The sequence below is a fragment of the Eucalyptus grandis genome, chromosome 6, assembly GCF_016545825.1.
Source record: "Eucalyptus grandis isolate ANBG69807.140 chromosome 6, ASM1654582v1, whole genome shotgun sequence".
NCBI lineage: Eukaryota > Viridiplantae > Streptophyta > Magnoliopsida > Myrtales > Myrtaceae > Eucalyptus > Eucalyptus grandis.
The window spans coordinates 13176876-13321054 of record NC_052617.1 but is presented as its reverse complement, the minus strand read 5'-3'; the positions used below and the strand labels follow the sequence as shown (position 1 = coordinate 13321054).

General features: G+C 40.1%; 2 protein-coding genes, 3 long non-coding RNA genes and 1 pseudogene across 11 annotated transcripts; 3 read left to right on the top strand and 3 right to left on the bottom strand.

The window, feature by feature from the left end:
• Positions 1-37698: 37698 nt before the first annotated feature.
• On the bottom strand, positions 37699-135270 carry LOC108960305 (probable disease resistance protein At4g27220). Of its 7 annotated transcripts, none has more exons than XM_039314915.1 (6): positions 135202-135270; positions 76876-76944; positions 43366-43434; positions 42480-42959; positions 39228-41917; positions 37699-37941 (listed from the first exon to the last, which is right to left on the bottom strand). In XM_039314915.1, exons 1-5 carry the CDS (start codon positions 135254-135256, stop codon positions 40113-40115), a joined length of 2478 nt encoding a protein of 825 aa, XP_039170849.1. In that variant the 5' UTR covers positions 135257-135270; the 3' UTR covers positions 37699-37941; positions 39228-40112. The 7 variants fall into 7 exon arrangements, with proteins under 7 accessions (XP_039170849.1, XP_039170853.1, XP_039170854.1 ...); XM_039314919.1 differs by lacking the exon at positions 135202-135270 and adding an exon at positions 78118-78373; XM_039314920.1 differs by lacking the exon at positions 135202-135270 and adding an exon at positions 78154-78373.
• Positions 50070-51633, bottom strand: LOC104448456. The gene is made up of 2 exons (XR_001988099.2): positions 51115-51633; positions 50070-50562 (listed from the first exon to the last, which is right to left on the bottom strand). It is a non-coding gene; the product is annotated as an uncharacterized LOC104448456 (long non-coding RNA).
• On the top strand, positions 57349-58728 carry LOC104448455. Its single transcript, XR_001988246.2, has 3 exons — positions 57349-57461; positions 57826-57923; positions 58606-58728. It is a non-coding gene; the product is annotated as an uncharacterized LOC104448455 (long non-coding RNA).
• On the top strand, positions 59510-61532 carry LOC104448454. Its single transcript, XR_726301.3, has 4 exons — positions 59510-59584; positions 60274-60388; positions 60886-60985; positions 61109-61532. It is a non-coding gene; the product is annotated as an uncharacterized LOC104448454 (long non-coding RNA).
• On the bottom strand, positions 71850-74259 carry LOC120294623 (disease resistance protein RPS2-like). Its single transcript, XM_039314922.1, has 2 exons — positions 73371-74259; positions 71850-72081 (listed from the first exon to the last, which is right to left on the bottom strand). The coding sequence occupies exons 1-2, from the start codon at positions 74158-74160 to the stop codon at positions 72077-72079; spliced, it is 795 nt and encodes a 264-aa protein (XP_039170856.1). The 5' UTR covers positions 74161-74259; the 3' UTR covers positions 71850-72076.
• Positions 109781-118791, top strand: LOC104448296 (annotated as a pseudogene).
• Positions 135271-144179: the final 8909 nt, after the last annotated feature.

Below are 144179 nucleotides of genomic sequence, written 5' to 3'. Positions count from 1 at the left end.
AAGACCATCGCTCACAAACGCACGATCGGAAAGAAATGCAAGAAATCAAACGGGCACATCGCATCGTTCCAAAACATCAGATCAAACATGCATGCAAGATCAAACGAGAGATCAAACACTAGAACGACGGGAACCCCACAGGAGAAGCACGACCAAGAAAAACAAGATTTCTAGGCGATGACACTCCGCTTTGCCTGATCAAGATTAACGCCCACTGAAAACCCAGAAAGAGAAAAAGAATAAAAAAAAAAAACGGCCGGGAAAGAAAGAAACACGATCGTAGCAACACAGTCCGAAACGGGTCGAAGCAAGAAGATTACCGGGGATAGAGAGAGAATTCTCCAGGAAAAAGAGAAGCGACCAGAACTGGGTGTTCCGTCGACAAAGAAATCTAAAGAACTGCAAACGGATCAGATCTCGGTCTCGTTTTCTCTATCTGACAAGTCTCTCTGAATCAATGAGTCAGCCGTTGCTCCTAAATTCGGGAGAGAGAGAGAGAGAAGGAGATGGTTTTGGTTCTTCTTAAATCTCTCGGAGCAGTAAGAAAAAAAGTGGACTTTGGACTCGGGAGGACTACCGCCTTTATAGGCAGTTTGAAGAGCAAGGGCAATTTCGGAAACTTACTTTTGCATGCAAGGACATGGATTGCTCTTCCTTTTTCTCTCCGTGCCCCTCCTGAATCCAATTTTAACATTGGAGTATTCCGACGTCATCTGTCTTTTGGAACTCCTGTAAGAAAATCTTTGATTATATTAGAGTCAATTAAGCACTTCAAGGAACCAAAAAAAAAAATGAAAAAGAGAGAGACAATAGAAATGTTGACAGAGCAATATTATCTCGTATGGTCGCCTTTAGATGGTTCGGAATCTATCGTAATTGAGACGGTGGAATTCTAAAAAGAAGCATTTCTATGTATATAAGTGCTTGTCCAAAAATATGAACTACCCAACTTTCTAAATAAAACGGATGAGCGATGATGCTTTAGTTGTTTTTGTTTATATCTTACTTATTATGCAAGATCATCCGAAATAATCATTAAAATATCGTGATTTTTGCTGTTGGTATTGATTATGTATCCTTTTTCTCTACTTGAACTAAGGTTCAAACTGTCTATTCACGTCACCAATCAATCGCACCGCCAACTGTCGAATCAATTTTGGTGAATTTTATTGATTGCATTACGAAGAGTATGACTGTGGCTTATCTTGGTAATGGAGAATGAATAGAACAAAGTCTCATATTTTATTTCATCTAAGCCAATTTAGCAACATATTCAACCGTCAAACAAATTAAAATAAATGGCACCGTCGGCATGGAATCATCGAAGTAAAGGAAAGTTGAGCAAAAGTCATAAATTTTGTGTTTAACACATCCGAATTCTACGACTCTTTGAAAAATTTCAATCCAATCATTCCGACGAATAAATAAAATTGCTTTGCGACACTTGAAATTACCAACATGACATTCTTTAACTTACGAATTTTCAATATTGGTCTATGACTTGATTGCATATCTCAAAGAAATTTAGAATCTGATTGCAAACTGTGCAAGATTTAATTGCATTTTGTATATGGATCTAAGGCTAATGATGTACCTTCCCGAAATAAATTTTGACCGGATTTCAGAGAATAACAGATGATCTAAGTTACCGAATTAACTCCATTCAAGAGTCCAGTCTTAAATAGCATGTAATAAAATGGATATTTCTAATCAATGACTCGATCAGACCTGTTTTTGCAATGTGAATTTATTGTAAATCGCCCCGCATCTGACAACTCTAATTCAACGCCCCTAGGTGAATTTGCCATATGGACTCTCATGTAAGAAAATCTCCCCTAATTAATGACGTGGAAAATGGGTACAAAACGGATGATGCGAGTTTTTTTAATGAAGAAAGAGGATGTGGGGGCCCACGCCGCGTGGATTTGCATTTTTAAAAATATTTTTCCTTTTCAAATTTTTTTGGGTTTTGTCGTCTTTTGACTTCCGATGCGGAGTTTCGGGCAAAATCCATTCGGACGTGGACGTGAACCTTTGTGTTCGCAGGTGAATCTGCGGGCCACTTTTTGCATAATTACCATAATGCCCTCCAGTATTATCCTATTTCCCTAGAAGGCCCATTTGGAGCACAGCAAGTGGGGGAAAATTGGAAATTGATATCGGGGAATGCCCATTTAACTTCAACTTCCTTTTCAAGCAAAATTTGCCCTTTTTCTACACAAATGGTAAATGCGAAAAAGCCATTTCCATCTGGCAAAGATGGTGACTAATTTCCATAATCCAAAAGCATTTAATATTCAGAATCGGACATACTTTTAAGAAAGGAAAACCGTGAACAGATTAGATAGTAAGTCAAATACTTTAATAAAATCTTATGTAAATGACATTCTAACATTAAATAGGACACCAAGAGATTTACTTCCTTTATTGACAAGAGACAAGATCAAGTCTTATTAGGGGAGAGTAATGGTGTAATTCTAGAACTATGCCCTAGTATTTATAACTAAAGAAAGAAAATAGTAATTCATTCAATTCTGGTAATAAGAAATTATAGTAAGTACAAGATTTGTCTAAAGTTTCTCATGAAATATTGCGAATAGATATATCCTCTGTATATCTATGCTGTTATATAGAGTAAGGGGCAGCTATCTCTTTGAAGGAATATCAATTATTCTTCTATCTTTTCCTAGATATGCTCAATTACTCATTCACAAAATATTATAAATGTGGACAGATGAGTCGATGAATAATTTCATTTATCTCCCTTAAATTTCAAAGTTTATAGTCTTCATCAAAATGACCTTATCACGAAAATTTTCTTTCCAAGGATTAATGTAAAACTTTCTCACTTATAATCATTAAAATGTATTCCCTATTTGATTTTTATTTTTCTGTCTCCACCCAAATGCATGTTTTTTTTCCCTCACGCGAACTGGTTTGGTCTCTTTCTAATGTAAGAGATAATAGTATTGCAAATGCGAATCCTCAGTGAATTATAGTTATAAATATGATGATGATGATTATTATTAGTTGTCTGAATTGTGCTAACAAACGTTGGTGGGAGATGGACCCGGCCACCTAATTTTCTGAAATTATGCTTTGGGCCCGGTTTTGCAAAAATAAATAAATAAATAATATATATACCCCTAAACCATGGGAGTGATTGGCATTGGCTCCCACCCTGAAATCGAATACTGCCTACCTAGTTCTGGACTCACCTGAAAACTAGATCTCGGCCTGGTTTCTGGATGGTTTCCGGATGGGTCTAGAAACCAGTTGTGAACTAGGAATGGGAAATGTTTTGGTGCGAAAAAGTGACCGGAAAACCATAAACAACTTTAAAGGGTCCCTTAATGAAGTGAATAAACATGCAAAGGTCTTCAAGAAACAGAGGAAAACTCACAACTCCCATGACCAAGGAGGGAGTGACGGTGAACTTGTGGTCCCTCTGGTAATCCTTGTAAAAGATCTGCACCACAAACAACCACAACAACGCACACATCGGATAAAAAAATCAACCGATTGAACAAAACAACGAACGAGAAAATCCGTGGGATGCACGTAACTGGAGATATGGGCTCGAGATTGATGAGGAGTGACCTTTGGCTTTTTTGCCGATGTCGGAGTAGAAATCCAGTAGAGAGAGAGAGAGAGAGAGAGAGAGAGAGAGGGGGCGTGAGTGATGATAACACCACTGTATGAGCGTGCTGCGTGGCTGAGAGGTGAGTAAAGTGAATTAGGGTACTCTAAATAGTGATGTGAAGTGAATTAGGGCATACTAGTAATCAAGGTTTTTATTTTTGTAAAAATAAGAAGTAAAAATTATGTATCGGTCCGGGTGGGGAGTCCATACCTGAAATCAAGCGATATTCACTAGTTTCCATTTGTAGAATTGGAACCGCCCAAAACTGTTGGCTTGATTCGGACAGTTCTTTTTACTCACCTCGATTATACCAAAAGTTTTAAATTTCTCAACATGTATTGTTAGGATTTACATAAACTTCTGATCTACAAAAACTTCCCATCAAGAGCATGCCTCAATTGCAAAATATGAGGAACGATGAAAAATTAAATTCCTACTTAAGATATAATTCGTTTTCGATATAAATAGAAGGATTGAATATGATTATTAAAATTATTTCTATTTTGACAATTTCAAATGTAGGTTATATTGACTTATTATGAGATTTTTAATCTAATGTGCTATTGGTCCTAAAAAGTGACAAGCTAGGAATGTAAGGAGGAAAAAAAGAAGGGGATTGTATTGTTTATACAATAATAATCTTCTCTCAAAATCAAGATGGAGATTTTGACCAAAAAATAAAAATAAAAATCAAGATGGAGATTGAGAATGTTCACAAAGGAAAACAAAACAAATTTTCTTCGCTCTTTTTATTTTCGTTTTAGCCATTCACAGTCGCTACCTCTCAATAGCTGATATATGAGGTGTAGCTTTTAATCTAAAAGCAAAATGAAGAGAAAAGACCCCAAAAAAAAAAAAAAAAAAAAATTATTTTGGCTTTACCCACCAACAGTCTTACTTTTGAAGACATATACATTTGATGCACCAAACAATTTCGTATCCATTCTACTTCAAAAGCTAGTAACACGAAAAATATGCTTCTCTTTGTCTACTACCTTGATAAACATGTCAGTTAGATTCTTCAAGCCATCAATCTTTCGTAGTTTTAACTCATTCTCCTTCAATGCTTACTAGATGAAATAATAATGTATCTTAATATGACTAGTTCTTAAACAATAAGTTACATTCTTCGCTAAATGCTTTGCCCTTTTTATCACTCCTTAGTGTATTCACTAGCTATTTTCAATATAACTCATCCATATAATCTTATAAACACATCATTTTCTTATAGGCTTCCGTGATAGCCACATACTTTATTTATGTCGTTGATAGAGCCACTACCTTCTATAGTTGAGATACTTTACTTGTTATTGTGCCTACAATTATAAAGACATATTCATCAGTACTCTTACCGCTATATTGATCACTCAAGTGATTTGAATCCACATAACCCTGCAACTTTAGAGATAAAGTAATTTGATATACCTACTAGGGCTACGTTTGGGAACTGCCTTCCCAAAGGACTTTGGAGGGGTAAAGGCCTTTGAGCCAAATATTTGGTATTTGGCAAAAAAATTTCCACTTGCCTTTGCCAAAGGTAAGCCTCCCCAAGGCTAAAAGCCCAAGGTAGATTGGGGGCTGCCTTGGGCTTTCTCAGCATGCTAACTTTGAAGCTAATAAAAATTTTCTTCCGAAATTGTCTTCATTAATTTTTCATTTTTCCAGCTTTACCCCGACAATTGTTCATCATCTTCATCTTCTTCCCTTCTCTCTAGACCAACATCTACATGTGGTCGTCAGCGAAGGGTAGATGGTCTGGCAAAGGGCAGGCGGTGCGACGAAGGATGGGTGGTTCGGCTAGGGTCCCACGACCCTCCGACGAGGGACACAGCGCGGCGAGGATCATGGCAACCCAAATTGCGCGCAAATTTGGGTCGCGGTGAACCAACAACCTTTGTGATGTGGTGGATAGTGTGACCGCTTGGCAAGGGTCGTGGCGACCCAAATCTTGTGATCGGGTCGTTGTGACCAGATCGAGCGGCACCGGCGACCTTCGCATGGAGGTCGTGGCGCAACAGGTTGCAGCAACCAAATTGCTGGCGCTGGTGACCTCCGCGACACGGTGGGTCACACAATCCTCACCACGTTGTGTCCTCCGCATGGCAACCCTAGCCAAATGCTGCCCTTCGCCGCGCCGCCTCCCCCTCGCCGGATCGCCTACCCTTTGCCGGCAACTGTTAGCTCTTCGCCAACGGTAACCGGCCAACTCTCATTTTTTTCCTTTTTTTTTAATAACAAAATTCTTTTGCAGATTTAATTTATCCAAACACTATTTTACTCAAAAATAATTCACAATGGACTTTCACAAATACGATTTATCAAACACAATTTGTATTTTAAAAAACTCCTTTAACTCAAGGGCTTTTACATTTTCTCAAGGACTTTCCTCAAAAGCCTTCCCAAACGCAAAAGCATTTCTAAGAAGACACTTTGCCTTACTATATTCAATAACTAAATGTGCTGAAGACACTTGCTGAACAATTAAGCAAGAAAGTATCATTAATTTCAAAGCATAATCTTTTCTTATGGAATAGGTAAGTAGTCTTTTGAAAATTGATGGTATCCTTGTAAGGAAGTTTTGATACAAGCTATGGCGGTGTTCCTCGACGTATCTCTGATCATGTCCCTGTACAATGAGATGACTAAATTAGGAAAATCCATTAAAGCAAACGATTGGGAGAAATTATCCTAAAGATGCTATGCACATTACATATGTCATTCAGAATTATTCTATAATGGGATGACAAGTACGTCCATAATACGTTTTATATGTTATGTATCTCACTAGTCATGATACGACCATTCAATCGCATCTTTCCACGTGTCTCAATGTTGGAGAACATATATATAAATTTTAACTTTCCTAAATCCTATTAATTTCAATGTAACTAATATTTAGTTACATCATGCTAGGTAAAACCATTATTCGATTTATTGATGGTTATTATTCTAGCGAATATCCATCATGGGTGTGATTTTCATTTGGTAATCATGTTTTACCTTCTTTTTTTTTAAATATTTATAATACAACTATATTGCGTGAAACACAAATGTAGGAGGATTAATTTTCAATGCTTGTCTTGTGTAAAATAAATAATTTAAAAAATAATTTTCTGAAAATGATTAAAAATATCGCCTAATGAATATATGAAAAATATTTTCATTATTTACGAAAATATTTAAATAAAAATTCTTATTGAAAATTCTTATTAATTAATTATTTTAAATGATATAAAGGATCATTAAATTATTGATAATTCATATCTCGCAAAACAATTGGAGTTAGAGAGCAAATGTGGTCATCTTGTTTTGGATAATTACCCAAAGAGAAGAAAATGAACGAAATCTAAAGCATGTATGGACACGGATTGGCATTCTCGCTTCCGTCATTTCGCGTCCCTCTTCAGGTCCATGATCGCAGGCTGAAGCTCCGTCTCACTCGAGGCGCGACCGTCTCTCCGCTCCCGGCAAGTGTTCTCCACTTTGATCAGCGAAGAGTTCCGAAATTTTTTCTGCTTTTCGATTCTTTCCTCCGCTGCTGACCGCCCCCCGGTTTGTTTGACGATAAGTCGGCGGTAGCACGAACTGGGTCGATGTTGCCCATGTCCGATTCCAGTTTCCTGGTTTTTTTTCGGAAATACTAGCTGAATATATTGAGAAATTCGTCCATCGCGTAGCTGCGGGAGGAGGGCTTAGCTTCAGTCGTTGACAAGAGCTGCTTTTGTTGACTTGAGAAAGCTTGAAAGCTCAAAGTTTGCATTTTTTTGTTTTTTTCCTCTTCGTTCAGTTGATTGTGGAAGTGGGTAACTTGAGGAATGCTATTTGCATCAGTTCATCGAATTTGCGACCTCTCATGTATGAAGTGGATCTAATTTGATCGCGAAAGAGAAGAAAGAGTCCCCCGTTCTGCGAAAATTGAGTGGCTATTGACGTTGTCTTTTAGTATGTAGCATTCGCGTGAATCTTGTTATCGTATTGAGGTTGTAAAATCCACGCCGTAGTTCCTTATAGTATAGTTTGGAATAAGATTATAAATGCATTAGAAAACTCGGGCTGAAATCCAATCGGTTGGTTATGTTGGCCTTATTTCTCAAGAAATTTTATGCCATTTTGCAGGTATCAAAACTCAAGTGAAACGAACAACTGCGACAATGAATCCTGGACAGCTTACTCTTCTCGGTTCCACAATCTGTGTGATGCTCACGACCCACTTTTCTGTACAACTTCTTTCTGAGCATTTCTTCTATTGGAAGAAGCCAAAGGAGCAGAAGGCCATAATCATCATCATCCTTATGGCCCCTGTATATGCTCTAGACTCGTGTGTTGGTTTGTTAGACTATGAAGGAAGGAAAGTGTTTTTCACATTCTTGGATTCGAACCTCTGGTAAGGACATGATATTTGAAGCCACGTACTCCAATTCATTTGTTGATGTTTATTACTCCATCACCATGTTTTGCATTACTAGAGAAAGACTCATGCAGGTGGTGAAGGTCATCTAGATGGGTTGAGCATTTCTACCTATCATGTGCAGGTGATTGCAAAGTTCTTGGCACTAGTTTATGGCTACTTGAACATATCCATTAGCAAAAACATTGTCCCAGATGAAATTAAAGGGAGAGATTCACCATTCATTCCCAATGACACTCTTCCAGGTAGAGTTTGTGCATATGTTCTCTTCTTGGGTTACTTTATGAATATCTGCACAGCCGTGTGTTGCACTTTCAGTAACATTCAGTGTGGCTGGGGAAATAACATCAGTCAAGCGGCACATGCGTGTCTTTCAATCGTCATTCCAATAATTTGGATATCTATGTATCTGTCCTGAGAAAGTTGTTGGAAATCTATAACGTTTTTCTAAACCCCTAATTCTCGGAAGGGGTCCCATGAGCTCAGGTTTTCAATTAATAGTGTGAAAAATTACCTGTGATATCCAACCTACATGATTGGATGTTATAAATTTCAGCAGTATGCATACCGTGTGGAACCTTACAAAGACGATTCGACAACAGGTGCCAGCAAAAAGAGAGAGTGACTTCGGATACATCTCTGGCAGGGAAATAACAATTGCATACTGTAATATATTGTAGCTGCCGCATGAGAAACTAAATACGACTTTAGTACAACTTTATTGGATGGCTTTTGGGGGTTTTCCACATAGTTGACTTGTGGTTGATAATTTTCGATCCACGTTTATGCTTCTTCGAATGGTGCATGACATTTGGCTATCATGCAATCACGAGGGTTCAATTACATACACTGAGTACAAAATCAATAGAAAATCGGTTTCTTGTCGTTCTACACAAGTATCGTAATCGTGCGGAATCCCCTACGAATCGACTAAGTACTTCCATCAAATCAATTTATATCCATTCACTAATTGACTTATAACAATGTTGTATTAACCTTTGTTGATCCTTACGGTTAAGCGGTTGATCCCTGACTGAATTCTTTGATTTTTTGTGTTTTAACCCTCTACGACTTCATATGATAGATTAATTAACTCGTGAGTGATAAATCAAAGTAAAATATCCATAAGTACATCAATGAAATAACTATTTTATATATTTTGAAATAATGACCAAATTTCGAAATATCACAAGAAAGATATGGAGAATCACAAAGTAGTGTGACATGAAGATGGCATGATGGCTCTTGAGTCTTTGATGCTGTTCACATGCAGTTCTAGCCGGTCAATTGATGAATCTCCAATTGCTTAAGCACATCGCAGTGAGAATGTCTACTCTTAATGCCCTATTGATGAATTGTACACTCTTGGAGAGTTTGACGTTGAAAAATTATTGGAATCTCGAGCATTTGAGCATAATCGAGAGTCATTTGACGCTGAAGACATTCGTAGTTGATAATTGCATTGCTATTTTTATCAGGAGTGATTTGGGATTGAGGCACTGGACTTGAGATTTTTTTCAAGTATTCAGGATCTACAGGTATTTTTTGAGTTGCATTTGACTGGAGATTTGGAAGAGGCTGAACTTGACTTTGGATTCCAGTTAGAGTTCTATGAGGCGGTGGCAATTTTCTTTAGAGACTTCTATCGTACTTGGACTGCGTTAGGGTTTTAGAAGATTGTAGTTTCAGGCTTTAGATATACATGCCTTTTGTTTCTTGAACTTTAGGGTTTACTATAGATGATACTCGTTTCTTCAGAGAAATAAATCCTTCAACGACTTCATGTGATCAATTTTTGTTTTGATCACTTGGTGACATAAATCTTCGAGAATTCACATAGTTGTTTCATCTCTTTTGCCACACAATTAATTCCAAAAAAAAAATAAAAAATGATGGAACTCATCTTTCAGCGAATGATCACATGAGCATTTACATGCTGGTTCTTCTTGTATATTGTCCTCTATTGACTGTCATCGATTCATTATCCTTTTTCCTCTGTTACATTCAACTGTATAACTTAGTAAAATGACTTTCAAACTCGCAAAAATTGATTATATAAGAAATAATATGCTCCTTACTTATTTATTAATCGCATGATACTCAGATATATTCTAAAAAAATGGACATTGGTCAACTTCTTTGTTTTGATCAACCGCCATTCATATTTAATCCAAGCAAATTTTGGTCCAGTGTAATTGTTAGACTTTAAAAGTGCGTTATTCAGACATTGCCAGTTATGTGGTGATCATTCGATTTACTTACAAACGGCTATGTTTGTGAGGGGCTTCCCAAAGCATCTTAAAATGTATCATGAAAATGAATTGAGTTGTACTAACAAGATAGAGTAATAGAGTACTATTTTTCCAAGTGGCTTGTTGTGTTTTATTTGTTTGTGTTTGGTTTGCTTTTGTCTGTATCTTTGAACATATCCAAGAAAATTGTAATATTCGGATTTACTTGTAATGCATTTGACGATTTTGTTGCACAAGCAATCAATCGAACAATTATTTAGACGGAATAAGAAAATAAATCAAATACCAGATTTATGTGTTTCGTTTATAGTGAGTTACGTGCACGGGAAGAGTAGCAACGAATTCCACAACCACACTTGCCTAAACTCCAATTACACCTAGTAACTCATGTAGTGTTTAGCATTTCTCTCGAAATAATCACGAAAATTAATCGAAAAGTCCTAAACTAATTACGTTTTTGTTAATTCAGTCATAAATATTTCAAATTTATCAATTCAATCCTAAACGTTTTGTACTTGTATCAATTTAGTTCATCTGACTAATTTTGGCTGGTCGGAGTTTGCCAATTCAGTTATAAATATTTCAATTTTACTAATTCAATCCTAAGCCTTTTGCATTTGTGCCAATTCAATCAATCCGACTAAATTTTCGTTGGTCAAAGCTGATGTGGATGTTGACAGCCCACGCTATGTAGGATGGTCGGCGTCCATGTCGGCGATTTTCAACCGAAATTGACTGGATGAAATGGACATAAATGTAAAAAGTTTATGATTTCATTGGCAAAAAAAGATTTAGAACTAAATTGGCACAATTGTAATATAGTTATGACTTTTTTCTAGTTATTCTTCCTATTTCTATTATATTTGAATGCATTAGATGTATATATTTTATATTATTTTCGAATGATATCTTGTATGAGTTTATAGACACTATATTTTTGGTCAGAATTATTGACACTATTTTACGTGTACAAAAAATGTGTCCCTTTTTGTGGTTTCGCAATGTTGGTTTTTCATTGTGATATTCTTTATTACCTAGTAAGTCAATTATATATATTTAACAAGTTTTCGTACTTGCGTGTGAATAAATACTCCTGAAAAGATTTTAGCAAAGAAAAAATATTCCTGAAAAGAAGAAGAAGAAATAATGGAGGCAACAAGAGGAGACGTGCTTTTTAAGGGACGCTTGATTAGCCTCTCTATTATTGGATATCGCATTTTTAGTGGAAAAATGAAAGTCACATATTCAAAGGACCAACTTTTTCGTATTTGTATAACTTTTGATAATGAGATTTTTGAAATAAATTATTTTGACTAATTTAAAATAGAGAATATGGACCTGCCATAAATACGATAGTTATAGCAAGTAAGATTGTGCCAACATAATCTAAATAAATAATACATACTGAAATTTACGCGATGGAGCAGATTGAAAGAATCATAAATTTTCATAGATCACGTAACTTTTGTAAAAAATAAAAACAACATAAACATAAGAATGAAAACATGAGGCATGGCCCAAAACTTGCAAGTTATTGTATGGATAAATAAAGAAAACATGTCACTTAATGCATGGACATGCACGTAGAGAAACTTCATGCATGAACTTGATCTAAAATGTGAGAATAACACAAAAAGGAGAACTTGTCAATCCGAACAATTCCAGGGGCATTTTCTATTAATTCAGTGTATGCTTTTTTTTTTTTTTTTTAAATTCCATTTTCGTTATCATTTAAAAAATCATTACCGTGATTGTACTATCTCGTTATCTCTATTATTTTCTATAATTGGCCATGGTCCAGATGGTCCTGTTCTCGAAAACTAGGACCTAGGCACCGCACGAGCCTTACCCCGAAATCGAAAGAGTTTATCCTTTCACATGTTTTTGTCTCGTATTAGACATTCCTTCGATAACTTTTGGTAACTGACATTTGTATTCGTAGCAGGAGGACTATTTTCGGCCATTATTCAAAAGTTAGTCCCGGTTGCCAAATTCCATGAATTGGAATGTTTGGTTGGGAGGTTTCAGTAATGCTAGCATCTGTCATTTTCCAACCATCGTGTAGTTCCAATTTGTTTTTTGGGGAAAAAAATGTCAAGTAGTTGTTCGTGCTTTAGTTGTCTCTGCGAAGGGACACATTTAAAACAAATCGTTCTAGCTTTGCGCCTTTTCGCTCCTTTCATATATGCATGCCCAGATAATAAACGGACAAGTGCCTAAAGCTTTATGCTACTTGAAGCAAAAAAATCTTAATGAACTCTTGCTGAATATGTACCCGTCTGCAAATTTCCTCTCTTGGTTCTCTTTTACTCTGCGGTTATTGCTTGGTCAAAGACGCTGAGTCCTTCGAGATATCACCTTAATAGCATCCCCCTCTCTCCCTGGCTCTCTGAAACGTGCCTGCGAGGGAAAGATTCTGTTTTTTCATGCCTCTTTTATCGTCTCATTTACTTGCTTTTCTAAGTACATTTTCAATATTGTCCTCTTTTAACAGTCCCCTTATTTATTTTCTTCTCTGTTACAGATAATTCTTGATTATTATAAGACATGTTCGTGTACTAACGATATGGTCATGTTCATCAGGTTGTTCCAACTGGGATGGAGCCCTTGAGAATGCAATCGCCTCTTAATGTGGGACATCTTATTTTGAACACTGCAGTGCATTGAGATGAGTTTTGGGGGATTGCTTCTTCCTCAGGAGTTTGTCTTTTTCTTGAAATCCTAACCATCCAAATGAGCCCTCCAAGAATTTTCCCTCTAAATGCACACATTATCCTTGCATTCATTCAAAGAAAACAAATGGCACATTAGATGTTGCATCAGATTTCTTTCCATACGTATTGTTTAATGTTATGTAGGAGCGATTCATCCTTTTCTCTCTTCCAATGAACTATTTTGATTCGACGGCACATGATTATAAATAACTTTTAAACGAGTAACATGAGACATTGACATAAAAATTTGACGTTTCATCAACTTTCTTCAGGATTATCAACCTCCGTTTAGGTTCAATCCAAGCAAATTCTGGTCCGGCGATTTTAGATAAGCTTTACATGTGTGTCTCGGACATTGAAGGTGGTGGAGGTGAATGGCTTTCAAGGGACGATCAATGAAACTCGTATGTTGAGGTATTTGCTATATCAGGGCGTGCCTTGCAAGAACTCAAGCTGCATCTCTCCAATGAAGCCGATGGTCATGTGGCGATCGTTCGATTTACTTACAAAGGGCTGTGTTTGTGATGAGCTTACATAGAGCGTCACCAAACGTTCATGTAATGATCATTTACCATGAATTTTGGTTTCGTTTCGTTTAAGATCTAAGAATAATGCATTAGGACAATATACATATCCCTATTATATTTGAATGCACTAAACATGTGTGTATAATTTTTTTTTTTCATTTGAATGATATTCAATTGAAGTGCACCGAACTATGTTAGAAGTTGTATGAAATGCAAGAGGGTATTCTCAAGGTTGTTTTTTTCCTCTCGAAATTCTTCACTACCTATGTATGTATTGATTGCTACTATCAAATTTCCCTTTAATTATCGTTTGAAAAGCATGGGAAGATCTTCCCATGAACTATTTGTTGACACCTAAATTTTGCCATTTTTATTTAAACTTAAGAGCTTTAAAAGTTAGGAATTAGTCGCTAAAAAAAATTCAAAGAAAAATTGTCATAAAAAAGAAAGAAAAAAAAAACAACAACAACAAAATGCTTAAGGGGGTGGGGTCGGGGCCTGGGCCCGGCCCCAGCTTCTCCCCAGCTTCAGCCCAGTCAACAAAACTGGTCTGCTCCGTCCCTGGCGTCCCGGGGCACGCGAAACCTGCAGAAAGCAAAAGCTGCAGCAAGGCAGGCGTGGGGAACCGACGGGGAGACAGCAGAGAGCATGGCAGGCGTGGGGAACCTGCAGGGAAAAAGACATAGGAGAAGAAGAAAAGCAAGAGAAATAAAGAAAAAGGGAAGAGAGTAGGGGAAGAGAAAAGGGGCAGAGAGGGAGAGAGCTCGAGGGAGAGAGGGAGAGCTGGTGAAAAGAAAAGAAAGAAGAAGAAACCAGTAGCACGGTTCATCTTCTCCTGGGGGGCAGCCACTCCGCCCTCCTTCGCCCCGCGACCCAGCCACGACGTCGCTCCTGCTGTCCTTCATCCTGTCCGTCTGCGCCGCCCGCCTCGCCTGGAGCCCGCGCCGGCCCGCGACCCGCCTGCTCGCGACTCCGTCTCCCTCGTCGCGGCCCACCATCTCCGCCCGTCGACGGAGCATCGACCCCCTGCACGCCGGTCCGAGTCACTCCCCCTCCGAGCGACGCCGCTGCAGCCCGACGCCAGCAGCCTGCTCCGCGCCTCTGCTGATCACCGCCTCCGCGCGCTTGCCCTGCTGCGTTGTCGCCCCTGCTGTGGCCGCGACGACCCGACACCCCTGACCGCCCGAAGCTCCGTAGCCGTCGCCCTTGCCCCCGTGAAGCCGCTGCTGCCCGAGCAAGCCAGATCTGGAGGGAAGAGGCTCGCCGTCACCGTTCCTGCTGCTGCCGCCGCCTCCTCAGCCACTGACGACGCCGCCGACCCCGACGTAGTCGTCGCCCCTTGCTGCCCTGTGCCGCCACCGATCACACCCGCGCCGCGCCGTTGCCGCCCGTTCTTGCAGATCTCGGCGTCGTCTCCGCCACCCGCCGCGTCGCCAAGCCGTCGCCGGAGTTCCGTTCTTCAGCCGCCGTCCGCTGCAGCCCTCCCCTCGAACCAGGTAGGCTTTTTCCGACCGTGTGTCCTTGTTTTCGGAAGACCACGGGCCGGAGCTCGCGCCGACTAGTTCGCGCAAGTTTCGGTCCAAGCCGGTCCTCCCTGAAAGCTGATAGCTGATAGTTGTTCTAGATGCGTCAAAATTTCCCGTGTCCCGGAAAGGACCGGAAGCCAGTTCACGTTTTAAATGGGGATCGATCCGTGTTTGTGTTCTTAGCCGTTGAATCATGTTTTCTCTTTGTATGCTCATTGCGTTTTGGCGTGGCTTTCGCGAAATAATTGTGTATCGTCGAGAGAGCGAGAGTTTTCGTCGTTTCGATGTATGGATTAATGGTCGCTGGAGTAGGCGGCCGGCGGTGGCTGACGCCAGTACGACTGGCGGATGGTGTCGGTGACGACGTTTTTGGGAGATGGTGTGTCGGGTCTTGCTGCTTCGGTGAAGATTTGGTTGCCGGCTAAGAGGGGGTTCGGGTGGTGGCGTCGGGGAAGAAGAAGATGCACGAAGAAGAAAGCACGCGGAGGAGAAGACCAAAGGGGAAGAGAAAAACAAAAGAAAAAGAAAAGTATAAAAAAAAAAAAAGTACAAAGGAAAACGAAACAGAGAAATAGAAGACAAAAGAAATAGAAGACAAAAGTTGACTTTGGGAAGGAAGGGGCAGAGAAGAGGTGCGGTGGAAAAGACAAAAGAGGGAAAAGACAAAAAAATTGATTAAAATATTAATATTAATATAAAAAACGAAAAAAGAAAACAAAAATAAACTTTTAAGTAATGGGTTTTGTCTATTTTAACTTTAATCCGGGCTTGGGTTCGGTTAACGGGCCGGAATGGGTTTACCGGACCGAACCCTTTCTTTTCGAATATAATAATATTAAATATTAAAATTTCAATTTTTTAAAAATAAAAAATAAAAATATCGAAAAATAATAAAAATTCAAAATTTTTCGAAAATTCAAAAACTCAGAAAACATTAAAAAATTCGACCTTTTTTCTAAAAAGATTTAATTAAAAAATTAAAATAATTAAAAATTGCAAAAATCCATTTTTTTTTGGAAAATTCGAAAATTCCTTTAAAAAAAAACAGAAATATCTAAAAATATCTAAAAAAATTTAAATTTCCTCGAAAAGGTTGAAAATTAATCTTTGGAGTAATTTTCTCCTAAAAATAGGAAACTTTTAGATTTGGAATTATGTTTAAGTTTGATTAAGCCTTTAGGGCTTTACCTTAAGGTCTCAATTGTTCTTAGGGACAAATGCCTTTGAATACACAATATTGATATGTTGATTTTGGCTTCTCTTTAATCTAGTTAGGATTACTATTTATCTTTTTTTGGATGTTAACTCTTTGCTCTTTCATGCAATTTATTTAATCGCTTTCCTTGGTTGCTAATTGTTATTTTAATAATTATGCATTCGTATGATCACTTCACATGTTAGTGAATAAGTATAAAATTAATCCAAGTTGCCTAACCAAAACATCATTATTTTTAAATGAACAAGATTATGTATCAAAATGGTACTAATTGGTCAATTAGTGTAATCAAGTCCACAACCCTAAATTTTTTAGTTACATAGGAAGTGTGGCATACTCCCGTGCCTCACTTGGTTTCTAGTTGATCCCAATAAGCTAGTGCCAACTCCTCCTTGCGAAATTCTTAAGATGCCCAATGTCACGCGAGGTATGGGCTTGGAAGAGCTTACGCCTAATCATGGGCCTTAGGTTCATCATTTAGGCAATACTCCTAAACCTATTCTCTCGAGGGGTAGGTTGCGACACTACTATCTATAATGTTTTAACAATGCAAAGTAAAAATTTATGATATGTTGAGTGCGATGCACAAGTACAAAGTAATTTAAGTCGAGATGACACATTATATTTTTATGTCAATTCAAAGTACTTGACCTTGTGGGTCTCTCTTCGTTTCTCATTTTTCTATTTTTCTGTTTCCGGGAATAAGTTTGGAATAGAAATCATTTAGTAACGTAATTTCATTTTTTAAATGATTTTTTACTCAAGAAATAGGTTTAAAATATAAATCGGAAGTAAAAATCTTTTACTTTTCTATTTTTGGAATAAATATGAGAAATAAAAATTCTTTTTATCGTTCACCCTCACCACTAGTTAGTTGTCCACTTGTTGCCGTCCGCCTACCGCCCACCATCTACCGACCGCCGCCACCGACTGTTCGTCACTTGTTACTGTCGGCTACCTTTGGTCGCTCGGGAGGGTGAAATTTTGTGTTGTTATCAAACAAATTTATATTTCGAGAACGGAAATTTTGTGTCGTTATTAAACATGTATTTTTCTCGAAACTCGTACAATTAATAGGATTAGGTAAATAAATTTTTGGCTATACATTGATTTCTAGAATAAAATGGTTATTATTTGCGCCCAATGACAATAAAAAAAAAATCCTATGGATCTCGTCATTCAAATTGACTGACATTGTATTTTTTTTTTTAATTGTAGTTAGTTTTTCTACCCCTACCATGACGAATGTAACAACTCACAAAAATATTTCTTCCTATTGGTCTGTCGCACATAGAGAGAGAAATTTGAATAGGAAGGGGGTTTGTGAACCAATAATCAAAACGTGTCTTAGGGCTATGGGTGAGTGGGGTTCCCGAGAACCAGGAACGGGAGAATCGCATCGGAGGGTCCGGTTCGGTTCCTAGTTCTAAAGGGATCGGTTCCTAGTTCTAAAGGGATCGATTTCGGTTCTCGGTTCTAAAGGGATCGATTTCGGTTCCCAGTTCCCTTTTTCTGAGAATCGGCAGTTCCCGGTTCTGGTTCCTATGGAAACCCGAAATGGAATCGGAATTGGTTAGGGCTCCAAAGAAAAATCCCCAAATCAGTTCACCCCTCGTTCACGACACTTTCAGTCTTTCACAGTTCTCTCTTTTATGAGTTTCTCTCGTTCTTTGCCTCTGCTCGGCACCACCGCCGGAAGTTTCTTGCCCTCGATGCCTCCGTCAAACACCGCTAGACGCCAGTTGCCCTGCGTTGCCTTGCCTTTTCCTCCCTTGATGCCATCACCCCTTGCTTGCCTCATCGCTCAGCCATCAATCGTCCCGTTGCTCGACGCCAGTCGGCCGGCACTCTCCTCGCCCTTGCCTCCCTCGACGTTGTCACCCCTTGCTCGCCTCGCCACTCAGACGCTCACCTTCAATGCTGCTGGTGGATGCTGCTCGTCCCCTCAAGTGGAGGCCACTCGCCGCTCACCTAGCCGCCCCCTGGAACTTGAAGGTTAGGTTCCAGGTTCTAAAAAATGAGGAACCTGTACTCGGTGGTAGGTTCTAAGTTCTAGACGGAACCGAACTGGAACTGGAAACTACTCACCCCTACTGAGGGTTAAGCAAGGATTTGTTTTGCTTTTTTTTTTTTTTTTTTTTTTCACAGAGAAGCTAGGGTTTGTGAACCAATAAGAATTTGTTTTGCATATTGGAGCGAATTAGGCCATTTCAGACAAAAAACAAAACGCCTTTTTTAGGCATCTTTTAAAGGCCACCAGAGGATTTTTTAGGAGACGCGCCTCTTTTCGTGAAGGAGAGGAACTCGCGAAGGAGAGGAGCTCGCGAAGGCGCCGGCGAAAGAGAGGAGTGAGGGCGCTGCATTTCGCGAAGGAGAGTGCAACTATAAATAAAGTTTTATTTATTTATTTATTGTGTTTTAAAGGTGTCAACCGCCAACAACGATGTTAGGGCCTAGCGGTCCGATAGTGATTTTGGATTTCCTCCTGCATTTCGCGAATGAGAGCGCATGAATGAATAAAGTTTTCTTTTTTTATGTTTTAACGACGGCGTTAGCGCCTAGCGGTCGAGCAGTGATTTTCAAAATTTCGCTTTAATAGAAAGAATAGATGTTAAATACAGATAGCGAGATCACGATCTAAAAAACATTGCTACAGCTAAATGTTAAAAAAATCAGGTTCGCACAAGAAATGACTAGGCTTATGTTTTCTTTTGCTTTTCTTTGGTGGAGATGGGGCTAGTTGTTAGAAGGAATGTCTTATTATTTTAGATCATGTTTTAATGGTGTCGGCGTCTGAGGGTGAATAATGGTGTTGGTGGAGATGCGGTGTAGCAACTGAAAAAAGATATTGAAATTTCAACTGAAATTTGCGCATGTTTTTTTTTCTTTATGTTGTTAGGGGAGATGACACAAGTGCAAAAGAGGAGTGCTGTGTGGGGTTAGGTATTTGACTATGGAGTTTCTTGGCGATGTCCATATTGTTTACGTCTTTACAACTCTTGTAGCGCAAGCATTGTAAGGATTAAACATCATTTGTTTGGAGTGTCGCATAGGCTGGGTGTCATCACATTGTACGCAGGTCAGGGAGGCATTCCGAGCTGCATTTGAGATAGTTGATGAAGTTGCTATAGCTCATGGAGCAGTTGTAGTAGCTCCCGTTGTAGCTGTAGCTCATGAAGATGAAGAATTAAATATATATGACTATGCTTCAGTTGATGATGATCTAGCAAATTTGCTTGGATTTACTGCTGTCGATGTCGTGGGACCATAACCAGGAGCATTGAGTTTAGGCAATGCCATCTTACAGAAGAACAAGTTGGACAGCCTCTCGAAGAAACTCAAGTTGACCAACAGTGGTCGCAAGGGGTAGAAGAAATGGACTTGGAGCCTCTCGGAGGGCAAGTCGATCAACCGGGTATAGGACGAGAAGAAATGATAGTGCATAGGGATGCCTCGCAAGCTGTCATTAATGAAGTGAGAACCAATATAAATAATCTAAAATTTAATTAGGATAAACTGATAGATGGAAACTACCTTCTGAACCGGGCTTGTCTATGATCCGTGGCCTGATTAAGCCTGTCTATTTCGGCCGGAGTAGGAGTCGGCCGGAGTAGGAGGAACTCCACCTGTTGAGGCCCGGTTCAGAAGGTAGTTTCTATCTATCAGTTTATCCTAATTAAATTTTAGATTATTTATATTGCCTCTTACTTCATTAATGATAGCTTGCGAGGTATCCTTATGCACTATCATTTCTTCTCGTCCTGTACCTGGCTGATCGACTTGCCCTCCGAGAGGCTTCAAGTCCATTTCTTATATCCTTTGCGGCCACTACTAGTCAACTTGAGCTCCTCCGAGAGGTTGTCCAACTTGTTCTTTTGGTAGGACGGCATTACCCAAGCTCAATGCTCTCAGTCCCACAACATCGATAGTAGGTAATCCAAGCAAATTTGTCAGATTCTCATCAACTGTAGCATAGTCATATATATTTAAGTCTTAATGTCCATGAGCTGCAACTACAACAAGAGTTACTACAACTGCTCCATAAGTTGCAGTAGCTTCATCATCTATCCCAAATGCAGCTCGAAATGCCTCCCTGGCCTGCGCACCGATTGCTACGCAAATTGTAATGCCACCTAGCCTATGTGACACTCCAAAAAAATGCTATTTAATCATTGCAATGCTTGCGCCGTCAGAGCTGTAAAGATGTAAATAATATGAACATTGCCAAGAAATTCTATAGTCAAATACCTAACCCCACACAGCACTCCTCTTTTGCACTTGTGCCATCTCCCCTAACAACATAAGGAAAAAAACATGTGCAAATTCCAGTTGAAATTTCAATATCTTTTTTTTTTAGTTCTACACTGCATCTCCCCCAACACCACCATTCACCTTCAGACCTGACACCATTAAAACATAATCTAAAACAAGCGCCATCTCCACCAAAGAGAAGCAAAAGAAAACACAGCTGAGCCTAGTCCTTTCTTGCACGAGCCTGATTTTTTTAATATCTAGCAATGTTTTTTTGATCATGATCTCTTTATATGTATATTTAACATCTATTCTCTCTATCAAAGCAAAATCCGAAATCACTGCCGAACCGCTAAGCGCTAACGTCACCGTTAAAACATAAAAATAGAAAAATTTATTCATACCTACACTTTTCTTCGCAAAATGGAGGAAATCCGAAATCACTACCGGATTACTAGGCGCTAACGCCGTCATCGGCGGTCGACACCTTTAAAACGTAAAAAAAAGAAAACTTTATTCATACCTGTGCTCTCCTTCGCGAAATGCAGCGCCTTCGTCGGCTCCTTTGTGAAAAGAGGCGCATCTCCCGAAAAATCCTCTGGCGGCCTCTAAAAGACGCCTAAAAGAGGCACTTTGTTTTTTGTCCGAAATGGCCTAATTCGCTTCACTATGCAAAACAAATTCTTATTGGTTCACAAACGCCTAGCTCTATGACACATTTTGGCCCAAAAAAAAAAAAAAAACAAAACAAATCCTTGCTTAGCCCTAAGACACATTTTGATTATTGGTTCACAAAACCTATACTTCCTATTCAAATTTCTCTCTTTGTGCGCGAATCTTTATGTCAATGTCTCATGTTACGTGTTTGAAAGTTATTTATAATCATGTGCCGTCGAATCAAAATAGTTCATTGGAAAAGAGAAAAAAGGATTAATCACTCCAACCCATCCTGTGGTGGCCGAGTTGGTGGAATCACACGTTGGCCACACGCAAGGCCGAGGTTCGATTCCCCAACTTGTCATAATGGGTGACTAAAGTGGGGAGCCGTGGAAGGTGGGTCCCTGTGCTAACACCCCCGTGGTTTATGCATAGCTGCTGTCGGCAGCGAGGTGGTTCCACGATCGTAAAAAAAAAAAAAAAAGAGAGGATGAATCACTCCTACATAACATTAAACAATACGTATGGAAAGAAATTTGATGCAACATCTAATGTGCCATTTGTTTTCTTTGAATGAATGCAAGGATAATGTACGCATTTAGAGGGAAAATTCTTGGAGGGCTCATTTGGATGGTTAGGATTTCGAGAAAAAGACAAACTCCTGAGGAAGAAGCAATCCCCCAAAACTCATCTTGATGCACTGCCGTGTTCAATATAAGATGTCCCACATTAAGAGGCGATTGCATTCTCAAGGGCTCCATCCCAGTTGGAACAACCTGATGAACATGACCATATCGTTATTACACGGACATGTCTTACAATAATCAAGAATTATCTATAACAAATAAGAAAATAAATAAGGGGACTATTAAAAGAGGACAATATTGAAAATGTACTTAGAAAAGCAAGTAAATGAGACGATAAAACTGACGTGATTTTTTTGTTAAAAGTTAGCTCTAGGATGTTTTGTTTACGGAAACACAGCGTTTGGCAAAAAAAGATATAACAACCATGCATATTATGTCACCAAGTAGTATAAAGAGATATTAATCACATGAAGCATATGGAGGATTCATTTAAAGTAAACACTAAAGTACAAGATCGGAAGGTGCGCATGACAAATAGGACTCTTATCAAACACTTCTCGAAATTGGACACGCTTAGAGAAAATTGAAGTGAAGAAATAAGAGGTTTTTCTTCTTCTTGTTCTTTTTTCTTAGAATGAAGAAGAGTCCAAATCAATTTATAGAATTTTGAGAAGTCATGCATTGAAAAGACACATGAACTAAAGTGATGCGTGATTTCAAGATATGCATGAATTAAAAAGATACATAAATTTAAGAGATACACAAACTTAAGAGATATATGAACTAAAAAGGCATTGTCGGGTATTATTAATATTTTTTCGAACATAAAAAATGATAAACATGTGTGGCATGTACATACCTCGTCCATGAAGCGAACAAATAGAAAAGAGTGCAAACGATACACGACACCAGAAACGAGACCTTTACACGCGAAGAGCAAACACGCAAGTTGGCTTTGCCTTCTTTCTCTTCGTTGGACTTAGCCAAAACAAGCAAAAACATCTGCGCAAGAAGAAGGTCAACCCCGGGGTGAGGGTGAGGGTGAGAGAGAGAGGCATGACAAAACAGAATCTTTCCCTCGCAGGCACAAGCAGATACATGTTTCAGAGAGCCAGGGAGAGAGGGGGATGCTATTACTGTGATATCTCGAAGGACTCAGCGTCTTTGACCAAGCAATAGAGTTCATGTTGGCTTTGTCCTTTCGTGGGACAAAGACGCAGTAAGGGGTTGAGCTACGCCGAGAAAGGAATGGCCAAACCCCACTAAACCCCGTCTCCAGCTCCTTGAATGGTTTTAGCTTTTGCTCCTGCGTGTGTTTTAGCGCTTCTATTTAGGAGCATATACATGTGTATGAAGGTGAAGCTCATAAAGAAGAGAACTAAAACAGTGAAAGAAACAAGGGCTTCTTACTTGCAAATACCAAACATGGAGGGTGGTATAGCCCTCTTCTTTGGGTTTGAGTCTAACCAGAACAATGCAAGCAGAAAGTGCAGAAGTTAAAAATGATTCAGCTGAAAAGTAAAACCCTAATTTGCTCAAGGTCAACCTAGATGATAACCAACCAAAAAAAAAAAAAAAAAAAAAAAAAACAAACAAACAAAAAATCTACATGATAACATGAAACTCTCATAATTTGGGCATGGATGGATCATCTCCAGCCGTGGATTTAAGTAAGACTCGTGTCATTAACGGTTGAGTCTAACCTTGTCTACAACGGATCGATTCCAAATAAATATTTGCTCTTCATTGAAGAATAGTGCTGGACCGTATGCAGAATGACATAATGGAACTTTAGTGCCATTTATACATTGTACGGATGATACTTGAGTAAAAAGAAAAAAAGAAAAACCGTCCGTTGCCACCTAAAATATTCCTTTCCTTGAAATTATCTTTTTTAATGAATAAGTCTTTGGTGTGAACCTTAGAAACCTCATTTAGTATACCCCTTCTCTAGTAGTAAGTGCGAGATAAATATCCACGAGATTAAAATGAGGCATATTATGAATTGGCTATATTCCATGCGGTTCCTAATTAGTGAAAATTTTTTGTGGCATCCCAAAAATTCAAGACAAACTCTAAGGTGTATTAAAGCCCATAATTAGGTAATGAAATTACCTATGGTTTATGCTTTAACCATTAGTCTCTTCTTAAGACTAAGTGATATGTGCTTGTGTTCATGAGTTTTTAAATTTGTAATATAGGATAAATTAGTAAGAATGATTTATTCTTGGCCATGTGAAATTTAAAATTTGAAATCTATAAAAGAAATAATTAAAGATGAATAATTGAAAGTGAAATTGTGGGTTTAATTAGGTTGGGCCTTAGGCCCAATGGCTTGAGCTCTTGGTGGGCCGAATGGCCGGCCCATTGAAGCCCAAGGGAGAGTGACCGTCGACCATGAGGGGGGGAGAAGAGTGGCTGGCCCAATCCAAGCCCAATCCAAGCCCAAGCCCATCTTGCATGGGGCATGCCAAGTGGCAGAAAGAGGCTTGCATGCATTGGCCATTGAGGGAGGCAAGTAATCATTGCCAACGATGGAGTTTTGGGGGAATAAAAGGGAGAGGAAGAGAGAGAGTGGCCGGTTGAGAGCCACCGTCCAAGTGAGAAAGAGAGAGAGGGTGAGTTGCAAGAGAGAGTGAGGCCGAGGAGGAGGAGGAGCTCGCCCGTCGCCGTCCACACGCCGTCCGTCTGTCGCCGGTGTGCCGCTCGTGTGCCGCTGTCCGCTTGGTCTTTGAGGCAAGTTGGGATTGATTTCCACTCTTGCATGTGTTTCTTGCATGTATGATTTGTTGGTAGTAGATTTCGGATGTTAGGGTAGGCGAAACCAAAGCTAGAATGTGACTTGTTCTTGAATATGCTTGCTGATTTCGTGAATACCGCCTGACCCAGAATCTTGTGGAGGTTTGCATGCATGTTTCGAGTTGGATTTTGACTTTGATTCCTTCATGAAAGTTGTAGCCAACATCTTAAAATACAACATACTAAAATTTGGGACAAGATGGTGGAGATTTAAGGGGTCAAACCCTCATCCTACGAAGACACTAGATCTGGAACAGTTTTGCTAACCTTTTGGTAGATTTGTGGTTGCATGTTGATTTTTACCAAGAATCTCTCTTCGACTTCTTCACGAAACTTGTAGAGAACATCCTAAGGACTAACATATTCAAATTTGAAGTAAAATGAGCAAGTGTAGCCTAGTGAATCGACTTACTCTTGAAGACAGTAAATCTGGAAACACGGTACTGGACACCCGAGACTTCATGGACCCATATGGTGACTATTATTTGGAAATTTCACTTAGATCCCTTGATGAAAGTTGTAGGGGACCTCTTGAAGTAAAACATATCCAAATTTCAGAGGAAACGAAGAAGAATAAGTGGGTGAAAACTCGATATTTCGGAGATAGTTACACTGGACGTTTCGGTGCTAGAATCAGAAGCTTCGGATGACTATAGAAAATTATCTAGAACGAATCTGGCCTAAATGTCTTCATGAAAAATCTACTTTAGTGTCTTAACTATAACCTGGTAAAATTTCATAATTTTCGGAGGTCGTTTGGGTATTTTAATCGAATTATTTCACAAACTGCGCATTCTGTTTCTATCCGAAATTGCATGCTGTATATGTGTAAATTATATCTTCTTGTGTGGAACTCTTTTGGGCATGTATTTTCATGAAATTGTTATCTTATTGACTTGTCTATCACATGTCTTGATTTCATGATTTTGAGAAGCATATGGATGTTTAATTTAAATGTTTTCTAAAATGGTACATGCTGGAATTTTGTAAACTTTGAAAATGCATGAAATATGGATCATTTTATATTGCATGGACTCCGTGAATTTTATTGTTATGAGTGATTGTGTCTTGCTGGATGTATGGTGATGATTTGAGATGCATGTATGAATTCGAGGATGAATATGATCTTGATTGCCATCACATCACATGCCATGTTAAAATTGAACTATAATTGAAGATGAGAATTGAGATAAATGAGAAGGCCGTCGAAGGTGTGAGCCAACGATGCCCCGGGAGTGTCGGGATGCCTGGCTAGAAGGGTACGGCTGGTTGCCCGGTGGTCATGAATGGCCGGATACCGGAGGGCATCGGGAGTATCAAGAGGTGTTGAGATACCCGGAGAGTGGGGGAGCCGGAAGCTTGGCAGGTATTGTGCCGAGGGATACCTCGCGATGCCAGTTTGGGTGAGAGATGCCTGGCTAGAAGGGTACGGCCGGTTGCCCGGTGGCCTTAAATGGCTGGATGCCGGAGGGTCCTCGTGATGCTAGTTGGGGTACGAGATGCCCGGAGAGTGGGGAAGCCGGATGGTCTGATTGTATCTTGGATACATGTGGGATGCAAACATTGGTCCCGGGAAAGAAAAATGTGGCGGTCCGTAATGAAATTGAAATTGAATTATGCATGATGATATATGCATGATATGATGATGATGATGTTACATGCATGGATGCATGACATGATGATGGTACATGTGATATGATGATGACGACGTTACATGCATGGATGCATGGCAATAATGATGGTACATGTGATATGATGATGATGTTACATGTATGGATGCATGACATGATGATGGTACATGTGATATGATGATGACGTTACATGCATGGATGCATGGCAATAATGATGGTACATGTGATATGATGATGATGTTATATGCATGGATGCATGGTAAAGATGATGCCATATATGACATGATGATGGTAAGTATATGATATGATGGTGATGTCTATATGATGATGTATGTACATGAGGTATGATGACATGTGCATGATGCCAAGGTAAGTTGTGCATGGATGCCTTAATGATATGTGATACTATGATTGTGATGATTGTGTGGCATGATGCATTGAGTGGTTTATTGGTCATTTACCTGCTGAGTGGTTGTATTCATTCATTCGGGGACCAACATTTCAGATTAGCAGGATGCCGCTCTCTGCTGTCACGCGGGGCGTATTTTACGGCATTCCTTCAGATGTAGAGGTCGAGTGTGTGGAGATCGACTGTCCCACCATTCCTGGACTGACATGTATTCGAGTGCGTGCCTTAGTGATGTACGACGTGGGCCTGACTGAGGGCCTGTCATTCAGGAGTTCATATCCGTCTATGTTCGTCGAGACGGAGTGATGCGTGGGATGTTGCCGCCGCCACCGCCTGATGCACCGGGGTGGGTGTGAGGGCCCATGCGTGAGAAGTAGGAGCTGCAACTTTTTGGGATGATTAGCCGACACTAGTTGATGGGGATCTTTCACGATAGACGTAGTGGGTCGAGTGTTTCTTTTTGGGTTTATGGTCGAGTGCGACTACATGTCTTAGCCGTTCTTTTGATGTACCGACCCAAGGAAACCCATCTTGGAAAATATGTAAATAAAGTGTCGTGGTTTTATCTTTTCCTATGATGTTTAGTGATGTGCAATTGTATCATGGTTGATGGAGGGGGAGATGGCGATATTATATTTTGCTTCTGCTAAATGAGTCGCGCTGGGTCCGATTTCAAAAAAAAAAAAAAATGTCTATGATTTACGACGCTTCTACAAAGAGATGTGATTAGGTGTAGCATTAGGTGCCTGTGGTGACCTAAGGTGGTTCGGGGTGCCACATTTTTTGTTGTTGTACCGCAAATATGAAAAGCACTCTTGTTTAGAATGAGGGAAAAAGTGGCGCTTTCCGAGGAATCCGGGACAATTGACGAAGGATTTTTAACTTAGTGGACTCCTTGGAGAATTGGGAGTTGGAAATAAAGATGTACTTGATAATAAGTTGATCAGGGGAATTTCACCAGCCAAGACTTTGATCAAACCAATACAATCATAACCCGAACAACATCGCTCCGTCTTTAACCAGGAACATCAAGTTAACGTGTGAAGCAAAGAATATTCTATTTACTTGGACTTTGTGTTTTCATTCTTGAACAAAAACTAACAAGAGGATCGACCACCCTCAAATAAAAGAAATTCCCGTATTAAATAGTGCACATTTAAAAATTATCACAACCATAGTTAAATCAATATGATTTGATTGATATTTTCCTGAAATTTGTCTCTGTAGAGAAAAATGATTGGCTTCTTTCGAGCAGCACAGACAGTTTCTTGGTCGGGGTTGAATGGAAAGCTCATATGAGACCAGTGAAGAGGGTATCGCAACCCTGTTTCTCTTTTGGGTTCTTCTTATTGAGAAAAAGGGAAGGGAAAAAAGGATGATATAAACTCGTAAACCTAGCCCCTGCACGGTGAAGCAGAGCTGTTCGGAAAAGAAACCGGGAGAGAATATTGTTACTGTTCTCAGCATGCGCCAAAAACCCCGCGAGGCTTCTTCTCTTCTCTCCAAAACGTTGGAAGGAGAAGATAAGCCCTGTTTGAATCCGTTGGCTGAGCCTTATACGCCACCTCACTTCTCTCCCCAGAAGCTTCGACTTCATCAGATTCAGCCTCCGCACCTGGTGTTCTTCCTTTGCCTGTTCAGTTTTATCTGAACCCTCAACGCCACATGACGTTTCGCCCTTGACCCATCAGATAAGGTGAGCATGCGACCAAGAAAGGGCCCGACCCGATGGTGAACTTGGGAAGAAGCTCGGAAAAATGGAGGTTCCAAGAACGCCCTTCTGCAAGGAGAGGAAGGGAGGCGGTGTGAGGAACTTTGTGCCTCCTCGGTGGATGAGAGAGAGACAGAAGCATAGAAATCTGATCAAGTCCTCCGGCGGGGGCAAAAAATGGGTTCAGAAGAAACACGATTGCCGTGACGAGAACAAACATGGTTACGGTGAAGCTATGCTTTGTAAGGCTTGGGTTGTTGCGGAGAATGCGACGAACGACGATGTGGTTCGCGATGATCCGGAAGTTGTACTCAACAGAAGCACGGCGGTCATGATTCGGAACATCCCTAATCAGTTCAAGTGCATTCGCTTGTGTTCTTGCTCTCTGAACAAGCTTTATACCTTTCTCTTCTGACTTTCTCACCTCAAAAATTTTCTTTTGATTGTCCGAAGTTCTAATTAAATTGAGACTTGGTATGATAGAATATGAATTTAAGTGCACATGTGTATTCACAATGCCCAACTCATTCAGGCTTTATTACACATGTATATGTTGTCGTAATTTTATAAATTCACTAACATGTAGTTAGTTATCTTTACCAAAAAAAAAAAGACATGTAGTTAGTTATCAATATAAAAATTGAAAATTCTATACAATATTAAAAGCCAACTCTTTAGTATCTTATAGTAAAGATAGCAATTCTACGTGCATATGAAAAGTTTAAAGCGGGTTAACTAAGTGGATACGGATTTTCATATATTAAATTAAATATGAAAAAATTTCAATAAATAATTCGGATCGGGTATTAACCACTAAATTTCCATAACATATAGTTGAGTCAATTCGAGTCGGGCTATTCTCGACCCGACCCAACCCGACCATTACGGCCCTAGTAAACTTACCGTTAGGGTTTTCTGAACATGGCCTAATAATTCCTCTCTCAAAGTCCGATGCAATTGGGCCCGTCATCCACGACGATCGACGAGCGAGCCGTCGACCGGCGTCTCCGCTCCCCCCGCGCTTTTGAAATTTCCCCGCCACCGCTTCTCCGCTCCGGCTCCACCGTCTTCCTCTCGAATCCCCACTCGCCACCCCATTTCCGGCCACCTTCGCTTCGACCGGCCCTCCAATTTCGGCCGCCGGAAAACCAAGCTAGCCGTCGAGCGAACACGCCGACGACTCACTAGCGTTCCGGCTCAGTCTCATCTCGAAGTACTTTCTCTTCTCTGCGAGTTGAACTGTGAGCGCGCTGTGGTTAGCTTCGCATTTTGACCTCTCCACAAATTTTGCGATGGTTTCTGCTTTAGCCTTTCCGGTTATTGCGCGCGTATTGCGTTTTTTTGCAAGTGTGATGATGATCGTTTTGTTTTGTGCAGGCGCTGTCCGCTCTTCTGAGATGTTTATGCAGTGCTGACGTCGTAGGCGGTGTTGGGGAATTTCTGTAAGCATGGGAGACCAGACTAGGTATGACCGACCGTTTCTGCTTTTATTCCATTGGTTGCTGGTAGGGAGAGATGCAATAGCAGAGGCCATTGCCTTGAGATTCCTTGCTTTGCTGCATTTTTTCGAGAGTACGGCTATTTAAGTAGCTTCCGAAGCCCGAACTCGATGATGTTTCTTACTTCGAGTAGTTGATGCTTTGTTTCTGGATGTTTGTTCGTTATTGTCGGTTTTCTCTGTGAGGAGGTCGTGCCTCGAATTGATCTGATCATGCGGTAGTTTCCTCCGGTTTCAGGGAGGATGCCAGCAACACGCTTCGGATACTCGTGGCTACGGACTGTCATCTGGGCTACATGGAGAAGGATGAAGTGCGGCGGCACTATTCCTTCCAGGCATTCGAAGAGATCTGCTCTATAGCTGAGAAAAAGAAGGTTTCAAATCATAATCCCGTTTGTCTTATTTACCACAGTTTTATCACCTTGCCATTTTTCACTTTTTAAACTAGTCCATGGAAGGTTCTTCCGCATGGTACATCTTTAGTGACCTGTAAATATTTCCAATTGCTACTGCTTCTGGCTAAATACGCTGGATCCAGTAGCAGTTATCCGTCGAGCCAATAGTCTGCACATAATTAATGGCACAGATGCTATATCTTGCCTACCTGGAAAAAGGATTGAGGATATGCATCCACACTTGCATTATAGAGTTTTTTGTTTACTTTTGAGACCAATAGTTGATTCCCAAATCCTAAGTTTGGTGAGGGTCATTACCCCTATTGTTGTCGTGACAATTGATAATGATAGGTGATCCTTATCGACAACTCTTTTGCTTTGACTTTTTAGAATATACGTGCTCCTGAAAATGCCCAACGTGATAATTAATTATTACGCTAGAATATTTATTAAGTTTTCATAGGATGACCGAATTGCATCAATAAAAATAGAATCATTCACCACGTAATATGCTCAAACGCTAAGAGTGAAAGCACCTAAAATCAATGTCAACTAATCTTAGGACTATCCAAACAAACAAACAAACAAAAAAAATCAACTTTAGGACTACATCAAGTTGTGAGTTACAACTACACTAGAATCCTACCTACGAAGGGTGAAGTACATTATGTATTTATTTTACCACATGATCTTCCAATAGATACTCGAATTAAAAGTACTTCATGCGGTGGGATTCCACTACAACAAATATATAATTCGACAATTCGATCGCGTGAAGAAAAGCTTCGTATGACGAGATCTGAACAATTTTAAAGTGGAAAAAGAATTCACCACCCGCGTGAGTCTTTTTTTGTCTTCTATATTTGGTCAAGTCAAATCGATGCAAAATCCCTAGATAAGTTTCCTAAAATGCGAAAGAACTAGGACGTTGACTGGCAATGCGATCCCTCCTCTGGAATCGAATTTGATAAGTCCTCTGTGCTCATCTCGGTCGTGTAAATCCCAACTTATGATCCGCCATTTTAGACTTTTCTATTCCTCCCTTTCTTGGACTTTGGATGGACACCTTGTGTGGTCATCTTTCGCCACGTTCATACGGCAGCGCAACTTAGCTTTCATGCTAGAATTGACTATATAATATAAACACATACATATGGACGCACGTATATATTCTTATGTATTAGTCAAGTCATGCTGGCGAATATTGTCAAACCGCATGCCTCATCGGTGACGTCTTTTTTCTTAAATTATTAGTTACACATTAATATTGACATCAATTCATGATTAATTCCATCAATGTATTTATAAAAAGGTAAGTGAGATTCTTCACCAGAAAGCTAGATATTAAGGATAAATCTCTATAACGTTCATACTAAATCCTTGTCATAAGATCAATAATCTTGAGTCTGATTATATCTTTGTTCTAGACTTGGTTTCAATCTAAATCACATCAGAGTGGGAAAGACTTATGTAATAAATAGATTTTGACAAAAGTTTATGATATAGCTCAAAAGTCTAGTATTCTTCAGAATAAGAACAAGAACAAGAACAAGAAAAAGAAAGTTTTGTCAACTTCAAAACCTAATAGGAGTTTTCTCAACAGTCGTAAGTGTGAGAAGGAATAATCTCTTACACGAGCTTGAGTAGTGAATACTCAATCCTTGTAACCTATGATTGATTGATTATAGTGAAATCCAGTCGATAGGTTGTTAGTGCAAGCGAGCAGATGTAGGCTTGTTAAAGCCGAACCACTATAACTTTGTTGTGTGCAATATTTTCTATGCCTTAAACTCCTATATATATATATATATATATATATATATATATATATATATATTTATTTTGTGGTAGATTTATTGCATATCGCTAAGATCTAAGCACTTTGCACGGTGTTATCAAATGTTGTCCTATAGCAATATCATCTTAATTTTGCTTTGATTTCGTATTGTCACTTCTTCACCCCCTCTATGTGATGAATCTAGCCCTACCTAAATACATCCCTAGAGACAAACAATTCCAATGAACGGTATGTATATTGACATTCTAGCAGCATGATGTGCAACCATGCTATCTGTCAAGAGCTCTCTTGGTGAAGCCACAACCCAGTTTGTGGGACTTCCTCCAATGAAGAAATCGGGCTGTTTAGGCAGCGGCAATGTCGCTTCTTCATTTGCCAACATGATAACCATGGATCGCACCCATGGTCTCTCTAGGATATTTTTGGATGAACAGCTAACTGACCTGGATACATCTCTTTGCTTGAGATTCGATGGAAAGTTACCGAAAGAATCAACCTTAAGTTCTAGGGCAATGCCCTCTTTCCACAGCAACCATGCCTAGGAAGGATCAACTTGAGTTGGTTGGTCGCCAAACATGATAAGCGACTAGAAGCCAATATGTGAATTTGTAATGATTTGAACATCAGAAGGAATTAAGTATAAGAAGAAATAGCATTACATGCCCGAGAACGTTGTGAAGGTGACTCGGATGGCAGAATCCTCTATTGCTTTTGCCACTATCTATTTCCAAGAAGAGCACTACATAGTACATTGGATTTCGTCGAGAATTTTTTATCCAAGGCATAGTCTTAGGGACCTATAGCCATTGCATCAAGTAAATCATGTCTCAATTCTCCCGATGTTTCAGAACTCATGAACTTTGGAGGTCACGAAATGAGATGAGCACTTACCAAGTGCCGATGATCCTTCTAGTTCTTGCTTTTGTTTCTTCACTTCCAAAAGATTCTTGTCAATGAAGTTAGAAAATTTTGGATTTAAATTGTCATCCATAAGATGTTGCTGATTTTAAGGTCTCCGTGAATGACTTGAAGTTTTGAATCTTCGTGGAGGTAAAGATTGTTGAGAAAACTCCTATTTGGTTTTGAAGTTGACAAAACCTTTCTTCTCTTATTCTTATTCTTATTCTTGTTCCGAGGAATATTGGACTTCGATGTTATATCGAGGAATGCTGTCATAGTCTTTTTACATCAAAAGTCTTTCCCATCCAGACTTAACCCAGTCTAGAATGAAGACATATTCATACTCAAGCTTATTGATCTTCCAACTAGAATTCAGTATGATCAAGACATAATTGGCTTTCTGGCGGAGAATCTCACTTATCTTTTCTAAATATATTGATGAAAGCAATCATGGATTGATGAAATCAATTTTGAAAAGAAGTTCTTTTTTGAGAAGCATCTACTTATGAAAACCTAGATTCTGATTGTATGGGCGACTAGGATCATCGGATTTTTACCTCAATCTTCAAATGGCTATAAGATTTCCTTAATTAATTCTGTCCAACGGATTGATTGGAAGAAATTCCTCTGAAAATACCAACAATTAGAAAGACATGGAGGAGTATTTAAGGAGATCATTCGGTTCATTTGAGATAGCGTGCGAGAATTAAAATTCCAAAGTTTGAAGCATTTCCAACTACATGTTCTTCACCAATAGTGCTTGCAATTGTACTCAAAAGAGAGATAAACACAAAGGAGTGACATTCTTAATTTTACCAAAAAAAAAAAAAAAAAAAAAAACACAAAGGAGTGACTTAGTGAGAGAAACAAACTCTTCACTGAGTGATTGTACTCAAATCACTGTAATTCTCTTTTGATTCCATAATGAAATCCAGTTAGAAGGCTGTTAGTGTGGGAGAGTAGACATATACTTGATTTAAGCCGAACCACTATAAATTATGTGTTCAATTTTCTCTTTCCTTAAATCCTTTAATTTGGTTACTGCGCTATTTTTCTGTGTCCTGGTAAATTCCAAAATATCTTATTTGAAGTCTAAATTGAACTTAGAAGTTTGATGTTAATCAGACCTTGTTTGAGAAAGTAACTTTTATTATTTTTATTGGTTAAATTTGTCTTTACTCCTATTCAGCCCCTCTAGGTAGTAATACTAGCACTTTCAAAGAAGACCTAGACCAATTCCAGCGATAATGTTAAAGCGCCCTTACCATGCAATGATGAGAAGCACCACTCATGATATGTAGTTATTCAGCACCCACAAAAGCTTAGCTTTTGATCCAATAACTAATATATATATATATATATATATTAGCACAAGCTGTACGCACAAGGAACAATTTTGTGTGCATTGAACCCTGCATTCTTCAAGGCTCATGCCGTGGCCAACCAATGGTTGATCGATCTGGTAGTTTACAATCGAGAGTTTGAAAAGTGCTTCTCCTGTAGAACAATTTGGGGGAAACTTTCTCAAGAAACCACTGGTCCAATTAAAGCATTTGCCACTCTTCTGGCGGCTCTGGGAGGAAACCTTGCAAGCATTCGCATCTCAAATGTCCGTAACTTTTGCAGAAACCATTGTAAACCACACAGTGCATAGCCGTCATGGGATCAATAGAAAGCAATTGCATGATAGACTAACTAGAGCTTCCCTTCTTCCGCACAAACATTGCACCAAACCAGATCCATACATTGGTGTTCTGGTGAGGATTTCATCATTTGATGGCTGATGGTACGCGGCGTAGGCATCCGTCTGGTTGTAAACCACCGTTTGCCTTACAATGGGATCCACTGGCATCGAGACGCCATCAAACTGGATCCCACACCACTTCCCGATCGCAATATGTTCAGATGAACCCATCGTTCAACACTTCAAATCGTGGCAATCCCTGAGTGGTTAATCTGAAGTGGCAATGACCAGGGATAGGGTCATCCACACTTTTACAGGTGGTCAGATACCATTTAAATCCAGCTCAAGTTCGACCCCAATTCCATACCTACTAAGACCATTTCAGATGGGTACTCAAAGCTTTGCCAATAATAGGCACCATCAGAATGTGAGCTGAATTTGAAGACCCAATGAAATCATTTGATTAGTTGAGAAGAGGGATAAGATTATCACAAATGTCATAACTTCCATACAATACTAATTTAAATGCCATAACTTTTAAAAAGTGTTGACCCAAATGCCAGAAATTTGACATGGCATGGCACTCGTGGTGAACGTTTTTAAATAGTTATGAAGTGATCCATTGAAGAATTATATGGCACTCAACTGATCAAATAAAAATTATGCGGTACTCAACTCAGTAAAACATATATATATATACAATCAACTAACCGCCGTATGAAAGTTATGGTATCCAACTGATCGGGAAAAAAATATGACTTTCATGTGAGCACCATACGTAAGTCATGAAATTTGTAGTGACTTTTTTCCGCTAAGAAGAACTAGATTCCCTGCATGGCTGAATGTCAAAACACCATTTGAATCCGTTGGTTGTCTCTATTAGCAATCCAAACAACTGTCTGAGGAGTGATCTTGTTTCAACGCCCAAGTATCTGTTCTTGCAGCTTCCTCGAGAGAAGAAGCCAAGCTCAAATCTTTGGCCTGAAGAGACCAACGTCTCTCCATCTTTCATAGACTAGTCGGAACTCAAATACTAGATCCAGATGAGGACCCAACAATGACACGAAGATGATAAAACAATAAATGCAAGTGGCAAAAGGAGTTTTTTTTTGCATTTGATTGAAGACTTAAACTAATCTTTTATGTTCCCCGCGATTAAATCCATTTTTGTTTCAGGTCATGAAAGGCAAAAGGTTCATATGAAGTCCACCTTGCAAGTTGCCGCAAGATCAAGAAGACTGCCATTAACAGTGGCACGTACATTAAGGTGAGTGATGCGTCACTAATTTAGAATTTCTCCTGGTCCAAACGAAACTAAAGTCAGAGCAAGAAGTTTTGCGTAATTTTTATTTACGACTAACATCCACTTTCTTCTGACATGGCAATTAAAGTATACAATTTCAGTTTGAGCTAGATGGTTCCAAGGTCGTTGAACATATCCTACCATCACTCCATTCTATATTTTCTCGAAATCCAATGTCTGATGTGCTTTCACACAATTGGATTTGTTGATATTGAATGCTGCGAATGTATTGACATCTTGCTTATTTTCTAACTTCATGTGCACTGGTCAAGTTGTCTCTGGATAATGCAAATTTTGGAATGATCATTACTATGATTTCCAAGAAAAAAAAGAACAATGTCATTCGTATAGCAGTCTCCATATAAGGGCTATGCCTGAATGAATCCCGCCTAGTCTATTTTCAATTACAAGCAAGGTTATTTCCCTCCCAAATTCAAAATTTTCACATTTTTGTCAACTGTTCTGTCTTCTATATTCACATTTAATACCGTCCCCTTCAGCTCAATATCAGCAGCAGAAGCTATAGCTTGCGAATAAATGCCCACAGCTTTAACGAAATCAAAGAAACTGACATACAACATTACCATTATATTCTGCTCCTTGAATGTCCAAAATGGTGATGACTTTGATTAAATCTCCTATATTCCTTTTACTGCTGTCTACCAAAAGCAATCCACATTCATAAGACTTTACTCTAAATCATCGAAGGCATGTGTTGGTGGCTAAGCCACTATCGAACAATCATGTCTCTAAACTGTCCGGAAGTAGACCAATGGGCCTCTACAAAACAAGCTACAGACTTTCTAGGTATCCTTATTTGTACTTGTCCTTTCTGCAACTTTCTCATTGCCAACCTAAGCCTGAAAATTTAAGATCTAGAATAGCGCTCAGAAAGTACATTGCTTATTTTCAGGTCCTTGTGAATGACTTTGAAGTATCGACTCCTCGTGGATATAGGGAAATCATGCAATTCCCGAGACAATCTTACCTTTTCAATAACAAAGTTTAGGAGCTCATCCTCCGGAAGATCTGTTGGTCAATTTAGCTCCACCCCTTTTTGTCTCAAGCATGAAAGTCACGCATACAAATTATGTCTAGGAAACAAAATCAATTTACCATGCCCTATGCTCTCATTCCACAAGCTAATGCCCCGTTACCACGGTGTTCACCACAGCCACAATAACAGAAGAAATGAGAACTTTTAATAGTTATCATTCTGCGGGACTCAGTCTGCTTCTGCCTTCGTTGCACACGCAGGAGATACGCACATGGGGAGATCGCACCAATGGTTAGCACTAAATATTCAAGACTCAACTGACTGAAGCCCGGTCTAGGGGACGCTCGGAAACGTCAAGTCTTTTGATCAAACATTTGCTGTAGATACCATCTGTCCATAAACTTATAAGGGTCCATTAGATATTTTCCTCAGCCAGAGACAGGTACAAATCTCATCGTGCCAAGACGTCCCTGTGTTTAGTTCATATCGTCAGGCGTCTTCCTCTGTGTTGTGTTCTGAATTTAAGTGCTAGGATTTCCCTGCTAAAACCAGAGGACGAGAATGGGTTTCTGCATGAAAACCTTCTCGAGAGCATTAGTCACAAGCTGGCTGCTCACATGATTTCTAAGATGGTCAACATTGCGGATGCCATTAAAGCGCATCAAGTGAAATAGCCACTAATCTGCTCCAAACCAAGAGCACCTCCCACAGTAGATTATACTTTAAAGTAGTAGACAATCAGATTCATATCCACATCAATTCTTTAAACGAGTCAGTTGGGGGGTGTGAAGAGAGATGGACAGAGATGTCTCACGAGGTAGAAATAAGGGATAATACAAACCCAAGACTCCAGAAACCTGACGTAGTTATCATAGATTATAAAATAAGGCATGAATTAACCATATGTCATCACAAAGTTCGGAGGTACTTTAAACATAAATCCAGCACATTGATGTAGCAATGGCGTTGAGGTTGATGTCCACTGCCATCAGAAGACAATTCATACTCAAAAGGATCCTCCATGGCTTCATCAGTCTGGAACCAGAAATATTCTTATGTTAGTAGCTCGCAAAGTGGGTCCAAAGGACCTAAAAGCAGTTGAGAAAGGGAGAGGGAGAGGGGTTTTTCTATAGTTGGCGAGCAATTGATCCCCCAGGACCTTTCTCGTACTCATACCCAATATCATTGCATACCGCATGACTATTCATAAGAAATCTATGTACAGATCGTGGTGCATTTTAAGAGAGCTTAGAAAAACTTGAACTGTGGCCAATTCGCTTCTTGACACCTACGTCCATCTTATTTCTGTCCAATATTTGCGCTTCCAAAAGATCAGCCCTCATAGATTTCACGAGGTTCCAGATATAGCTAACCCCTCATTTCTTTTTCTATTCCAAAAACAATTTGAAGGGATTAGAGACTTCTTTGAATGATAAAACCTAATCGAATTAAAGAGAGAACATAAACAAACTAAAGAAATTAGAGACTCCTCCGGCCAACCAAACTTAATCAAATTTAAAAGAAAGGAATTCAAAAAGTTCAAATATGCAATCGAAAATACAAAGTCCATCAAAAGTATTCATGAAGAATAGTGATCAATTTAAAAAGCAACAGAAGACTTGAAATTGAAAATAGAAGTACTGGATGAGGTAAAACAGAAAAGACAACAAAAAGAAAAGGTACAAAGCATATAACATGCTCTCTTAAACCATCCCAACCAATAAAGTGGAACTTCCCAATCAAATTTTACTTTTACTAGGCTTTAGCATCTTCCCAACAAGGATGTCATGATAAATTTCAATTTTTTCGTATGAGAAACTCTGCAGCCACTAATCATTTGTTATCTCCATGTCGTGATCATTTATGAAAGAGGGATTTCCATATCAGCATATGCACAATTTCGTATACTCAGAATGGCTTTCTTTTAAAAATCGGCGTGAGAAACATCTTCTAAATATACGAGTGCCTTGGCCCAAAAAAAAAAAAAAAAAAAAAAACGGAGAGAGCAAGGACAATTGCCATTGTTATTCATTCAAAGTTAAGGGAGATCTTTTATTTTATTTTTTAAATAACTTTTTAACATCGCTAAGGTCTAATAATAACATGGCTACTCTGCTGCACTTTTAAGCAGTAATAGAATTCAATTATCAGTGTGTAGCACAGGCCTAATTGCTAGTTTCAAAGCAGTTATGTGGTATAACACTTGCTATAAAAGTTTTGGAAAAAAATGAATTTCCCATACTGCGGGAGAACAGATCCTTACAAGGGACCACCAAGGGAGATAGAAAGGATAAAATAAGTAAAATTTGTGGGTTACTTACCAAGAAACTTGATGAAGTGTTCAAGTGAAGAACGGGCAAGGGGATGATCCCACTCAAGCGACTCCCACATCTGCCGATTTATCCGAATCTCTCGAAGAGAAGGGGGAGGAGAAGGCAGCCCATTGTCAAGCAGGGGCAGCTGCAGAGGAATCCTCTTCAGTTTTGGACAATTGTCTATAGAAACCATCTGGAGGGAATTGCATCTCATGATCCCATCACATACACTCTTCAGTTCCGGAAGTTTATGTAGAACCAGGTTCATTAACTTCGGGAAGGAGAAGTACGTCATTTTGGCAACAGTGCCCATTATCAACTCTATGCCCTTGCTATCTTGGACTACTATATCTTCGAGGAAAGGGAGATGGAGCACCATGTCTTGCGTCAGCAGCACCCTCTTCATGTGGTTGCATCCATTTATTTCAAGATGTCTAAGGCGACAAGTGGCTTCACTTGGCAATGGCCCATGTATTATCTCCTCTAAGTTCTCACAACTAATGGTTACAATCTCCTCCAGATTTGGAAGGTGAGCAGTCAGCCACTCCCATTCCATCACTCTCTTCATTTTATGACACCGGGACAATACCAATGATTGCACACTTTCCGGAAGCAGAACGCAGCCATCACCACTTGTTCCATCTACACTCCCGGCGATACGGTCGCAACTATCAATGAGTAACAACCTCTCAGTGTCAATCCCACACCAAAGGACCTCACCGCTTCGTTCACCCATCATGAGCCTGTAGCATGCGGATCCATTTCGCTCAAGACACCCCACGCATGCATTGAATGTTTCCACATCGGAAACAGAACAATAAAGTTCCTCCACCTCCAGTAATTTTACCTCTTCTCCCACCCTTAGCTCATTAATCGAGAGATATTGCAAGTTCACCAGCTTCCCAACACTCCCTCCGGTAATGTCTGGATCTCTGCAAGAAGTAGGGCGAGGCACCTCAGGTTTGCCAACATCTCCATGCCCTCTGGCACTTCTCCAAGACTTCTACACTCAGTGAGGTCCAACTTTCTTAGGGATCGCAACTTTCCTACATAAGGAATAAAACGCAATGAGGAACAACCTTGCAGTAACAGTGCTTCCAAGCTCTCCAACTCAGAGATGGAGTCCGGTAATTCCGTGATTCCGGTGCAGCTGAGATCTAGAACAGTCAGCCCCTTTAGATGTCCAAAGAAAGATCCATGGATGACTGCCAAGGTGGAATTGCTATGCAAAGACAGCCTCGTCAGTTTAGGGCAATTTGGCGATATGCCGTATGGGATTTCTTCTATTTTGTTGCCATGTAAAAAGACTTTCTCTAGACGATCGGTCCAGAATACGTCCTTCGGTATTTCTCTCAAACCCATAATGGCCTTAAACATGTGAGTTGTGCTCGGCACCATATGCAATGCCATGTCCCTTGTCAATGGGTGTAGACACCGATCCCCTTCTTCAAAATCCAACAGGCCAGCCCCTTCTATTTTACCCAATATTTCGTTACCCCGTTCGTACAGTATATTCCTGGTGGCAATTCCACCTAACAAACCCTCATCTATCAAAGACTCTATGCAAAACTTTCTGCCATCTGCTGAAAGGAAATCTCCAAAACAAAGGATTAAATGCAGGAAACACTGTTGCACTTGTTCATTACCCAAGTTCAAGTAACTGAGCTGCAGTCTCTTGAACACGTCAAGCTCCAGCCTGAAGTCTTCTAAATTTTGCAACATGCATCTCCAATCATGCTCTTTCGCTCCTCTCGTGCGAGTTGCAATCTCAATGATCCCAAGTGGCAAACCAGAACACCTATTAAGAAGAGACCTTGCAATTTGTCCAACTTGCCCAGATAGTTCTCCCGCAAAGCCACGCGTCCTTGAAAATAACCTCCAAGAATCTTCCTCCTTGAGAAGTTCTATCTTCATTTGCTTTTGACAGAGCATCATACGACACACATCTAGTGATCGAGTTGTCACTACCAACCCTAGTCTGCCCATTCCAACCGGAATACCCACATCCTTAACTTCAAAGTGCATCCAAAGGCCATCTAAAATAAGGATGGGTCTCTTCTTCACCTTCAGATGTCCACACAATAGGCTCGCCCTTCTTTTCAAGTCCTTCTCATTTGAAAGATTGTCTAGTCCGACTGCATTGGCAATCGCTTCTTGTAGCGCATAAACACTAAAATCCTGAGGTACATCAACCCAGAATACATCCAATGCACAATACTCAAGGAGTCTATTATAGACATTCCTCAAAATGGCCGTCTTGCCCACTCCGCCCATACCATAAACACCAATTACGAAATCCTTGCTCTGCATTATAAAGCAAACAATCTCATCCACCTTCTGCAGAGTTTCTTTGCCTACTAATTCTTCTATTGTCACCGAGGGAGATGTTTTGCGACATCTAACCGTCGCCTCTTGCCGAAATCTTCCTGGAACTAGAAGAATCTGTTTGACTTCTTTGCACAGCCCTTCCACCTCTGCTACTTTCTCCGGTGGAAAAGATATTCCTTCTCTGATTGCCCGAACCACACTCCCATATTCTTCTTCTGTCCTCGTCCACTTCGACTTCAGCTCGTTCATGTCCGCTCGGCGACTGCTGATGAGTTCTTCTAGCTTTCTTTTGAGAGACGTCATATTCGCGTCGGCAAGCCCACGGGTACCTCGTTGACTCTTAGCCAGTCCAAGATGCGTTCTCGCACCTAAACACAATTATAAGTGAAAATTCACTATTGGGTACTCCTTAGATATATTTTATAGGTAGGTTACACTCATGGAAATAAAAAATTGTAACTTTGTATTCACTTTTTCGAACAAAAATATTACATGCAGCATTCGATACAATAATTAGTATGTATTGTAGCCATTGATGTCACGATAGTGAAATACTGGCGACTCCATATCATGAGCTCTTCATTAGAAAAGAATTGATTTAAAATTAAAAGCCATGGGAATTATCTTTGATGAATAATTTAACCATATAAGCCAATGCTCATGTAGAAGATCGGAGGGGACAGGGAGAGCCATGGCTTTTCAAGATTTGAATGCCACACTTCAAAACATTTGTCTTTTCGTTTTCAAAGATCTAGTGATTATCAATGACCGACTCTAAAACTCCTCTTTTCCTATTAATTCCTGACCATTTTCAGTTTCTCTATACCTGTATCACTTTTCTTAGGTGAAGATTAGAAGACAAATAAGGCGGCCTGCACAAGCTTCAACGTATGCCAAATTTAGAGATGAAATTTAGAGATGCACACATACCATGTGGAACCTCTGTATTGAGTTCTCCCTCTTTGGCATTCAGCGGGCGTGGTATGTTGGTTAAAGCAGAACCAGACTGATTGGGAAAATTCGTCTCAGCCGATGGAAGAAAGGCTGACGAACCTGCACCATAGCTCAGGTACGGCATGGCAACAAATGAAGTCTTACACCGAGCAACTTCACTGCCCACAGTCAAGGACTGATGCGAACTCTGTGTGAGGTTGGATGAACCTTCATCATTGCCTTGTCTCTTGCTCGATTCCACTGCTCTTTCACCCTTCAGCACCTCTGGTGCTTCTGATCTCACTCGGTCATTGAAGACCTTACAGCCAAGAATTCCACATCCTCCTACCCCAGCAAACTGCGCCTTGATCCTCTTCGTGTCTCCAACGTACTCATTCTCGCAGAAGTTAGACTTCCGCATGTTATTAGGCAGAACCTCAACAACTGAAAGTGGATCCAATGCTCTCGGCATTTCCCCTGCATCCCACGAAAGGGTAAACGGATGGAGGCTTTCTTATATAACATACACGGGAGACAGATTTCAAACTGTGCTCTTCAGATTGAAAACCACAATTTGCTTCTGTTTTAAAAAAGCAAATGCTCTTTATGTAGGTGATCTGAGGGGATAGAGAGCCATTGCTTTTCAAAATTTAAATTTCATACTTAAGGAGTATTGTTCTGACCATTTTCAAAGATCTATTAATCATCAATGACCGACTCTTAAGCTCCTCTCTTCCTATTAGTTCATGTTTATTTTGTGTTTTTCTATAACTATCAGAAATCTGAGGTCCTGCCTATACCGCTATTATTAGGTGAAGATTAGAAGACAAATTAAGCATCCTGCACGAGCTTTTACAAAAGCGGAATTGGGAGATGCACATACCTTGGGGAACCTCTGTATTGGGTTCTTCCTCTTCTGCATTCAGTGGGCGTGGCATGTTAGACAAATCCTCTGCATTGGGTTATTCAGTGGGCATGGCATGTCAGACAAATCAACAACAATTTATTAGGCAGAAACTCAACAAGCTCCCATAATTTAAATGTCGCACTCGGCATTTCGCCTGTAACCCACAGAAGAGTGAACAGATATGTTTCAAGTGACTGGGTACCAACAAGCAAGACCCTGGGAACTTCTTTTGAAAAGACAGGAAACAATCCTCAAATTTTGCTCTTCAGATTAAAAGCTATTGTTCTGTCGTTTGCTTCTTATACACAAGAAGCCCGGCTTAGTTTTTTCTGTGAATGACTCGGATGCAGCAAATTGTTCTACCAACTAAAAATTTCAGCCTATATGAACCTATATGTGAAATCATAGATTCATAATGAAAAAATGGGACACGGAATTGGAGATTTGTAAGGATAAAAGATTTGGTGAAGTGAGCATGAAGAGTGAAATTTTGAGTCAAGCTCACCAAAACCCAACGTAATTGTCCAATTTGCTGCTACATCTAAGATTCTCTCTCAACATTATTTCGTGGCCCCGGCTCAGCTGCACCCTCAAGTTCTTCAATTTGCTTGATTTCTATTAATGCCAATCAATTGTAACGATGGACGGTAAACTATCCAGTTTGCCCGCATCTAGTATGGCTTGGCTTGACCAAAGGCTTTCGACCTCAGTTGGAGTTGAGAACGATTGAAGTGGAAGCCATCAGTCAAGCCAATTATGTAACTTGGCGTTGATAAACCAATAAAAATCTTCGCTCTTTGCTCAACGGGAACATTAATTATCTTATTTGATAGAGAACGCCTTCCGGGAAAAGGCTCCAGACACAAGACTAGACATTATTATTGCTTATTTTCTGTTCCATATTTGGCCGATTAAACGATTTAAGTGTCTTATGTTTCTTACAGATATAAAAGATCTGGAAATTTAAGTAGAAAAATCCTATAATAGAGCGTCACGAGTTGCAACAGAAAATTCAGACAGGCATGCAATTGCATAACGAGGCCGAAAGACAACGTACAATGAGGAGGACTGAAGTTCCGGTCCAGTTGCTAATCTCTGGCGTCGATATGTTCCTTCAGCCCCTGATCACACGCCCTCGACTCCGGTTACAGCAAAATTTCCATGGCCCGGCTTCAACTGCCCGCTCGAGTTCTTCTCCCTCGATCTCGATCTCGTTCACATGGAAATTTGGAGAGGTGGGATACGGCGAGAGGAAGAGACAAGATGAGAGGAGGAAGAAACCACGATGGCTTACACGTTACGTTTGGTAGTTCGAATTTATAATATGTATAAAAAAGCCCTAGAAATTGATAGTGCCCCTCGATTGTCGTGCTCGGCATATCTGCACCGTTCGTTTTCAAACGAGCACAGACCATCGTTGGATTATGTAAATCACCCCCCCCGAAAAGAAAGAGCACCAAACACACAAAAAAGAAAAACAGAAAAAAATTTATTTGCGTTCAAAATTTCCGAATATTGATTCCATAAAAAAACCATCCGGTGTTCCCAAATCATTGACTAGAATTACTAATCCTCGAAAGGACGAAATTTGCATTTAAATTTACTTCTTTGTTTTTTCTATATGAAAAATTACTCAAGATGCATAAAAAAGAAAAACTAATTATCTCACAATTGCTTGATTTGCATCTATTATAGGAAAGTACAATAATCATGACCCTCGCCATGGGTAAAATGCTAAATGTTCTCACGATATGAATTAACATATAACTGTGGGAATGCGGAATTTTTCTCTTGCAAGATGACACTTATGCTTGACTACGGTTCACTCGAGCCCTATTGATCGCAAATTGTTTCCCCGGTCAATCATGAACATAAGATTTTATTCATAAGTTTTTACTAACCCATACTGGGCCAATTTAAGGAAAATTAAATCTCACCAGGTTATTTTATTCCCTCCAATCAGAATTTTCGAGTGGGGACTTGGAAATAGAGAATACATATCAAAGAAAGTTTTAACTTTTGGAATTAGGGTATGTGCTTTTCTTTGATACATTGTGATTAGCATCAATGGTAAATTACTTCAAGGTGCGTAAAGAGAGGGATTCAAACCCTTGGTAAACAAAAGCATACATAGCATTACCAATGTTATGCCTTGAACCCATTGGCCATCTTTCATACAGAATGATATGTCTCAACAACTAAAGGAATACTTAATCATTCATTTGGTACTTTATTCACATCGGAAATATATCACATCACGGCAAAATAAGATTTCGTAGTTTAACGAATCTTCGACTTATTTGATGGGATAGTTAGTAGATTGGTGACTTATCGCAGTAGTGAAATCTGAAACCTTCCTATTCTAGGATCTCTTTCTTGTTTGGTTAATCACCTGAATAACATGATCCCCAAAAGAAATCGTCTGATAGATATAGTAATTAGCTACTGATCAAATGTACTTCGCGGTTGAATTCATCAAAACTTTTACCATTAAAAATGATCGTCCAACCTCAAGTTTTTAAACAAAGGTCAGATTCATAAGAAGACTAGAGAGGAGATTTTCCGCAACTGCATCTTGTGTAGATTCAACATTTGATGTAAACTTAGTAGGCTCATGACAAAGAAGGGCAAGTATCTCTAGTTTTTTCACCCGGAAGTGAAATTGGAGCTTCAACTCTTACTTTGTCGTCATAACCATTTGATTTTGATGTGGTTTTGTATGTTGGTTCAACCATGAAATGTCATTCTTTCTTTCACTCGTTCAATGTCAAATACACACAATGCCAGTCGCAACCTGGGACTTCCGAGACCTCACCAAACCACGACAACACTCACCTAGGACCTCAGGCAAGTAAATTGCCTTCCTTTTTATGTTAAGTAGGTTGATTGCCATGCACGGAGATTATACAATCTATATGTACAAGATGGGGAAGCGATCCTCTTTCTTATGACGTACTTGGAGAGAGCGTGGGGAACCGACCTTTTTTTTGCCGGGGAAGCCACAAGTGGGCAGTACCCAGCCAGCATGCATGGTGCCTTCTTGAGTGGCTTGAAAGAAGCTTCACACATTTCTCATGCTGCCAGGGATTGGGAAACCACTCCAAGAAAGTTTGCGCAGAGAAATATCGGGGCAAGTAGCGATTTGCTGGTGGATCTGTTCCTGGAGCCTGATTTAGCATTTGGGAATTTCATGGTCATTTTTTATCCTCTAAATGATGACCCAGTCAATGGCCATACTGAGAGTTAACTTTGACAATAATAAAAATCAGTTTGCCTGGCAATTTAAATAGCTTCCATGAGCACTCTACTAATGGACCATTGCCACTTTACACGGTACTAACACGTGAACAGGCTCAGGATCTACAATTAATGAGTGGAAGGATGACAACAGATTATTGTACTTGACTAAGGGCCCATTTGGTTCAACTTTGGGGAAATGCCCTTAGGAAAATGCAAATACCCTTGAGATAAAGACATTTTCCAAAATGCTACATCGTTTGGTAATTTGTAGTCTCAAATGGCATTGAAATGCAACTTTAGCATAAATACCGTTTGGCAAATTTTACATTACAAATGAGCTTTTGCTTATATTTTATTTTTAAAAAAAATTAAAAATCAAATCCGGCGGCTGGCTAACCGCCGGCCAACTCCGGTGGCCAGATCTGGCCGTCCGGCCACCTGAGGTTGCAACCTCAGGCGACGACGTCGCCGCCTAGGGGCGCGACTTTAGGCGCCTAAAGGCGCAGAGGTAGATCTGGCCTCCGCACCGCCAGATCTGGCAACCTGAGGTCGCGCGGACCCAGGCGGTGCGACCTCAAGCGACGCCGTCGCCGCCTGGAGGCGCGACCTCGGGCGCCTCGAGCCGGATCTGGTGGCCTAAGGTCGCGCGGACCCAGGCGACGTCGCCTAGTTCGCGCACACCAGGCGACGCCGCCTAAGGTCCGCACGACCTCGGGCGACGTCACGTGAGGTTCGCGCGACCCGAGCGACGCCGCCTGGGTCACGGGTCCCGCCACCCCCAGGCGGTGGTCACTGGGGAAGCGCGACCTTCAGGCGGCGGTGGCGGTTGCCGGAGAAACCCAATGGGCGAGGAAGAAGAAGATGCCGAGAAGAAGAAGATGACGCTGAGAGGAAGACGCCGTGAAGAAGGAAGACGAAGGTGGAAGATAAATCAACGGTGATTTTTGCATTTCTGGAATGCCGAATGCTGAATCCGCCCCTCCCCAACTTTCAGCATTCAGCCTTCGGAATGTTTATATTTGGGCAAAGGGGCTTTCAAATATTTTGCCAAACACCCAAAATTTCTCCCAAGGGGCTTTGGGGGCCCAAAGCCCCTTGGGAATGCCCAACCGAACACCCCCTAAGACACTCTATTTGAAGTTAATGGAGCTTAGTGCAGCGGTAAATTTTGCTAGCTACTTGATTGGTAACATTGCCGGTGCCCAGAGAATTATGGGCAAGGGTCGTCTTTCCTGTGGATATAAGAACAATGTACATACTTAGCTAGCCCTTGGTAGGTACCCTGCCAATTTTTTTCCTTACATAGAGATTTGGCAAAGATTTTATTTATCAATTTTAGGAGACACCAGAATTTGTTTGCAGTCCTTTACCAAAAAAAAAAAATTGTTTGCAATCTCGAGAACACTGATTAGGTCTGCTAATCGATTTTTTGTGTCTGATTTCGAAGATGTAATCACCGAAAAACGTGCCTGTGAGGTGTTGTGGAGTAGCTCAGACGATGTATTACTCGCATTTGCAGGGGAGAATTTTGCTGGACTCTCGGGGCACCTGTTCATCCTGGCCGAGCTTCACAGTAGGTGCTTTTGTGCTTTTCTCTAGCCTTTTTTGTCTCTGCAAAATGCAGTTGTGTGTACCCTTTTGTTTTGTTTGTAAAAGTGTTGATGGCTGATGCTTAAGAGATGGTTGATTTCTTACAATTTTTATGATTTGGTGAGAGAAATCTCCATTACAGAAGGCTCTTTCTTCATGACTTGTTAATGTCCATTAAATGTCTCTCTGTTTCCACTGAATTGCATACTTGCTAAGTGATGACTGTGTTGAAGGAGACTAGACTTCCATTGAATTGGCAGCAGCGTTTGTTTGTGAGAGGGTATGCCTTAGATATCTTAATATCTATTGTAGTGCACTCCAATGCTCTTTGCCTGGTTTTGCAAATATCAACTCACAACTCCCACTATCATGCAATGTTTGGTCCTATGCTCATCATGATATACATCAATCTTTCCAATGTGGATGCATATTTGACTACCACCATCTCATCTTTGAGTATTCTAAAACATATCCTCGAAAAGTTTGAAGTGGCTTGTTAGAGGAGTTGTGCTCGGTTTTGCCTTATCCACGTTGAAATTTTTTAACACATTATTCACAGTCTTTCAATGACGACCATAATTTCTTCTTCTTGTCCTTGATATTCATGCTTGAGATCCATCTTCCCGTCATGTTAGAGTAGCAACAACCCGTATCTCTTAGGTAACCAACAAGTCAAGACCCAACAACCATCTTGTCCTTGATATTCATGCTTGAGATCCATCTTCCCGTCATGTTAGAGTAGCAACAACCCGTATCTCTTAGGTAACAAACAATTCAAGACCCAACAACCATACAGGAGAGAGTTTCTCTTACATTTATAAACCGACTGCCAAAGTCCGAGATAACCTCAACAGAATATAGTCTAATAGACCAAGGTTCCATACTTGATAAGTAGATATGGATCACGTTATTCGTGAGCCAAGAGGCCTTCCTCAAAAGGCCCAAAATCTCATGCCTTGCTCCACATTGATCCATACAAAATCAGAAGTCCGCTAGCAAGGTAATGTACTAATGTCCATTCTCAAAGTTGTCTAATCCAGACCACAAACGCTTCCTGGTCCAACCTTGGTTTTTAATTTAGTCATTTGGCCTTGTGACAAGATGAGCAATCTCGACCCACTTCCCTCCTCGTACTCCCTATTTATCAAGCTCTCGCATCTGCAAATGCACACACTCGACTTGACAGGACTCAAGAAATTTCATAATCCGTAACTAAAGCTGAAAATTTAACTGACAATCCAATTTGGTACTGGATCTCTTTTGATTAGCTGAAAAGCTCACATACAAAAACCCAATTAGGTACTAAATCTTTTCTGATCATTCAAGTAAGCCTTCTTAACTAGATGCGAAAGCTCAATCATGCTTTTTCGCCGTACACACAACTCATCAAATTCCCAACTTGTTTACATAATCGACTTTACGCACTCGACTTATCGAACTCTGTAATAATAGCATCTTCTTTTCTCAAAAAAAGGAAACTCGCTTATTCATATGAAGCTCGTTGATGATTCGCATTCTAGTCTCCCGAAATAAGTTATCAACCTTCAAACCGTACACACTATATTTAATTGCATGATCAACGAATCCATCCGAATGGCCACCGATCCATTGAGAAAAGAGGTCAATCTTGACAATCAATTGGTTGAGAAACAGACAGGACAACCGCAACACAGTGGGAGGAATAATTGGAAGGTGTAGATCGCACCAAACCTCTGAATCATTAATGAATCGGCGATGGTCGTTGGAAGATGAGCGCAGGTAGGTTTATGTGATGCCCATTAATCTGAAGGACCCACGGGACATGTTCTGCTTGATTGAAAGAGAAAGAGAGAGAAAAGCAGACATTCATATGGCAGTAGCAATAGCATTGAAACGAGAAGCTGCTGTATATATGTTTCACCAATCTCAAGACATCACACTATCACAGCCATGTTAGTGACTACTCGTGCCTAAGCACAAGGGTGAAACTCCTAAGATGAGTACTTAAGTGGAGATTTCTTGCACCGTGTTTCGTCTCAGGTATCATTTCGCAATCCCTCCATGTTGTCATACTCGAGGTGTTACGATGATTGGCAAAAAAATACTGAATTGAAAACGAATGCAGTCCATAATAACTTTGTCTGCATTAAGTACCAACTTCTTTGGTGGATCTCACGATCCTGTTATTGAACTTTATTACTCAGAAGAAACCCATATCCCATGAATCCATGTACACTCCACATGATCAGCTGAGGTAAAACCACTTTACACTTCATGCATGATCTCAACCGTGTTGATTAATTTGCCAAGCAAGCACGCCACACTGCCTCTACTTGTTGAACTCCCAAATCATGCCTCCATCCTCTGCAATGTGGAAGTAATAAACCAATTATTCCATTGTGCAGATGGCATGACGAATTTGCTGTATAGATTAAAACATAATATGAAGTACACAAGTACATGTCCATAGAAAGTTGTTAACATCTGATGGCCGAGAGCACTTCGAGCATGCAAAGGCAGGAGATCTGCCTGATGAGAATCGTACCGACGCTATGTATTCTAAAAGAACCGCAAAGTCTTGGAAATTCTCAATTCTAGTGATGCATATTCTTATGCAATGCATCAAAAAGAAAGCAAGTCCTTATCACTGTCCATTTTCAGCTTTGCCTCCCATGTATTCTTCCTGTTTAAGACTTCAATCATTCAAGAGTAAACCAGCTATGTTCCATACATCAAGTGCAAAGAGATGAGGTCATTTGACAGAAAAAGGCTCCAGGCTAGATTCCACATCGTGGCAGGATATGTTCCTTAGTAGGTGAAATTATTATTTTCACTGAAATTATGGAAATTAGGACCACGATTGTCTGATCTGAGCATCTGTGAGACAAACGAAGAAATCAATGAAATATCACTCACCTTTGATTTTCTTGTTTATCCAGATCTCCAGCAGCATTCCAGCACCAATTCCACCAGCAATGCATGCCCCATAAAAGGCAATAGTTGAGGCCAAAGATCTTCAAGAAAGAAAATAATAGTCCGGTATTTGCCTAATCTTTCTTGGCAATCGCTTCTTTACAATTGGTTTAGCAGAAGGATCCTTCTGTAGGTCACTGCCGATGGCTTTCCAGTCCATCCCCTTCAAAGGGTCTTTCGGTTCTTCAGTTCCCATTCCCAACTACTATTTTGCTAGAGGATCAATTCCGCAAACTTAAGCCAGCAATCGCATGGATGAAATGTGAAGGATTACAAAGAAATGCCTGCAGAAAGAAAAACTGATATAGCTCATTGGTGGAAAAAAAAGAGCAAGTTTAGCAGCATTATAAAACAATCAAGAATTGCGGTCGAAACCCATGGCTTAGGTGGCCGGGACTAAACAGGAGAATAAACTATTCTAACCGATCCTTGTAAGCAGAAACCGGGTCAGCTTGGAAACTTCGGATGTTTGTATATATAATTGATTTCCATGGACCATGGCAATTGACTACTCACCTCCGATAATAATTCATGTTTCCCGCTTTATGTTGCATATTTCTCCTATCGAGGACTTAATTACTTTAAAGCTAAACAATGTTTCGTGACGGCCAACCAGTGACCGAGCAAAAATGACAGAACAACCGGTTCTGATATTTCAATTATTTATCTCCAGAACAGAACAACCGTTTGAGAGATAATAGAGGCAAGGACACTGAAACTAAAAAGAACAAGAGCTTCGGTCTTTTCGGCTCTTCTTTATCGGTTAGAAAGGGCAGGGGATCAGTGTAGGCGACCCTTCTAGGCGGTATGAAATTCGACTTCCCCTCATAAGTTTCGATTCTCAATTCCTAGTTAAGGAACGAACCGAAAAACCAAACTGGGAACTAGAAACTGGTAAACCGTGTTTACGTGTTTTACAACTTTTATTGTTTATTTTATTCTATTTGTTTATCTTTTATGAATTATTGGATTTTTGTTATTGTGTCCATTTTCATTTTGCTTAACTAAAAATGAAACAAACAAAAGGAAAAATAATTAAAAAGAGAAAAAAGAAATTGGTTGATTCCTCGATAGACCCCAAAATCAATCCTAAACCTGGGAGCTGATTGACATGAAACAACAATAAGCAAATTGGTTCCAATAGAATAGGTTCCAAATCACGAGTGAATCTAGACCAACTCTAAGCCTAAGACCACTAGGTCTTGTGAATTGGATAGTGGCCCTTGTTGATTATATTCAATATTCTAATATGTCGATTTTCAAAGTATTAATTAAAAATATAATATTACGTGGAAAATGGCACGCTTACCTCAAACGGTTTCTTAATAAGTGCCCAAAAATTGATTTTTTTTTTTTTTAATTTAAAAGATATTTTGGCCTCTCTTTTTTTTTTTTTTGTTGTAAAAGGGAAATTGCATTAACTCAAAAGTGAATCCGTCCACATCGCCAGATAAGATGTCCAACAAAGGTTTGGGGGACAAGATAGCCAATTAGAGTTCCTTTTTTCAGTGGGCAATGAATGAATGAATGGGATGGAAATAGCGACTTCCCCTATTTATTGTTTTTTTGTTAATTCTCCCGTTTGACGAAAACATCGACGCAACAATTCACGTTCAACTTAGGACCAGCGCATTCCCCAGGCTAATTGTTGATGTGCAATAATGATACATAAAAAAAAAAAAAAAAAAAATCATCAGGAAAAAAGGTTGGAGGGAGATGAGGGGGAAGGCTAGGCGGGACGAGCACCCTCAGCCATTGAGGAGGGTCCAAGAACCCTCGCTGTCGCATGCAGGCCACCTTTCCTTGTCCCGCAAGCGGCAGCAAGGAGCTGACCCTTGCTAAACATTGTTTCCAGGATTCTGTGGCAAACTTGCATGACTTGCCTAAGTTTGGTGAGGGTCATTACCCCTATTGTTGTCGTGACGACTGATAAGGATAGGTGATCCTTATTGACAACTCTTTGCTTTGACTTTTTAGAATATACGTGCTGCTGAAAATGCCCAACGTGATAATTAATTATTACGCTAGCATATTTATTAAGTTTTCATAGGATGACCGAATTGCATCAATAAAAATAGAATTATTCACCACGTAATATACTCAAACGCTAAGAGCGAAAGCACCTAAAATCAATGTCAACTAATCTTAGGACTATCCAAACAAACAAACAAAAAAAATCAATTTTAGGACCACATCAAGTTGTGAGTTACAACTAGACAAGAATCCTACCTACGAAGGGTGAAGTACATTATGTATTTATTTTACCACATGATCTTCCAATAGATACTCGAATTCAAAGTACTTCATGCGGTGGGATTCCACTACAACAAATATATAATTCGACGATTCGATTGCGTGAAGAAAAGCTTCGTATGACGAGATCTGAACAATTTTAAAGTGGAAAAAGAATTCACCACCCGCGTGAGTCTTTTTTGTCTTCTATATTTGGTCAAGTCAAATCGATGCAAAATCCCCTAGATAAGTTTCCTAAAATGCGAAAGAACTAGGACGTTGACTGGCAATGCGATCCCTCCTCTGGAATCGAATTTGATAAGTCCTCTGTGCTCATCTCGGTCGTGTAAATCCCAACTTATGATCCGCCATTTTAGACTTTTCTATTCCTCCCTTTCTTGGATTTTGGATGGACACCTTGTGTGGTCCTCTTTCGCCACGTTCATACGGCAGCGCAACTTAGCTTTCATGCTAGAATTGACTATATAATATAAACACGTACATATGGACGCACACATACTTATGGACGCACGTATATATTCTTATGTATTAGTCAAGTCATGCTGGCGAATATTGTCAAACCGCATGCCTCATCGGTGACGTCTTTTTTTTCTTAAATTATAAGTTACACGTTAATATTGACATCAATTCATGATTAATTCCATCAATGTATTTATAAAAGGTAAGTGAGATTCTTCACCGGAAAGCTAGATATTAAGGATAAATCTCTATAATGTTCATACTAAATCCTTGTCGTAAGATCAATAATCTTGAGTCTGATTATATCTTCGTTCTGGACTTTGTTTCAATCTGAATCACATCAGAGTGGGAAAGACTTATGTAATAAATAGATTTTGACAAAAGTTTACGATATAGCTCAAAAGTCTAGTATTCTTCAGAATAAGAACAAGAACAAGAAAGTTTTGTCAACTTCAAAACTTAATAGGAATTTTCTCAACACTCGTAAGTGTGAGAAGGAATAATCTCTTACACGAGCTTGAGTAGTGAATACTCAATCCTTGTAACCTATGATTGATTGATTATAGTGAAATCCAATCGATAGGTTATTAGCGCGAGTGAGCGGATGTAGGCTTGTTAAAGCCGAACCACTATAAATTTGTTGTGTGCAATATTTTCTATGCCTTAAACTCCTATATATATTTTGTGGTAGATTTATTGCATATCGCCAAGATCTAAGCACTGCACAGTGTTATCAAATGTTGTCCTATAGCAATATCATCTTAATTTTGCTTTGATTCCGTATTGTCACTTCTTCACCCCCTCTATGTGATAAATCTGGCCCTACCTAAATACATCCCTAGAGACAAACAATTCCAATGAACGGTATGTATATTGACATTCTAGCAGCATGATGTGTGTTTGTGCTGTGAGTCTTAGGTAGATTTCACTCGGGCCAGAGCGAGAAGCGAGAAGCACGCGTTCTTGGGGCTGCTTTCAGCTGCGACCTGTTTCGCCCGCGTTCTTTGCTGTGCTTCGAGAAGCCCGACTTGTTTCGCCCGCATTCTTTGCCGTGCTTGGTTGGTTTTTTTGCTGTGAGTCTTAGTTATTTCTGCTGTCTGCTAATAAAATATGGTTCAGCTAGTATTGAAGCGTGGCTGCTCATTGTTTGGGTAAGCTTATCACGTATTTGGCAAGTTTTATGCTTTCTCTTTAGATCATATCCGTGGAACAATAGCTTAATTCAACACTGTCGCAAATCTTGTGTGTTAAATGGGACGGCATAATCACTGTGTTAATAAATGGTTTCAGTTTGCATTTATATCCTTAGTTTTTTGTTTATCATGCATTCGGATGTTGAGTATACAGTGTCTTGAGTTAATAATCAAGGTATATCCTACCATCTGCCTCCCTGCGTGTTGTATGATACACAAGGGTAGCGCGTAGCTGCTTCTGATGTTCCATTAAATTTAGGCTGCTGTTGCTAATCCAATGGTTGATCTTGTCGATTGGCCTCCAGAAAAATGTGCGTGGGCAAATTTCAAGGAACCAGACAAATTTCACGGATGATAGTTGCCTGATTTCTGTTTGTCATCCTCAAATCCATGTCTAGCCTTCTTTATAGTGAAGCCTATGATCACCTTTGAATTTATAAATGCATTAAATGTTATGAAAACAATGAAGAATGGCTATTTGGACTGCATTTTGTTGCTCTGCACATTGCAAGTACAGCATAGAAAACTTTCTCCATGTTTTGGTTGTGGATTTTTGGGTGTATGTTGTGCGGGCAAGGAGGTGTTGGTTGATTTTCACTGGACTATGAGATATTTAAGGACACCTCAGTGACCTTTGTTATGTTTATTTCGTTGTCTATGCTTGTGTTATTGCAGATATGGGATGGATTGAAGGGGTTTGCATTTCCATTTGTTTGTTCCTTTTGAATCCCCGGTTGACATTGCTTAGTAGAAGTCTTATGTATTGTATCAATTTCTTGCTGGTGCAAACTCTAAAGCCAGGAGTGACTTGCTTTTGGATTCAGATGCAGATGGAAATTATTCCTACGTAGAGTTGAAACATGCTAACAAGATCATCGGCACCACTGCGGAGGAGGTTGTTATGAAGGCCAGGGAGGGTGCTGGCATCCCTTGGCATGTTCCCGGAATGTAAAAATATTTCCCTTTTTTTTGTTAATTTTTGTTTCTTTTTGGCCAGTTATATACATTTTTATTAATAGCGGCAGACCTCGGAAGTTTGTTGGCACCTTCGCTTGTATCATGTGCTTAGCAAAGCACCACTGGAAACTGATGGTTAGAAGGTAACGAATGTGGTTTCATGATTCATTTAATCCAATTCCACTTAAAGTCTTAAAAAGTCTTTGTAGTTTATGAGAAAGATGTCCAACTTCAGTTGTGCCCAAGTTTTGTGAAACTGTAGCTGAACATTCTGCAGCTGAATAGTTCCAGCATAGTTTACCAAAACGCTTATGTTGCAATTATATCTGAAAATCCGATACTATTCTGTCTCGAACCACCATTGCCATGAGCTGATGAAAAAGAAAAAGTATAGTAACAATAGTTCCACGATTGCAATTATATCTTAAAATGATGTTCGCGAGTCGCGCAAAAAAGCGTAGTGACTTGAACCCGAATCTTGAATGAGGAGAATAAATACATTCACTATTTGCATATTAGTATTTGAAAATACCAAATCTTTTATAGTTTGCATATTAACATTTTTATACTAATTACTAGCTTTTATTTACATAAATTGCTAATGTTTTGAAGTTCCTAACTACTCTATCGAATTACCAATATAAATTAAAGTGATTTACCAACTTTTATCAAATTATATTACCATCACAAGCACCAAGAAGAGTGAGGATGGGGACAACATGATTCATAGAAATAGAAAAAAAAATTTTGTTATCAAACGGATTTCTGTTTCAGAAATAGAAATTTTGAGTCGTTATCAAACGGGTTTCTTTGCTCAGGAATTTGTCCGGGGAATAGAAATTGAGAAATTGATTTCTGACCAGAAATCAATTTCTGTTTCAGAAATTTTACCATGCACAACCTTATATGTTTACAAACGAATCCAGTAAGGTTGATCCATCATTTCTGTGCATATGCCCAATATTTAGCTTTTGTAGTTATGAGGAGGTTAATTGTTTGGTTGGTATTGCCTTATGTCAGCACATTCTAAGCAAATTTGTGCACTATAATAGCCTTCACGCTTCAGATAATCTTTCTATCTCATCACAATTTAATGCAATAACTAATATTCAATTTCTCACTGGTATAACTGAGGAAGTTGGTGTGCTTGATTGAGTGGCTTGTCTACGTTATACTATGGTTTCTGTAGCTTTTCTTTCAATTATAAAGTGACATTATTCTTGCATGATTTGTTTGTCCCATCGAGAATTTGCATTATGGGTTTACTTGAGTCCTTGCCCTACTGAGTGATAATTCGAAGACACTTGCTTTGTAGTGCAGGTGTCAGAGTAGTTGTTTCTGCCATTGATGGGAGACTCAGCTCATCAGAGAGTCTAGATACAGATGAATGTGAAGCTGCCCTTGAAGCATAAGGTCAAATTGGATTATGTAATACTTTAACCATAATAGCTGGTTACATGTAGGCTAGTAGAACTGCGTTGGTTTGCCCTAGCTTGTCTGGCTGTTGTGTTCCCTGCCACAAGGAGGAGCTTTTATCGGTTCGCTATTTCATGAATTAAATGAATTGTTACCATACATCGAAAGAGAGAAAATATAGATTGCCTGCATGTTCCCTGCTAGAAGATGCCTAGCTTACTCGTTCCATGCTGGTTTAACAGATTAGTGTACTTCTTTTTCCATCTCCAATCTTGCTGCAGTAGCGATCCTTTTTTTATTTATTTTTCAATTTGTACCCTCGGCCATGGAAACTAAGATTTTCTCTTCTCTCTCTGTCTTTTATTTTGGCTTTCAGCAACTCAGGGAGCTGAGTTATTGTTGTCGAGCACATATCCTGTTGCAAGACATGTAGTGTATGCTGCCTTTGACAGACAAGGACGTGGTAAACAGCTGGTGAGCAGATATATGACACTTTTGTCCATGCAACTCTTTCTCTGTTTTGTCATGATCAATTATCAAATTAAGGGGATCCAATTAGTGTGAATATCTTAAAAATTAATGATCTTTTATATAGCATGAGATGGAGCCAGTCCTTGTGATTTGAGAAGGTGATGACATCGAAGATGAGAGACAAAGTGAAAAGAACATGAGTTAGATACTGCATAAGTTAAAGCATGTCCCTTTTATAGAAGAAGTAAGAGGACTTTTAGAAACGATATTTTAATTACGTTAGAGTTTCACTGGTTCTTCAGTACTGTCTAATTTGAGTGACCTATTCAATGGATGTTTTACCCTGGATATGTGCTATGCCTAGATTTTTCTACTGTTATCATTTTCACCATTCTTGCCACAATCTAACGAAGTTATGTTGACTCCATTTTCACATGTGCTATGTTATGAGTACTCATTATCTTAGGCAGTTTCTCTCATCACACATAAATGTACATGCTTTCATGCTTTCACCAGAATAGTGCAAACTGTGGTTAGCTTCTTGAGAGTTTGTAACTTGTCAAATCTTTGTACTGTAAATGTCTTGATTTATGGCTTACTCCATGACAAACAGTAAGCCGAGGTCAAAGATTTTACTTGTATCTCCTGTGGTAGTTTATTTATGATATGATATTAAATTGCTCAGGCTGCATTGCATGCACTGGGAAATTTGGCTGGAGATGCTCGGTCAGATAATAGTGTAATACTGAATGGTTCCGCAGAAGAAACCCTTAGACTCTTGATATATGAGGCTGCATCCAGGAGTCCAAAGCTGGTACCATCGGTAAGTCGAGTTCTTTTGTCCGCTTTTAGTGTGTTAGCTTATGGTAGTGGCTCATCTTTGTAATCTGTTCTTTGGTTGATGAGGTTCAAGAGCAAAATGGAGATTTTAAATATGAATTGTCTAGAAAAGCTAGTGATATGAAATGAAACTTAATTGATCATTTGTGATAGTGGAATGTGCCTGATATTTCAGAGAAGGGAACAAAGAAGCAAAATGGTGATATAGCAGTTGACGAAATTAAGGACAACCTAGATTAACAAGAGGTCTCAAAATTGCCTTCAGCTTATTTTAGGTGCAGAGTTTGCAAAATTCATATTAAAGCTCATGAGCAGGTTGGCAGGTCCCATATTTGGGAGAAAATTCTATAGTCATCAATAGCAGTTCCTTTGGGTCATTGACTCATTGCAACCTTGAGTATACTCGTAATCTATACTGACATGAAGGTCTATGATCTCATAATGAACTCACGAGACTGACCTGTTTAGAGTTTCTCATCTTGTCTGTCTGTTAGTTTATTTTCTTCTGTGGAATCTCTTCCTTTAGTGCTTTTATGTCTATTTCAGAGCAAAAGCTAGGGAGCATGACTAACTAGCTGTTGCATTCATGCACTGAATAGAAACGATACATCTCCTGACCTGTGAGATGAATGTGTGATGGATATAAGTCATTAAGCAACAGCCTTGAAGACAGTATGTAGAAACTGTTGAATGCTTGTTTAGCAACTCCTTAATTGGGTGTTTTATCTCCTTTTTCTTTTCCCTTCCAATTGCTGAGCTTGTGCCATGATTCGCAGGGCCTTTTCCTATCAGTTCTTCAGCAGGAGGCAGAAACTCGTTTAGCGGTGTGTCATTTACAGATCTCTCTCATTTTTATAAAATATTACTCTGGACAAATGTGGAACTTGCTCTGCTTTGGATTTGGGCACAATATGTATTTTCCTTCATGCATAACATGCATCAACCAACCTTGGATTTTATCTATAAAACCATTCAGAGTTCTGAGTATGTGGCAGATCCTCCTTCAGAATCTTATCCTCGGGCAGTGTGTTCTACGCTTGCTTCTTTAGCTGAAGAGAAAGAGTGGAGGACTGGAAATAGATGATTTTGTTATAGGAATTATGAATCAAGTTCGTCATTACCTTTCTGGTTGCTTCCTACTCTTTCTCAGTTTTACTATTGTGTATCCACTTATGGTTACAGCAAGCAGATCCATTTGGTAATCAGGAGCATCGAGTAGGATTTCTTCAATTTTCCAGGAAACATAATGATTGGTTCTATGTTATTTTCCTATGCACAAAAGAGGAAAAAACTTTTTGTAGGAGCCAAGCTTTGTTCTTCCTTAGATGTAAAGTATACATAAACTAAATTAATCAACGTGTAAGTGTAAATTGATGTTCTGGTCCAAAATTGGAGATTGACCGATGAATGTTGAGATCTATTTGATGGTTTTTAGCTATGTGCTTAATGAAGCTCATTGCTATTTGTGGTTAATTTTGCTTGTCAGCCATTGTGATGAGCTTGATATTTCCAGGGTTATAGGCCAATTACAGCTTTGGTAGCTAGGCCATGGTGCCTGATGGAGATCTGCTCAAAAGAAGAGATAATAGATATCGTAACTGACCCAAGCATTGAAACCACAAAAATAGGTATTTTTATATTGCTCACTTTCCTATTCACCATGTTACGGAAGCACCAACATGATCATCAGATGGAGATGTTATCCCTTGAAGCATGTAGGTTGGAGCTTTAGTAATTATGTCAACGCTATTTCCTTAAGCATAAGTGTTTGTGATTACATATTTTGGACCATAAATTTGTTATAGGTGATCTTGTGAAAGTTCTTTTTTATATTTTCTGTTTTCTTTTTCTCCGTTTCTTCTGCTTTTGTTGTCTGCGGGGATGTGTCTTTGGGCCTTTCCTGCATTCTTGTTTATTTCTAAGTCCATTAATTTGAGTGGTGACTTAACAGACGCACAAATGCACACCGAGTAGAGCTCATCTGGAGTTGAATCTCTCTCTCTCTCTCTCTCTCTCTCACAGTGCACGCTTTTTTTTTTTTTTAATCCTTGTGTTGAGTGGGTTGAAGCATTGTCCATCGCTTGCCTCTCATTTAGCGTTTTAATTTGGATGGTGGACTTCTCAGGCATGGAAGCTAGGTACGGTTGCTGCCAAGCAATACACAAGCTTTCACACGTTCAACCAAACTGATGAACGATCCTTCTCTGGCTGGAATTGCTAGCAAGGTAAGATACACAGAGCGGAATGCGTCATTTCCGTGTTATACCTTGGCGTACCAAGATTTTGTTATGTAAAGACCCGGGTCGTGTATCTTTGAGACTTGATGATGTTCCCTTCTTTGCCCACAGTTGCAAGATGCTGTAAGAAGGGGTCCCTTTCTTGCAAGAAGGCGTCCCGAGGCTCAACCTTTTGTAATGACAGCCGAAAGATTCTAGACAAAGTCAATCTCCCAGAACTCGGGAGGAGCATATAATAGTCCCTGCTCAAGGCCGTCTTTCTTCTTTGTGCTCGGAAAAAACATGCCCGCTTCGGAGGCTTGCTTGAATTATGGAGTTTTCGGACATGAACGGAACTTGTAAATCTCAGCAGGTTATAGGAGCCAACTTTTGGTTAATCCCCTGAAGTAAAAGCGTACTGCCATCGTCTCGTTATCTCCGGGGTGGGATCTCTATGCAACCATTTTTGGGGATTGAAATGATGCAGTGTGGCCAGTATTTTAGAGACCAACGACAGAGATTGCTAAACCACCAACGTGATTAGCAACTTGCACCATGATTAGTACCTTATCAATGATCGCGGTTAGGAACTTCTTTGTCATTAGCAAGTCGCTCGTCTCGGATTAGCCGGAAGTATCTCAAGGCGATTGACGAGGTTCCTTATAAGAAAATATCGGAAATTACTGATTTAGTATTTTATACAGAAAAAAAAAAAAAAAGAAGCTTCGGTATTTTAATGATTGGCCACTATTTCATTGCGCTTAACGAAATCTTTTCGAAGTGTTTTTTAGTAAGTTTCCATGAGGAAGAAAAACTCGCCTCTTCTAATGGCCCGCCACCCTTAAAGAAATCAAAATCGAACCTTAATATAATTCCAAGTAGAAAAAGCACTTCTTTTCAACGGTTTTTTTTTTTTTTTTTTGACCCAGGGAACCCGTAAGCCGATAGCCGGCAGGCAAACTCTGGAACGACGCTAACGGAGGACCCACCACCCCAACGTCGCACTTAAAATCCCGTGCGATCAGCGGGATTCAAACTCCTCTCCTCCTAGCAAAGGATCATAGGAGCCTTATCCAATTGAGCCACCGCAAGCGGTGGTTTCTTTTCAACGTTGTATATTATATAGAAGTATTTATCCTTTTTTGCCTATTTACTTTAAGAAGAATAGCAATTTCCAAAGTGGAAAAATAACTTCGAATTTATAAGGAATAATTAACCTTTTCGCGTAATTAGTGTGTTTTCCGAGAGTGAAGGGGTACGTTTTCTCATGTGGGAAGTAGATTTCAGTATGTCAGTATTTATTGCAGTTAAAGCTTCTATTCAGTCTGTAATTTCTCAATATGGTTAGTAATTTTTATGGAGGAAAGTTAGCTTTCGAAGAACTTTAGTAGCCTCAATATTTACACGAAAAATTAAATATCATTATAAAAACGTAGAGGATTCGAGTGAGATTTGGTTAAAGCAATAATAGAAATAATCAAAAGAAAAATCTTAGTCAAGGCTAATTATTAATTCGTTTAATGTAATCCCTGAACTTTATTTCCATGTGTGATGTGTTATTTGAACTTTTAATTGGTTTAATACGGTCTATGAACTAGTGTTATATGTTCAATTCAATTTCCTATCAATTCATGTTCAAGGGGTAATATTTAATATTTTTTTAAGTGCGGGGATTAAATTAAATATCTATTGAAAATTTGAGGATCATATTAAACAAATTAAATCAAGGACTACATTGTTCATGGGTATAAAATTTATAAATTACATTAAATAAATTAAAATTTCATGAATCATATTACACGTAGGCTCAAAATTCATTAATCATTTGTGCCATTTTCTTACATAGCTAGCTTTTACGCACCAGCAAAGGGCAAAGGAGGGAATTCGCTCGTTTCCGTCGGCTAAACTTGCAGGGACGGAGCTTCTACAAGATAAGGAGCAGCGGGAGAAGAAGCTTCCCACAGAGAAAAATGGCGAGCTTATCTTCTTCTTGCTTCGCTCTTCCCTGCAAATTCAAATCCCTCTCCCTCCACTCTTCTCCTTCTCACGGTCGCATCGCTTTCAATTCCCTCCGGTTCTCCGCAAGCATCTCGCGCGACGTCTTCTGCGCTGGAGGTAACCCTCGCCAACGACGACCTTCCGATTTCCCCCTCCCTTGCCACCTCTTCTTCTTCTTCTTCTTCTTCTTCTTCTTCTTCTACTCGAGCATCTCAGCTCCATCGCTCACTTCTTGTTGAAGATACGCAAGGATATTCAACGGAATCATCCAGATATCATTGCACAAGTCAAGATCAATTAATATCAAATCTGATTTTGTATATAATATTGTTTCCTTTTATTTACATACAACATGTACTATAATACACGTTTTGTACATTGCGTGAATATACTGAAATAGAAGAGAAAATGTCCCCTCTCGCTTCCTTTCCTCTCGTCTTTTTCATCTTCTTACATATCAGAGCAGGTCACGCACCTTTAATCCGCTTCTTCCGCCTTGATTCATCCTCTTCTGGTCTTCTGATTGTCTGCCGGAAGAATCTAGCTAACTTGCAAAACGCATTAGCACTCCGGCGCAAGAATCAACACCTTGAGGAAATCACATTGAAACAGACGAAGGAAAAAGAAAAGAGGGAGATCTCCATATCGTCATGGCTGACACTCAACCTCAATTACCTGTGGATGCAGCGACCTCAGAAGCACAAGATCAAGCGCATAACATCATAGGTCGGACTGATCAGCCCGCAATGGGACAATTTTTTCCATTGCAACCCAGTCTAGGGTATCCCCATTCGGGGACTTCCTACCGGTGGGTACCAATGCCAATATACTATGGAGGAATCCATTATAATGGAGATGATTAAGAAATTTTCAGTGATGTTTTTGGATTATTATTTAGCCCGAGGATTATTAGTCCCTGAAATTCAAAGCTTAAGACCGTATTGGGTAGCTTCCAAGATTTTAGAAAATTGCATGGCGAACGATTAAAAGCATTGTCTAAATTGGCCATTTACCTTTTGTTAATTGAATGTCATGGTCATTGGTTTATTTGAAATATAACACCTATTAAAAGCATGTTGCCATCGCGAGTATAGAAATAGAAATTTTTTCTATACTCCGCACGTGGTTTTAGATAGAATTTCTTTCTTTTTCTTCCTTTATATTTTCTTTCCCTTTTCTTTTTACAGACGAGTCATCGGCCATGGTTGACAAGGATTGGCCTCGCTTGGGCAAGCGGCATAAAGAAAAGGGAAAAAAATGGCAAGGAAGAAAAATATTAAAAAAATTATTAAAAATGTCACCATGTAACTAGGAGGGATGTCTGAACAAAAAAAAAAAAAAAATAGGAGGGATGGACAGTCACCTAAATTAAAATTGAATTAGTACTAACGTGGAAATGTTTAGGACGAAATTGGTCAAATTGAAAAAATTTAAGATTAAATTAATACAAATACAATAGATATATAACATTTTTGATACTTTTTCCAAGTGAATTAGTGTGGATGACCTAGCATAGATGAGGGGCACAACTTGGGTATCCAATATTTCCCCCATTATGGGGACAAAAAGTGGCACCAAAATGTGGGTTTGAGAATAAGATTTGTTTTGTATATGACACCTGGACAATAGTTTCTTTTATTTGCTCTTGCTGGTTATTAATATATATATAAACACGCATGGCATATAGTTTAGAAACATTTTATTTTTATTTTGTTTTATTTTAGGCCACCGGTGAAGGGAAGATTTTTCACATATTCTGTTCAAATTTTTCATATTTTTAGATAATATACACTGAGGGGTGTATTTTGTGCAAAGAGGGAATTTTTCTGGATGGAATATGCGAGAAATACAAAAGGGAATATTTCGCGGAGCATGTATTTCAACGACATATTTAGGGGTATCATGCGCAAGCAAAAAAAATAAATAAAATATATCGCGAAGATACAATTTCTGGGCCGATAAAAGACATTCCGTACGAAAAGGACAGGGGGGCCTCTCTCGGTTTCTAGGTCAAGGAAAAGTCAGAAGGAAAAAGAAAAGACAAGAAAAGCGACCGGTCTGCAGAGAGAGAGAGAGATGACTGGTGAGTGACGTGAGAGAGAGAGAGAGAGAAAAAGAAAAAGGGGACCACCGCGTCGTCTTCTTCGCGAAGGAGAAGCTCGAACGCGCCAGCCGGCTCCGTCCGGCCGCTGTGCCGGTACCGCGACGCCAGACACCACCGCACCTCACCACCTCACTGGTCCGCTCGCCGCCGCCACGCTGCACTGACGGTCTTATCGCTCCACCTCAGCCCTCGCCGACGCCTGCGGTGCTCCTCGACGCCCGTGCCTGCTCGCGACCCAGCACCCGGCATTCCCTGCTCCGGTCGCGACCTCTGCCGTCCTTCCTCGACACCACCGCCGCTCCACCGACCTCGCCCCCGACTCGCTGGCGGCCCACCGGCCCGCGAGCCTCCTGCTGCCTCTTCCCCGTGCCGGTCGTCGCTGCGCCTCCCCCGGAGCCGGACCTGAGCCGGATCGCAGCCCCCGACGACACTGCTGTTGTCCCTGTCTTGTCTGTGCTTGCAGATCTCCGCCGGTGCTACTCCGGTCAGCGACTTGCCGGCGATCCGACGCCTCTGCCCGAGCCCGAGCCGAGGCGCTCCGCTCTCTGCCTCAGCCTGAGCGAGGCCGCCTGCCGCTGCTCCTCGCGACGCCACCGCTCGCCACCGATCCGCTCGCTGCTGGTCCTCCTTGCCGGAGCTCCGACTACCGGCGACCGACGGTGAAACTCCCCTCACCGGGGCGACCATCACGTTGCTGCTTTGCTTGGAAGGAAAAAAAAAAAAAAACAAAAGAAAAATTAGGTAGTTTTTCTTTTACTTATTTATCTCATTTTATTTCTGTTATTTATTTTATTTTATTTTATTTGCTCTTTTTAGTATAATTATTCCTTGATGCAATGATGAATTATCCGCCAAGAAATAGCCTGTGAAATTTGTGATTGTTAGTCCGATTTTCGCACCCGAAATTCAACTCGCAATCACTTTAAAAAATTGCTAATCCGATTTCCCGCCCGAGATTCGATTCGCAATTTTATGTAAAATTAGCTAACCCGATCTCATGCACGAGATATGATTCGTCAATTTGGATATCATCTTGCTCTGATTTGCTGTCGTGTCACTTAAGTTAAATTTCTTTAAAATAAAAAAAATAAAAAACGTAGGCTAGAATTAGGTTTATTTCTTATTTTAGGGTTTGCATGTTTGGAGTAGAAATTTTATTCTGAATTTTATTTAAAATCAAAATCAAAATCAAAATCAAAATCAAAATCAAAATCAAAATCAAATCAATTAATTTAGGTTGCTATTTTTTTTTTACTTGGATTGCATTGTTTAATTATTTGGCAATTATTAATTTCGAAATTAATAAACAAAAACACAAAAAAAAAAAAAAAAAAAATCATCATGCATATGTCATGTAGAGTTAGGGCATCTTTTTGTATGTCATTGCATATTAGGGTAAAATTGCACTTAGTTTAATTATAGATAATATTTTTCTTAATTTATTATAAGTTTAGGTATTTTCTTAAATAGATTGCACCTTAGAATTATTTGGGTTGAGATAATATTTTAGTTTAAATTAGGATTTGGCTTAGCCTAATTCCTAATACAAATTGAATAGGATCTTAATCTAGCTAGATAATTTTCACATTTTATCTAATTCAGAATTTCTTTAAAAAAAACAAAAAATGTCTTAGAATAAATTAGTTTTATTTCATATGATGAATTGCATTCTTTAAGAAAAAAAGAAAAAATATCATATGCATGTCATTAGGATTAGATTCATGAAATGAACGTCATTTAAAGATTGTTATTAGGTCAATTTAATTAGAAATTGCATGTCATTAGAATTAGGTCATTTAGTTATATCGCATTGCATATTGCATGATTCTCATTAAGTAAAAAGAAAAAAAAAAGAAATTGCGTGTTAATTAGAAATCATATTTAGAGTTGTTGATGTGGATTCTAATATAATATTGCAGATGCTTTCGTTGCTTTGAGGTAAGTTTTTTTTGCAATTTATTCATTGTTTATCTAGGTGTTAAATTGGTGGATTGCGCACCCGCATGATCACCTCACATGTTAGGGAAATAAATTTAAAATCAATTTAAGTTTCTTGCAAAAATATTTTTGAAAATAAAAGAATGGTAGCGAAAGGGTATTAGAGAAATCTAGTGTAACAAAGTCTCCGTACCCATAGTCTCTGGTTCGTAGGAGTAAGGTAAAACTCCAGTTACTTTACTTGGGTTTCTAATCGACCCACCAAAAATAGATTAATGACGACTCCTAAATAAAATCTATCTTCATGTTAAGAATCTGAACATAAGTCGCAAATTGACATATGTTTGGGAGGCGAGTTAGGCAGATAACAATCCATTAACCAAATCCTAGGTGGTTCACACCCAAAAAATTTGGTCGCGACAATCAACACCAAGTAAGGCATCCGACATGGTCATTAAACAATAAAAATCATCCATCATATGGTAGGTGACATGTCACCCTCTCATAATGACCAGAGAGGGACATCCTCTCCCATAATAACTAGAGAGAGTATGTCGCTCTCTCATAATGACCGGAGAGGGACATCCTCTCTCCTGATAACTAGAGAGTATTTCGCTCTCAAAGAGGGACATATTGTCTGCTTATCCTCCCTCACAAGAGAGTGACGTACTCTCTGGTAATAACCACATTCGCATATACTTTTTCAAAACTTTTTAGATTTATATAATATTTGATTTACCAAGAAAGTAAAAATTCACTATTAAAAAAAAAATCTTAAAAAGAAGAACCTAAAAGTTAACAGGATTGTTCATATTACATACCTACCACTATGTAGTGGTTTAGCCGGGACGAAAACAAGAAAATGACTAAACAGGTCATTAACAAAGGAATTGCTTGTGTCCTAGTGATTTTGAGGAGGTGGAATCGTTTCTCATTCGATTTTGCCAACAATTTATGGTTCCAAGAATTTCGTGTGGACGAGTTGGTAGTAGCGTTATACAATAAGGATAGATGGTGTGATCAATTGGAAGGCAGCTAGTTGCGTAGCTCAACCAAACCTTGTATTCTATTCTCAATTCTCTCACCTTCTTTACGATAATTCCTCTCTCATTCGCGTGTTAAATAATGAAAAAAGAAGAAGAAAAGAACATTAGATTGCACAGCCATATGCTTATTATGATTTAGCTAGTTAATGATGTGGCAACACATGTGACACTATTTGAGGAAAAATTTTGCCTTGTCGTCCTCTGGGCTTGGAGCTTCTATGATCCCTCGAGAGATCAATCCATTATCATATTCAAACGCACTTTATCTTAACTTACGAGAGAGCGGGTGGCAGCCAAGGACAAAGCAGGAGTTTTTCTCCTCTAGCTTTAACTCGAGGTGCAAAATATTGATAATTTAGAAATAAAGGATGCAAAGTGACATTTAAATAAAATGTAAGGAGGATGATTTGTATTTTGGTGACTTCAAGACAGATATTAATTAATGAAATGGAGGGGAAGACTAGTTGTTTCAATCTAAGTTTGTCCACTCACTTGCCTAAGAAAAATGTGGCAACTCACAATAGGTTTCTTAGAACCATGGAGAAAAAAAAGGATAAAAATAGATGGAAATTAGTGTGCGCTATTTTGTGATTCTTTGTAGTTAAAAAGATAAGAAATCCAGGTAAAATATGAAAAAGTGAACGATTCAAGTAGCACCTATTTGTTTCACGTATACTGACATGTATACGTGAAACAATTTGCAACTAGCTTCACAGAAGCTATCATGGCTCAGGCCAGAGCCCATTCAAAAGCCTGCAAGCCTATATTTTCAACTTGGCTCGGTCAGCACTCGGATGACTGTACGGTACTTCTTTTTCTTCCCTTATCTACCTCACCACGCCCGCTCGGCCATGCACATGCAAAAGCAGGGTCTAAATCTCTTGTGCAGAAGAGAAATGGAACGATAGGGAACCATACACAAAGAGATCCATGGTACACTTGACATCCTGCCAGGCCGTGCAGAACCCAGCTATGGAGTCGCGTGTCGACAATGGATGAAGAACTTAAAAGGGAAGGGAGGAAAAGGGAAAGAGAGCGAGAAAGTGTGGGAAAATATCAGAGAAGAAGGGAGATAGCAGTGGATGAGGAGTTTGTGTCTGTTAACGTTCCACATCCATTTCCCATAATAATAATCCAAAAAGGAAAAGTAAAAATGAATTATCACCGTCAAGCAATATGACGTCATTTTATCACGAGAACGACACAACAGTTGCTGAAAAGGCGGAATGTCGCTAATGGCATTTTTTGCATTTGATTGAAGACTTCAACCAATCTTTTGTGCTCCTCATAATTAAATCCATTTTTATTTCAAATCGGGAAGGCGAAGGTTAAGATGAAGTCTATCTTCAGGTTCCTACAAGATCAAGAAGATTACCATTAATAGTGGCGTGTACATTAAGACGAGCTATGTGTCACTATTTTAGAATCTCTTCTAGTCTAGAGACTAAAGTCAGATCAAGAATTTCTGCATATTTTTTTTTTCTACGACTAACATCAACCTTCTTCTGATTTAGCAATCAAAATATACAATTTAAGTTTGACCTAGATGGTTCCGAGGTCATTGATCAAGTCCTATTATCACTCCATTCTATATTTTCTCGGAATTCAATGCGCGATTGTCACAAGACGATTCTTTCGATCGCGAAGGCACTTAGAGTTCCGAATCGCCTAGTCAAGTCTAAGTAAGCCTTGCTCTCACTCACACTCTCGCGCTCAATGAAGGGAATTTCTAGAGAGAGAAAGTAGAGAGAGAAGCTCTAGAGATACTTGTAATACTCAAATGAAGTTGATGACACAAATGGAGAGAGGGCTCCCCTATTTATACAAAAGTCCTCTAATCACAAACCGTTGGTCCTCTACATTATCTAACGATAGGGATATCAATTCTCGTCTAATCGATTCAATGGTAGAAATGTGCTTAATCTGATTGTGAAGGATGTTGACCCTCGTCACATTAGTCAAACGGTGGAGATTGATCTCATCTAATGGTTGAGATCATCAATCCTCGTCGAACTAATCCGAGGGCAAAGAATAAATCCCCTTACAAACTAATGGTCTTGATGAGCCCCTTTGGATTGATGACGTGACGTTCCTTGGTCCGTGACATGATGCGCTTTCGTACAATCGGATTTGTTGCAAACGATATTGAACGCTGCGAATGTATAGATTGCTCATTTGTCTGACTTCATGTGTGCTCGTAAAGTTTGTCTTTTGATAATGCAAATTTTGGAATCATTATTACTATGATCTCCAAGAAAGAAAGAACAATGTCATTCCTTGTCTTCATATAAAGGCTATGTCTGAATGAAGACCGCTTAGTCTGTTTTTTCATTACAAACAAGGTTATTTCCCTTCCGATTCCAAGTTTCCACATTTACGTCGACCGTTCTTTCTTCTATATTCGCATTTAATCCCGTCCCATTCAGCTCAATATCGCACCGAAGCTATAGCTTGAAAATAAATCCCCAGGGGTTAACAAAATCAAAGAAACTAACAAACCAGAAGAAAGAACAATCATGACTTTTATATTTGCTCCTTGAATGTCCAAAATGGTTACGGTGATGACTTTAATTAAATTTCCTACTTCTTTTTACTACTATCTCTAACAAAAGCAATCCAAATCCACAATCATCAGATTTCACTCTAAATCACCCAAGGCATATGTTGGCAGCAAAAGCCCCTATCGAACAGTCATGTCTCAAAACTGTCCTAAAGTTTACCAGTGATCTTCTAAGAACAAGCTGCAGACTTTCTAAGTATCATTATTTGTACTTGTCCTTTCTGCTTCGTTCCCGTTGCCAATCCCAAGTCTGAAAATTTAAGATTCAGAATAGCGCCCAGAAAGTACACTGCCTGTTTTCAGGTCCTTGTGAATGACTTTTTCAGTATAGACTCTTCGTGGATATAGGGAAATCATGCAATTCCCGAGACAATTACACTATTTCAGTGAAGTACCAGCCCATCCTCCGGATGATCCGTTGGTCGATTTAGCAGCTCATTCCCTTTTGTCTCAAGCATGAAACTCGCGCAGACAAATTATGTCTCGGACACAAAATCAATTTACCAGGCCCTACGCTCTTAGTCCACAAGCTAATCCCCGGTTACCATGGTGTTCACCACATCAACAATAACACAAAAATCAGAATTTCTGATCTTCATCATTCCGTGGGGAGATCGCACCAATGGTCATTCCGTCATCATTCCGTCTGCTTCTGCCTTCTTTGCGCAGGCTGGAAATACGCACATGGGGAGATCGCACCGATGGTCAACACTATCATGCACTAAATATTCAAGACTCAACTGAATGAAGCCAGGTCTAGTGGGACGCTCGAAACGTCAAGTCTTTTGACTAAACATTCGCCGTAGATACCATCTGTCCATAAACTCACAAGGGCCCATTATACTTTCCTCAGCCAGAGAGGTACAAACCTCATCGTGCCAAGACGTCCGTGTTTATTTGATTTTGTCAGGTGTCTTCCTATGTGTTCTGAATTTAAGTGCTAGTATTTCCCTGCTAAAACCAGTGGACAAGAATGGGTTTCTGCATGAAAACCTTCTCGAAAGCATTAGTCACAAGTTGGATGCTCAGATGATTTCTAAGACGGTCAACATTGCGGATGCCATTAAAGCGTGTCGAATGAAATAGCCACTAGTCTGCTCCAAACCAAGAACACCTCCCACAGTAGATTGTACTTAAGTAGTAGACCATCAAATTCATATCCAGAACAATTCTATATAAGATTCGTCGTCGGAGGAGGAAGAAGGGGCCCGGGGGAGGGGGGGGATGGAAAGATAAATGTTTCACGAGGTAGAATTAAGGGATAATACAAACTGAAGAATCCAGAAACAAGACGTAGTTAACATAGATTATAAAATAAGGCATAAATTAAGCATATGTCATCGTAAGGTTCAGAGGTACTTTAAACATCAATCGAGCAGGATGATGTAGCAATGGCGTTGAGTCCACTGCCATCAGAAGACGATTCATACTCAACGGGATCCTCCACGGCTTCATCAGTCTGGGGGCAGAAATATTCTTTTGTTAGTCGCTCGCAAAGTGGGTCCAAACGACCCAAAATCAGTTGAGAAAGGGAGCAGCAGAGTAGTTTTTTGTAGTTGGCGAGCAACTGATGCCCAAGGACCTTTCTCGTACTCATACCCAATATCATTGTGTACCGCATGACTATTCACGAGAAATCTATATACAGATTGCGGTGCATTTTGAGAGAGCTTAGAAAAACTTGAACTGTGGCCAATTCGCTTGTTGACACCTACGCCCATCTTACTTCTGTCCAATATTTGTGCTTCCAAAAGACCAGCCCTCATAGATTTCACAAGGTTCTAGATATAGCTAGCCCCTCATTTATTTCTCTCCTCCAAGAACAATTTAAAGGGATTAGAGACTTCTTTGATCAAATTAAAGAGAGAATGTAAACAATCTAAAGAAATTAGAGACTCCTCCGGCCAACCTAACCTAATCAAATTAAACATAAAGGAATTCAATAAGTTCAAATACGCAATCGGAAATACAAAGTCCATGAAAAGTATTCCCGAAGAATAGTGATCAATTTAAAAAGTAAAAAGAGGACTTGAAAGTGCAAATAGAAGTACCGAATGAGGTAAAATAGAAAAGACAACAAAAGGAAACGTAAAAAGCATTTAACATGCTCTCTTAAACTATCCCAACCAATAAAGTAGAACTTCCCAATCAAATTCTACTTTTACTAGGCTTTAGCATCCTTCCAACAAGGATGCCATGATGAATTTCAATTTTATTATACGAGAATTCTGCAGCCACTAATCATTTCTTATCTCTATGTCGTGATCATTTTGTGACCACAAAAACTGCTCACTTATAACAGAGGGATTTGCATATCAGCATATGCAAAATTTTGTATACTCAGAATGGCCTGTTTTTAGAAAACCGGTGTGAGAAAATCTTTTAAATTCCCCCCCCCAACCCCCCAAAAAAAAAAAAAAGAGAGAGAGCGAGGACTAGAAGCATTGTTATTTATTCAAAGTTAAGGGAGATTTTTTTTTTTTTTTTTTTAAATTCTTGAACATCATTGAAACAACTAAGGTTCAATAATAACATGACTAGTATGCTGCACTTTCAAGCTGTAATGGAATTCACTTGTCAGTGTGTAGCACGGGCCTACTTGCTAGTTTCTGAGCAGTTATGAGGTATAACACTCACTATAAAAGTTAGGAATAAAATAAGCAACCCATACTGCGGGAGAACCAATCCTTAGAAGGGACCAAAGGGAGATGGAAAGGATAAAAGAAGTAAAATTTGTGTGGGACTTACCAAGAAACTTGATGAAGTGTTCAAGTGTAGAACGGGCAAGGGGATGATCCCACTCCAGTGACTCCCACGTCTGCCGATTTATCCGAATCTCTTGAAGAGAAGGGGGAGGAGAAGGGAGCCCATTGTCAAGCACAGGCAGCTGCAGAGGAATCCCCTTCAGTTTTGGACAATTGTCAATAGATATCAACTGGAGGGAATTGCATCTCGTGGTCCCATCGCATATGCTCTTCAGCTCCGGAAGATTACATAGACCAAGGTTCATTAACTTCGGGAAGGAAAAGTGCGTCATTTTGGCAACAGTGCCCATTATCACCTCTATGCCCTTGCAGTCTTTGACTAATATCTCTTGGAGGAAAGGGAGGTGGAGCACCATGTCTTGCGTCAGCAGCGCCCTCTTCATGTTGTTGCAACAATTTACTTCAAGATATGTAAGGCGCCAAGTGGCTCCGCTTGGCAATGGGCCATGTATTATCTCCTCTAAGTTCTCACAACTCTTTGTTATAATCTCCTTCAGATTTGGAAGGAGAGTGGTCAGCCACTCCCATTCCATCACTCTCTTCATTTCATGACACCCGGACAATTCCAATGATTGCACATTTTCTGGAAGCAGAGCGCAGCCATCACCACTTGTTCCATCTATACTCGCAGCGATATGGTCGCAACTATCAATGAGTAAAGACCTCTCAGTCTTCCTCCCACACCAAAGGCTGAAATTTTCTGGTGCACCCATCACGAGCCTGTACCGTTGGCTACTATTTCGCTCGAGAGACCCCACACATGCATTGAACATTTCCACATTGGAAACAGAACAATGAAGTTCCTCCACCTTCGGTAATTTTACCTCTTCTCCTGCCCTTAGCTTTCTAATCGCGAGATATTGCAAGTTCACCAGCTTCCTGACACTCCCTCCGGTAATGTCTCTATCTCTGTGCCATCTAGGGCGAGGTACCTCAGGTTTGCCAACATCTCCATGCCCTCTGGCACTTCTTCAAGACTTTCACACCCTTTGAGGTCCAACTTTCTTAGGGATCCCAACTTTCCAACATAAGGAATAAAGCGTAATGCGAAACAACTTTGCAGTAACAGTGCTTCCAAGCTCTCCAACTGGGAGATGGAGTCCGGTAATTTCGTGATTCCAGTGCGGCCCAGATCTAGAACCGTCAGCCCCTTTAGATGTCTGAAGAAAGATTCATGGATGTCTCCCAAGGTCGAATTGTCATACAAAGACAGCCGCGTCAGTTTAGGGCAATTTGGTGATACGTTGTATGGCATTTCTTCTATTTTGTTGCCTTGTAAAAAGACTTTCTCTAGACGATCAGTCCAGAATACTTCCTCCGGTATTTCTTTCAACCCCATATAGGCCTTAACCATGTGTGTTGTGCTCCGCACTACATGCAATGCCATGTCCCTTGTCAACGGGTGTAGATACCGATGCCCTTTTTCAGGATCCAACAGGCCGGCCCCTTCTATTTTATCCAATATATCGTTACCCTGATCGTACAGTCCTTGCCTGGTGGCACTTCCACCTAACAAACCTTCTTCTATAAAAGACTCTATCAAATACTCTCTGTCAGCTTCTGAAAGGAGATTTCCAGAACAAAGCATTGAATGCAGGAAACACTGTTGCACTTGTTCATCACCCAAGTTCAAGTAACTGAGCTGCAGACGCTTGAACACGTCAAGCTCCATCCTGGACTCTTCTAAATTTCCCAACATGTCTCTCCACTCACGCTCTTTCTTTACCCCTCTCATGCGAGTTGCAATCTCAATGATCCCAAGTGGCAGACCACAACACCTATCAAGAAGAGACCTTGCAATTTGTTCAACTTCCCGAGGGAGTTCTCCCGCAAAGCAAAGCTTCTTTAAAAATAACCTCCAAGAATCTTCCATATCGAGAAGCTCTATCTTAATTTGCTTTTGACAGAGCATCATACGACACACATCTGGTGATCGAGTTGTCACTATCAACTTTAGTTTGCCCGTTTCAACTGGAATACCCACATCCTTAACTTCAAAGGGCTTCCAAAGGCCATCTAAAATTAGGATGCATGCCTTCTTTGCATTCAGATGTCCATACAATAGGCCCGCCCTTCTCTTCGCGTCCTTCTCATTTGAAAGATTGTCTAGTCCAACCGCATTGGCAATCTCTTCTTGTAGCGCATAAACACTAAAATCCTGAGGTACAGCAATCCAGAATACATATGACGGAAGAAAATCAAGGAGACTGATATAGACATGCCTCAAAATGGCCGTCTTGCCCACTCCACCCATACCATAAACACCGAGTATGAAAAACTCATTCCGCAACATAGTGTAAAACATCTCCTTCACCTTCCGTCGAGTATCTTTGCCTAATAATTCTTCTATTGTCACCAAATGAGATGTTTTGCTAGATCTTCCTGGAACTGGAAGAATCTGTTCAAGTTCTTTGCTCAACCCTTCCACCTCTGCTACTTTCTCCGGTGGAAAAGATATTCCTTCTCTAATTGCCTGCACTACACTCCAATATTGCTCTTCTATTCTCATCCACTTCGACTTTAGCTTGTTCATGTCCGCTTGGTGACTGCGGATGAGTTCTTCCAGCTTTCTTTTGAGAGATGTCATATCCGCGTTGGCAAGCCTACAGGTACCTCGTTGACTCTTAGCTGGTGCAACATGCGTTCTCACCTAAACTCAATTATAAGTGAAAATTCACTATTAGGTACTTCCGAGATATATTTTATAGATATGTTACACATACAGATATAAAAAATTGTAACTTTGTATTCACTTTTTCAAACAAAAATATTATATACAACATTCCATATGATAATTGATATGTTATGTAGGCATTCATGTCACAATAGTAAAACACTAGCCACCCCACATAATAATTGACTTAAAATTAAAATTCATAGGAATTATCTTTGACAAATAATTTAATCATATATACGCCAATGCTCATGTAGGAGATCAGAGGAGACAGAGAGCCATTGCTTTTCAAGATTTGAATGCCAGACTTCAAAACATTTGTCTTTTTCATTTTCAAAGATCTAGTGATTATCAATGACCGACTCTAAAACTCCTCTTTTCCTATTAATTCCTGACTGTTCTGTTTCTCCATAACTATTAGAAATCTGAGCATCCTGCCTATATCCCTTTTCTTAGGTGAAGATTAGAAGACAGATAAAGCAGCCTGCACAAGCTTCAACGTATGGCAAATTTAGAGATGCATGCATGCCATGTGGAACCTCCATATTGCGTTCTCCCTCTTTGGCATTCAGTGGGCACAGTTTTCAAACTGTGCTCTTCAGATTGAGAACTATATTTTGCTTCTGTCTTAAAAACGGATGCTCTTTATGCAGGTGATCTAAGGGGATAGAGAGAGCCATTGCTTTTCAAAATTTAAATGTCACACTTAGGAGCACTGTTCTGTCCATTTTCAAAGACCTATTAATTATCAATGACTGACTCTTAAGCATCCTGCACGAGCTTTTACAAAAGGGGAATTGGGAGATGCACATACCTTGGGGAACCTCCGTATTGGGTGCTTCCTCTTCTGCATTCAGTGGGCGTGGCATGTTAGACAAATCCTCTGCATTGGGCTATTCAATGGGCATGGCATGTCAGACAAATCAACAACAATTCATTAGGCAGAAACTCAACAAGCTCCCATAATTTAAATGCCGCACTCGGCATTTCGCCTGTAACCCACAGAAGAGTGAACAGATATGTTTCACGTGACTGGGTACCAACAAGCAAGACCCTGGGAACTTCTTTTGAAAAGACAGGAAACAATGCTCAAATTTTGCTCTTCAGATTAAAAACTATTGCTCTGTCGTTTGCTTCTTATACACAAGCCCGGCTTAGTTTTTCTGTGAATGACTCGGATGCAGCAAATTGTTCTACCAACTCAAAATTTCTTATTTTTTTAGTAAAGTCAAGCTCCCTAAAGACTAAAGAAATGGATTAATAAAAGGGGGACTTCTGCAACGGGCTATGCCACCCAAAGCAAGAACTGGAAGTCGCATCCGTCCCATCGCAAGCACCTATATGAACCTATATGTGAAATCATAGATTCATAATGAAAAAATGGGACGGGGAATTGGAGATTTGTAAGGATAAAAGATTTGGTGAAGTGAGCATGAAAAGTGAAATTTTGAGTCAAGCTCACCAAAACCCAACGTAATTGTCCAATTTGATTATTTGGAAGTTTCCAAACTCCTAACATCACATAATTTGCTGCTACATCTAAGATTCTCTCTCAACATTATTTCATGGCCCTGGCTAAGCTGCACCCTCAAGTTCTTCAATTTGCTTGATTTCTATTTTACGCCAATCAATTGTAACGATGGACGGTAAACTATCCAGTTTGCCCGCATCTAGTATGGCTTGGCTTGACCAAAGGCTTTCAACCCCAGTTGGAGTTGAGAACGATTGAAGTGGAAGCCATCAGTCAAGCCAATTATGTAACTTGGCGTTGATAAACCAATAAAAATCTTCGCTCTTTGCTCAACCGGAACATTAATTATCTTATTTGATAGAGAACGCCTTCCGGGAAAAAGCTCCAGACACAAGACCAGACATGATTATTGTTTATTTTCTGTTCCATATTTGGCCGATTAAACAATTTAAGTGTCTTATGTTTCTTACAGATATAGAAGATCTGGAAATTTAAGTAGAAAAATCCTATAATAGAGCGTCACGAGTTGCAACAGAAAATTCAGACAGGCATGCAATTGCATAACGAGGGCAAAAGACAACGTACAATGAGGAGGACTGAAGTTCCGGTCCAGTTGCTAATCTCTGGCGTCGATATGTTCCTTCAGCCCCTGGTCACACGCCCTCGACTCCGGTTACAGCAAAACTCCCATGGCCCGGCTTCAACTGCCCGCTCGAGTTCTTCTCCCTCGATCTCGATCTCGTTCGCATGGAAATTTGGAGAGGTGGGATACGGCGAGAGGAAATAAGGAAGAGGGAAGATAGAGAGGAGGAAGAAACCGCAATATAGGTATAGAAAACCCTAGAAACCGAGAGTGCCCTCGATCGTCGTGCTCGGCACATCTGCACCGTTCGTTTTCTAACGAGCACAGACCATCGTTGGATTATGTAAATCACCCCCCACCCAACAAAAAAAAAAAATAGCACCAAACACACAAAAAAAAAAAAAAAAAGAGAAATTTTATTTGCATTCAAAATTTCCGAAAATTGATTCCATAAAAAAACCATATGGTGTTCCCAAATCATTGACCAGAATTACTAATCCTTAAAAGGACGAAATTGCATTTAAATTTACTTCTTTGTTTTTTCTACATGAAAAATTACTCGAGATCCATAAAAAAAATAAAAAAAACTAATTATCTCGTGATTGCTTGATTTGCATCTATTATAGGGAAGTACAATTATCACGACCCTTACCATGGGCAAAATGCCAAATGTTCTCATGATATGAGTTAACATATGGCCATGGGAATATGAACGATTTCTCTTGCAAGATGATGCTTATGCTTGGCTACGATTCACCCGAGCCCTATTAATCACAAATCGTTTCCCCAGTCAATCATGAACATAAGATTTTATTCATAAGTTGCGACTAACCCATAAGAGGTCAATTTAAGGAAAATTAAATTGCACCAGGTTATTTTATTTCTTCGAGCTAGAATTTTCGATTGGGGACTTGGAAATAGGGGATACATATCAAAGAAAGTTTTAACCTTTGGAATTAGGGTATGTGCTTTTCTTTGATACATTGTGATTAGTATCAATGGTAAATTACTTCAAGGTGTGTAAATAGAGGGATTCAAACCCTTGGTAAACAAAAGCTTACATAGCATTACCGATGTTATGCCTTGAACCCATTGGGCATCTTTCATACACAATGATATATCTCAACAGCTGAAGGAATACTCAATCATTCATTTGGTACTTTTTTATTCACATCGGAAATATATCACATCACGGCAAAATGAGGTTTCGTAGTCTAACGAATCTTCGACTTATTTGATGGGATAGTTAGTAGATTGGTGACTTATCAAAGTAGTGAAATATGAAACCTTACTATTCTAGGATCTCTTTCTTGTTTGGTTAATCACCTGAATAACATGATCCCCAAAAGAAATCGTCTGATGGATATAGTAACGTTCAAATGCACTTCGCAGATGAATTCATCAAAACCTTTACCATTATAATGATCTTCCAACCTCGAGTTTTTAAACAAAGGTCAGATTCGTAAGAAGACGAGAGGAGATTTTCCGCAATTGCATCTTGTGTAGATTCGACATTTGATGTAAACTTAATAGACTCATGACAAAGAAGGGCAAGTATCTCTAGTTTTTTCACCCAAAAGTGAAATTAGAGCTTCAACTCTTTCTTTGTCGTCATAACCATTTGATTTTGATGTGGTTTTGTATGCTTTGATTCAACCATGAATTGTCGTTCTTTCTTTCACTCGTTCAATGTCAAATACACACAATGCCAGCCACAGCCTCAAACTTCCGAGACCTCACCAAACCGCAATGACACTCACCTAGGACTCGGGCAAGTAATTTGCCTTCCTTTTTATGTTACGTAGGTTGATTGCCATGCGCGAAGGTTGATTCCTCAGATTTTAGTCGTCTTGGTTGATTTCGTACATAGTCATGTTAGTTGGCGATTTCAGCAAACGTCCATCGCGAGCATTGTTGAAATGATGGTTTATTGAGTTCACTAAGTTGTTGAAGTACTAAATGTTGAGATTTATGTTGCTTTGAGCTTAAATGGCACAAGTCAAGGACAAAACCGAGGATACTTGCTATTTTTGTTTTGGTTTCATCAGAGATTGTACTTTTTCCAATTTTATACTCGTTTTTTGTGGTATGAGTTTTGTGAGGGATTCTTCAAAAAAGTTTCTCATTATACTTTGTTCTATAACATACTTTAATTTCAGATTTTTGGACTTCGTACGTTCAAAATATATTTAAAAAACTAAAGAGGGTTTGAAACAGTTTTCTCAGATTTTTATTGACCTTTACTCGGTTTTTATTTTCGATGAAATTTTCAACGAAATTATCATATCACATTACTCCCATGTCACTTGGCACATGATTCTTTAAGGCTGAAAATGAAATGAAAATTCTGTGTGGTAATATTTGAAAATTGAAGAACCTTAGCAGTCATTAGTTTCTTGTTGAAGATAGACAACTGAGCAATATTAAAGTAATAAAATATTTTACTCACATAAATTGGAAGATTTTTAATTTCTCTCGTTGTTTTTTTACATTGAACCAATTAGGTGATCCCTTCTTTACTGAATATTCAAACTGAGTTTTAAATTAAGTAAAATCTTCTTAAGTATAAATGACCAGTCCTATCAAACCTGCCTAATCTAATTGAATATTGGAGATTTTAGTGTTAGAACTTAATTACGACCATTTGTCATGACCTTACCTCAAGTGCTTCAATTAGGGATTTAACTAATGGATTATTAAGCCTATACTTAACTCGAGCTCTCCTAGCCCTATATCAATTTGCAACTTAGGTTCAAGTGATTTAACATGCAAATGATTTTTGTCAAGGAATCACCACGAGTCGGTTTTTTGTGTGTCAATTAGATACCCAAGTATGAGAGAATTGATTTACTTCTACGAACCAGCGATTACGAATTTGATGACTTGGGCTAGGTTACTCTAACGCTCTTTCAATACCTTTCTCTTTCATTCAAAAGTTTGATAGGCAGATTAAAGACATGTGAAGTGATTATACGGGTGCGCAACCCTTAATGAAAAACCCGACAATCAAAACAACAAACAAATTGCAAAGATATAAAAGAAGTACTTACTTTAAAGCAACGGGAGCATCTGTAATGTTAATTAGAATAATCACAAATTCAACCTAGATATATGTTTCTAATTAACACAATTACATACAATTTTTTTTTTCTTTGGGTTGTATATCTAATTGGACAGAGGGGGCGCCCTACTTGGTCAAGAAGCATTAATTATTGGACATCCTTATCCTCCAAGTTTCCAACTAGGTCCTAGGATAGCTTTGACACTTCATCTTGCTCATTGAATGGCTAAATTCCAAGAGATATTAATGTGAACTTATCTTGAGTTCGAAGTTTGAACTTGACTTGCCTCCTCTCTCTTTTCCTCTTGGGTGCGTGATTGTTTCCTCATGGGCTCCAAAGTCCACAATTCACACTTAGGTATTTAGGGTATGATTAGGCCTAGGCTATAGGGACATCCTTTGCACCCCATCATTTAATACGTTCACATGAATTCACATTTGTTACACTTGTTTTTCTAAGAAAGTTTGACTAGTCCAAGCTTCATACTTGTCTTATGAGGCTAAGGCCTAATGTGCCACATGTCCATCTTAGTCGATGCTCCTTAATTAACTACAAGATGAGGGCATTAAATACAACTTGGAATATCTTAGTTTTGAAGGCTTTATCATTAGGCAGGGACTAATCAAGTTTGACCACAATCGACTATCTCATTTGGCCCAAGATTCGTGCCTAAGACACGATAAGAGGAAGCGACACAACCGAGCTCAACTAATGAAACCAAGTTCGGACTTCTCTTTTACCATGTAAAAGGCTCGAAGTTGAGGATGTTACAATATGCAAAGCAATCCTTTTGTATTTATCGGGGTAAGGAAAGTAGATAAAGTAATATAATCACCTAAATCACAAAATATCATCAAATCGCTAAAGATATCATCCACATTTCAAATTAGGACAATATTTAATCAACTTGATTATTTCACGTATAAAATCGATAAGTTGATCTCAATCCTTAAAGATCAAAACATCACTTTTTAAGACTCCTGTGCGATTAATTATTCCGTCAAAAGCAACAAAAAAATCAATGTTCGGTTGTGGATGAGGAAACAAATCCTAATGAATATTACCTATTACTCAAACGTGCATATTAGATATATTCACAGTTACCATATGGCTTTGTTGTTGGATTCACGCTTTGGAGCTTCGTTTATGGAAGATAGCAGTGGAAAATGTCCCCCTTCCCCTCGAGGAACTGTCGTGACGACCTCGGGTGAACCACCTAGAGTTTGGCTAATGGAATACTAAGCCTAAACTTAGCTCAGGTTCTCCCAAGCCCATATCAATTCACGACTTAGGTTTGAGTTCTTAACATGCAAATGATTATTCAATTAGGAATCGCTATTAATTTATTTTTGGTGGGTCGATTAGAAACATAAGTAAAGTAATGGGAGATTTACTTTACTCTTACGAACCAGAGATTTATGAGTTCGGGGACTTAATTACGCTAGATTTTTTTAACGCCCTTTCGGTATTTTTCTCTTTTATTTTGAAAAAAAATGTTTGGCAAGTAGCTTGAATTGATTTTAATTTACTTCCCTAATATGTGAAGTTATCACGCGGGTGTGCAAATCACCAATTTAACACCCAAATAGCACGGTGAATAAATTGTAGGACTTACCCCATGGTATCGAAAGCATCTGCGATGTTAGATCAGAATTCACATCAACAGTCCTAGATATGATTTCTAATTAACACACACTCACTTATTTAATGAGAATCATGTATTATGCAATGCAATGTTACTAATCCAACATGAAATGATACAACATGGCAATATGACCTAAAATATATGACGTAAGTGAAATATTTTGTGTTTTCTTAATGAGCATGTGACCTATCCTAGAGAATGAAATTAATTTATTCAAAGACAATTTTTTTGGTATTTTCCATGAAATTCAAAATTAGAAAATTGAAAAAATTATCTATCCAAATTAAGATATCATCCAACTTATATTAAGATTTAGGTTAGGTCAAATCTTAATTTAAACTAGGATGTCATCTCTAACCTAAAATGCAATCTATCGAGGAAAAATATCTAAACTTAAAAATTAAACATGCAATCTTATCCTAATATGCAATGACGTGCAAAGAATGCCCTAATTCTAATTTTTTTCTTTTTGTTTTTCTATGAAATTCGAAATTAAAATTGACACATAATTAAACGTGCAATTTAAAAAAAAAAAAAACTAACATCCTAAGTGAATGCATTTTTTTGGATTTTTATTTTTTCAAAAAATCGAAATAAATAAATTCCCTATGCAAAATAACCCTAAAACGACAAACCTAATCTAACTCAAAATTTTTGGATTTTCTTTTACGAAAACAAAATCGATCAAATGACATGACATCAATCGGCAAGATAAGATCGATATCCATAGATTGACGAATCATATCCCGTACATGGGATCGGATTGGTCAATTTTAAATAAAATGGCGAATCGAATCTCGAGCGTGAGATTTGATTAGCGATTTTTCATGCGATTGCAAGTCGGATTTGAGGTGCGGAAATGGGACTGTCAATCCCTAATTTAAAAGGTTGCTCGAATTGTGAATATCAGTCAAGGATTTCAATTGGATACATTAAGGAATACTTCGGATAAAGAAATAATATAATAAAATAAATAAATAACATAAAATAAAAAACTACCTAATTTGAATTTTCTTCCAAACGAGATTTAACAACCGGTGGCTCGTGGATTGCGACGGGGCTCGGTATGGCTCAAGGATGGGTTGCCGTGATGGTGGGTCGTTGGAGCTCCAGTGAGGATCGGCGGAGAGTTGCTACAGACATCACTCTGAGGTGCTGTAGGCGTGGTCATTGGACATGGCAACAAGGGCGACCGGAGTCACGGATATTGCAGTGGCGTCGCTCGGAGAGGGCTCGGAGCGGTGTGCAAGGGGGCCAACATTCAGTTCAGGACCTGCTTGTGACACCCCGAACCCTTCGTAGGTCGTCACCAGCGCCAATGTTACTCCTTATTACCTTTCTCCTTAGAAGATGCATCGTAATTCATAGACACATTTTTTTTTTTTATAACAAAACGGTCCCAGCGCGACTCATTAGCGGAAGCAAATTAAATATCACGTCTCTCCCCCTATCAACCATGATATAAATACACACCACTAAACATCAGGATTTTTATAAACATGCCACGACACTTTATTTACATATATTTTCAGGATGGGACTACTCTTGGGTCGGTACATCAAAAGGAAAAGCTAGGACTCAGCCATGTCCAGCCTAAAACCTCAAAAAGAACCCTCGACCCTCTACATCACACGTGTACAATCCCCCCCATCATAAGTGTCGGCTAACTAACTCCCAAAAAAACACAGCCCCTACTCGTCACGCTCAGGTCTCACACCCAGTCCGATGCGTCGGGCGGTGTGGCGGTGGCAGCATCCCTCCCATCACCCCATCGCGGCGAACGTGAACAGAAACAAACTCATGAACGACTGGGCCCCCAGCCAGGCCTATGTCATACATGACAAGACAGCGTACGCGAATGTAGGTGAGTCCAGGCACGGAAGGACAGCCGAACTCCTCACACTCTACCTCAACGTCGGACGATAACCCGTAAAATGTACCTCGCGTGACGGCAGGAAGCGGCATACTCGCTAATCTGAAATGTTATCCCTAAAAAGGGTGAGTACAACCACTCAGCAAATAGGGAAATCCAATAACAACTCAATGCATCAGGCAAATCATACATGCATTGTAGGCGTAATTTACCTTGAAGCCATGCGCATATTATCATGCATCATCATATCAATTTATAACACATACATGTGTATCATCATCGTATCATACATGTCATCATCATCATGACATCATCACATTACACATGTCATATCATATACCATCGTGCATATCATCATCATCATCGTCATCATGCATATCATCATGCATATCATATCATCATGGGTGATCATCGTTATTTCAATCACATATCATTATCATCATCATGCATATCATCATGCATATCATATCATCATCATCATCATCATCATCATCATCATCATCATCATCATCATCATCAACATCATCATCATCATCATCATCATCATGGGTGATCATTGTTATTTCACATCACATATCATTATCATCATCATGCATATCATCATGCATATCATCGTCATCATCACCATCATGCATATCATCATGCATATCATATCATGGTTTAATTTCCACTTTTTACTTTTCAATTGATCACCACATCACCCATTTCTCAAATCATCAATTTCATCATCCCCTCGGGCAAAGACCTCCGAGGTTCCCCAGAATTCAGCCTCCCAGGCCACCGGGCATCCGGCCCCCCACATTCTGGGCATCTCGCATCTCAACTAGCATCACGAGGCATTCCCTTCGGGCAGAAACCTCCGACAGGGCTTCCGGCCTTTACCCTTCTAACCAAGCATCTCGCACCCCAATCCTGGCATCGCGAGGCATTCCCTTCGGGCAAAGACCTCCGACAGGGCTTCCGGCCCCCCACATTCCGGGCATCTTGAATCTCCCAGGGAATTTCGGCAATGTATCTCTATACATTCCGAGCATCATCCGCCATCACAACCATCTCCTCATTTACCATCATCCATGTTCACCAGTATTTTATTCACATTTTAACATGGCACATAGCATGATATCAAATAAATCATACTATGCATGACATTCACACATGCATTGATTCAATTGTCATACATATGCCAAGACTTTATCACATATGCATCTCAATTCAATATCATAGACATATAAAGGCTTTATCACATGTGCATCTCAATTCAATATCATAGACATATCAAGGCTTTATTCACATGTGCATCTCAATTCAATATCATAGACATATCAAGGCTTATTTACATGTAACATGAATTAATTGAATGAAATCTATGGCCAATGAAATAATTCCTTTTTATTCATTTTATTTATTTATTTATTTATTTATTTATTTATTTTATTATTTTATTTATATATATTTTTAAATAACTATAAATTCCCAAAATTATTAAAGTTCAAGAAATTATTAAACAAACCCATAGGATGATAATTACTTGCAAAATTCATGGCCAAATTGAATTTTTACAAAATCTCATAATTTTCCCAAAACATCCTATGCTTCTCGGATGAAACCAGAATGCACGGTTTCCGAATAAATTAAATTAAAATATCCATATGGCCTCCAAAAATTATAAAATTTTACTGGATTATAGCCAAGACATTTTCGTACAACTTTCATGAAGAACTCCAAGTCAGATTACTTATATATTATTTTATTCAACCTCACGAAGCTTCTGGATCCATTACCGCATCGTCCAGTGCCTCCATCTCCGAAATATTAAGATTTCACCCATCTATTCTCTTTTTTTTCCTCTGAAATTTGGATATGTTATGTATCAAGGTGTCCTTTATAAGTTTCATGAAGATATCTAGGTCAAATAACCAGATTATAGTCCTCATTTTAGTCCTTTAAGTCTCGGGTGTCTCGAAATACATCACCAGAATCATCGTTTTCAAGATCTAGTCAATTTACCAAGCTATACTTGTTCTTTTAACTTCAAATTTGAGTATGTTGTAGTTTAAGATGTTCCCTACAACTTTCATGAAGACATCGAAGTAATATTCTCAACAAAAACCAACATGCAACCATGAATCCAGCAAAAGGTTAGTAAAAACTCTCCAGATCTGAGGTGTCCGTAAGATGCGACTTTAACCCCTCAAATCTCCTTCATTTTCCACGAAATTTCATTATTTTATAGTACAAGGTGTTAGCTACAACTTTCATGAAGACATCGAAGCCAAAATCGGACTCCAAACACACATGCAAGCTCAAACAAGTTACTGACTCACACAATCCGAGCAAGAATAGTCACACGACTTAAGAACAAGCCAACATTACCTCGGTTTTTCTTACTTAAAACACCCAAAATCCAACATGCAAACAATCATACAAGCATGCAAGAGAAGCTAGAGGACTCCACTTGCCTCTAGGATGAACAAACGACGGCGTACGGCGGACGGACACGGCGGCGACGGCGACTCCCTCCTTCCTTTCTCTCTCGGCCGCTCCTCCTCTCTCTCTCACCTCTCTCTCTCTCTCTCTCTCTCTCTCCTTGGGCGAACAAAATGGCCAGTCACCCTCTCTCTCTCCTTCTTATACCCCCTAGAGCTCATCATTTGTAATGATTGTTTCACCTCAACCATGGCCAATGCATGGCCTTCCCTTTTGCCACTTGTCACATTGGATTTTGAATTGAGTTTGGACCTCTTGGGCTTGGGCTTTTGGGCCATCCGGCCACTTCTCCTTGGGCCTCCAATGGGCCGGCGACAGCCCCCTTTAGTGGGCCTAATTGGGCCGACTAACTTGGCCCATTAAGCTTAGGCTCCTAAAATTAACCCTTTTTCCTCTTCTTTTTTTTTTTTTTTGAATTTCTTCTATAAATATTTTTCAACTTCAATTTTCATCTTGGCCAAAGTCTTGGGACATCTTGTCTATTGAAATTTAATTTATAAATCTTATGGCCAAGCATAGATTATTAATCTATCAATTTTAAATTTTCACAACCATATGCACAAATCATTTAAATAAAAGACTAATGGCTAAAGCATAAGCCATGGAAATTTTTATCACCTAATTAAAGACTTTAACACACCTTATGGCTTGGCTCTAAATTTTGGGATGCCACACTGCTGGCGTCGAGTAGAGGTACATCGATTCTTTGCATTGCGATTAGGGGTGGAGGCAACAGCGCGGGCGGTTGGCATTGGGTCGTGCAGTGGCTTGGCGTCCAGTTCTAGCGTCACGGCTCGAAGGCGCTGCAGGCGTTGAGTCCGGCTACAAGAGCGATGGTGGACGCAGGGGACAAGCATCCGAGCGGAGGCGTTAGGTCACTGCAAGCGAAGCAAAGCAAGGATAGAGATGAAGCAGCAAGTAAGTCACGAGATCTCGAGTTGCTGGCATTGATGCTCGGGCAAGGAAACTCGACTTAGCAACAGGGGGGAACGGTGATGACGAGCAGACACGGCGTTGCAACCAGCGATGGTGGTGGCGTTTGGAAGCGCGCTGGTGTGGCCGTAGTGAGGCAACGCATGGCGGCCGTGGCGGCGCGGAAGAGACGGGCAACAAGGACACCGGATGGGAACTGACGAAGAAGATGAATAGTTGTTCATCTTTTTACTTTTTTCTCTTTTTTTCTTTTTTCCTACTCTCGGACATCTCTATCTCACGTCACTTTCTCTCTGTCGCCTTCTGCCCTTCTACTGACTTTTCCCCTTTTCCCTAAAAAGAACCCCAAAAGAAAGCTTTTCTTTTATTTTTGTTGCTCTTTTCTTTTAAGAACGAAGGAAACGAAAGACCCCAAAAGAAACCAAGAAAAGCCCCTTGTCTCTCTCCATACACGGCTCCTTTTATAGTCCAAGTATGTAATCTTTGCGGAATATTTTATCTCCTTTTTCAATATACACGAAGATCGCCTATAACCTCCCGAACGAAAAATCCTATTAATTTCCTCATTTCTTAAGCTGCGTTTGGTTGACCGAATAAAAACCAGGATAGGATATGTTTTATCCTATCCCGTGTTTGGTAGCTATCTAGGATAGGATAAAGTCGGATATAGAAGGGATATAAACCGGATAAAAAAATCTGAGGGGGAGTAGGATAAGGTTGGATAGGATTTCCTTTAGAAATGGAAGGTAGCGATTTCAGTCAAACTCAAGGAAGGGGAACAAAGAGAGATCGACATGTATGGACAATAGATGAAGAAAATGCATTTCTAGATGGTCTTGAAGAATTTGTTACGTGAGGAATGAAAGCCAATAACGACTTCAAGAGTGGTTACATGATTATGTTAGAGAAGTGGTTTGAAGAAAAGTTCCCTTGTTCTGGCATCAAGGGTAATCCTCACATAGAATCGAAAATGAAAAACTTGAAAAAGGTGTATAATCAGATATATGACTTGAGAAATCAAAGTGACTTTGGGTGGGACCATGAAAAGCATTGGCCAGTGATTGGAATTCCGTGCTGATTGCTGTGGTGCTCTCTGTTTATTTAATTGAGTACCGGATTGTGGTAACTGAGTGAAATTTGAGATTATGAGGATTTATACCAAAAATTAGATCATGTGGGTATAAATCTAAGAAATTGCCAAGTGGGGCCGTGATGCCACTAAACCTAGGAAAAGTGTCGAGTGGGGCCGTGATGCCACTAAACCTAGAAAATTGCTAGGTGGGGCCTTGATGACCACCAAATATAGAAAAGTTGCCAGTGGGGCCGTGATTACCACTTAATCAAGGTTGTGCCTATTAGGCCGTGGCTAAGGGTTGAGAATGATTAATTGAGGTGACCGTGTGATGGTCTCGATGACATGTAATCGACGAGTCGATTGATTGATGAGTCGATCCGATTGAATTAAGTGAATGATGTATTAGTCAACATTTATGAATTGAACTGACTTGCAGGAATGAACTGAGGCCAAGGTAAGTTCTCTGATGCCTGTTTGTGCTTAGGTAGCCTTTAGGGCGTATTGGCTTCCTATTCGGGTTTTAGGGGGTAGAACTTGCTGAGACGTAGTCTCACCCCGTTGTGGGACAATATTTCGAGTCCCTAGATGGCAGCACCTCCCCCTCATCCCGTGCATTTTGGTATACCAGAGAAAGCCACAGAAATAGATTATCATATTCCGATACACCCTCACCCTGAAGAATTGGAGTATGTAATGATAAAATCCACTGTCTAGGTCAACATGGGTGAACCCAAAAAGGTGCCTCATAGGTACCGGTTATGGTATTGTCACTATCGTGACGGGGGAAGGGAGGGTCTTGTGCTGGAATCTAATGTACCTCGGTATGTTTTGGAGGTTACGCTTGGGAAGGGCATAGCAGATCCTAAGGGTGGATCAGTAGTGGATCCCAAACTCGAAAGCAATCCTGACTCGCCACGGTACTGAAGGAGCGACATGGGAGACTAAAGAGTCGATGAGACAGTTGTGACATCCCGATTTTCCAATCATATTTTCAATAAATTGAGACGGGCATTTCGTTGGCACGCATATAGTTCTTTTTTTTGAGTTGGCCACTCATGTGAAAACTAGTCTATCGGGTGAAGCCGTTAAGAGTTGCTAATGCATTAGACTCGAGAATTTGACTATGAAGCGACCTTTCGACCGAGCTAATCTGCAAGGGTCATTACGGCACAATTAAAAATCGATTAGAGATCGGAGATAGGTCGACTCGACAGAGGCATGTGATCAAGTGTGGGTGATTCCACCAGATCGCACAATTCTTGTCGATCGGCACTAGACCAACTTTTCTGTCGATTGGGTACCCTGTGTCCGTATCTGAAACCTTGAGATTACCCCGACAACCGAAAGTCGTCAATGTTTCAAAGATGTACATTGTGGCTTGAGATGATCAACCACAGGTCAAATGCATGAAAATTTCTAAAGGCTACTCGGTAGGTTGGGCCGCGCTAGTATCGTGCCAAAGTGAAATTAACCGTGAAATTGAGATCGAATTCGAAATTGGAAGTCATAGGGTATCACAAATCATTTCAGATCATTGACTTATCTTCGGAAGATTTTTCATGTAATCGAGTTTTTCAGAAATTAAATCGGAGAATGGCTAATTTGGCTTGAGAAATTAATAGGCCCGCTTTTGGTCGTACTTTTGGGACTTAAGTTGATTCTATGGACAAGTGAAAATGTGAATTGAAGTGTGGTGACATTGGATTAATTTTATGGACTTCAATTGGACTCGATTGGAAGATAATTGAATGGAATTAAAGAGATTAATAGACAAAGTTTTATGCCCCGGCGGAAAAATAAAATGCACCCATTGGAAGAGGTTGTGGAGAATAGAGTTAGTGGAGTATGACATCACTTGACATTGATGTCATGGTGTGGGGGCAAAGAGTGCATAAGATCGTGACAAATGGAGGGTAGGGATTTGTTCTTCAAAAGGTGGGATGTCACCTCCAACCCATCTCCATCATCTTCAACCTTGAGTTTGTTCCTTGAATGGGGAGGAGGGAGAGACCGACGGAAACCAGCGGCTCGCCGCGGCTCGCCCGCCCGACCGCCGGCCACCCGCCGCTCGCCGTCGTCGCCGTCGCAGCCCCTCGCCTCGTCGCTCGCCCTACCCGCTCGCACCTCCATCTCTCTCCTCCATTCCCTTGCTGTTCGACGCCCCTGCAAGTTGAAGATCGACGAAGCCAGCTCGCCGTTGAGGCCTCATCGCCGCGCACCGCAGCCGAAGTCGCCGTCGCCGCTCGCCGTCTCGTGCTCCGCCACTGCTCGCGCTCGCCCGCTCTCGGCCGACGCCAGGCCGTCTCTGCTCATGCGTCTAGGGAGCTGTTCGGCCAGTTTAGGCCACGACTCAGCCACCTCCAGCCACCGTCAGCCTCGCCGGAGCTCCGTCCGAGCCGCCTTCCTCTCCTCCGCCCATTTCGGCGCCGGATCCGCCTCCTCCAGCCCCAAATCGGTAGCTAGAAAATGGGTATGGCAGCCCATGTTTGGCCCGTTTTGGCCGCCTTCCCGAGCTCCGGATGCTCGGCCCGCCTTGAGGAAAGTCGATCCTCGCGTCGTCCTCGTCGTTTGGTTCGCTCGGCTCGCTAATCCAGTGAGTTTAACTCACTAAACCTTGATTAGAGTGTTGATGATGCTTTAGGGTGCTTAGTTTATGTTAAGTGTTATTAGGTGGTTAGTTTAATTTATTTAAGTGTAGATTATATTAAGGTGTTTGATTAACTTAAATTGTGTTTAATTTAAGGCTAAGTGAGTGATTACATTAATATAAGCTTTGATGTGACATAAAGGAATTTACTTTTGATTTATTTAAATATTCCGAAATCATTAAATAATTTAATAGTATATTATTATTCGAAATTATTAAAATATTATTATTTAATTATTTTCGGAATAAATTTAATTATTTATTAAATTCCGAAAATTTTGTCGGGACCCTAAATTCTCAGAATTTCGTGCCGGCCGCTGCTGTATAGTCGGATTTTGAAATTGATAATTGGATATTATGAATTGAGTGTGGATCGTGAAAGATAGGGATATTATTATTTAATTAATTTTCGGAATAAATTTAATTATTTAATAAATTCTGAAAATTATTTTGGAATCTTATTTTCTCAGAATTTCGTGCTGATCGCTGCTGTGCATTTAGAATTTGAATTTGATGAATGGATGTGGCAAATTGAGTGTTGATTGTGATAAATATGGATTATATTCATAAAAATCCAAGTGTTGGGTTTTGATGCAAAAATTGGATTTTAATGATTATATTAAATAGTGGGGTTTGAAAAAGTGAGATATTGGCTTTTTGATTCGAAATTAGCGTGTCCCCACGCGCGTGAGTAATTTCTGGAATATTTTTAATATAAAGAAAAATGGTCGGGATCACTGTTTTAAGTTGAAGCATTGAGTGAAATATAAATTGTCCTGGGCCAAGTATGCTTTGACTGTGTGATAACTAAGAGGAATCGTCCCGGGCTGTTGAGCCGGACTTGCCCCTATATGGGATGCCCACGCGGTGGTTGCGGGTCGCAGTAGATTCTGGGCCCACGCTCCTTCGGGAATGCCGTTGACGTACTGACGAAGCCGTGCTCAATGGGGGGAGGCGATGCCTGGCTATATGCCAGTAGATAGCCGAACTGCGAGTAGGCTATGCCCTTATGTGGCAGTGAATAATAATTGGAATGCGTGTTAAGTGCGATTGTGATTTATATGAAAGTGATGGCGTTCCAATTGTTTGAGTTCCTATTACTATTTATGATTGGGTGATTTGAATTTTGCTAACCTGCAGGAAGGAACTGAGGTGAGATAAGTTCTCTGTGTGATGTGGCTAGGCCACCCTTGGGCGTATTTTCTTTCTAATAAGGGTTTAGGGGGTCGAACTTGCTGAGACATCGTCTCATCCCAGTTGTGGGATTAAAATTCCAGGTCCCTAGATGGCGGTCGTGGAGGACCCGAAGCCCTAAGTCTGGAAAAGTGGAGACTGAAGTATCGGTGAACGTGTCATGCTAGTTGGTTTTAGGATAGTTCCCATTTTGTCGAGCCGGTCTACTTTGTAGACAATCCAGAGTTGTATTTAAACCTATGTGTTTGTAAATGAGTGTTTGGTATTGTGATTGATTGCCTGCTTTTCTATCCCAAGTTCAATGTTGTCAGGGGATTTGTTTCACTTCCGCATGCGTAATAAAATGAATGGGTTGGCGACGTATCCTGGGATGTCGCATATTTGATTGACCGCAGTGGGATGTGCGCGCTCTCGGGGTTCGGGGCGTGACATCCCCGTTTAAGTGGTATCAGAGTATGGTCTGTGTATGGAGTGATAAGGTGCGATGAGTCATGGGATAGTTAGTAGGAAAGGCTTTTAATATGCTAATGCATGTGGTTGATAGTTGATTGGTAGTATGTTTGTGGGGTCACTCAGATTCTAACCTGGTGTTGGAATTGGAAAACAGGCGTCTATATAGAGTCTGTAGCATGAGTGACCAGGAGTGGAGAACTCCTTGGAGGAGGTCGATAGGACCTGTACTTCGGGGTAGGACGCTGACAAGGGTTGGTACCCGAGGTAGTGCGCAGGCTCAAACCAGCGCGAGTGTGAGAGTACCACTGTCAGTCAGTACTGAGAGTGTAGCAGCACCGAATGATCCTAGGTTTGTCGGGATTGTTCAGGCGCTAGTGTTCCTTAGAAGCTCGTTGGGTCAGTAAGCTCAGGACCGAGCCGCTGCTGTTGCCGTTGTTTCTACCGCTGCCAGTGTTGTGACCGTTGTTGTTGTTGTGCCTGTTGAGGCCTAATCTGGAGCTGTGATCGAGGATCAAGCCGCTATACCTGAGTCAAGGTTCAGTTTAGACAAAGATGGAAATCAATTGGGGAGGAAGTCCGATGTTAGAAGAAAGGTGCCTTGTTTCACCCAACCGGAAGAGTAGAGTTGAGAAGTCAGTACTCATCTCGATCGATGTGTGTCGTGTCTGTAAGAGAAGACAGGGATCTGTTCCGTGCTGTAAGAGAGACAGGACTTGTTACAAGGGTCGCCAGTACAGTTATTTGATCAAAGATTGTCCGTATAGACAGATGGAATCACAGCTGTTTCTATCACCGCCGTTGATAAGACAGAACAGAAGAAGCATGCTTCGGGACATTTAGTGAGGTACTTGTAATGGACCTCAGTGCAAGGATGGGTGCATGATGTCACTTGATGGGAGGTAGAGGACTCTCTGATTGTGTGCCGAGCTTGTGGAAAGGAGGCTCGAGTCAGCCCAGTGTCAGAGTAAAAAGGGAAACATGCTTTGAATGTGACCAGCATGGCCGTCAGGTTAAGAACTGTCCGTGTAAGTTCAGGAGAGTGTAAGCACTGTTATTGCAGATAGAACGCCACTAGGATGGCGAAAGGAATAATAATGGATTGACTATGCATTAATCAAGGGAAGAATGTTTTGAGGTGTTTTATCAGAGTAACGCAACAGGATTTTGAGTGAAGGTTGTGGAGTTTGCATTGTTGTAATAAAGTAATAGGAAGATGAGTATTTGACTATAGTTGTACCTGATGGGTTTGCTTATGTATGACTTGGAAGTCATTTATGAAAAGGTTTGACTCGAGGAGCTTTCTGCTGTTTTGAATCGTAGCAGTGATATAATTCAGTTTATTCAGTTAGCGTGCAAAAGTTTTGAATTACTGAGAGTCAAAAAGGAACTTCAATCCTTGTTATTCGTCACTGAAGATGACCAGGTTCTGGTTGTTGGTTACCGAATCTGCATGGCAACTATAATGGATGTGTCAATTGAGGGGCCGAATATGGAGGACATAATCGTGGTACATAAGTTTTCTAAGGTATTCTCTGAAGAACTGTTAGGTTTGCTATCAGAAAGAGAAATGGAGTTCGTGATGAAATTAGTACCCGAAACAGAGCCAGTCCCTAAGGCTCCTTACCGGATGGCGTTACCTGAGTTAAAAGGACTGAAGGTGTAGATGCAAGAAGTGTTGGATAGGGGATTCATACGTTCCAGTGCATCACCTTGGGGAGCACCCGTTCTATTCGTGAGGAATAAAGTTGATTCGTTGTATTTGTACATCTATATTCTCCAAGATCGACTTGAGATCAAGGTATCATCAGTTGAGGATCAGGAAGAAAGACATACCGAAGTTAGCATCTTGCGCTCGATACAGCAATTATGAGTTCACTGTAATGCCGTGTGGTTTGATGGACACCTTAGCTGTTTGTTCGGGTCTAATGAGCAGAATGTTTAATGGTACTTAAATCAGTTGTGATCATTTTCATTGAAGTTACCCTAGTGTGTTCAAAGAGTGCTGAGGAGCACGAGAGACATTTGAGGATGGTACTTCAGACCTTGATGACTCTTGAATCTTACGCTAAGTTTAGCAAGTGCGAGTTTTGGATGACTCGTATTGCTTTCCTAGGTCACGTGATTTCAGGCAAAGAAATCTCCGTAGACCCCGTCTAAGATTGAAGCAGTGAACAGTTGGCCGAGATTGTCTACAGTGATAGAGATCAGAAGTTTCAAGATTAGTAGGATATTACGAAGTTTTATGAAAGGGGTTTCGGTGTTAGCGTTGTAGTTGATTCGACTACGAGAGGAAGTAAGAAAAATTCGTGTGGACGGATGAGTGCGAGCGTAATTTTCAAGGGCCTAAGAAGAGGCTAACTACCGCACTGTGCTGATCATTCCATCTGGTCCTGAAAGTTATGAGATCTGCAGTGATGCGTCGTTTAAAGGATTTGGTTGCTTATTGATGCAGCAAGATAGAGTTGTTGCACATGCGTCCCGTCAGTTGAGACCTCGGGAGTTGAATATGAGATAGCATTGCTAGATGGAACTCATTAAGGATTATGACTATGATATTTTGTATCACTGAAAAAGGTAAGCAAATTCGCAGATGCATTGAGTCGAGAGTCCTTAGTTGCACATTGGTACTCATGGATTGGATCTTATTTAAGAAAGTTCGAAATCTGATTTTCAAATCTAAGGTAGGCCACCTTTTGAATCTTATGATTACCCTCAAAATTGAGCCGAGAGTACAGATCAGAATCAAAGCGCTTCAGTGGACAGATTCAGAAATTCAAGAGACTCTATAAGAGTATGCAGATGAGAGAGAGGTTGATTTTCAGATTTCTGAAAACAGAACGCTAAGGTTCTGAGGATAATTGTGTGTAATTGATGATGTAGAGATTAAAGAAGATATCTTATGGGAAGCTAATCATAGTAATTTCAGCATTGTCCAGACAGTATGAATAGACCTTGTTTTGAGTGTGTGGCATCCTGATTTTCAGACTCTGATTTCGATTGGTTAAATTGGGCATTTCATCGACGTGATTACAGTGTTTTTCTCTAAGTTGACCACTTACAAGATAACTAGACTAGTTGGGTGAGTTATTAAGGACTTTAAGGCAAATAGACTTGAGAATTCGACCAGGAATCGACTTCTCAACCGTGCTCATCTTTAGAGATCATTACAAAGACAAAAAAAATCGAATTAAGATCAGAGATAGGTTAGTTCGACTGAGATGAATGACCGATTGTGGGTGACTCCACTAAATTGGAAAACTCTCGTCGAATGATACTAATTTGATTTTACTGTCGTTTTGGTACCTTGTGTCCGTATTTGAATCATCGAGATTTTCATGACCCTCGAGAGTCGCCAATGTGTCAAATGGGTTCATCGTGGCTCGAAGAAAATTGACCACGGGTCATTTGTCCTAAAAAGCTCCAAAAACTACCTAGTAGCCTATGTCACACTAAAAGCGTGTCGGAGTGAAATTAACCGCCAATCTAAGTTCGATTTCAGAAATTGGAGATTCTGTCTTGTCACAAAGTGGGTACACCGAAGTGTGTGTATATCATATAAATCATCTGCATGAAGTGCCGATGGTGAATTGTATTTCAAATCTAGATCAGATGTTCCAAGTTGGCAAAGCTTTCAGATGATTCTTTCTTAAGCAGTGCATAGCAGAGGGTGCAAAATTTCGATTGTTGAGATAAAGTCAGGGAAAGAAGGATCACGAGGCCGGATCGATACAATGAGTCGGTGATTGCGATTACCGCGATCGGTGTCAGAGTTATATCAGATCTTGACTAGAGGTTCCCAGTTTCAGCAGATCAGTCAAATAGTTTCCTTTTAATTAGTGTAGAGTAAAGTGTACAGGATTTCAGTCTGTTGAGATGAGATCAGAGATCAGAAAATCGCAAATCCAGTTGGGTCGAAATCGGTGATTCGGTTGCAATTATCGAGACAATTTAGAGACCGCTCGTAATCTCCGATTTAGCTTCGCAGATTTTGTGTTGAAGACCTTTAGAATTTTAAGTGGGCAAGTGATTAGTATTTTGGATCCGAAGTGGTTTGGGCAAGATAGCAGTGATCTGGCAACATTAGTACAGAAGGAGCAACTTGAGAAACCGAAGATTCGATGAGACAATTGTACCCCCACCTTTTCTGTTTGAGAATTGGTAAAGGTTTAAATTTCGAGGACAAAATTTTTATAAGATGGGAAGAGTTGTGACATCCCGATTTTTCAATCCTATTTTCAATAAATTGAGACGGGCATTTCGTTGGCACGCATATAGTTCTTTTCCTTGAGTCGGCCACTCATGTGAAAACTAGTCTATCGGGTGAAGCCGTTAAGAGTTTCTAATGCATTAGACTCGAGAATTTGACTATGAAACGACATTTTGACCGAGCTAATCTACAAGGGTCATTACGGCACAATTAAAAATCGATTAGTCGGAGATAGGTCGACTCGACAGAGGCATGTGATCAAGTGTGGGTGATTCCACCGGATCGCACAACTCTTGTCGATCGGCACTAGACCGACTTTTCATCAATTGGGTACCCTGTGTCCGTATCTGAAACCTTGAGATTACCCCGACAACCGAAAGTCGTCAATGTTTCAAAGATGTACATTGTGGCTTGAGATGATCAACCACAGATCAAATGCATTAAAATTTCTAAAGGCTACCCGGTAGGTTGGGCCGCGCTAGTATCGTGCCAAAGTGAAATTAACCGTGAAATTGAGATCGAATTCAGAAATTGGAAGTCATAGGGTATCACAAATCATTTCAGGATCATTGACTTATCTTCGGAAGATTTTTCATGTAATCAGAGTTTTTCAGCAAATTAAATCAGAGATTGGTTAATTTGGCTTGAGAAATTAATAGGCCCGCTTTTAGTCGTACTTTTGGGACTTAAGTTGATTCTATGGACAAGTGAAAATGTGAATTGAAGTGTGGTGACATTGGATTAATTTTATGGACTTCAATTGGACTCAATTGGAAGATAATTGAATGGAATTAAAGAGATTAATGGACAAAGTTTTATGCCTCGGCGGAAAAATAAAATGCACCCATTGGAAGAGGTTGTGGAGAATAGAGTTAGTGGAGTATGACATCACTTTGTGATGTCATGGTGTGGGGGGCAAGAGTGCATAAAATCGTGATAAGTGGAGGGTAGGGATTTGTTCTTCAAAAGGTGGGATGTCACCTCCAACCCATCTCCATCATCTTCAACCTTGAGTTTGTTCCTTGAATGGGGAGGAGGGAGAGACCGATGGAAACCAGCAGCTCGCCAGCCGCTCGCCCGCCCGACCGGCCACCTGCTCGCTCGCCGTCGTCGCCGTCGCAGCCCCTCGCCTCGCCGCTCGCCCTACCCGCTCGCACCTCCATCTCTCTCCTCCATTCCCTTGCTGTTCGACGCCCCTGCAAGTTGAAGATCGACGCAAGCCCGCTCGCCGTTGAGGCCTCACCGCCGCGCGCCGCAGCCGAAGTCGCCGTCGCCGCTCGCCGTCTCGTGCTCCGCCACTGCCCGCGCTCGCCCGCGCTCGGCCGACGCCAGGCCGTCTCCGTTGGCCTCTGCTCATGCGTCTAGGGAGCTGTTCGGCCAGTTTAGGCCACGGCTCAGCCGCCTCCAGCCACCGTCAGCCTCGCCGGAGCTCCGTCCGAGCTGCCTTCCCTCTCCTCCGCCCATTTCGGCGCCGGATCCGCCTCCTCCAGCCCCAAATCAGTAGCTAGAAAATGGGTATGGCAGCCCATGTTTGGCCCGTTTTGGCCGCCTTCCCGAGCCCGGATGCTCGGCCCGCCTTGAGGAAAGTCGATCATCGCGTCGTCCTCGTCGTTTTGGTTCGCTCGGCTCGCTAATCCAGTGAGTTTAACTCACTAAACCTTGATTAGAGTGTTGATGATGCTTTAGGGGTGCTTAGTTTAATTTATTTAAGTGTAGATTATATTAAGGTGTTTGATTAACTTAAATTGTGTTTAATTTAAGGCTAAGTGAGTGATTACATTAATATAAGCTTTGATGTGACATAAAAGAATTTACTTTTGATTTATTTAAATATTCCGAAATCATTAAATAATTTAATAGTATATTATTATTCGAAATTATTAAAATATTATTATTTAATTATTTTCGGAATAAATTTAATTATTTATTAAATTCTGAAAATTTTGTCGGGACCATAAATTCTCGAGAATTTCGTGTCGGCCGCACTTTTTGTATAGTCGGATTTTGAAATTGATAATTGGATATTATGAATTGAGTGTGGATCGTGAAAGATAGGGATATTATTATTTAATTAATTTTCGAATAAATTTAATTATTTAATAAATTCTAAAAATGATTTTGGAATCTTATTTTCTCGAATTTCGTGATGATCGCTTCTTTTGGCATTTAGAATTTGAATTTGATGAATGGATGTGGCAAATTGAGTGTTGATTGTGATAAATATGGATTATATTCATAAAAATCCAAGTGTTGGGTTTTGATGCAAAAAATTGGATTTTAATGATTATATTAAATAGTGGGGTTTGAAAAAGTGAGATATTGGCTTTTTGATTCGAAATTAGCGTGTCCCCACGCGCGTGAGTAATTTCTGGAATATTTTTAATATGAAGAAAAATGGTCGGGATCACTGTTTTAAGTTGAAGCATTGAGTGAAATATAAATTGTCCTGGGGCCAAGTATGCTTTGACTGTGTGATAACTAAGAGGAATCGTCCTGGGCTGTTGAGCCGGACTTGCCCCTATATGGGATGCCCACGCGGTGGTTGCGGGTCGCAGTAGATTCTGGGCCCACGCTCCTTCGGGAATGCCGTCGACGTACTGACGAAGCCATGCTCAATGGGGGGAGGCGATGCCTGGCTATATGCCAGTAGATAGCCGAACTGCGAGTAGGCTATGCCCTTGTGTGGCAGTGAATAATAATTGGAATGCGTGCTAAGTGCGATTGTGATTTATATGAAAGTGATGGCGTTCCAATTGTTTGAGTTCCTATTACTATCTATGGTTGGGTGATTTGAATTTTGCTAACCTACAGGAAGGAACTGAAGTGAGGTAAGTTCTCTGTGTGATGTGGCTAGGCCACCCTTGGGCGTATTTTCTTTCTAATAAGGGTTTAGGGGGTTGAACTTGCTTAGACATCGTCTCATCCCAGTTGTGGGATTAAAATTTCAGGTCCCTAGATGGCGGTCGTGGAGGACCCGAAGCCCTAAGTCTGGAAAAGTGGAGACTGAAGTATCGGTGAACGTGTCCTGCTAGTTGGTTTTAGGATAGTTCCCCTTTTGTCGAGCCGGTCTACTTTGTAAACAGTCCAGAGTTGTATTTAAACCTATGTGTTTGTAAATGAGTGTTTGGTATTGTGATTGATTGCCTGCTTTTCTATCCCAAGTTCAATGTTGTCAGGGGATTTGTTTCACTTCCGCATGCGTAATAAAATGAATGGGTCGGCGACGTATCCTGGGATGTCGCATATTTGATCGACCGCAGTGGGATGTGCACGCGCTCGGGGTTCGGGGCGTGACAACAGTTGTACCCCCACCTTTTTATAAAATGGGAAGAGTTGTGACATCCCAAATTTTCAATCTTGTTTTCTATTAAATAAATTGGGTATTTCATCGACGCGCCTATAAGGTTGTTCTCAAAGTTGATCACTCTTGAGATAATTAGACAATCCAGGGAAGCTATTAAAGAATTTTAATGCAATAGACCTAAGAATTCAACTAGGAAGCGGCTTCTCGACCTTGATCATCTTTAGAGGCTATTATGGTACAGTTAAAAATAGATTTGAGATCAGAGATAGGTCAACTCAATTGAGATGTGTGGCCAATTATGGGTGACACCATTAAATTGAAAAATTATCGTCGGGCCGGCATTAGACGATTTTTCTATCATTTGGTACCTTGTGTCCGTATTTGAATCCTCGAGATTTTCACGACAACCAAGAGTCGCCAATGTATCGAGTGGGTTCATTGTGACTCAAAGAAAATTGACCACGGGTCATTTGTACTAAAAGTTTCTGAAACATACCTAGTAACCTAGGTCACGCTAAAAATGCGTCTGAGAGAAATTAACCGCAAATTTAAATTCGATTTCAGAAATTGAAGATTTTTTCATGTCACAATAAATTCTAGGAGCATCAACTCAATCTCAGAAGATTTTTCTCCAACCCGAGACTTTTTGAGAAAAAGTCAAGGTAGGGCCGTTTTGTTCAAAATAGCCAGGGATCGTTTTTTATCGCAAATTTAGGAAGCGAGTGAGTTGTATTTGTAAGGAAAAATGCCAAGATGATCGGAGGAGTATCGATTGAATTTATTGAGGCCAAATCATGTTGATTTAAACAAGAACATGTGTCCAGTTGGGAGGAAACTTAGCCAATTTCGTAGCTCCCCATTTCCCTATGATTTTGGACCATTTCAAGTGTCCAAGGATGTGCATGGTTAGCTGAATTGCAAACAAGGAAGTGCTTGTGGTTGTGGTTGAGTCAAGGGAACAATATGGTGGAAGATCAAGGCTTGTGGCCCCTCCAATCTCTCCCTCCTTCCTCTTTCCCCCTTGCCATGCGACCGCCTCTCCCTCCTTGCCTTGTTCGAAACCTAGCAACCAACAGGAGAGAAGCAGTCGTCGACCCCACAAGCCGCCGGAAGCAGCCGCGCCACCGCATGCCCGCCGGAGCAGCCAACTCACCTTCGCGTCCGCTCGCCCGTGCTGCCTGTCCGCGCGTCCCAGCTCGTCGTCCGCCTCTGTCCGCGTGACCCAGGAGCTCTCACGATCAACTCAGGCCACCGTGAGCCCTGTCCAACCACCGTGAGCTCGTGTTGTTGGTCGCTCGGCTTTGCCGTTGCCTTCACCAGTCTTACTTGACTTGTTCAGCCTTTGTTTTCTTTGTTTACAGCAACAAACAAAGGCTGATGAAGTGGGTATTCTAGCAGCTTCAAGGCCTGTTTTGAGGTGGTTCCGGGCCTTAAAATCTGGGCCTACCATGGAGTTAATCGGTCCCCGTTGCATTCCCGACATTTTGAATTGGACGGATCGTGAAACAAATGAGTTGAACTCACTAATTCCCGCTTAGTCGGTTAATTACGATTATGGATTGATTAGGTTAATTAAGCATGGTTTAGGTGGATAGATTAGATTAGATTAGATTAGTTAATTTAATTATCTGCCGATGCATGTTAGGTGGTTAGTTAGTGACATTAGCAAGTAGACTCGTGCTATTAATTATTGAACAAAACTTCGAATTTTTCCGAGTCCGTTTCGGCTTTCAATTAGGCTATAACGGCCTAAGTTGAATTTATTGCATTTATTTATTATTTTCCGTAATTATTTAATTAATTATTTATTTTTGGAAATTCAACCGGGATGGTCGGTGACCGGAATTTCGTGGCTTTGATTGATGTGGTGCTATCTCGTTTATTTAATTGAGTACCGAATTGTGGTAATTAAGCGAAATTTGAGATTATGAGGATTTATACCAAAATTAGATAATGTAGGTATAAATCTAAGAAATTACCGAGTGGGGCCGTGATGCTACTAAACTTAAGAAAAGTGCCGAGTGGGACAAAGATGCCACTAAACCTAGAAAATTGCCGGAGTGGGGCCGTGATGACCACCAAATATAGAAAAGTTGCTAGTGGGGCCGTGATTACCACTTAGTTTAGGTTGTGCCTGTTAGGCCATGGCTAAGAGTTGAGAATGATTAATTGATGTGACCGTGTGATGGTCTCGATGACATATAATCAACCAAGTCGATTGATCGATAAGTCGATCCGATTGAATTGAGTGGATGATGTACCGATCAACATTTATGAATTGAACCGACTTGCGGGAATGAACCGAGGCCAAAGTAAGTTCTCGACGCCTATTTGGGCTTAGGTAGCCTTTAGGGCGTATTGGCTTCCTAATCGGGTCTTAGGGGGTAGAACTTGCTGAGACGTAGTCTCACCCCGTTGTGGGACAACATTTCGGGTCCCTAGATGGTAGCACCTCCCCCTCCTCTCGTGCATTTTGGTATACCGGAGGAAGTCACAGAAGTAGGTTATCATATTTCAATACACCCTCACCCTAAAGGATCGGAGTATGTAATGATAAAATCCACTGTCTTGGTTGACGTGGGTGAACCCGAAAAGGTGCCTCATAGGTACCGGTCATGGTATCGCCACTATCATGATGGGCGAAGGGAGGGTCCTGTGTCGGAATCCGATATACCTCGATATGTTTTGGAGGTTGCGCTTGGGAATGGCACCGTAGATCCTGAGGGTGGATCAGTAGTGGATGCCAAGAATCCCAAACTCGAAAGCGATCCTGACTCTCTGGTGTACTCAGTCGAGGCCGCCAACTGGAGCAAGGAAGAAGGGGAGATCGATGAGGACGAGGACGTGGAACAGAATAATTTAGCGATGATGAATAGTTGTGGTTGTTAAACCCCTGCCCCCTACACTTGACAGGTGTTTACTTTAAGTAAGCTAGGTTCTTCACTTGACCCTACACTTGATGGCCGCATAGTGGAACGGTGTCCAGCCACCTTTGTTCTCAATCATGCAAAGATCAAGGCCTACTATTAGAAGCTCCCTTGTGACTTTCAAATCCCCCATGGCCGACACAATGTGTAATGGTGTAAGGCCACCGCGATTCAACTCCCTTGCAAAATTGGGCTTTCCTATTTTTCCTATTACAGAGTACAAGGAAAGATGGATACGCAAATATAAGATTCGACACTCATGCATTGAAACATGAAATAGACTTGATGATGTCAATACATTCCAAACCGAAAAGGGATGAAAAGGCAATGATAATAGTGAGTTGACTGATGATAACACCATGTGACGATCATCACAAGCTTTTATACATGTATGCAATCTGACACGTTGAACTATGAACTTCCTAAAGTAGCTTGGAACTAGTCAGTTTCAACCCTGTCTTGACAATGTTTCCAAAGTTTAGCATGTGAGGTGTTTACGCCTCTATCCAAACACATTTAATGGTTTTGCATCAACAAATAGCACCAAAGCATCATGCTAACTTAGCCTTCTTCATCGTTATCTTCATCATCTTCATCCATCTCTCTATTCAAGTTTGCAAGCTGAACGGGATCGATGGCCATCTTCTCAACTTCAGAAAGAGACCACTCAGGATATTCCTCATGCATGAATCCAGCGTCAAGAGCGGGCGATATACTTAGTCGGACCGAAGCTAATATTGATTTTGAATTCCCATTTTCATCCAAATCCACATTCAAGTCGAGTTCCGGACAAGCGGTTCTTGGGGTAGGAATGCTCTCTTTTGATTCATCGAGATGGTCACCATTTTCTGTCCCTTCAAGATCCTGATTTAAATTGTCCTACTTAGAAACATCTCCATCTCCATCGACTTCAAACTTCTCATTCTACACAGTTGCATCCCCTCCAAGGCTCAACAAATGTATACTTAAATGAAATATGCCCCCTAATATCTATATGCTAAGCAATTTAATTTAATATTTTTGCTTAAGGGCTAAATTTTAGTCCCTAATCTTCTATGTAATGAAGGAATGATTAGACCACCAAAATTTAGGTGTCAACAACTAGTTTTTTGAAGAAGATGGATGCAAAGTTGATTGGTGCTCGGGTATATTTGTCTTCAAGCGGGAGATTGTTATAGATGAAGCCAAATATTTTTAGGGGTTTTTTTTAGTCTTTTCCATCAAATTTGCTTTTAGGTTAAAAGTGATACATTTACATTAGCAATGGCAAAACGCTGGTCGTCAAGACGCTGAAAAAGAAAATAAAGAGGCAAGAAAAAGAGAAGAAAAAAGTGAGTTTTTCCTTTATGAGGGTTCTCAATCTTTTTGTGCCCCGATCTTAAGAAAAGATCATCGTTGTATTCCAACTTTTTTCGAAGTCTAGTGGATTCGCAGAGTGCCTCTACGCGGAGACATAACCCAGGTTTGGGTGAACTTCGTTAACAAATTTTCTAGCGTGTTCTTCCGATTCTATTATTTTATTATTATATTATGCTTGGTGAATTGTTTGCGAGCGTTATTTTTCTAGAATCAACGTGCGATTTCATAACACCTTGAACCGGCGAGACACCGCAAAGGTAGTCTTCGGGACATTGATGTCAAATGGGCATTGACAGACTAATCTCATAACTTGAATTTTACCGATGAATTTTTTCCGTTATCATTCAATCTTGCTGCATAATACATGCCAAGGAAGTCTATGTTCATCATTTTTTAAGGCATATTAATCTAGTCTATAGGAGAGTTTTTTTTTCTATAAGACAATCTATGGACATAATGTGACCATTAATAAATAAATAAATAAATGCTTGGCTATGGCCATGACTACAATGTAGACAAATTATTTTAAATTGTGGACAGTTAATTATTGGGGAGTGAACTCCCTTTTGTTATTTTTTAGTAAAGTTATTTGGAATTTCAAGATATTTTGAATGTTTTACTCATCATTTTCTGTTCCACCATGAGTTATGTTCTCTATCAAAGACTCATTTTATATCTAAACCCATTGTTTATAAAAGTTGTCTTTTGTGAAATGTGCCTTGCTTTCCTATCCCATGTTTTTTGTTATCAGGAGTTATTTATACGCTCCGCATGTGCATAAAAATGAATGGGTCGGCAACGCGTCTTGGGAACGTCACATTTGTATCGACCACAGAGAGATGTGCGTGTGCTCAAGGTTCGGGGCATGGCAGAAATGAGATACCTTAGTAGTAAAAATCAAACAATTCCAAATTATCTAAAAGACAAGCAAGATTGAGATATTACTCTAATATCGGCTACTTCCTGAGTAATATTGACACTTTTGCCTCTAAGTCTTTATAATGTGACTTCAAACTCCTTCTCTCGGTGCACTTTTACCTGCGAATGACTTTATGCTATTCTTACAATGAAAAGTTCATAATCTTGGCTTCGTCATTGAGTTCTATGATTATACACCACGAGCATATACTTAGACTGGCAATTTGCACCAATTCGATTGTGTGTCAAAGTGGATTGCAATTGAAATGTTAATGTCTATGCCTCTACTCCACTAATAACTTACCAGCCATCTAGGAGACTCGGAACAAAGAACAAACCCAAAATTTGTATGACACGGGAATGCAACCTAAAGATGAAATCACCAAGAATGACTTTTCTATATTTTCCAACTCATTCACCACATAACATAAAAAGAGGGAACCGAGACACTATCGATCGTGAGCCAAGATGCGCCAAGAGACAATGGTTCCGAGAAAGTAAATCAACGAAAAGCCATAGCATATCATGAACTGCAACAGAAGCCAACTATATGTTAATGAGCAAATGAATTGTCTCAACTCAATTTCAATTTCTACGTTGTCCAAACTTTTTGACCTAATTGAATGCAATAAATGCTCCCCTAAACATACCCACCTTTACATTCCTCTCTTCCGAATGAAATGCATAGGCCGCACAAGAAAACAACACTAAAGGAGAACTGAAATCTACAGGACAACAAAGGGCTTTGCTCAGTTTTGCGATACTTCGCAAAATGACGGAGAGAGGGGCCGACAGAGATCATTGGCACGAAAGGCAAGCGGTGAGCCATGAGCGGCGTCGGGGCAGCTAGGCGAGTGGCGAGCGATGTCGAAGGCGATTGGACAAGAGGTGTTGGGGGCGATTAGGTGAGCAGCATCGGGGGTGGTTGGGCAAGCGATGAGCGGTGTTGGGGGCGACTGGGTGAGTGGCGAACGGCATCCACCAGGGGGACGAGCAACGTCCAGCGGCGGCGTTGAGGGTGAGTGGCGTCTAGCGGGCCGAGCCAAGGCAAGTGGGGGTGACAACGTCGAGGGAGGTAAGGCAGGGCGAGATTGGCATCCAACGGTGAGACGAGCAGCTTCTAACGACGGCATCGAGGGCAAGGGGCGTCCGGCGGTGGCATCGAGGGCAAGCGACGTTAGGGAGTGGGTAGAGGCAAAGAACGAGAGAGGAGAACCGAATTGACTACTGAGGATAAACACTAAACAATAAAAATTGATTTGGGGATTTTTAGGAACCCTAACCAGTTCTAAAGGGGCCAATTCAGAAACTGAGAATTGTCGGTTCCTAGAAAAAGAGAACCGGGAACCAAACCGAACCCTCCGGTTCGGTTCTCTTGTTCCCAGTTCTACTCGGGAATTGCGCTCACCCCTACAAGGGATCATGGCAATGTGCTTTCAAATGGATTTCAACTCAAGTCAAGAGTTGACAAGTTATTTCTCTGAGAAAATGATCAAGGAATTGTGCCCTCAAATTGGTTCATTTGCAAGTTCATAATTGACAGATTGTTACTGAAATTTGTTAAGCACCGAGGCAAGCTACCTGTTATGCTGTTGTGCGACAAGTCAAGGATCTCGAACTTGGTGGCATGGCACATTGAAGAAGGGACCTTTCTTGTAATATTATTACTCGCAATAACATAAAATAATGTGACAAGCGATGGAAGTGGAATAGGCCCTTCGAATTTGTTGTCGGACAAATCTATTACAGCTAATGAGATGTTTGAGAAAATCTCTATGGGGTAGATTCTACCATGAAATTTGTTAGACCGCAAACCAAGGCCATACAATTGTGGTAGAAAGAAATGATGAGACGGGCCGAATCAAGAAGCGCCAAAAACACACTTGACATGGCTTCGAAAGTACGGCCATGGAAGATGCAACAAGGTTACAACATCATGGTGAGGGCAGCATATCTTTTTTCTCATTTCGCCGACAACTCGTTGCGCGTAGTACTACAAAGACACCACACATTTCTTTTCTTTCTAGTCTTTTACTTTGTCTCAACCTTTTCTTTCCTGGTTAATATCACGATATACTTATGACAATTTATCAAAAATTAATCTTTTTAATCACAAAAATTTCAAAATAGTACATTTATGATAAATTTACTTCCAATCAAAAATCCTAATCGGTGCATTTGTAACAAGTTTATCTTCCGTTAGTATTACGAAAAATCATAAATTGATACACCTCCGAAAATGAAGAATAGAATCTCAAATTGAAATATCCATAAACTCCTACGGGTCATTTAATAAGAGTGAAATTAGAGGAAACTTTACCGGTTTGGATTTTTTGATGATCAAAATATTAGTTTATAGTAAATTTGTCATATGTGTACCCATTTGAGGTTTATCGTGGCATTAACCCTTTTTTGTGCGCTTTAGTTTTTCTGAAATTAAAGATGATAGCACAAGATTTTGGGGGCAAAGGAGATGAGCAATTCTAAAGTTACTGTGGTGTTCGGGTTGTTACTATTCTCCCATCAAATTGATCCACGGGTTAGCATATTGAGCAAAGTGCCACGGCCCTTCAAAGGAGTGGGTTGGATTGAACAAGCAAGCCGTGTTTGACATCCAAAGATGTTGAGAACGGCCCTCCGTATCCTTGGCTTTACTTGAAATGGATTTAACGAGGGCTTGATCAATGGGTCGACTTTTCAAACTTCTCAATGGCCCAATGGCGGGAGCGGTCAACAAGCGATGTTGACGAGAGTTGACTCCGCCCACCAACGATGTTGTCGAAATGGTCCTGTCCTAACACGAACTAGCAGAAACTATCTCAAAGCCCAAAGAACCGTTCTAAAACGGTCGGTCCTAAACAGGTGGGGTTGGGCCTGGCAAGTAGGAAGTGCGCCTTTCCAGGCCCTCCAAGTGACACCGTTCAATTTCTCTTTCAGGCATCACTTTCCTTCAAAATCTTATTGGGAACTTTGTAAGATCTAGTGGGCCAACCATTCGGCCCATATGCATTTTCTTCTCCATACGTATGAAATCTTTGTGCATTCGCGTGCATAATCATGCGAATTTTTGCTCAAACTATTGTACTTAGTAAAAGGGAACGGAGGAATTTTGATATACGTTTCTTCAAATCTTAACCTCCCCCGCATCAATTGCTTCCTTGCCTAGGGGAGGGAGGTTGAAACCAAAGTCAAGAAGAAAGTGATATTTCAATTTCCGTGCATAATAGAGTAGATATCCCGTTGAAAAAATAGAGACATCGATCAGTTTTTCGATGGGGTTACCATGACCGATGCACCTATGCATACATACTCTTGCCGAGACTCGTGGTCATGAGTGGGTGTGGGGTTATAATTGTTAGGGGCCTAATATAAAAGTTCTATTTTGAGCCTGAGCATTATTACTACGAAAATAATGCTAGAGAGGCTCTTATTACTCTGTTATTGAAAATAAAGAAAGAAAAAAGAAAAGAAAAATAGAATGGGGCTGACCGGCAAGACATCATGGGCCCATTGGGCCGGGCTCGTCCTGCAATAAAAGCCCATTTCTCAAACAGATCGGACTGGAACTTGTTCATCGTCATTCAGACACGAACCCACGGCGATTGCCACGCGCCTCTCCAGTACGCGAATCCGGGGCAACGTCCCTCTCTCTCTCTCCTCTCTCTTCATCCAGTCTGCTGCTGCTTCTTCACTCGGCGAGCGAAGCGATGGACCAGAGAGCGCCAATGGAGGAAGAGTACTTCATGGAGGACACCTCCCGCTTGCTGGAAGCGGCTTCCGACTTCGCCCTCTATCCCGGTTAGGGCTTTTCCCGATCTCGGTTTCGTTTCTCTTCTCGGTTTCCCGGAGTTGTTTGTTTCATTTCTTCGTCTTTCGTGGTGCCTGCTGATTCAGGCGTCCAGAACGACGCGGCCGCGAAGGAGTTTCTCGATCGCTTTCCTCTTCCCGTCATCATCAGGTGACGTGTCTCGGACGATTCCGACTTCTTTTCTGCTTGATTCTTTTTTCTTCGGACAAGCTTGTCGTTCTGTTTCCTACCCATTTCTTTTTATCATCTTCGCTGGATTTCTTCGTTCTTGCGACCCGATAGCAACTCGTGACCGTCTACTGTTTGTTGACGTCGTTTTTTTGTTTTGTGGCTTTTTGCTGATTCTGACTTGCTCAAGAAGTTAAGAGAAGCGTTTGTTCGATTTTGGTTTTCTCGTATATGCAGCGCTTTGCAAACGAGAGCGGATGTGCCCGGTCTCGAAAGTACACTGGTTAATTGTCTGGAGAGAGTGTTCAAGACCAAATACGGCGCTTCCCTGATCCCGCACTTTATGGTATGCTCGAAACCTTCGATAATCTTAGGTTCCTGTACCATGGGAAGCCCTTTTGGATGGATTTGAATCGCTTCTCTATTGCGTTTGTAGTCTAGGCGGGTCTCTCCCCTCTGTGCGCGTATAAAAAGATGAGCTTCATGCTTCCCCAAATTTTTATTTGTTTGTGCAGCCTTTTGTACAAGTTGGTTTGCAGGCAGCTTCACAAGAAGTCAGATGTCTAGCTTGCAAAACGGTTAGTATGAAATAGGTTTTAACCCCTGCTATTGATTTAGGTCCAATGGATGATTTCTGTGTTCTGTGGCTATACGATTACAACACCAGATAGCACACGTTAACTTTTAAAATGCAGAATGCCAACCGCACTTAATTCACAGCCCTAACTTCCAATATCCTGGTCTTTAGCTTAGAGAATAAGCTGCCGGTCTGTAGTCATGAGGTGGACCACCTTCATGAACTTGCTGTAGTTCAGAAATAGCGAGCCATAGACAACTGCGAAATGAGCGCATCCTGTCATTACATAAAGATCTTTTAAAGAAAGTCAGCCATCCAATTCCAGAAAAAGCTTGGAGTTTTCCACATGCGGTCATTGCTCCGCACCCCACTGCACTTTTCTAAAACAAGGTTGTTGGTTTCCGTCCTCCTAAGGTTAGATTGATAATCACCTTCTTTGATGGGATTGGTTACAGACAAAGGGAAACAAAGTGTTTCTTGGTCGTTTACATTGATTTGCAGTTGATCCTAATTTGTCAAGAATATATAAAAGATCACAAAGCTCCCGGTTGCTTATACTTGGTAAAACCTTCTGTTTTCTTATAGTTAGGAAAGGAAAAACATGTCAAAGTCAGTTTTATCGACTTGATGAGATGTTATATATGTTTCTTCTGTTTGTCCATATTTCTACTGAATGATATTGGAGTTTAGAAGTAAGAATATTTAGCAAGTTACTGAACTTAGTTTGAGGGAGATATTTACTGGAGCTGTGTCTAGGAGAAAATTAAAAGATGAAATGTCCACCCTGAATTCAAAGTTAATTTATGCGGTGATTATATGTACCTCGCACTTTGAATTGTGCTCTTGGTTTTTCTATTTTTATTTCTTCTAATTATTAAAAAAAATTTCAGGTGTCTTTCTTGCCTGTTGGAAATTTCGGATGAAAAGTCTTTGTCTGCTGTGAAGATAGTTATTGACTACAATATTTACCCACTTTTTCTTGATTGCCTTGTTAATGGGTAAGAACATAATAGTGATTTTTTTTGTTTTTTCAATTGACTCTGTATTGTGGAATTTCTTGATCTTGACTGTCTACTCCATAGGCATGGTCTGTCGTTTAAATAGTGCTAGAAATGGGAAGTTTATGATACAGAGGAAGTTGGCCATGTATGGGTTTCCAGAAAGGTAGAAATGAGTTTTATACATATATTACATAGAGGAAGATGGCCATACCTAGGGTTTCCACGAAGGTAGAAGTAGTATATACTTATATTGGTAGAGGAGGGACTTTTGAGACCGAAATCCCAGTCTTGTCGAGTAAAGTGGCAGCCACTATGGAGATGTCCCTGGATCTTGCACCACGAGTCATTGTGATGTCCATTAAAATTTTAAGACGAATTGACGCTCGACATGTTCGGTGATTTGAGATGTCAAGGAGATAGCATCCGAATTTCCTAGTAAAAGAAAATGAGAAACGCTTTGCTCCCCACTTGAAAAACTACCAAGGATTTTGTAGAAATGCCAGCTTTATTTGGTATTCAAAGCAATTTATCAACTGGGACTGACAATTTTGCTAGAGATGCCATTACTAGACATTCTTTAGCGGACTCGTTATAGTGGTCCAGAGCTCAGTCAGTGAGATAGCGGGAATTAAGCAGCCTCTGCCCAGTAGCACCATCTGCTCTCTTAATAACTTTTATGGATGAAGTGAGGAAATCGAAAGAGAGGGAAGTGAAGGAATTGGAAGGAATTTTGAGAGAGAGAATATTTCTCTCCAAACTGACCTTTTGCTGCTTTTATGCCTTTCTTAGCAGACTTGAAAAGCATTACTGTTTTAAAGGGTAAATTTGTCATTATAACTTACATATGTTTACTTTTACCAACAATTCTCTTCTCTCCATAGTCTTCTATCCAAATGCTAAAGGAGAAAATTGCTCTCTGAAAAACTTTTGGAACGAAGAATTAATTGCTGTTGGATAAACCATTACGTAACTTGGATGTATGGCATGGTATTCTCTTCAAGTTCAGAAACAGTCTCTCAAGACTCCTACCTGGGTTTTAATAAAATTAAGCGGTGCTAATTTTAGTGATTGAAAATATCCATGTTAGAATTATGATGATTTGGTGGGAATCTCTTCCTATCTTAGTGAAATGTAGTTCATTTGTTCTATAGAAATGAACAAGTTACTGCAGCTTCAATGGATGCTATTAAGACTCTGGCATGCCTTCAAAGAGGTACAGTAAGGATTTGACTCTGATCCGTGCTCAGACTTATTTCTTATGGCTTCGGTTTATTGATATTATAAGCTACTTACCTGAGATGGCTGTCTTATGTTACCTTGCAGAACGTTGTTTTTCCAGCCAGTGACAGTGAAGTTACGCGTCTAAGAAACTTAGCAGCTCAATGCTCGTCATTGGTACGGATATATACATGTTGTTACTTGAACAGTTGAACTTACATTGCCTTGCATCAGTTAGCGAGAACAAGTTCGATCAGCTGGTTACTTCCTTTGTCTGGACATATTTGAAGAAGGGTAGTCACCCCCCCTTCCCCAAAAGACCCTCCTTTCTATCCAAATTATTGATTACAAGTGATGGATGCAAAATCCTAGGCACTAATGAATAGATAATTTGGTCACTGTGCTCAGATCTCAATCTTATGCGAAAAATTAACCAAGTGCTTTTGCAATGGTAGTTTTTGGTTGATTGTGATTTAGCCTTTGATGTAGACGTTATTATTGTACCATGAAGTCACGGAAGCTTATAGACGAAGTCCATACTTGCCTTTGCACTACGTTTGCACGTACGCCTACTTATCTACACTCGTAGAAAGTGGGGTACTGATAAAATTTCTAATTTCATAACCATGTTTCAGGGTCGTGTTTGGGTTCTAGCTTCGATAGTGAAGCTGTTTTCTGTCTCCAGTTCTGTTGCATCAATTATCTACAGTTCCAATCTACTAAGTTTATTTGAGGCAGAAATCAGCGATTCTCAAGACACCCTTGTAACTTTGAGTGTTCTGGAGCTTTTGTATGAGGTTTGTTAATCTCTATGCTTCTCCCTTTTTTACTTTCCCTAGTGAAGAAACACACTGCTTGCTCATCCACTTGCAGTTTAATATCTATGTGAGGGAGGTGATGTCCTTGGCATAGTGAACTACATACGTCTGTAACACTTATTGAGTTTAACCGATCTATGTTCCTTTGTTTCCCTAAATTTTCGTAATTCCTTTTCTCCTTCGCACATTTAACAAGATGGTTGAGATCCGGCATGCAACGAAAATTTTGTGGAGGACTGCACTTCTTCAGCTACTTGCTTCTATCATAAGGTAATTGAGAGCTTTCAATCTTGTTCTGAATTTTAGTTTCTACAGGTCCTAAACTGTCATCACTACAATAGCTATAATTGTTTGTAGCAATGCATTGTTGGAGTCAATTTTGAGGTCCAGAGCAATGATGATTTGCGGAAGACTACTGTCCAAGGAGGACACTTATATGTTTACAGACGAATCCAGTAGGGTTGATCCATCATTTCTGTGCATATGCCCAATATTTAGCTTTTGTAGTCATGAGCAGGTTAATTGTTTGGTTGGTATTGCCTTATGTCAGCACATTCTAAGCAAATTTGTGCACTATAATAGCCTTCACGCTTCAGATAATCTTTCTATCTCATCACAATTTAATGCAATAACTAATATTCAAGTTCTCACTGGTATAACTGAGGAAGTTGGTGTGCTTGATTGAGTGGCTTGTCTACGTTATACTATGGTTTCTGTAGCTTTTCTTTCAATTATAAAGTGACATTATTCTTGCATGATTTGTTTGTCCCATTGAGAATTTGCATTATGGGTTTACTTGAGTCCTTGCCCTACTGAGTGATAATTCGAAGACACTTGCTTTGTAGTGCAGGTGTCAGAATAGTTGTTTCTGCCATTGATGGGAGACTCAGCTTGTCAGAGAGTCTAGATACAGATGAATGTGAAGCTGCCCTTGAAGCATTAGGTCAAATTGGATTATGTAATACTTTAACCATAATAGCTGGTTACATGTAGGCTAGTAGAACTGCGTTGGTTTGCCATAGCTTGTCTGGCTGTTGTGTTCCCTGCCACAAGGAGGAGCTTTTATCGGTTCGCTATTTCACGAATTAAATGAATTGTTACCATACATCGAAAGAGAGAAAATATAGATTGCCTGCATGTTCCCTGCTAGAAGATGCCTAGCTTACTCATTCCATGCTGGTTTAACAGATTAGTGTACTTCTTTTTCCATCTCCACTCTTGCTGCAGTAGCGATCCTTTATTTATTTATTTTTCAATTTGTACCCTCGGCCATGGGAAACTAAGATTTTCTCTTCTCTCTCTGTCTTTTATTTTGGCTTTCAGCAACTCAGGGAGCTGAGTTATTGTTGTCGAGCACATATCGTGTTGCAAGACATGTAGTGTATGCTGCCTTTGACAGACAAGGACGTGGTAAACAGCTGGTGAGCAGATATATGACGCTTTTGTCCATGCAACTCTTTGTCTGTTTTGTCATGATCAATTATCAAATTAAGGGGATCCAATTAGTGTGAATATCTTAAAAATTAATGATCTTATATATAGCATGAGATGGAGTCAGTCCTTGTAATTTGAGAAGGTGATGACATCGAAGATGAGAGACAAAGTGAAAAGAACATGAGTTAGATACTGCATAAGTTAAAGCATGTCCCTTTTATAGAAGAAGTAAGAGGACTTTTAGAAACGATATTTTAATTACGTTAGAGTTTCACTGGTTCTTCAGTACTGTCTAATTTGAGTGACCTATTCAATGGATGCTTTACCCTGGATATGTGCTATGCCTAGATTTTTCTACTGTTATCAGTTTCACCATTCTTGCCACAATCTAACGAAGTTATGTTGACTCCATTTTCACATGTGCTATGTTATGAGTACTCATTATCTTAGGCAGTTTCTCTCATCACACATAAATGTACATGCTTTCATGCTTTCACCAGAATAGTGCAAACTGTGGTTAGCTTCTTGAGAGTTTGTAACTTGTCAAATCTTTGTACTGTAAATGTCTTGATTTATGGCTTACTCCATGACAAACAGTAAGCCGAGGTCAAAGATTTTACTTGTATCTCCTGTGGTAGTTTATTGATGATATGATATTAAATTGCTCAGGCTGCATTGCATGCACTGGGAAATTTGGCTGGAGATGCTCGGTCAGATAATAGTGTAATACTGAATGGTTCTGCAGAAGAAACCCTTAAGACTCTTTGATATATGAGGCTGCATCCAGGAGTCCAAAGCTGATACCATCGGTAAGTCGAGTTCTTTTGTCCACTTTTAGTGTGTTAGCTTATGGTAGTGGCTCATCTTTGTAATCTGTTCTTTAGTTGATGAGGTTCAAGAGCAAAATGGAGATTTTAAATATGAATTGTCTAGAAAAGCTAGTGATATGAAATGAAACTTAATTGATCATTTGTGATAGTGGAATGTGCCTGATATTTCAGAGAAGGGAACAAAGAAGCAAAATGGTGATATAGCAGTTGAGGAAATTAAGGACAACCTAGATTAACAAGAGGTCTCAAAATTGCCTTCAGCTTATTTTAGGTGCAGAGTTTGCGAAATCCATATTAAAGCTCATGAGCAGGTTGGCAGGTCCCATATTTGGGAGAAAATTCTATAGTCATCAACAGCAGTTCCTTTGGGTCATTGACTCATTGCGACCTTGAGTATACTCGTAATCTATATTGACATGAAGGTCTATGATCTCATAATGAACTCACGAGACTGACCTGTTTAGAGTTTCTCATCTTGTCTGTCTGTTAGCTTATTTTCTTCTGTGGAATCTCTTCCTTTAGTGCTTTTATGTCTATTTCAGAGCAAAAGCTAGGGAGCATGACTAACTAGCTGTTGCATTCACGCACTGAATAGAAACGATACATCTGACCTGTGAGATGAATGTGTGATGGATATAAGTCATTAAGCAACAGCCTTGAAGACAGTATGTAGAAACTGTTGAATGCTTGTTTGGCAACTCCTTAATTGGGTGTTTTAGCTCCTTTTTCTTTTCCCTTCCAATTGCTGAGCTTGTGCCATGATTCGCAGGGCCTTTTCCTATCAGTTCTTCAGCAGGAGGCAGAAACTCGTTTAGCGGTGTGTCATTTACAGATCTCTCTCATTTTTATAAAATATTACTCTGGACAAATGTGGAACTTGCTCTGCTTTGGATTTGGGCACAATATGTACGTTCCTTCGTGCATAACATGCATCAACCAACCTTGGATTTTATCTATAAAACCATTCAGAGTTCTGAGTATGTGGCAGATCCTCCTTCAGAATCTTATCCTCGGGCAGTGTGTTCTACGCTTGCTTCTTTAGCTGAAGAGAAAGAGGGGAGGACTGGAAATAGATGATTTTGTTATAGGAATTATGAATCGAGTTGGTCATTACCTTTCTGGTTGCTTCCTACTCTTTCTCAGTTTTACTATTGTGTATCCACTTATGGTTACAGCAAGCAGATCCATTTGGTAATCAGGAGCATCAAGTAGGATTTCTTCAATTTTCCAGGAAACATAATGATTGGTTCTATGTTATTTTCCTATGCACAAAAGAGGAAAAAACTTTTTGTAGGAGCCAAGCTTTCTTCTTCCTTAGATGTAAAGTATACATAAACTAAAATAATCAACGTGTAAGTGTAAATTGATGTTCTGGTCCTAAATTGGAGATTGACCGATGAATGTTGAGATCTATTTGATGGTTTTTAGCTATGTGCTTAATGAAGCTCATTGCTATTTGTGGTTAATTTCGCTTGTCAGCCATTGTGATGAGCTTGATATTTCCAGGGTTATAGGCGAATTACAGCTTTGGTAGCTAGGCCATGGTGCCTGATGGAGATCTGCTCAAAAGAAGAGATAGTAGATATCGTAACTGACCCAAGCATTGAAACCACAAAAATAGGTATTTTTATATTGCTCGCTTTCCTATTCACCATGTTACGGAAGCACCAACATGATCATCAGATGGAGATGTTATCCCTTGAAGCATGTAGGTTGGAGCTTTAGTAATTATGTCAACGCTATTTCCTTAAGCATAAGTGTTAGTGATTACATATTTTGGACCATAAATTTGTTATAGGTGATCTTGTGAAAGTTCTTTTTTATATTTTCTGTTTTTTTTTTCCTCCGTTTCTTCTGCTTTTGTTGTCTGCGGGGATGTGTCTTTGGGCCTTTCCTGCATTCTTGTTTATTTCTAAGTCCATTAATTTGAGTGGTGACTTAACAGACGCACAAATGCACACCGAGTAGAAGTCATCTGGAGTTGAATGTCTCTCTCTCTCTCTCTCTCTCTCTCTCTCTCTCACAGCGCACGCTTTTTTTTTTTTTTTTTTTTTAATCCTTGTGTTGACTGGGTTGAAGCATTGTCCATCGCTTGCCTCTCATTTAGCGTTTTAATTTGGATGGTGGACTTCTCAGGCATGGAAGCTAGGTACGGTTGCTGCCAAGCAATACACAAGCTTTCACACGTTCAACCAAACTGATGAACGATCCTTCTCTGGCTGGAATTGCTAGCAAGGTAAGATACACAGAGCGGAATGCGTCATTTCCGTGTTATACCTTGGCGTACCAAGATTTTGTTATGTAAAGACCCGGGTCGTGTATCTTTGTGACTTGATGATGTTCCCTTCTTTGCCCACAGTTGCAAGATGCTGTGAGAAGGGGTCCCTTTCTTGCAAGAAGGCGTCCCGAGGCTCAACCTGTTGTAATGACAGCCGAAAGATTCTAGACAAAGTCAATCTCCCAGAACTCGGGAGGAGCGTAAAATAGTCCGTGCTCAAGGCCGTCTTTCTTCTTTGTGCTCGGAAAAAACATGCCCGCTTCGGATGCTTGCTTGAATTATGGAGTTTTCGGACATGAACGGAACTTGTAAATCTCAGCAGGTTATAGGAGCCAACTTTTGGTTAATCCCCTGAAGTAAAAGCGTACTGCCATCGTCTCGTTATCTCCGGGGTGGGATCTCTATGCAACCATTTTTGGGGATTGAAATGATGCAGTGTGGCCAGTATTTTAGAGACCAACGACAGAGATTGCTAAACCACCAACGTGATTAGCAACTTGCACCATGATTAGTACCTCATCAATGATCGCGGTTAGGAACTTCTTTGTCATTAGCAAGTCGCTCGTCTCGGATTAGCCGGAAGTATCTCAAGGCGATTGACGAGGTTCCTTATAAGGAAATAGCGGAAATTACTGATTTAGCATTTTATACAGAAAAAAAAAAAAAAGAAAAAAAGAAAAAAGAAGAAGCTTCGGTATTTTAATGATTGGCCACTTTTTCATTGCGCTTAACGAAATCTTTTCGAAGTGTTTTTAGTAAGTTTCCATGAGGAAGAAAAACTCGCCTCTTCTAATGGCCCGCCACCCTTAAAGAAATCGAACCTTAATATAATTCCAAGTAGAAAAAGCACTTCTTTTCAACGTTGTATATCGTATAGAAGTAAGTATTCATCCTTTTTTGCCTATTTACTTTCAGAAGAATAGCAATTTCCAAAGTGGAAAAATAACTTCGAATTTATAAGGAATAATTAACCTTTTCGCGTAATTAGTGTGTTTTCAGAGAGTGAAGGGGTACGTTTTCTCGTTTTCTCATGTGGGAAGTAGATTTCAGAGTGTCGTATTTATTGCGCTTAAAGCTTCTATTCAGTCCGTAATTTCTCAATATGGTTAGTAATTTTTATGGAGGAAAGTTAGCTTTCGAAGAACTTTAGTAGTCTCAATATTTACACGAAAAATTAAATATCATTATAAAAACATAGAGGATTCGAGTGAGATTTGGTTAAAGCAATAATAGAAAGAATCAAAAGAAAAATCTTAGTCAAGCCTAATTTAATGATAGAAATAGTCTCTAAACTTTGACATGCAATCCTTAAATTATTAATTTGTTTAATATGATCCATGAACTTTATTTCCATGTGTGATGTGTTATTTGAACTTTTAATCGGTTTAATATGGTCTATGAACTAGTGTTATATGTTCAATTCAATTTCCTATCAATTCATGTTCAAGGGGTAATATTTAATATTTTTTAAGTGCGGGATTAAATTAAATATCTATTGAAAATTTGAGGATCATATTAAACAAATTAATTCAAGGACTACATTGGTCATGGGTATAAAATTTATAAATTACACTGAATAAATTAAAATTTCATGAATCATATTATACATAGGCTCAAAATTCATTAATCATTTGTGCCATTTTCTGACATAGCTAGCTTTTACGCACCAGCAAAGGGCAAAGGAGGGAATTTGCTCGTTTCCGCCGGCTAAACTTGCAGGGACGGAGCTTCTACAAGATAGGGAGCAGAGGAAAAGAAGCTTACCACGGAGAAAAATGGCGAGCTTATCTTCTTCTTGCTTCGCTCTTCCCCGCAAATTCAAATCCCTCTCCCTCCACTCTTCTCCTTCTCACGGTCGCATCGCTTTCAATTCCCTCCGGTTCTCCACAAGCGTCTCGCGCGACGTCTTCTGCACCGGAGGTAACCCGCCGACGACGACCTTCCGATTTCCCCCTCGCTGCCTCTTCTTCTTCTTCTTCTACTCAAGCATCTCAGCTCCATCGCTCGCTTCTCGTTGAAGATGCGCAAGGATATTCAACGGAATCATTCATATATCATTGCACAAGTCAAGATCAATTAATATCGAATCTGATTTTGTATATAATATTGTTTCATTTTATTTACATACAACATGTACTATAATACACATTCTGTACATTGCGTGAATATACTGAAATAGAAGAGAAAATTTCCCCTCTCACTTCCTTTCCTCTCGTATTCTTCATCTTCTTACATGGTATCGTAGCGGGTCGCACCTTTAATCCGCTTCTTCCGCCTTGATTCATCCTCTTCTCGGTCTTCGATTGTCCGCCGGAAGAATCTAGCTAACTTGCAAAACACATTAGCACTCCGGCGCAAGAATCAACACCTTGAGGAAATCACATTGAAACAGACGAAGGAAAAGAAAAGAGGGAGATCTCCATATCGTCATGGTTGACAATCAACCTCAATTACCTGTGGATGCAACGACCTCGAAGCACAAGATCAAGTGCATAACGTCATAGGTCGGACGATCAGCCCGCAATGGGCAATTTTTTCCATGGCAACCCGCTTGGGGTATCCCCATTCGGGGACTTCCTACCAGTGGGTACCAATGCCCATATACTATGGAGGAATCCATTATAATGGAGATGATTAAGAAATTTTCAGTGATGTTTTTGGATTATTATTTAGCCCGAGGATTATTAGTCCCCGAAATCCAAAGCATAAGATCGTTTGGGTACCTTCCAAGATTTTAGAAAATTGTATAGTGTCCGATTATAAGGTTCATCTAAATTGACCATTTACCTTTTGTCGATTGAATGTCATGGTCATTGGTTTATTTGGAATATAACCACAATTAAAAGCATGTTGCCATCGCGAGTATAGAAATTTTTTCTATACTCCGCATATGGTTTTAGATAGAATTTATTTCTTTTTCTTTCTTTACGTTTTCTTTTCCTTTTCTTTTTGCGGACGAGTCATCGGCCATGGTTGGCAAGGGTTGGCCTCGCTTGGGCGAGCGGCATAATGAAAATGGAAAAAAATGGCAAGGAAGAAAAGTATTAAGAAAATTATTTAAAATGTCACCATGTCAACTAGGAGGGATGTCGACCAAAAGAAAAAAAAAAATTAGGAGGGATGGACAGTCACCTAGATTAAAATTGAATTAGTACTAACGTGGAAATGTTTAGGACGAAATTGGTCAAATTGAAAAAATTTAAGATTAAATTAATACAAATACAATAGATATATAACATTTTTGATACTTTTTCCAAGTGAACTAGTGTGGATGACCTAGCGTAGATGAGGGACACAACTTGGGCATCCAATATTTCCCCCATCATGGGGACAAAAAGTGGCACCAAAATGTGGGTTCGAGAATTAGATTTGTTTTGTATATGACACCTGTGACGGACAATAGTTTCTTTTATTTGCTCTTGCTAGTTGCTTTCTTCAATATATATATATAACACATGGCATATAGTTTAGAAACATTTTATTTTCATTTTGTTTTATTTTAGGCCACCGAAGGGAAGATCTTTCACATATTCCGTTCAAATTTTTCATATTTTTAAGTAATATACACTAAAGGGTGTATTTTGTGCAAAGAGGAATTTTTCTGGATAGAATATGCGAGAAATACGAAATGGAATATTTCATGGAGTGTGTATTTCAACGACATATTTAGGGGTATAATGAGCAAAAAAAAAACAGAAATAAAATATATCGCGAAGATACAATTTCTGGGCCTATAAAAGACATTCCGTACGAAAAAGACAGGGGGCCTCTCTCGGTTTCTAGGTCAAGGAAAAGTCAGAAGGAAAAAGAAAAGACAAGAAAAGCGACCGGTCTGCAGAGAGAGAGATGACTGGTGAGTGACGTGAGAGAGAGAGAGAGAGAGAGAGAGAGAAAGAAAAAGGGGGCCACCGCGTCGTCTTCTTCGCGAGGGAGAAGCTCGAACGCGCCAGCCGGCTCCGTCCGGCCGCTGTGCCGGTACCGCGACGCCAGACACCACTGCACCTCACCACCTCACTGGTCCGCTCGCCGCCGCCACGCTGCACCGACGGTCTTATCGCTCCACCTCAGCCCTCGCCGACGCCTGTGGTGCTCCTCGACACCCGTGCCTGCTCGCGACCCAGCACCCGGCATTCCCTGCTCCGGTCGCGACCTCCGCCGTCCTTCCTTGACGCCACCGCCGCTCCACCGACCTCGCCCCCGACTCGCTGGCGGCCCACCGGCCCGCGAGCCTCCTGCTGCCTCTTCCCCGTGCCGGTCGTCGCTGCGCCTCCCCCGGAGCCGGACCTGAGCCGGATCGCAACCCCCCCCCGCGCTCCGACGACACTGCTGTTGTCCCTGTCTTGTCTGTGCTTGCAGATCTCGGCCGGTGCTACTCCGGTCAGCGACTTGCCGACGATCCGACGCCTCTGCCCGAGCCCGAGCCGAGGCGCTCCGCTCTCTGCCTCAGCCTGAGCGAGGCCGCCTGCCGCTGCTCCTCGCGACGCCACCGATCCGCTCGCTACTGGTCCTCCTTGCCGGAGCTCCGACGACCGGCGACCGACGGTGAAACTCCCTCACCGGGGCGACCATCACGTTGCTGCTTTGCTTGGAAGGAAAAAAAAAAAAAAAAGAAAACAAAAGAAAAATTAGGTAGTTTTTCTTTTACTTATTTTCTTTTACTTATTTATCTCATTTTATTTCTGTTATTTCTGTTATTTTATTTTATTTGCTCTTTTTTAGTATAATTTTTTTTTTGGTAAAGGTAATAATATTAATGAGAATGGACAAAAGTACAAAAGATCGGATCCAAACAAGCACTCTTAACAAAGGAGCAAGAGTGATGGGGATCCAATAAAAAGCCCGAGGGCGCCAGCAAGAACACAAAAGCTAGGAAGCCAACAAACAAGACGTAACAATAGGAGCCCGTAGCCTCCCCAGCCCTCAAGCCCTCAAAGCTGAAAAGTAGAGAACAGAGGAGGAAGGAACCTGCAACTACAAGAACAAGCGCAGACCGAAACAACAACAAACTAAGGAGGAATAGCTACAGAGGAAAAGATCATGGGGTGGAATCCCCACCCCTTTTGCAGTCTTCTGTTCCTCGGAGAAGGAAGAACTTCCGTGAATGTGAGTGCTTTGTCCTTAACCACCTTGATTAGGTGATTTTTAAGGGCAGGGACCACCGAGCATTCACCCCCGAAGATAATCGCATTCATCTTCTTTCAAATGAGATGGCACAAAGCACCGAAAGAGAATCGAACTATCCTGTGGTAAAAATCCTTCCCCATAAGGAATTTCCTGGCCCAAATGAGCGCCTCTCTCCAACATCTATTCCTCCATGGCAAGTTACATCTGGCCGCCCAAATTATTCCTTGATGTAATGATGAATTATCCGCCAAGAAATAGCCTGTGAAATTTGTGATTGTCGGTCCGATTTTCGCACCCGAAATTCGACTCACAATCACTTTAAAAAATTGCTAATCCGATTTCTTGCCCGAGATTCGATTCGCAATTTTATGTAAAATTAGCTAACTCGATCTTATGCGTGAGATATGATTCGTCAATTTGGATATCATCTTGCTCGATTTGCTGTCGTGTCATTTAAGTTAAATTTCTTTAAAATAAAAAAATAAAAAACGTAGGCTAGAATTAGGTTTATTTCTTATTTTAGGGTTTGCATATTTGGAGTAGAAATTTTATTCTGAATTTTATTTAAAATAAAAATAAAAATAAATATCAAATCAATTAATTTAGGTTGCTAGTTTTTTTTACTTGGATTGCATTGTTTAATTATTTGGCAATTATTAATTTCGAAATTAATAAACAAAAACACAAAAAAAAAAAAAAATCATCATACATATGTCATGTAGAGTTAGGGCATCTTTTTGTATGTCATTGCATATTAGGGTAAAATTGCACTTAGTTTAATTCTAGATAATATTTTTCTTAATTTATTATAAGTTTAGGTATTTTCTTAAATAGATTGCACCTTAGAATTATTTAGGTTGAGATAATATTTTAGTTTAAATTAGGATTTGGCTTAGCCTAATTCCTAATACAAATTGAATAGGATCTTAATCTAGCTAGATAATTTTCACATTTTATCTAATTCAGAATTTCTTTAAAAAAAAAAAAAAAAAAATGTCTTAGAATAAATTAGTTTTATTTCATATGATGAATTGCATTCTTTAAGAAAAAAAGAAAAATATCATATGCATGTCATTAGGATTAGATTCATGAAATGAACGTCATTTAAAGATTGTTATTAGGTCAATTTAATTAGAAATGGCATGTCATTAGAATTAGGTCATTTAGTTATATTGCATTGCATATTGCATGATTCTCATTAAGTAAAAACAAAAAAAGAAATTGCGTGTTAATTAGAAATCATATTTAAAGTTGTTGATGTGGATTCTAATCTAATATTGCAGATGCTTTCGTTGCTTTGAGATAAGTTTTTTTTGCAATTTATTCATTGTTTATCTAGGTGTTAAATTGGTGGATTGCACATTCGCATGATCACCTCACATGTTAGAGAAATAAATTTAAAATCAATTTAAGTTGCTTGCAAAAATATTTTTGAAAATAAAAGAATGGTAGCGAAAGGGTATTAGAGAAATCTAGTGTAACAAAGTCTCCGTACCCATAGTCTCTGGTTCGTAGGAGTAAGGTAAAACTCCCGTTACTTTACTTGGGTTTCTAATCGACCCACCAAAAATAGATTAGTGACGACTCCTAAATAAAATCTATCTTCATGTTAAGAATCTGAACATAAGTCGCAAATTGACATATGTTTGGGAGAGCCCGAGTTAGGCCTAAGATAACAATCCATTACCAAACCCTAGGTGGTTCACACCCAAAAATTTGGTCGCGATAGTCAACACCAAGTAAGGCATCCGACATGGTCATTAAACAATAAAAATCATCCATCATATGGTAGGTGACATGTCACCCTCTCATAATGACCAGAGAGGGACATCCTCTCCCATAATAACTAGAGAGAGTATGTCGCTCTCTCATAATGACCGGAGAGGGACATCCTCTCTCCTGATAACTAGAGAGTATTTCGCTCTCAAAGGGGGACATATTGTCTGCTTATCCTCCCTCACAAGAGAGTGACGTACTCTCTGGTAATAACCAAATTTGCATATACTTTTTCAGAACTTTTTAGATTTATATAATATTTGAATTTTTAGCAAGAAAGTAAAAATTCACTATTAAAAAAAAATCTTAAAAAGAAGAACCTAAAAGTTAACAGGATTGTTCATATTACATACCTACCACTATGTAGTGGTTTAGCCGGGACGAAAACAAGAAAATGACTAAACAGGTCATTAACAAAGGAATTGCTTGTGTCCTAGTGATTTTGAGGAGGTGGAATCGTTTCTCATTGGATTTTGCCAAAACAATTTATGGTTCCAAGAATTTCGTGTGGACGAGTTGGTAGTAGCGTTATACAATAAGGATAGATGGTGTGATCAATTGGAAGGCGGCTAGTTGCGTAGTTCAACCAAACCTTGTATTCTATTCTCAATTCTCTCACCTTCTTTACGATAATTCCTCTCTCATTCGCGTGTTAAATAATGAAAAAAGAAGAAGAAAAGAACATTAGATTGCACGGCCATATGCTTATTATGATTTAGTTAGTTAATGATGTGGCAACACATGTGACACTATTTGAGGAAAAATTTTGCCCTGTCGTCCTCTGGGCTTAGAGCTTCTATGATCCCTCGCGAGATCAATCCATTATCATATTCAAACGCACTTTATCTTAACTTACGAGAGAGCGGGTGGCAACCAAGGACAAAGCAGGAGTTTTTCTCCTCTAGCTTTAAGTCGAGGTGCAAAATATTGATAATTTAGAAATAAAGGATTCAAAGTGACATTTAAATAAAATGTAAGGAGGATGATTTGTATTTTGGTGACTTCAAGACAGATATTAATTAATGAAATGGAGGGGAAGACTAGTTGTTTCAATCTAAGTTTGTCCACTCACTTGCCTAAGAAAAATGTGGCAACTCACAATAGGTTTCTTAGAACCATGGAGAAAAAAAGGATAAAAATAGATGGAAATTAGTGTGCGCTATTTTGTGATTCTTTGTAGTTAAAAAGATCAGAAATCCAGGTAAAATATGAAAAAGTGAACGATTCAAGTAGCACCTATTTGTTTCACGTATATTGACATGTATACGCGAAACAATTTGCAACTAGCTTCACAGAAGCTATCATGGCTCAGGCCAGAGCCCATTCAAAAGCCTGCAAGCCTATATTTTCAACTTGGCTCGGTCAGCACTCGGATGACTGTACGGTACTTCTTTTTCTTCCCTTATCTACCTCACCACGCCCGCTCGGCCATGCACATGCAAAAGCAGGGTCTAAATCTCTTGTGCAGAAGAGAAATGGAACGATAGGGAACCATACACAAAGAGATCCATGGTACACTTGACGTCCTGCCAGGCCGTGCAGAACCCAGCTATGGAGTCACGTGTCGACAATGGATGAAGAACTTGAAAGGGAAGGGAGGAAAAGGGAAAGAGAGTGAGAAAGTGTAGGAAAATATCAAAGAAGAAGGGAGATAGCAGTGGATGAGGAGGAGCTTCTGTCTGTTAACGTTCCACATCCATTTCCCATAATAGTAATCCAAAAAGGAAAAGTAAAAATGAATTATTACCATCAAGCAATATCACGTCATTTTTATCACAATAACGACACAGCAGTTGCTGAAAAGGCGAAACGTCGCTAATGGCATTTTTTGCATTTGATTGAAGACTTCAACCGATCTTTTGTGCTCCTCATAATTAAATCCATTTTTATTTCAAATCAGGGAAGGCAAAAGGTTCAGATGAAGTCTATCTTCAGGTTCCTACAAGATCAAGAAGATTACCATTAATAGTGGCGTGTACATTAAGACGAGCTATGCGTCACTATTTTAGAATCTCTTCTAGTCTAGAGACTAAAGTCAGAGCAAGAATTTCTGCATATTTTTTTTTCTACGACTAACATCAACCTTCTTCTGATTTAGCAATCAAAATATACAACTTAAGTTTGACCTAGATGGTTCCCAGGTCATTGATCAAGTCCTACTATCACTCCATTCTATATTTTCTCAGAATGCAATGCGCGATTGTCACAAGACGATTCTTTCGATCGCGAAGGCACTTAGAGTTTTGAATCGCCTAGTCAAGTCTAAGTAAGCCTTGCTCTCACTCACACTCTCGCACTCAATGAAGGGAATTTCTAGAGAGAGAAAGTAGAGAGAGAAGCTCTAGAGATACTTGTAATACTCAAATGAAGTTGATGACACAAAAGGAGAGAGGGCTCCCTATTTATACAAAAGTCCTCTAATCACAAACCGTTGGTCTTCTACATTATCTAACGATAGGGATATCAATTCTCGTCTAATCGATTCAATGGTAGAAATGTGCTTAATCTGATTGTGAAGGATGTTGACCCTCGTCACATTAGTCAAACGGTGGAGATTGATCTCATCTAATGGTTGAGATCATCAATCCCCGTCGAACTAATCCGAGGGCAAAGAATAAATCCCCTTACAAACTAATGGTCTTGATGAGCCCCTTTGGATTGATGACGTGACGTCCTTGGTCCGTGACATGATGCGCTTTCGTACAATCGGATTTGTTGCAAACGATATTGAACGCTGCGAATGTATAGATTGCTCATTTGTCTGACTTCATGTGTGCTCGTAAAGTTTGTCTTTTGATAATGCAAATTTTGGAATCATTATTACTATGATTTCCAAGAAAGAAAGAACAATGTCATTCCTTGTCTTCATATAAAGGCTATGTCTGAATGAAGACCGCTTAGTCTGTTTTTTCATTACAAACAAGGTTATTTCCCTTCCAGATTCCAAGTTTCCACATTTCTGTCGACCGTTCTTTCTTCTATATTCGCATTTAATCCCGTCCCATTCAGCTCAATATCAGCACCAGAAGCTATAGCTTGAAAATAAATCCCCAGGGGTTAACAAAATCAAAGAAACTAACAAACCAGAAGAAAGAACAATCATGACTTTTATATTTGCTCCTTGAATGTCCAAAATGGTTACGGTGATGACTTTAATTAAATTTCCTACTTCTTTTTACTACTATCTCTAACAAAAGCAATCCAAATCCACAATCATCAGATTTCACTCTAAATCACCCAAGGCATATGTTGGCAGCAAAAGCCCCTATCGAACAGTCATGTCTCAAAACTGTCCTAAAGTTTATCAGTGATCTTCTAAGAAACAAGCTGCAGACTTTCTAAGTATCATTATTTGTACTTGTCCTTTCTGCTTCGTCCCGTTGCCAATCCCCAGTCTGTAAATTTAAGATTCATAATAGCACCCAGAAAGTACACTGCCTGTTTTCAGGTCCTTGTGAATGACTTTTTAAGTATAGACTCATCGTGGATATAGGGAAATCATGCAATTCCCGAGACAATTTCACTATTTCAATGAAGTACCAGCCCACCCTCCGGATGATCTGTTGGTCGATTTAGCTCCTCACACCCTTTTTGTCTCAAGCATGAAACTCGCGCATACAAATTATGTCTCGGACACAAAATCAATTTACCAGGCCCTATGCTCTTAGTCCACAAGCTAATCCCCGGTTACCATGGTGTTCACCATATCAACAATAACACAAAAATCAGAATTTCTGATCGTCATCATTCCGTGAGGCTCAGTCTGCTTCCGCCTTCGTTGCGCATGCCGGAAATACGCACATGTGAAGATCGCACCAATGGTCAACACTATCATGCACTAAATATTCAGGACTCAACTGAATGAAGCCAGGTCTAGTGGGACGCTCGGAACGTCAAGTCTTTTGACTAAACATTCACCGTAGATACCATCTGTCCATAAACTCATAAGGGCCCATTAGATACTTTCCTCAGCCAGAGAGGTACAAACATCATCGTGCCAAGACGTCCGTGTTTATTTGATTTCGTCAGGTGTCTTCCTATGTGTTCTGAATTTAAGTGCTAGGATTTCCCTGCTAAAACCAGTGGACAAGAATGGGTTTCTGCATGAAAACCTTCTCGAAAGCATTAGTCACAAGTTGGACGCTCAGATGATTTCTAAGACGGTCAACATTGCGGATGTCATTAAAGCGTGTCGAATGAATAGCAACTAGTCTGCTCCAAACCAAGAGCATCTCCCACAGTAGATTGTACTTTAAGTGGTAGACCATCATATTCATATCCAGAACAATTCTATATAAGATTTGTCGGAGAAGGAGGAAGAAGGGGCACGGGGGGGATGGAAAGATATACAAACCGAAGAATCCAGAAACAAGACGTAGTTATCATAGGTTATAAAATAAGGCATAAATTAAGCATATGTCATCGCAAGGTTCAGAGGTACTTTAAACATCAATCGAGCAGGATGATGTAGCAATGGCTTTGAGGTTGATGTCCACTGCCATCAGAAGACGATTCATACTCAATGGGATCCTCCACGGCTTCATCAGTCTGGGGGCAGAAATATTCTTTTGTTAGTCGCTCGCAAAGTGGGTCCGAAGAACCCAAAATCAGTTGAGAAAGGGAGTGGTAGAGGCGTTTTTCTGTAGTTGGCGAGCAACTGATGCCCAAGGACCTTTCTCGTACTCATACCCAATATCATTGTGTACCACATGACTATTCACGAGAAATCTATATACAGATTGCGGTGCATTTTGAGAGAGCTTAGAAAAACTTGAACTCTGGCCAATTCATTTGTTGACACCTACGCCCATCTTATTTCTGTCCAATATTTGTGCTTCCGAAAGACCAGCCCTCATAGATTTCACAAGGTTCTAGATATAGCTAGCCCCTCATTTATTTCTCTCCTCCAAGAATAATTTTAAGGGATCAGAGACTTCTTTGATCAAATTAAAGAGAGAATGTAAACAATCTAAAGAAATAAGAGACTCCTCCGGCCAACCTAACCCAATCAAATTAAACATAAAGAAATTCAATAAGTTCAAATATGCAATCGGAAATACAAAGTCCCTAAAAAGTATTCCCGAAGAATAGTGATCAATTTAAGAAGTAAAAAGAGACTTGAAAGTGCAAATAGAAGTACCGAATGAGGTAAAATAGAAAAGACAACAAAAAGGAAACGTAAAAAGCATTTAACATGCTCTCTGAAACTATCCCAACCAATAAAGTAGAAAATTCCCAATCAAATTCTACTTTTACTAGGCTTTAGCATCCTTCCGACGAGGATGTCACGATGAATTTCAATTTTATTGTACGAGAATTCTGCAGCCACTAATCAATTCTGATCTCTGTGTCGTGATCATTTTGTGACCACAAAAACTGCTCACTTATAACAGAGGGATTTGCATATCAGCATATGCAAAATTTTGTATACTCAGAATGGCCTGTGTTTAGAAAACCGGTGTGAGAAAATCTTTTAAATTCCCCCCCCCCCCCAACAACCCCCAAAAAAAAAATAAAGAGAGAGAGAGCGAGGACTAGAAGCATTGTCATTTATTCAAAGTTAAGGGAGATTTTTTTTTTTTTTTTAAATTCTTGAACATCGTTGAAACAACTAAGGTTTAATAATAACATGACTACTATGCTGCACTTTCAAGCTGTAATGGAATTCACTTATCAGTGTGTAGCACAGGCCTAATTGCTAGTTTCTGAGCAGTTATGAGGCATAACACTCACTATAAAAGTTAGGAATAAAATAAGCAACCCATACTGCGGGAGAACCAATCCTTAGAAGGGACCAAGGGAGATGGAAAGGATAAAAGAAGTAAAATTTGTGCGCGACTTACCAAGAAACTCGATGAAGTGTTCAAGTGTAGAACGGGCAAGGGGATGATCCCACTCCAGCAACTCCCACGTCTGCCGATTTATCCGAATCTCTTGAAGAGAAGGGGGAGGAGAAGGGAGACCATTGTCAAGCACAGGCAGCTGCAGAGGAATCCCCTTCAGTTTTGGACAATTGTCAATAGATATCAACTGGAGGGAATTGCATCTTGTGGTCCCATCGCATATGCTCTTCAGCTCTGGAAGATTACATAGACCAAGGTTCATTAACTTCGGGAAGGAAAAGTGCGTCATTTTGGCAACAGTGCCCATTATCACCTCTATGCCCTTGCAGTCTTTGACTAATATCTCTTGGAGGAAAGGGAGGTGGAGCACCATGTCTTGCGTCAGCAGCGCCCTCTTCATGTTGTTGCAACAATTTACTTCAAGATATGTAAGGCGACAAGTGGCTCCGCTCGGCAATGGGCCACGTATTATCTCCTCTAAGTTCTCACAACTCTTCGTTATAATCTCCTTCAGATTTGGAAGGAGAGTGGTCAGCCACTCCCATTCCATCACTCTCTTCATTTCATGACACCTGGACAATTCCAATGATTGCACACTTTCTGGGAGCAGAGCGTAGCGATCACCACTTGTTCCATCTATACTCGCAGCGATATGGTCGCAACTATCAATTAGTAAAGACCTCTCACTCTTCCTCCCACACCAAAGGCTGAAATTTTCTGGTGCGCCCATCATGAGCCTGTACCGTTGGCAACTATTTCGCTCGAGAGACCCCACGCATGCATTGAACGTTTCCACATTGGAAACAGAACAATGAAGTTCCTCCACCTTCGGTAATTTTACCTCTTCTCCTGCCCCTAGCTTTTTAATCGCGAGATATTGCAAGTTCACCAGCTTCCCCAACACTCCCTCCGGTAATGTCTCTATCTCTGTGCCATCTAGGGCGAGGTACCTCAGGTTTGCCAACATCTCCATACCCTCTGGCACTTCTTCAAGACTTTCGCACCCTTTGAGGTCCAACTTTCTTAGGGATCCCAACTTTCCAACATAAGGAATAAAGCGTAATGCGAAACAACTTTGCAGTAACAGTGCTTCCAAGCTCTCCAACTGGGAGATGGAGTCCGGTAATTTCGTGATTCCGGTGCGGCCCCCGGATCTAGAACCGTCAGCCCCTTTAGATGTCTGAAGAAAGATTCATGGATGTCTCCCAAGGTCGAATTGTTATACAAAGACAGCCGCGTCAGTTTAGGGCAATTTGGTGATACGTTGTATGGCATTTCTTCTATTTTGTTGCCTTGTAAAAAGACTTTCTCTAGACGATCAGTCCAGAATACTTCCTCCGGTATTTCTTTCAACCCCATATAGGCCTTAACCATGTGAGTTGTGCTCTGCACTACATGCAATGCCATGTCCCTTGTCAATGGGTGTAGATACCGATGCCCTTTTTCAGGATCCAACAGCCCGGCCCCTTCTATTTTATCCAATATATCGTTACCCTGATCGTACAGTCCTTGCCTGGTGGCAATTCCACCTAACAAACCTTCTTCTATAAAAGACTCTATCAAATACTCTCGATTTCCAGAACAAAGCATTGAATGCAGGAAACACTGTTGCACTTGTTCATTACCCAAGCTCGAGTAACTGAGCTGCAGACTCTTGAACACGTCAAGCTCCATCCTGGACTCTTCTAAATTTCCCAACATGTCTCTCCAGTCACACTCTTTCTCTACCCCTCTCATGCGAGTTGCAATCTCAATGATCCCAAGTGGTAGACCACAACACCTATCAAGAAGAGACCTTGCAATTTGTTCAACTTCCCGAGGGAGTTCTCCTGCAAAGCAAAGCGTCTTTAAAAATAACCTCCAAGAATCTTCCATATCGAGAAGCTCTATCTTAATTTGCTTTTGGCAAAGCATCATACGACACACATCTGGTGATCGAGTTGTCACTATCAACTTTAGTTTGCCCGTTTCGACTGGAATACCCACATCCTTAACTTCAAAGGCCTTCCAAAGGCCATCTAAAATTAGGATGCATCCCTTCTTTGAATTCAGATGTCCATACAATAGGCCCGCCCTTCTCTTCACGTCCCTCTCATTCGAAAGATTGTCTAGTCCAACCGCATTGGCAATCTCTTCTTGTAGCGCATAAACACTATAATCCTGAGGTACAGCAATCCAGAATACATATGACGGAAGATAAGCAAGTAGACTAATATAGACATGCTTCAAAATGGCCGTCTTGCCCACTCCACCCATACCATAAACACCGAGTATGAAAGACTCATTCCGCAATATAGTGAAAAACATCTCATTCACCTTCCGTCGAGTTTCTTTGCCTAATAATTTTTCTATTGTCACCGAGGGAGATGGTTTGCTAAATCTAGCAAGTGCCATCGCCTCTTGCCGAAATCTTCCTGGAACCAGAAGAATCTGTTCAACTTCTTTTCTCAACCCTTCCACCTCTACTACTTTCTCCGGTGGAAAAGATATTCCTTCTCTAATTGCCCGCGCTACACTCCAATATTGCTCTTCTATCCTCATCCACTTCGACTTTAGCTTGTTCATGTCTGCTTGGCGACTGCTGATGAGTTCTTCCAGCTTTCTTTTGAGAGACATCATATTCGCGTCGGCAAGCCCACGGGTACCTCGTTGACTCTTAGCCAGTCCAAGATGCGGTCTCGCACCTAAACACAATTATAAGTGAAAATTCACTATTGGGTACTCCTTAGATATTCTTTATTGGTATGTTACACTCATGGAAATAAAAAATTGTAACTTTGTATTCATTTTTTCGAACAAAAATATTACATGCAACATTCGATACGATAATTATTATGTATTGTAGGCATTGATGTCACGATAGTGAAATACTGGCGACTCCATATCATGAGCTCTTCATTGGAAAAGAATTGATTTAAAATTAAAAGTCATGGGAATTATCTTTGATAAATAATTTAACCATATAAGCCAATGCTCATGTAGCAGATCGGAGGGGACAGGGAGAGCCATGGCTTTTCAAGATTTGAAGGCCACACTTCAAAACATTTGTCTTTTCGTTTTCAAAGATCTAGTGATTATCAATGACCGACTCTAAAACTCCTCTTGTCCTATTAATTCCTGACCATTTTCAGTTTCTCTATACCTGTATCACTTTTCTTAGGTGAAGATTAGAAGACAAATAAGGCGGCCTGCACAAGCTTCAACGTATGCCAAATTTAGAGATGAAATTTAGAGATGCACACATACCATGTGGAACCTCTGTATTGAGTTCTCCCTCTTTGGCATTCCGCGGGCGTGGTATGTTGGTTAAAGCAGCAACAGACTGATTGGGAAAATTCGTCTCAGCCGATGGAAGAAAGGTTGACGAACCTGCACCATAGCTCAGGTACGGCATGGCAACAAATGAAGTCTTACACCGAGCAACTTCACTGCCCGCAGTCAAGGGCTGATGCGAACTCTGTGTAAGGTTGGATGAACCTTCATCATTGCCTTGTCTCTTGCTCGATTCCACTGCTCTTTCATCCTGCAGCACCTCTGGTGCTTCTGATCTCACTCGGTCATTGAAGACCTTACAGCCAAGAATTCCACATCCTCCTACCCCAGCAAACTGCGCCTTGATCCTCTTCGTGTCTCCAACGTACTCATTCCCGCAGAAGTTACACTTCCGCTTGTTATTAGGCAGAACCTCAACAACTGAAAGTGGATCCAATGCTCTCGGCATTTCCCCTGCATCCCACGAAAGGGTAAACGGATGGAGGCTTTCTTATATAAAATACAAGGGAGACAGATTTCAAACTGTGCTCTTCAGATTGAAAACCATAAATTGCTTCTGTTTTAAGAAAGCAAATGCTCTTTATGTAGGTGATCTAAGGGGATAGAGAGCCATTGCTTTTCAAAATTTAAATTTCACACTTAGGAGTATCGTTCTGACCATTTTCAAAGATCTATTAATCGTCAATGACCGACTCCTAAGCTCCTCTCTTCCTATTCATGTTTATTTTGTGTTTTTCTATAACTATCAGAAATCTGAGGTCCTGCCTATACCCCTATTATTAGGTGAAGATTAGAAGACAAATTAAGCATCCTGCACGAGCTTTTACAAAAGGGGAATTGGGAGATACACATACCTTGGGGAACCTCTGTATTGGGTTCTTCCTCTTCTGCATTCAGTGGGCGTGGCATGTTAGAAAAATCCTCTGCATTGGGTTATTCAGTGGGCATGGCATGTCAGACAAATCAACAACAATTTATTAGGCGGAAACTCAACAAGCTCCCACAATTTAAATGTCGCACTCGGCATTTCGCCTGTAACTCACAGAAGAGTGAACAGATATGTTTCAAGTGACTGGGTACCAACAAGCAAGACCCTGGGAACTTCTTTTGAAAAGACAGGAAACAATCCTCAAATTTTGCTCTTCAGATTAAAAACTATTGTTCTGTCGTTTGCTTCTTATACACAAGCCCGGCTTAGTTTTTCTGCGAATGACTCGGATGCAGCAAATTGTTCTACCAACTCAAAATTTCAGCCTATATGAACCTATATGTGAAATCATAGATTCATAATGAAAAAAAGGGACACGGAATTGGAGATTTGTAAGGATAAAAGATGGTGAAGTGAGCATGAAAAGTGAAATTTTAAGTCAAGCTTACCAAAACCCAACGTAATTGTCCAATTTGATTATTTGGAAGTTTCCAAACTCCTAACATCACATAATTTGCTGCTACATCTAAGATTCTCTCTCAACATTATTTCGTGGCCCCGGCTCAGCTGCACCCTCAAGTTCTTCAATTTGCTTGATTTCTATTAATGCCAATCAATTGTAACGATGGACGGTAAACTATCCAGTTTGCCCGCATCTAGTATGGCTTGGCTTGACCAAAGGCTTTCAACCCCAGTTGGAGTTGAGAACGATTGAAGTGGAAGCCATCAGTCAAGCCAATTATGTAGCTTGGCGTCGATAAACCAATAAAAATCTTCGCTCTTTGCTCAACGGGAACGTTAATCATCTTATTTGATAGAGAACGCCTTGCGGGAAAAAGCTCCAGAAACAAGACCAGACATGATTATTGCTTATTTTCTGTTCCATATTTGGCCGATTAAACGATTTAAGTGTCTTATGTTTCTTACAGATATAAAAGATCTGGAAATTTAAGTAGAAAAATCCTATAATAGAGCGTCACGAGTTGCAACAGAAAATTCGGACAGGCATGCAATTGCATAACGAGGCCGAAAGACAACGTACAATGAGGAGGACTGAAGTTCCGGTCCAGTTGCTAATCTCTGGCGTCGATATGTTCCTTCAGCCCCTGATCACACGCCCTCGACTCCGGTTACAGCAAAATTTCCATGGCCCGGCTTCAACTGCCCGCTCGAGTTCTTCTCCCTCGATCTCGATCTCGTTCACATGGAAATTTGGAGAGGTGGGATACGGCGAGAGGAAATAAGGAAGAGACAAGATGAGAGGAGGAAGAAACCACGATGGCTTACACGCTACGTTTGGTAGTTCGAATTTATAATATGTATAAAAAAACCCTAGAAATTGATAGTGCCCCTCGATTGTCGTGCTCGGCATATCTGCACCGTTCGTTTTCAAACGAGCATAGACCATCGTTGGATTATGTAAATCACCCCCCCTGCCCCCGAAAAGAAAGAGCACCAAACACACACACACAAAAAAAAAACAGAAAAATTTTATTTGCGTTCAAAATTTCCGAATATTGATTCCATAAAAAAACCATCCGGTGTTCCCAAATCATTGACCAGAATTACTAATCCTCGAAAGGACGAAATTTGCATTTAAATTTACTTCTTTGTTTTTTTGTATATGAAAAATTACTCGAGATGCATAAAAAGAAAAACTAATTATCTCATGATTGCTTGATTTGCATCTATTATAGGAAAGTACAATAATCACGACTCTCGCCATGGGTAAAATGCTAAATGTTCTCACGATATGAATTAACATATAACTATGGGAATGCGGAATTTTTCTCTTGCAAGATGACACTTATGCTTGACTATGGTTCACTGGAGCCCTATTGATCATAAATTGTTTCCCCGGTCAATCATGAACATAAGATTTTATTCATAAGTTTTTACTAACCCATACTGGGCCAATTTAAGGAAAATTAAATCTCACCAGGTTATTTTATTCCCTCCGATCAGAATTTTCGAGTGGGGACTTGGAAATAGAGAATGCATATCAAAGAAAGTTTTAACTTTTGGAATTAGGGTATGTGCTTTTCTTTGATACATTGTGATTAGCATCAATGGTAAATTACTTCAAGGTGCGTAAAGAGAGGGATTCAAACCCTTGGTAAACAAAAGCATACATAGCATTACCAATGTTATGCCTTGAACCCATTGGCCATCTTTCATACAGAATGATATGTCTCAACAACTAAAGGAATACTTAATCATTCATTTGGTACTTTATTCACATCGGAAATATATCACATCACGGCAAAATAAGATTTCGTAGTTTAACGAATCTTCGACTTATTTGATGGGATAGTTAGTAGATTGGTGACTTATCGCAAAGAGTGAAATCTAAAACCTTCCTATTCTAGGATCTCTTTCTTGTTTGGTTAATCACTTGAATAACATGATCCCCAAAAGAAATCGTCGATAGATATAGTAATTAGCTACGATCAAATGTACTTCGCAGTTGAATTCATCAAAACCTTTACCATTAAAAATGATCGTCCGACCTCGAGTTTTTAAACAAAGGTCGATTCATAAGAAGACTAGAGAGGAGATTTTCCGCAACTGCATCTTGTGTAGATTCGACATTTGATGTAAACTTAATAGGCTCATGACAAAGAAGGGCAAGTATCTCTAGTTTTTTCACCCGTAGTGAAATTGGAGCTTCAACTCTTACTTTGTCGTCATAACCATTTGATTTTGATGTGGTTTTGTATGCAGATTCAACCATGAATTGTCATTCTTTCTTTCACTCGTTCAATGTCAAATACACACAATGTCAGCCGCAACCTCGGACTTCGGAGACCTCACCAAACCACGACAACACTCACCTAGGACCTCAGGCAAGTAAATTGCCTTCCTTTTTATGTTACGTAGGTTGATTGCCATGCACAGAGGTTATACAATCTATATGTACAAGATGGGGAAGCGATCCTCTTTCTTATGGTTCATATTCCCTTGTAAGGGTGAACTCGTTTGGTAGAGATTATGACGTACTTGGAGAGAGCGTGGGGAACCGGCCCTTTTTTGGCCGGGGAAGCCACAAGTGGGCAATACCCAGCCAGCATGCATGGTGCCTTCTTGAGTGGCTTGAAAGAAGCTTCACACATTTCTCATGCTGCCAAGGATTGGGAAACCACTCCAAGAAAGTTTGTGCAGAGAAATATCGGGGCAAGCAGCGATTTGCTGGTGGATCTGTTCCTGAAGCCTGATTTAGCATTTGGGAATTTCATGGTCATTTTCGATCCTCTAAATGATGACCCAAAGTCAATGACCATACCAAGAGTTAACTTTGACAATAATAAAAATCAGTTTGCCTGGCAATTTAAATAGCTTCCACGAGCACTCTACTAATGGACCGTCGCCACTTTACACAGTACTAACACGTGAACAGGCTCAGGATCTACAATTAATGAGTGAAAGGATGACAGCAGATTATCGTACTTGACTAAGACACTCTGTTCGAAGTTAATGGAGCTTAGTGCAGCAGTAAATTTTGCTAGCTACTTGATTAGTAACATTGCCGGTGCCCGGAGAATTATGGGCAAGGGTCGTCATTCCTGTGGATATAAGAACAATGTACATACTTAGCTAGCCCTTGGTAGGTACCCCGCCAATTTTTTTCCTTACATAGAGATTTGGCAAGGATTTTATTTATCAATTTTAGGAGACACCAAAATTTGTTTGCAGTCCTTTACCAAAAAAAAAAAAAAAATTGTTTGCAGTCTCGAGAATACTGATTAGGTCTGCTAATCGATTTTTTTTGTGTCTGATTTCGAAGATGTAATCACCGAAAAACGTGCCTGTGAGGTGTTGTGGAGTAGCTCAGACGATGTATTACTCGCATTTACAGAGGAGAATTTTGCTGGACTCTCGGGGCACCTGTTCATCCTGGCCGATCTTCACAGTAGGTGCATTTGTGCTTTTCTCTAGCCTCTTTTGTCTCTGCAAAATGCAGTTGTGTGTACACTTTTGTTTTGTTTGTAAAAGTGTTGATGGCTGATGCTTAAGAGATGGTTGATTTCTCACAATTTTTATGATTTGGTGAGAGAAATCTCCATTACGAAGGCTCTTTCTTCATGACTTGTTAATGTCCATTAAATGTCTCTCTGTTTCCACTGAATTGCATACTTGCTAAGTGATGACTATGTTGAAGGAGACTAGACTTCCATTGAATTGGCAGCAACGTTTGTTTGTGAGAGGGTATGCCTTAGATATCTTAATATCTATTGTAGTGCACTCCAATGCTCTTTGCCTGGTTTTGCAAATATCAACTCACAACTCCCACTCTCATGTAATGTTTGGTCCTATGCTCATCATGATATACATCAAACTTTCCAATGTGGATGCATATTTGACTACCACCATCTCATCTTTGAGTATTCTAACACATATCCTTGAAAAGTTTGAAGTGGCTTATTAGAGGAGTTGTGATCGGTTTTGCCTTATCCATGTTGAAATTTTTTAATGCCTTATTCACAGTCTTTCAATGACGACCATAATTTCTTCTTCTTGTCCTTGATATTCATGATTGAGATCCATCTTCCCGTCATGTTAGAGTAGCAACAACCTGTATCTCTTAGGTAACCAACAAGTCAAGACCCAACAACCATCTCGTCCTTGATATTCATGCTTGAGATCCATCTTCCCATCATGTTAGAGTAGCAACAACCCGTATCTCTTAGGTAACAAACAAGTCAAGACCCAACAATCATACAGGAGAGAGTTTCTCTTACATTTATAAACTTTGAGTTTTGAGCCTTCAAAATTTGTTTGCAGAGGATAGACTTTGAGTCTTGAGTCTTGCTGTCCGGAAGTCTTCAGACTTTAACCAACAGAGTCTGTTGACCTTCAGACTAGACTGATGGAAACGTTTTGTCAACTTCAAAACACTTCACGAAGATTTCTCCAACAATCTCCCCCTTTTTGATGGTGACAAAATCTTTCTGCAGATTTGGATAACTTTGACCTGCAAAACATTTCTCAAACACATATGCATATCTTATAGAGATGAATGGCTAAAAGATTAACACTAAAATCTGCAACCACAGAAAATAGGTTAGTCTAGTATATAATAAAACCATCCATAAGATATCAATACTTGTTAATAGAAGCAGTCAAATCCAAGTCTAGTTCGATCTCATCCGACACAAAACAAAGTCAAAGTCTGTCAAAAACAGTTAAACAACAACACAATCCAACAAACGGTTAAAAAATGATTGAAAGTTTTTGATCAAATCATGCATCTCTCCCCTTTTTGTCATCATTAAAAAGGATGAGATGAAGTCTTGGGAATGCGGACAAGCTGGAAATCTTCCATAGATCGAACGATGCCTTCCAAACTTTTAAAGTCTTCCTTCAGCTGTACAACCTCCTCACTCTTGGCATTGGCCTGATTCTGAATAGAGAGGGCTTGCATCTTATCATTCAATGAGCAGGAAGAAGCTTGACTTTCTTTCTTCAAACTTTGAACTTCACTTCCCAAGGCATAAATCTGACCTTTCATCTCCAAGAGAATATCCATGATTCTCGCGAAAATCTGCTCCATTATCGGTTTGAGTACTTGCTTCGCTCGATCTGCGAAGATGGTAGATCGGCATAATCTTGCAGATTTGGCGATGACACTTCATGACCTTCTTCTGGAAACTGAGATGCATAAACATCTTCTGGGTTTGCAGGCGAGCGACTAACTCCTTCACTTGCATCAAGATATGAAGACGTCATTCCTTTCTCCTGATCTCCCCCTGTTTCCATGCCTACAGGTGAAGAAGAGATTTCCTCAGGTTGTCCTTCTTCTCTTCTTTCTTCTTCAGGTCTTTCTTCCTCTACTTCTTGCTCTGCTTCTCTTTCTTCTTCTTCCTTCTCCTCTCGCTTCTTTCGTCTTTTGTTCCGATTCTTTCGTGGAACAGACGACCTAAATTCTTCAAAGCCATTGCAGAGATGGTGATGTCTTCGTCATCATCTTCATCCTCAACGAGGAGAGCTCTTCTTCTCTTTGATGAAGCAGCCATGGGCTCCTTCCCTTTTCTCTTAGCAGAAGAGAGTTGATGAGATTTGGCAGAGTCTTCTCCTTGAATTTCTCCAATTCCTTGCTCGGTTCCTTCGGACGCATTTTGGTCACCATTTTCAATCCTACCACCATATGATCGCATGATCGAACACAAAAGATTTGTGGAGGCTGAATATTCGATGTCCGAATAACTTCGTAACAAGGCTTGGGTAAGGGAGTTGACCTCTCGTCCTTCATCACGCTCTATACATGTGAAACATAACAAGTATGAGGGAGAGAAAACTTCTTACCACGAGAGGATGGCATACATCAACTTTGCCTCGAGCTTGAAACATCGCTTTTGGAAGTTGATTTCGGTCGAAGGCAATTGATCACAATCTTGTGAAGCAAGATGTTGAATGCATTCATCCGTGAGTAGGTGATCTTCTCATCTGTTCTCCCGTCCTTCACCCGCCAAGTGTGGCCCCAGCAATGGAAACTTTGATTGGTTGATATCTGCCTCTCTCAACTTCTAACACATCTCGCCAAAGATATTCATATCCACAACATAGTCTTGTTCTTTAACATCAAGGAGAATCTATTCGCATCCAAAAAGCTAAGATTTGAATAGAAATATGCAGTCAATTCAGCATAAGCCTCGGTTGAGTCGAGCAAAACTTTTCAAGTTGAAGATAACTGAACTTTTCCCTCAAGTTCACTTTCACAAAGATCCAGAAAATCAAAGTCCACACTCCTAGGGTTTATTACCCCACGCTTCAAATTTCGAGTACGAGATCCTTTTGTTCCTTTGATCTGAACAAATCTCCCCTTTTTCCTTGAATTTCAGCCGCAATACCCATTTTCGGTTGAAATAGATTGAACAGATTGTCATCGTCATTCCCATCTACAGGATTTGGTCCCCAGTCACGAGGATCACTTGGGATATTCGCAAGGGTTTCCTTAGCCACCCCTCTACGAGCGATTCCCAAACTTTCCATTTTTCGCAGAAAGATATATTCGTTCCTATATCCTTTGTCTCTAAGAAACTCATCGACATAGTTCAAAGGAGTACGAGTTCCTTTTAAGGCACGATATAGCTTGTAAATAAAAGCGGGCTTTTGAACTCTTACTGGTGCATCCTCGATGATTTCTTCTTGATGCTGATGAACACCTCCTTGAGGACTAGATGGAGAAGACGACGCCGCCGAGAATGTTGTGGGCTCGGTTGCTGATCCGGAGTAACTTCATCTTCGCAAGATCGAAGTGCGTAGGCCCCTCACTCATTCTCTATGGTCCCCCGCTTGCGATTCTTGAGGACTTTCGTGAAGATGACATCTTTCTCGGTGTTTGGAAGATTCCTTGCTTGACTTTCCCAGAAAAGATGACAACTTTTTGAAGATTGAGCGAAGAAGACAAACGGGAATTGAGGATCGATGCTTTCTAGGGTTTTTGAGAGAAAAGTGAATAGGAAAGTGAAGGGAAATCGACAGTGCACAATCGGTTAAAACGAAGAGTAAACGAATTGTCACAAAGGAAATAAAAATATGCCTTTTCAAAATAACTGTCTTTATCCGCAAAAATAGTTATTTCAAAAATAACTTCCCTTTTGAAAATGAATCGTTGCAATATTTACGTTAATTAAATATAGCAACAATTTAAACACAGTCTGATGATCGTACCTTTTCAAGATAAGATTGGAGAGAGAAAGACTTACAAATCCGACGGTCGAGCCAAGACAAAAGTAGATAAAGTCTTGTAAGCTCGAGTCTCGAAAGTCTTTAGACTTTGATATCCTCATACCTCAAAATGTTGAGTCTGGATCGTATAGACTCAAATTGATTTTTCTCCAAAGGCTTTGTGAATATATCCGCCGCTTGATTCTTTGAGTCAACAAATTGAATTGAAACATCTCCATTTTGAACATGGTCTCTAATAAAGTGATGTCGAATCTCTATATGCTTTGCTCTTGAGTGGAGAATTGGATTTTTGGTGAGGTTGATAGCGCTGGTGTTGTCGCAATTAATCTCCGTGCATGAGTCTTCAATTTCAAAGTCTCTTAGCTGTTATTTTATCCATAGAATTTGCGAACAGCAGCTTCTAAGAGCTATATACTCTGCTTCGTTGTTGAAAGAGACACAATGCTTTGTTTCCTTGAAAACCAAGACACTGTCCTGCTTCTAAGCAACTGGCAGGTTCTGAAGTGCTCTTTCTATCAACTCGCAACCGGCCAGATCTGCGTCTCGAATATCCCGGAGATTAAAGTCTCCTTCTTAGGATACCAAAGACCGATGCTTGATGATGAAGCGACATATTTAATGATGCGTTTCGCAGCACTGAGATGAGATTCTCTAGGATCTGATTGAAACCTAGCACAGATGCAAACACTCAACAAAATATCAGGTCTAGAGGCAGTTAGATAAAGAAGTGATCTAATAATGCTCCTGTACAGCTTTTGATCAACTTTCTTCCCTTCTTCATCTTTGTCTATCTTTAAAGAACTTGACATTGGTATGTCGGTCTTTTTGCACTTTTCCTGTCCAAATCTTTTGACAAGATCATTAACATATTTTTCTTGATAAATAAAAGTTCCTTCCTCCAATTGTTTTACTTGAAGACCAAGGAAGAATGTTAATTCTCCCATCATACTCATTTCAAATTCATCCCGCATAGACTTAGAAAATTTCTTGCCTGATTCTCATTAGAGGATCCGAAAATAATGTCATCCACATATATTTGAGCAAGTAAGAAACTTTTGTTTTCCTTCTTGATAAATAAAGTCGTATCTACTTTACCTTTGACAAAATCATTTTGTATTAAAAACTTACTCAATCTGTCGTACCAAGCTCGGGGTGCTTGCTTTAACCCATACAAAGCCTTTTCAGTCCAAGACCGAGTCCGGCTTCTTTGGGTCT

Excerpts from the sequence above, each read along its gene's own strand:
- LOC120294623 (XM_039314922.1), bottom strand. The coding sequence starts at position 74,160 with ATGTTCAATGCATGTGTGGGGTCTCTCGAGCGAAATAGTAGCCAACGG.
- LOC108960305 (XM_039314915.1), bottom strand. The coding sequence starts at position 135,256 with ATGCCACGCCCACTGAATGCAGAAGAGGAAGAACCCAATACAGAGGTT. Across the intron at positions 43,435-76,875 it reads CAATACGGAGGTTCCCCAAG|AGGATTTGTCTAACATGCCA; the intron begins GTATGTGCATCT and ends AACCCAATGCAG. Across the intron at positions 42,960-43,365 it reads CAATACAGAGGTTCCCCAAG|GGGAAATGCCGAGAGCATTG; the intron begins GTATGTGCATCT and ends CGTGGGATGCAG.